General features: G+C 40.5%; 3 protein-coding genes across 3 annotated transcripts; 1 reads left to right on the top strand and 2 right to left on the bottom strand.

Moving 5' to 3' along the window:
• Positions 1 to 23314: 23314 nt before the first annotated feature.
• On the bottom strand, positions 23315 to 52705 carry LOC307201647 (vomeronasal type-2 receptor 26-like; the record flags this gene model as incomplete). Its single annotated transcript, XM_079950944.1, has 8 exons — positions 23315 to 24216; positions 25335 to 25461; positions 29330 to 29557; positions 31147 to 31548; positions 33548 to 33839; positions 36256 to 36260; positions 48631 to 48858; positions 52628 to 52705. The coding sequence occupies 8 exons, from the start codon at positions 52703 to 52705 to the stop codon at positions 23315 to 23317; spliced, it is 2262 nt and encodes a 753-aa protein (XP_079807070.1).
• A 6421-nt stretch (positions 52706 to 59126) lies between these two features.
• Positions 59127 to 65005, bottom strand: LOC307200494 (vomeronasal type-2 receptor 26-like; the record flags this gene model as incomplete). The annotated part of the gene is made up of 3 exons (XM_079949032.1): positions 59127 to 60028; positions 63671 to 63887; positions 64187 to 65005. The coding sequence occupies 3 exons, from the start codon at positions 65003 to 65005 to the stop codon at positions 59127 to 59129; spliced, it is 1938 nt and encodes a 645-aa protein (XP_079805158.1).
• An 11684-nt stretch (positions 65006 to 76689) lies between these two features.
• Positions 76690 to 82567, top strand: LOC307200493 (vomeronasal type-2 receptor 26-like; the record flags this gene model as incomplete). Its single annotated transcript, XM_079949031.1, has 4 exons — positions 76690 to 76851; positions 77255 to 77698; positions 79669 to 79885; positions 81666 to 82567. The coding sequence occupies 4 exons, from the start codon at positions 76690 to 76692 to the stop codon at positions 82565 to 82567; spliced, it is 1725 nt and encodes a 574-aa protein (XP_079805157.1).
• Between the last annotated feature and the right edge of the window lie 61612 nt (positions 82568 to 144179).

Here is a 144179-nt window from a genome sequence, read left to right as displayed (position 1 = left end):
CCTCCCTCCCTTTAGGTAGGCATCTGACTTTGCTATGAGCTTCGGTCGGTAGCTGCAAGGGGCCTGGTAGGAATTTTTCCCAATCGGCAATTTCAGCCAATTGGTTTTTCGCCTACCTCGTAGCAACTCGTTACAACTCCTTGGTATTGGCGGTTAGGCATTGGTAAGAAGGGGTTAAGAGGATGTGGGGGGAGAGGAAACGCCATCACCTCCCCCCAAAAGCTAAGAGTAGTCCGATAAAGGACTCCGGGGGGGGCATGTTCCTGTCCAAAGCCTATGGAGGTGTGGGCCTAAGGCACGCCCCCGAGCGGTGACCGGGGGAGCTCCAAGTTGAAGTGCCTCAGCAGGACTCCCCCTTATGGTGTTAACCCATGCCAGACTTCATGCAATCAGGATGTCTGACCAGACCTTGCTGCTTCTTGTTTCTCGTGACCTTTGACCCTTGGCTATCTTGACCCCCAGATTGTCTGACTTCATGAACTGAGATACTTATGACCTTAGGACTGGACTGGACCTTTTATGTGGACTCTGCCTCCAGGCAAACACCCCCCTGAGACTTGACTGGTTGTCTGGCTTCTCCCTCCACTGAGCTCTGCCATAGCTAGCAGCACAGGACAAAGACATGCAGCTGGATTCCTCCCCTGAGGCACTGAGAGGAGCCTGCATGCCTTGCCCAGCAGCCCACGGAGTACATGGATGGGCAGCTGGGCTCCATGGCACTCTGAGCAAGGCATGATTTTGGGGGAACCTCCTAGGCCTGTGGCAGGAGTCAACCTGACAAACACCTCCGTACATTCCTGATTCTATGATGGCAATCCAATACTAGGGTCTCAAGCGGTAACAGAAAAACCCATGAAGATTACAATGTTCATTCACAAAGATACAGTTAGCGTAGCATTCTATTGAATGCCACTAAACAGAGAGCTGCCTTGTGGATTTCACAAACAAGCATGTAGGATGACACTCTGATAGCCAATGCTTTCTTAGTTTGACATGTCTTCTTTGCACATTGCTCTTTTTGTAGCAATGGTTCATTTTATATTTACTAATAGAATTATTAGTGGCAGCATTATTAGTAGTGGAAGCAATAGTTGGGCAGCACTAGTCAAAACTAGACAAACCACCCCTATTTTGCAGTGATTTCCTTACCTGAGTGAAGGCTCTGTGCCATTGAATTCCGTTCCCGTTAATGGTGAGCTCTTTTCCAGGAGGGGCCTGAGGATCCAGCCTTCCGACTTTGACCCTGACATAGGAATTATTTGGGAAAGTGACCAGGTTTGTAATATCAAATCCAGCTGCTAATTCTCCATGTTCATTGAATGTAATTTCATCGCCAGCACTGTTGTTGAATGAGAGCCTCTGCAGGAATGAGTGCAGCTAGGTGGAAAGAGAATCAAAAGTTATCTATAGTCTTGTAATAGTCTTACTAAGACAATTCAATAGTTTTCATGGAAAAAATTAAGTTCTTTTCCTCCAGGAGTTCACCACTTCAGTTCCTAATGGAGGGGACCCAAATTTCAGCAGGGAAATCATGAATCAGTGTAAACTCAACAGTCAGGAGATACGTTTCAGAGCAGCCTTTGTTAAGATTCAATATATAAAAGGAGTTTGAGATGATGGGCATGAAAAGGGCCAGGAGCTCTTTTTGAGGAGTGTTGTGTGAGTATATATTCCTGGGCAGTAGGGATTATTTAGGACACACAGTAGAGCAGTGTGCAATTGATCCTTCATATGGAAGTCCTCACCTCTAAAGGGACTATGTTCTAGGTGGACTTGTGAAGGGGCTCCCACAGCAATGAATGGCAGACTGGCTACAACCTTTGCCACACCTCAAGATGTACTGGACTCTTCCACTAGCCATCACATATCCAACACAAGTGGAGGGCATCAGCTCTTGGCTACAGCATGTCACACCAATGTGCTCTACACGGGACATAAGAAATGAGAGGGGCTGTGTTGAAGATATACAAAATGTCCCTAGAATTCATGTTCTGCTATAAGAAAGGCCGCCTGCCAATGAAAAATAATCTTTACTTAATGGAGGTCTGGCAGGGTAAGTTCAAGCAAATGTTTTCTATAATCAAAGGATCATATAATTATAGAGTTGGAAGGGATCACAATAAAATTAGTTAATATTCCTTTTTTGTATTAAGATTTATTATTTTATTTATTATAAAGAAATCAGAACCTATATCGTACATCAATGGAGTGCATAACACTGAGCAGGTTGTAAAGACTTTGTTACAGGAAACACTACCTGCCAAGGCTCTACATTCTGAGGAAAGAGTCTGTTTCCGTCCATTGTCCTTTTGCAGATGGCTTCAGATGAGCACCTAATATGTAAGGCATGTGCCAGAGCATAGACAGCATTATAGATACTGTAGCTGTGGCCGGTCATGCTCATTTCAAAAAATGGTGAAGGGAGGTTCTCCAGCTTCTCCTCTCCAGTACATTTACCCATAATGCCTGCCATTGCAGTAGCGTTTGAAAGTGAACAACCAAATGCTTGTTCCCAGAAATCCTTGATAAAACCATCTGCATCTTGTCCAGAAGGCTTTACATTCTGCAGAAAGTCTGAGAAGTCTTGAATCTCCTTGGAGTGAATTGTAATGGAGATAGCACCTTGGAGCATTTGTATATTAGGGTCAATCAGTTTACTTGCAACATTTGATATGAAATCTATTTGGGCTGCTGTAATCCACACTTTCCCTTCAGGTTCATTCCTCACAGATTGATGAAGAATTAGCTGAATCATATTCCTTGCAATAAAAACAGACGTGAGCCATATAATAGATGTACTTTCTCCATATATAACAATCGCATTTGCTTTGGTTTTCATGAAAGTTTGTAATAAAAGCTTTGATTGATCCACTATATCAAATATTCTACCGCTGAATTGCAGATAGTATTCTGTTCTTTCTTTGAATGCTGAACAGATTTCATTCTTGAAAAGCATTGGTTCAATGGTCTGCAAGAATTGTTCTCCAGCTTCATTAGCTGGACTGATGAGCCCAACCCATTTCCATCCAAAATGCAGAAGTAACTGGATAATTCCCCTGTACTGAAGATCTTCATTGGGGACCATGCGATAAAAGGAAGCAAATTTGATGTGATCATTTATGGCCGGTTCAAATGAACCGTATGAAATCTGAGAAAGAAAAAAGCCAAGCTTTTCCATGTGGAAATGAGAATTCACAACACACCCATTTATCTAATATAAATCCTATGCATTTCATCTTTTCTAATCTTAGAGAAAGGCCCACCCTCCCATTTACCTAGAAAAACACACAAAACAAACAATCTTGCTCATTTATTTATGTGGATATTGATTCCTATTATTGTGGAGTCATCACAAAGTCAGGAGAGCATTTATCCCTGCTCGTTTCCACATACTGCTTGGATAAATGAACAAAACTTGATTGTGGAAATGGAGAGAGATTGATCATGTTCTTTTGGTCTATAACCTTTAAAGCAGTTGCAGAGAGACTTTGATGGTTTATGTATTAAGAACTCTCATGGGAGTTCTTGTGTAGTTTTCTTGAATATAATATGTTTTATTCTTCTGTGATCAACAATAAACTATTACTGTATATATAATGAAAATAAAATACCAGCAAAAATTAGGGCAACAAAAATGAAGTTCAGTAATGTAGCAGAACAACACAAAATTTGTACCATTATTTCTCTCTCCCCAAATGCCAGAAAAATAACAAGAAGAGTGCTTTTCATTAACCTCTGAAAGAGGACAGTGCTGAATAACATCACACTTCGACAAGGTGGGAATTTCATGATTCCTAGGGAGAGGGCCATTCTTGTCTTGAGTTATTTATGCCTGTGCAAGCGATTATCAACAGCATGAATTGTAATTCGTACTTTTCAGACAGCTAGGACAATGCCTGCAGAATTGAAATAATGTGAGCCCAATCCTCCACTAAATATATTAAACACACATCTTTGCGCACATGGCTCTCTCATAAAAGTTGGTTTATGCACATACTAACGTCCTCAAATATATCGATATATTGCAACCATTTTCCTTTTTCTACTTGATACTTATGAATCAACAGCTTCCTAGTTGAAGGAATGTAGATTGAACTACGAAATATCTATTTTATGAAATATCTATTTTATGTACCTGTGGAATCTTGTAAAGACCTAAGATATCTGCCATGGATGAGGAGGTGTGAGAGCTAAGTCCCCCAATGACTCCTACTATTTTTTTCTGAATGCCACATATGTAGTTGGGGACAAAGTGATGTGATTTAAAGAGCAGATCCAGAGTGTTTTTGTAGGTCATCCTTGAATCAGAATAGGAATCATAGATGTGGAATCCAAGCGTGGCATTGGGCAAGATCTTGAGATTCCCATTGATCTCATCAACAGCAAACACCAAGGCGAGGATGTGTTGGTAGAACTTTCTCATCACCCTACAAATAAAGTGTGTTACTATTTTATGGGGAATAAAGCAGTGCACAACATCGAGATGTGAGAGATTCAACTGCCCCTGTTAAATATTTTTGTAAATATTCAAATTGCTTTGTCCTTTTAGAGTTAATGTTCGGATATTTCCTCCATCCAAGTCAGATTTTTATTTGTCTGAAAACATAGACTGAGAAGAGATCTTCACTTACTAAGCTTCAGGTTTTTTAACCATGTTGCTCTTTTTCACTAGAAACAAGAACTGTGCCACATGACTATGCTTTGTTGTTGTTTAGTCGTTTAGTCGTGCCCAACTCTTTGTGACTCCATGGACCAGAGCACGCCAGGCACTCCTGTCTTCCACTGCCTCCCACAGTTTGGTCAGACTCATGTTTGTAGCTTCGAGAACACTGTCCAACCATTTTGTCCTCTGTCATCCCCTTCTTCTTGTGCCCCCAATCTTTCCCAACATCAGGGTCTTTTCCAGGGAGTCTTCTCTTCTCATGAGGTGGCCAAAGTATTGGAGCCTCAGCTTCAGGATCTGTCCTTCCAGTGAGCACTCAGGGCTGATGGCTATGCTACAGTTACTGAAATTAGTTCGATATCCCTTTGTCAGTACGCAGCTGTCCCTAGCAATAGAAATTGCTATGAAATTAAAGAAAGGAATTGGCAGCTGCCATTTTGAATATGAAGAATGCCCAGTGATAAGCTAGCAGTGATGATGGTAAAAGGGCTCTCCTCCCATTATTACTAAGCGTATTTAAAATGTATCCGGGATTGTTATCAATGCACTTTAGACATGGCTTCCATTTTGTACCATCCTTCACTAAAGCAGCTCAAGCTGGGCTTCATAGGTCTCCTCTCTCCCCTTGCATACTCATAATGGAGTCCCAAATGTCCCCAATGAAAGGTTGCCATGATATATTACTGTGGGCAGGAGGATCCATGGCTAGAGAGCAAGTGGTGGTGATCAGAGACTGCATCAGCTCAAACACAGTTAAAGTTTCATATCTTCATCTTTACCAGCATTGCGTCCACAACCAGCTATATGGAAGAGCTTTTCAGTGTTGAATATTCTTTTGTCGTCTGGCCAAGAGAGACTGCTGCTACGTTACGTCTTTGGAAACACTTTAGAGATGGAATCAATCTCAGACAGAATTGTATGATACAATTGGAACCAGTCAAATGGCATGCAGTGCACTCTCTGTTTCATTTTTACAGGATCAGTTTTTATTATTGTGGCCAGAGGAGTTAGTGAATGCACTTGAAGTCGTCAAACTGAAGCCTTTAAATGGAGCTTTATAGGATTGACTGGCAGCAGCAGACTTGGGCACTATGACGCCCTTAGCGAGGATGAAAATTTGCACCCACGTAGACCTTGCATTGCCTTCCCTTAGGAAGGAGTCACAAGGCTCTGGCAGGGTCCTAGAGTCCTTCCACCTAGTTCCCAAAGCTGAAAAATTGCTAACTAGGCTTTGTGAAGAAGTCAGGAGGACTCCAGGACCTTGTCAGCTCCTCATGGCCCTCTCCTCAAGCCCACTGCCTGGCTTACCCGGATTTGAGGCAGTGCTCCCATGGCTCTGTCTCCGATGTCTGTACACTGCTCACACAACCCTAATTCTGCCTCTTTGACTGGGGAATTTCAGTGAGTTATCTATGCTTCATTGGAGGATGGAGAAATACCATCCAACTTGAAGCAGGTTTTGGTGTGTCTCCTCTTTACTCTGAACCAAGAATAAAATACTCTTATAAATTCTTATGACTTTTCTTTTAAAATAAATTAAAAATATTTTTTCATAGCATATTTTCCAAAGCAAAAGTACTTTCTAGACAGCTCTAAATGAATAAAGCATAAAAGAAATAATCCTAAGGTCCATTTACTTACACTGGTTTTTCAAAAAGGGCAAGAGATGGGTATTCATGGAAGGAAATGCTGGGGAATGCGGAATGGATATAAGACACTATCCCACCAATGATAAGGTCACCTGGTTCATACCATTCATGCTGAATATGCAGAGGATTATTTCTGCTGCAAACAACAGTGTGCACTTGTGGCACCATATTGGGAAGCAGTAGGAGAAGCAGCAGCAACAACATCCTCATCACAAATATCCTTCCACACATGGACTCTCTACAATATTGTTACTATCACCAGCCTGACTTGAACAGAATGTATTTGCTGACAGCTGACTTTGGCAATTCTGTTCTTAAAGGGGCAGGTATCCACTTTCTTATTAACTTTATCATTGAATTGAATGCTATATAATCTAGAGTGATTTGAAACCTGCCCTATACAATGAAAGAGGGAAACTGACTGAAATAACAGAGCCTGGCCTCCTCTCCCCTCCCTTTCCATAGCTGTCAATGGAACGCTAGGGTGCTTTTAATCATTTCTGATTTAGTTTTTGACTCATTATGTCTTCTGGTGCTTTGCCAGGTGAATTGATTATAGTAATTTTAATAATTACAGGGCAGATAACCTTTTTTGTTTTTGACTCTATAGTGCATCAGAAATGATTTCCGAAGTAAACATAATCTGTCACATCACACAATAATAGATTAGGAAGAGATTTCTAAGGTCATCAAGTATTAACTATTTGTTTAATTACCTACTATTGGCCCTGACACTTGCTGTCGTATGTAACATCGATTACACTTACTGAAACTTGGGAATAATGATGGAAAGGATCCAAACCATATCAGGATATAGAGACCATGGAGAACACAGCTGAACTGCTTTTGAAAGAGCACATATATACAGTTTGAAGCAGAGTGGCATGCTAAGGAACATCTGTGCCATCCGTCTTTTACTCTTGTAAGAAGTAGTAATTCTGAAGACTAGGTGGTGTATCACTGTCAGGCAGTGATAGGCAGTATTTTTCCCTACAGATGTTTCTGGATTACAGCTTTCATCATCCATGATAATAATAGCCAATTGGAAGCTGATGTGAGCTGTAGTCCAGCAACATCTGGAGGGCAACAAATTAGGTATCCTTGGTGTAAGGAAGGTTTGGGCTGTTGAAAAAATGCCTCATGTCTGGTATCATGCTGAACTGTCAGGGCTTTGTTTGGATTTGGATTTGGATTTGTCAAGTATTTGAGCCCTCTGAGCCTGATGCAGTGTCCATGACTCCCTTCCCAGCCCCATGTCAAGGCAGGTATAAGATTACAGGTCTGGAAACAACAGCAAATACCAACAGTAGAAGAATGGTGACAGAAGGTAATGGAATATGCAGAAATAGCCAAATTAACAGGAAAAATTAGACAACAGGGGAGGAAACATTTCAAAAATAATGGGAAAATGTATGTCGTATATAGGAAAGATAAGATGAAATAGTGAAACCAGTAGAATTGGAAATAAACCTTATAACTGGGGAGATTAGGAAAAGTGATGGATAATGAAAATAACAAGAAGCAAAATGAATAAGGAGATTAATATAACTAACAGTAGTTGTAAATGAATACAGACAGACAACAAGAATTGTCTAAAGAGGAGGATTTATTAGGTTTCAGACTACACACTATTTCCCTGGGCTAGTGTCTGCCTCCACCTCTTGCCTGGTATTCCTTCCCCACAGCCACAACCCAAACTGCCCAAATTCTTCCATAATTTGGGTAGAGACTCGGTTTAGTCTGTTGCATGCCCCTGATATATTGAGCAATGCCCTTTCACAACGTAAGGCAGCTTACAATGTTCCCTTTCCCCTTTCCTCTATCTGCAGTTTCCAACGCACACCAACATCTGCTCAGGAGTTTCAGAACCTATTGAGAAAGTGGATGCTGGAAAAGTAGAGTAAGCGATTCAAATTGTTGGATATGTTGGATTTGATCCATAGTTTCATTCATACACATAGTCCCAATTCATTTCCACCTCATATGTAATTATGCTGGATGCCAAGAACATAAACGATAAGGCAAGCTCTTCTGTAATTTTGACCCCCACATCTGACACTGGCCAGAAAGGTTATAGAGCCTAACTCCCAACATAAACTACAATCTCTTCTGTCATTTATACGTTGCTCCATATCAGCTGTTCTCTATTAATCAGTTCAGGCCTTATCATAATAATGTAGCATTAAGGGAAAAAGAGGCAAGCCAGCAAGCCAGTACTGGAAGCCAAGATGGAGGAAATCTCCACAGCCACCATATATCTTCCTCTGGTGCTCAGAGGTGCTATGGATATCATCCATAGTTTTTTCATACACATAATCCCAGTTCATTTATACCTCATATGCAAGTATGCTGCATATCAAGAAAGCCACTTCCGAGCTAGGGAGGAGGTGGGGTTGCAGGCTTCACGCCCCTTCCCACACTTGTGGGGGGCTGACTCCAGCCCACGCGATAGTGGGAAATCCTCGGATATGTCATACCCCGAGCCAGCCAATCCCAGTTCATTTATACCTCATGTGCAACTATGCTGCATATCAAGAACATAAATGATAGGACAATCTCTTCTGTTGTTTTGATCATTTCAGGTAACTTCCTTTCTTGAAAAACCATAGTGGAATGACCCTGCTAACAAGTCTACATATTCTAAATACAGAAATGACAAACTCTACTCTTATTTACATCTTTCTCCGTATCAGCTGCTCTCTGTTATTCAGCTCAGGCCTCACCACAATAATGTAGCATTTAGGGGAAAAGATGCAACCCAGCAGCCCAGCACTGGAAGCCAAGATGGAGAAGATCTCCACAGCCACCATGTATTTTCCTCTGGTGCTCAAGTACGTTTGGTTTCTTGGGAATGCACTCATTCTGCTCTTGATTTGGATATTGGTCTGGCGGACATCTGGCACAGGTTTCCAATTCTGAAAAAGGTTGCATGACAGTTGGAAACAATCCAGAATATGCTGAAGAGTGGTTTTTTTTTAATCCCCCTTAGCATGTACCAACTTTATGTCTTGTCTCATCAAAACAGACTTGGGGTGGAGCTACAGTAGTGGTTAATAACAATAAAATGCATTATTAAAATGTGTACAACCCATAAAATGTGAAGAAGAGGAAGAAGAAGATTTGAGTCCACAAAGTGCCTTGTTCTTACAGAAAAGCCCACCACTTCTCTTCCAGCCTCCCTTCTCCAAACCTTTAGTGTCTTCCAGGACAGTACAAATTTTATATCTTGTTGCATCAAAACAGACCGGGAGGACCTAGACTTACAGTTTATAACGTTAAAATATGTTATTAAAATGTGGCAGCACAGAAGTGATCCACTGGCAGTAGGAGACTGCATTAAACATTATAAAGCGTTACACGCAATAATATTGGAAAATCTTTACATTACGGATATAGTCACATTCTCATGTTATACACCCTAGAAATAACTTGTACATGCTAATATGGCATCTCTCACCCTTCTCATTTGAGAACATCCCATGAGGACATGGATCACAATCATAACAACAAAACTTCTTGCCCTCCTTCTTTTTCTTCTCATAACCAGGACGGCAGTTGGCATTACATAATGAAAGGGGTGGCACCTATCCAGAGAGACACAAAGAGGTGGATATTTAGAAAATGTTTCAGGGATTCATCTAACATCAGGTGATCTATCAATAAATAGAAGGGCCAAAAATGTTAAATGTAGGATCCACACCCTCAATTTATGCAAAAGAATCTCTTCATCCTTCATATAAAGGAAATGGGAATGGAATTTACCAAATATTGGGTTAACAATCCTGAAAGGAAAATGGGTGTTGGCATTAAAACATTCCAAAAATGTTTATTAGTGTGAACTTGAAAGTCAATATTCCATTGGTACTTTACTTTATACAGAATTTATTTATTTAGGCCGTAACTGGCACTGTTGGATATATAACCGAATTAAGGCAGATCTAATACATATTGAAGTTGTAAAATAATAATTCCTTTACGGGCAGAAGTACTGAAGAGTTCTCCTTCAGAAGTCAACTGTGGTTCAACTTTACCTAGTGCTCTTTTTCTTCACAATATATATTCTCAAAGTAGGAGCAATCATATTGCCATCTTTAGTTCTAGAAAACTGAGATCTGCTTGTGCGGATATTGATGCCCTCAATGTGGAGGTGTACCAAGGCTCCCTTGTGCCCTTGGCAAGGAGCTATTTTGGCATCCCCACCATCCCTTGCACCATTGGCAAGGAGATATCAGTGCTTCCAAAGTCAGAAGAGACCATGGAACAGGAACTTCTAAAACTTTGCTTTTCATCACGTTTTGAGTTCCTCCTGGGCCATCAGGGTTGGGTCTGCTCTGCTCCTCCCCCTGCCTTCCTTTGTCTGTCTGCCTGCCTGCCTGCCTCCCTCGCTTGGCATACCACTTGCCCGCCTTATATCTATTACAACTCCATCCACCGGCCTCTCTTTTCTTCCCTCCAAGCTAAGCTTTGCACTCTACTCACACTTACAACAGTGCCAACAACTAACTAGGGATGTGGAACTGCACCGCTGCTCTGATGGCCAATGCCAGTGGTTTAATGGGCCAGGAGTCGGCTTCACCTACCGAGCAGCAGCCTGAAGGAGCAGAAGGCAAAGTGACTCTACCTGCTGCTGATCAGTCAGTTGCTGTAAACAACATTTGTCATCCCTGATCAGACCTTGCTGCTTCTTGTTTCTCGTGACCTTTGACCCTGGGCTTTCTTGACCCCCGGATTGTCCGACTATATGAACTGAGATACTCCTGACCTTACGACTGGACTGAAGCGTGTATATGGACTCTGCCTCCAGGCAAGTACCCTCTCTGAGATTTGGCTGGTTGGCTGGCTTCTCCCTCCTGGAGCTCAGCCATGGCTGGCAACACATGACTATGACAAGTACCTGGATTCCTCCACCGAGGTACTGAGAGGAGCCTGCATGCCTTGCCCAGCAACCTATGGATGGGCAGCCGGGCTTCAAGCCACTCTGAGAAAGGCATGATTTGGGGGGCTCCTCCTAGGTCTGTGGCAGGGGCCAACCTGACAAACAACTCCATACACCCCGGCTTCTATTGTTCCAATTCTTAAGCGGTATCAGTGTGAACCTGAAAGATTCCAGTGTTTATGCATAATGATATGGTTAGATTGGCATTCTATCTAATTCCACTATGTAGAGAGTTGCCTTTAACAAACAAGCATTTTGTATGACACTCTCTGATAGTCATTGGTCCTTCTTGGTTTGATATGTCTTCTTTGCATGTTGCTCTTTTTGGAGCAGTGGTTCATTTTATTTTTTACAAAAGAATTATTAGTAGCAGCGTTATTAGTAGTGGCAGCACTTCCCTTTTCACCTCAAGTGGCAAAACATGTCTGTTGAATAGTTGCAATGCCCAAAATCTGGTTATGGGCCCAGCACTGAGTATATGACTGCCCATTTTTGGACTCTGATAAAGGTTTGAAGTCTACTCCTCCTGTTGGTGTGGTACTGGAAGATTTCCAGGCTGACTGACCATGTTACAGAAGCCAAGAAAGCTCTTACGTTTCCACAGCTGACAGATGAGAATTATAGTTCATGGTCATTTTGTGTGGAGGCACTTTTGACCTCTCATGATATGTGGCAGTATGTGACTGAGGACCCTGCTGATCCCATGAATGATCCTTGGGCGATAGGAGATGCGAAAGCCAGGGCAGTAATTAATTTGGCTGTCAGATACCAACAAGTGGTTTACATAAGGAATAAGAAAACTGCCAAGCAAATGTGGGAAGGTCTTGCAGCAGAACATCTTAGGAAGGAGTCTGTGTCTTATTAATGTTTTTCAAGCAGCTTTACCAGATAAAGCTGCAGCCTGGCGGTGGCTTGGCGGCACACTTAAGGTGTTTGGAGGAAAAACGTGATGAATTGATTCGAAGGGACATGGTGATACCTGATATTCAGTATGTATTTATCATTCTTTGTTCCCTTAATGAAGACTTTGATGGTCTAGCTGGCCAGATATCTACCATTCCACCAGTGCAATTAACAGTGGAAGGGGTAATGGCAAGATTAATGGGAGAGTTAGACTGAAGAGAGGCTTGTGTGATAAGAATGGCTGGTTCCAGAAATAATGAGGATAGCTGTATGTGGACTTGCGGTGACGCAACTGCATTAAAAGTTGCCAAGCATTTTGCCTGCAATAAACAAGGACATTTTGCAAAGGATTGCAGATCCAAAAAAACCACACAAGGTACTCCCAAATCTGGTTCAGCTCAACAATTACAGTCATCACCTCAGCAGCAGCCACCATATCGTAAAGGCAGATACGAGCCACAAGCTTTTCACACTCAGACGGCAAGTCATAAAAGGATTAAAAGTGCCAAGTGGAATTTTTGTTGTTGTTGACTGTGGAGCTTTGAGGCATATTTGCAATGATCAGAGTTTTTGTTAATAGCTTTTGTTAATAGATGCATCACAACATGGACATTCTATCATTTGGATATAAAAACTGCATATTGGTTTGCAGATTTGCTTTTAAACCATGCAAAGATATTTTTGCATCTCTTCAGTGATTCCATCTGTGTGGTCTACTCTGCATGCACTCTGCAGTATGTTCCAAATGACCAATAATGCCACCCCTTTGTGCAGTGATTTCCTTACCTGAGTGAAGGCTCTGTGCCATTGAATTCCGTTCCCGTTAATGGTGAGCTCTTTTCCAGGAGGGGCCTGAGGATCCAGCTTTCCGACTTTGACTCTAACATAGGAAGTATTTGGGAAAGTGACCAGGTTTGTAATATCAAAACCACCTGCTAATTCTCCATGTTCATTTAATGTGATTTCATCCCCAGCACTGTTGTTGAATGAGATTCTGTGCAGAAATGAGTGCAGCTAGGTGGAAAGAGAATCAAAAGGTCTATGAAGTGTTGTGAAAGTCTTACTAAGATAAGTCAATAGTTTTCCGGGAAGAATATAAGTTCTTTTCCTCCAGGGGTCCCCCACTTCAGTTCCCAGTGGAGAGCACCCAAATTTCAACAGCAGATCAAATACCGAGGGAAATCATAAATCAGTGTAAACTCAACAGTCATGGGATACACACATAAAGGCTGTAGATCTGTGTGTTTCAGAGCAGCCTTTGTTAAGATTCAAGCTGTAGAAGGGATTTGAGATGATGGGCAAGAAAAGGGCGAGGAGCTTATTTTCTCAAGATATTATATTAATGCAACATGGAAACATTTAGTTACAGCCCTCATGTTAGGAGCTTGAGTTTCTCAGTTCAGGGCATCCATGATTTCTGTTTGTGTGTAGCTGTATGTTGCTCTGTATTAGTTACTGTGCATTTAGTCAATGTAAGCCCTCTTCTGATAAAGCCACTCCTTAGGAGGGGGTGGGGTTGCAGGCTCACGACCCCGCCTGCACTCTCGCGGGGCTAATGCCAGCCTGGATCTCTTAATTATTCAGTCGCACCGGCGTCAGCCAATGGGCTGGCGGTTGGGGCGGGTCTTCCTGAGGGCACTTAATGACAGGATAGCCTGGGCTCGCCCCTTTTCCCTCTTCGCAGCAGCCGCGGTTTCCCACCCGCCCTCCCTTTAGGTGTGCGCTTTGGACTTTGCTATGGGCTTCGGCTGGTCGCCGCAAGGGGCCTGGTAGGAGTTTTTCCATTTGGCTAATTGGCTGAATTTGAAGCCACTTGGTTTTTTCGCCTACCTCGTAGCAAAATGTCACAACTCCTTGGTTTGGGCGGTTAGGCATTGGCCAGGGTATTGTTATGCAAATGAGGTCAGGGGGGGAGGATCGCATCACCTCCCCCAATTCTTGAAGGGTGGTTCGTTAAAGGACTCCGAGGAGCGCCGCCTCGTCTGAAACCTACGGAGGCTAGGCCCTAAAGCGCGCTCCTGAGCGGTAACCCCTTGGGGAGCGCCTATGGATGTGCATCTCGGGGGCTCCCCCTGTCGGTGATTAACCCTTCCCGGTTAGAACCGGATAGTCTGTTAGGGCCAATGCCTAAGGCCAATACCGCTCTTACCTGTAATCAATAAGGTTGTGGCCATTTTTCGCCCATTAACCTAAATTCTGTTGTCCGTGTCTTTATTTACCCATCTGTGGGAGGGGGCGGGTATTGCCACGCAACCAAGAAACCTCTTTTTGAGCAGTCTTGTGTGAGTATAGGTTCCTTGGTAATAGCGACTATTTAGGACACACAGTAGAGCAGTGTGCAATTGTTTCCCCATATGAAAGTCCTCACATCTAAAGGGAATATGTTCTAGGTGGACATGTGAAGGGGCTCCTACAGCAATCAATGGCAAACTAGCTACAACCTTTGCCACGCCTCTAGATGCACTGGACTCTTCCACTAGCCATCACATATCCAACACAAGTGGAGGCATCAGCTCTTGGCTACAGCATGTCACACCACTGTGCTCTACACAGGACATAAGAAATGAGAGGGGCTGTGTTGAAGATATACAAACTGTCCCTAGAATTCATGTTCTGCTGTAAGAAAGTCAGCCTGCCACTGAAAAGAATCTTTGCTGATCATGATTAAAGAATGGAAAGAATAAGCAGGTAAACTGTCCCCAACCCCATCTCTACTAATTCCCCTGGCACACTACCCACTATTCCACCGTGCAGCACAAAATCTCTGGATAAAAACATGGCAGGCCAAAGGCTTATACCGCCTAGCGGACTTCTACAAAAACAGCAAACCCTTATCAACACAAGAAATACAAGACAAACTAGGGGCTACCCAGATGTCCTGGCTATCCCATCACCAAGTACATGCCCTCCTAAACAACCCAGTTGTAAAATCTGCAGCAACCAGGCCCTTGACAATCTTCGAAAACCTCCTCCTAAAATCAGAGGGACACAGCAACAGGATGGTATCCAAAATATCCAAAATACTGCTCCAAATTCCCATATTCCCCTTGACATAATAAAAAAAAAAAAATGGGAGGACACTATAGGCTATGAGATTAACCCCACCCAATGGACTAAAATGTGGTCTAAACCTCCTTTTAATTCGATATCAGCAAAAAGGAAAGAACTCACTCTGAAACTCACTTACAGATGGTACCTAACACCATGGAAACTAGCACTAATACACCCAGGAACCTCACTGAGATGCTCGAGAGGATACACCTCCATGGGCACATACCTCCATATATGGTGGGAATGTCCCCAAATCCAGCCCTTCTGTACAGCAACCATATAAGAAATATGCAAAATAACTAAGCAAGTATTAGAAGTCACCCCAGAACTGACCTCACTAAACATATTCCAAGATAATAATGACCACTCACATGATAAAGAAATATCATAGCCAGACACTGGAGAGACCTGTCAGGAGTAAGCATGGACCAATGGTATCAAATAGTATGGGAAACAGCTTTATTAGAAAAATGAACCAATAAACTGAAACTGACAAGGGGACAAAGAGAAGAAGACGCCTTCACCCCAGTATGGTTCCCCTTTATCACATATCACATACAACACAATAACAAGAATCTGCTGACAGCATACAAATCAATCTGGCTAGCCTGATTCAAAAATACCTCCACCCTCCCCAACCCCCACCCCTACCTCACTACAATGAACCAAAGACAAACAACCACACCCTAAGCCACCCCCAACCTCTCTCAACACCAAGCAAATATAACAAGTGAATAGTCAGAGAACCCACACAAGTAATGCTGACCCAAAACCCCACACATACACTAAGTAGAAGAATAGAAGAATAACCACCCAACCCATTCCCTCACCCCCTCTTTCCCCTCTTTTCTTCCTAACAACCCCCCCTCTGTTCTATCCCCTTTGTTTCCCCCTTGTTTAAACCAATTCATGAACCAAGAGCTTCTACATTGACCACTCATAATGATACATATGTTGCAGATATTACTCCACATTTATTATGCTATTTTTGTGATATACAAAGGACATGGGAAAATTGGTATACTTATTTGTATAACTTTATTCTTGTTTATAAAACCCAATAAAAAGTTATTTTTTAAAAAAAAATTGCTTTGATGTCAGAGAGGGGAAGTTCAAGCAAATATTTTCTAGAATCATAGGATCATATAATTATAGAGTTGGAAGGGATCACAATAAAATTAGTTAATGTTCATTTTGATGTATTAAGATTTATTATTTTATTTAATATAAAAAATTGACAACCCATATCGTACATCTATGGAGTGCACAACACTGAGCATGTTATATAGTAAAGACTTTGTAACAGGAAACGCTACCTGCCAAGGCTCTACATTCTGAAGAAAGAGTCTGTTTCCGTCAATTGTCCTTTTGCAGATGGCTTCAGATGAACACCTAATATGTAAGGCATGTGCCACAGCATAGACAGCATTATAGATACTGTAGCTGTGGCCGGTCATGCTCATTTCAAAATATGGTGTAGGGAGGTTCTCCAGCAATTCCTCTCCAGTACATGTACCCATAATGCCTGCCATTGCAGTAGCGTTTGAAAGTGAACAACCAAATGATTGTTCCCAGAAATGCTTGATAAAACCATCTTCATCTTGTCCAGAAGGCTTTACATCCTGCAGAAAGTTTGAGAAGTCTTGAATCTCCTTGGAGTGAATCGTAATGGAGATAGCACTTTGGAGCATTTGTATATTAATGTCAATAACTTTACTGAAAATTTGATTTGATATGAAATCTATTTGGGCTGCTGTAATCCATACTTTCCATTCAGGTTCTTTCCCCGCAAATTGCTGAAGAATTAGCCGAATCATAATCTTTGGAATTGTAACACCTGTAAGCCATATAATAGATGTACTTTCTCCATATATAACAACTGCATTTGCTTTGCTTTTCATGAAATTTTGCGAGAAAAGCTTTGATTGATCCACTATATCAAATATGTTACCGCTGAAATGCAAAGAGTTTTCTGATCTTTCTGTGAACGCTGAACAGATTCCATTCTTGAAAAGCATTGGTTCAATGGTCTGCAAGAACTGATCTCCAGCTTCATTAGCTGGAGTCATGAGCCCAACCCATTTCCATCTGAAATGCAGAAGTAACTGGATAATTCCCTTGTACTGAAGATCTTCATTGGGGACCATGCGATAAAAGGAAGCGAATTTGATGTGATCATTTATGGCCGGTTTAAATGAACCATATGAAATCTGAAAAAGAAAAAAGCCAAACTTTTCCATGTGGAAACAAGAATTCACAACACACTCATTTATCTAATATAAATCCCATGCATTCCATCTTTTCTAATCTTAGAGAAAGGGCCACCCTCCCATTTACATAGGAAAACACACAAAACAAACAATCTTGCTCATTTATTTATGTAGATATTAATAGAAATTAATAATAGAAATTAATTTCTATTATTGTGGTGTCATCACAGTCGCATACTTGTAGACATGTATTGTGTCAAAGTCAGGAGAGCATTTATCCCTGCTCGTTTCCACATACTGCTTGGATACATCAACAAAACTTCGATTGTGGAAATGGAGGGAGAGAAACCATTGATCATGTTCTTTTGGTCTATAACCTTTAAAGCTCTTTTAGAGAGACTTTGATGGTTTTTGTACTAAGAACTCTTATGGGAGTTCTCCTGTAGATTTGCTGGACATAATACTTTTTATTCTTCTGTGAACAACAATAAACCATATCCTATATAATGAATCAAAATACCAGCAGAAATTAAGGCAATTAAAATGAAGTTCAGTAATGTAGCAGAACAACACAAAAATGGTACTGCTATTTTTCTCTCCCCAAATGCCAGAAAAATAACAAGAAAATAGCTTTTCATTAGCCTCTGAAAGTGGACAGTGCTGAACATCACACTTTGACAAGGTGGGAATTTCATGATTCCTAGGGAGAGGGCCATTCTTATCTTGAGTTATTTATGCCTGTGCAAGCAATTATCAACAGCTTGAATTGGGATTGGTAATTTTCAGACAGCTAGGACAATGCTTGCAGGACTGAAATAATATGAGCCCAATCCTCCACTAAATATATTAAACACATCTTTGGGAACATGGCTCTCTCATAAAAGTTGGTTTATGCGCGTACTAACCTCTTCAAATATATCAATATATTGCAACCATTTTCCTTTTCTGACTTGATACTTATGAATCAACAGCTTGCTAGTTGAAGGAGTGTAGAGTGAACTATGGAATGACATATCTATATTATGTACCTGTGGAATTTTGTAAAGACCTAAGACATCTGCCATGGATGAGGAGGTGTCAGAGCTAAGTCCCCCAATGACTCCTACTTTTTTTTCTGATTTCCACATATGTAGTTGGGGACAAAGTGATGTGATTTAAAGAGCAGATCCAGAGTGTTTTGGTAGGTCATCCTTGAATCAGAACAGCTATCATAGATGTGGAATCCAAGTGTGGCATTGGGCAAGATCTTGAGATTCCCATTGATCTCATCAACAGCAAACACCAAGGCGAGGATGTGTTGGTAGAACTTTCTAATCACCCTACAAATAAAGTGTGTTACTATTTTATGGGGAATAAAACAGTGCACAGCATCGAGATGTCAGAGATTCAACTGCCTCTGTTAAATATTCTTGTAAATATTGAAATTGCTTTGTGCTTTTAGAGTTAATGTTGGGATGTCTCCTCCATCCAAGTCAGATTTTTTATTTGTCTGAACACATAGGTTGAGAAGAGATCTTCACTTATGAAGCTTCAGTTTTTTTAACGATGTTGCTCTTTATCACTAGAAACAAGAACTGTGCCACATGGCTATGCTACAGTTATTGAAAACAGTTCGATATCACTTTGTCAGTACATAGCTGTCCCTAGCAATAGAATTGGTATGATATTAAATAAAGGAATTGGCAGCTGCCATTTTGAATATGAAGAATGCCCAGTGATGAGCTAGCAGTGATGATGGTAAAAGGGCTCTCCTCCCACTATTACTAAGCGTATTTAAAATGTATCATGGATTGTTTGCAATGTACTTTACACATGGCTTCCATTTTGTACCATCCTTCACTAAAGCAGCTCAAGCTGGGCTTCATAGCTCTCCTCTCTCCCCTTGCATACTCACAAAAGTGCCTAAGTTGTAGGTGACCCAGAAAATGGAGATTTGAACCCAAATGTTGCCATGATGTATTACTGTGGGCAGAAGGATCAATGGCTGGAGAGCAAGTGATGGTGATCTGAAACTGCATCAGCTCAAACACAGTTGAAGTTTCATATCTTCATCTTTACGTGCACTGCGTCCACAACCAGCTATTTGGAAGATCTTTTCAGTGTTGAATATTCTTTTGTCATCTGGCCAAGAGAGCATTTCTATTATAACGTTAGCAGCCTGCTGCTACGTCTTTGGAAGCACTTTAGAGATGGAATCAGTTTCAGACAGAATTGCATAATACTATGGAGCCTGTCAAAGGGTATGCATTGCACTCTCTGTTAGATTTGTGCTGGATCAGTTTTGAATATTGTGGCCAGAGGATGTAATGAATGCACTTGAAGAAATGAAGTTTTCAAACTGACCCCTTGACCCTTGCCTGTCTTGGCTTTTTAAATGGAGCTTTATAGGATTGACTGGCAGTGGCAGACATGGGTACTATGATGCTTATTGCAAGGCTGAAACTTTGCACCCACCTAGACCTTGCATTATAGGGACGCAGGTGGCGCTGTGGGTTAAAGCCTCAGCGCCTAGGACTTGCCAATCGAAAGGTCGGCGGTTCGAATCCCTGTGGCGGGGTGCGCTCCCGCTGCTCGGTCCCAGCGCCTGCCAACCTAGCAGTTCGAAAGCACCTCCGGGTGCAAGTAGATAAATAGGGACCGCTTACCAGCGGGAAGGTAAACGGCGTTTCCGTGTGCGGCTCTGGCTCTGGCCAGAGCAGCGATGTCACGCTGGCCACGTGACCCGGAAGTGTCTCCGGACAGCGCTGGCCCCTGGCCTCTTAAGTGAGATGGGCGCACAACCCCAGAGTCTGTCAAGACTGGCCCGTACGGGCAGGGGTACCTTTACCTTTACCTTTTAGACCTTGCATTGCCTTCCCTTAGGAAGGAGTCACAAGGCTCTGGCAGGGTCCTAGAATCCTTCTAATTCTCAAAGCTGAAAAATTGCTAACTAGGCTTTGTGAAGGAGGCAGAAGGACTCCAGGACCTTGTCAGCTCCTCATGGCCCTCTCCTCAAGCCCAGTGCCTGGCTTACCCGGCTTTGAGGCAGTGCTCCCATGGCTCTGTCTCCGATGTGTATACACTGCTCGCACAACCCTAATTCAGCCTCTTTGACTGGGGAAGTTCAGGGAGTTTTCTATGCTTCACTGGATAATAGAGACATACTGTCCAACTTGAAGCAGGTTTTGGTGTGTCGCCTCTTTACTCTGAACCAAGAATAAAATATTCTTATAAATTCTTACGACTGTTTTTTTAAAAAAAATAGATTGAAAATATTTTTTCATAGCATTTTTTCCAAAGCAAAAGTACTTTCTAGGTGGATATAAATGTCTAAGGAATAAAAGAAATAATCTTAAGGTCCATTTACTTACACTGGATTGTCAATAAAGTCGTGAGATGGGTGTTGATGGAAGGAAATGCTGGGGAATACGTAAAGGATATGAGACACTATGGCGCCAATGGTAAGGTCCCCTTGTTCATACCATTCATGGGGAATATGCATAGGGTTATTTCTGCTGCAAAGAACAGTGTGCACTTGGGGCACCATATTGGGAAGCAGCAGGAGAAGCAGCAGCAACAACATCCTCATCACAAATATCCTTCTACTCTCTACTATATTGTTACTATCATCAGCCTGACTTGAACAGGATGTATTTGGTGACAGCCGACTTTGGCAATTCTGTTGCCAATTAAAGGGTCAGGAATCCACTTTCACTGTTACCAAAAAAAGGAATTGAAACCTAATTATTCTAGAGTCATTTGAAACTTGACCTATACAATGAAAGAGGGAAACTGAACTGACTGAAATAACAGAGCCTGGTCTCCTCTCTCCTCCCTTACCATAGCAGTGAATGGAACGCTGGGGTGCTTTTCATTGTTTCAGATTTAGTTTTTGATTCTTTATTTTTCATTCTACCTTCTGGAGCTATTCCAGATGAATTGATTATAGTAATTTTAATAATTACAGGGCAGATAACCTTTTGTGCTATGTTTTTGGACTCTATGTTGCATCAGGAATGGGAAGATTTCCGAAGTAAACATATCGGTCACATCACAGAATCAGAGATTTGGAAGAGGTGTCTAAGGTCATCAAGTCCAGTCTTCTTGCTAATGCAGGACATCCATAACTACAAACAAAAATAAAATTTGTCTAATTTCCTACTGTTATTGGCCCACACACTCTCTGACATATGTAACATTTATTCCCCGTTGCTGGATCTTGGAAACAATGATGGGAAGGGTCCAAACCATATCAGGATATAGAGACCCTGGATATTACTGTCCTGATACTTTTGAAAGAACGCATATCTACTGTTTGAAGCAGAGTGGTATGCTTGGGAACAACTGTGCCATCCGTCTTTTACTCTAGTAAGAAGTAGTAATTCCAAAGACTAGGTGGTCTATCACTGTCAGGCAGTGATAGGCAGTATTTTTCTCTCCAGATGGATTACAGCTTTCATCATCAATGATAATAATAGCCAATTGTAAGATGATGTGAGCTGTAGTCCAGCAACATCAGGAGGGCAACAGATTGGGTACCCTTGGTGTAAGGAAGGTTTGGGATGTTGAAAAAATGCCTTGTGTCTGGTGTCATGCTGAACTGTCAGGGCTTTGTCAAGTATTTGAGCGCTCTGAGCCTGAAGCAGTATTCATGGGAATGTGAGTCACTTCCTGGCTCCCTTCCCAGCCCCATCTCAATGCAGGTATAAGATTACAGAAGCATAGAAGTCCCAGTTTATCCTTGAAGTTTTAAGATTGTGTGTGTGTGTGTAAGGCAGCTATAGAAACATTGACTGTGAAGAGATCTTTTAAGAAAGAATTTTATTTTGAAACAGTTGAATAGTTAGAGCAAAGAACAAACAAATATAACCCTTCCCACTTAACAGTGACTAGAATTGTTCTTTAAAGGAAACAGACTCTGCCTCACAGTGCTACTTAGATATCCCTTATTTCTCAACTTTTTGGCAAATAGTAGAGTTTTGTTTAGGTTCCCATTAGTTCAAATTATTAGTTCAAATTATACAAAATAGCTTTTGTATTTTTACCCAATGGTAGGAAAAGTTTCAAAGAAATAATAATTATGGAAATATAAAAAAATGATGAGATGAGCAGAGAAAGGGAGGGTCCTAGATCTCTATCATATTTAATTTGTAGTCATTCAACTTGCTTTTATTATTGCTTGTAAGCCGCTCTGAGCCCGGCCTTGGCTGGGGAGGGTATAAATAAAAATTATTATTATTATTATTATTATTATTATTATATTAGATGGCACAAGGCTTTTGCTTTCTCTCGGGAAGACATACCTGAGGAGCAGATAGGTATCAGACTATACACAATTTCCCCAGGCTAGTGCCTGCCTCCACTTCTTGCCTGATATTCCTTTCCAACAGCCACAGATGATATAACCCAAACTGCCCAAATTCTTCCATAATTTGGACGGAGACTTGGTTGAGTCTCGTGCATGGCTCGGATACATTGAGCAATGCTCTCACTCAACATAAGGCAGCTTACAAAGTTCCCTTTCCCCTTTCCTCTATCTGCAGTTTCCAACGCACCCCAGCATCTGCTCAGGAGTTTCAGAACCTACTGGGAAAGTGGATGCCAGAAAATTAGAGTAAGGGATTAGAGTAACCCAATTCATTTCTACATCATATGTAACTATGCTGGATCCCAAGAACATAAATGATAAGATAAGCTCTTCTGTTATTTTGACCACCACATCTGAAGGCAGCCCTGTTCAGGGAAGTTTTTTAATATGTGACATTTTAGTGTATCTTTCATCTTTGTTGGAAGCCATCCAGAGTGGCTGGGGAAACCCAGCCAGATGGGCAGGGTATAAATAATAAATTATTATTATTATTATTACTAGCCCGAAAGATTACAGAGCCTAACTCCCAACATAAATTACAATCTCTTCTGTCATTTATGCTTTGCTCCGTATCAGCTGTTCTCTGTTATTCAGCTCAGGCCTCATCACAATAATGTAGCATTTAGGGAAAAAGAGGCAAGCCAGCAGCCCAGCACTGGAAGCCAAGATGGAGAAGATCTCCACAGCCACCATGTATTTTCCTCTGGTGCTCAGGTACGTTGGAATAAAGGAGAGCCAAACACTGCAGAAAACCAGCATGCTGAAGGTGATGAACTTGGCTTCATTGAAACTGTCCGGCAACTTCCTGGCTAAGAAGGCCACAGTGAAGCTGACAGTGGCCAGGAAGCCCATGTAGCCCAAAACACAATAGAACATGGGAACTGACCCTTCATTACATAATATTATAATTTCTTCATTCATTGAGTGCATGTCCAAATCTGGGAATGGGGGAGAGGTTGCCAGCCATAAGACACAGATTCCTACTTGAACAATGGAGCCAGAGAGGACAATGGTGTAAGCCAGCTTTTTGCCTACCCATCTCCTGATCCTGGACCCTGGCTTGGTAGCAATGAATGCCAAAACCACCAATACGGTTTTGGCCAAGATGCTGGAGAGGGCCACAGAGAAAATGATGCCAAAACTTGTTTGTCGGAGAAGGCAGGTCACCCACCTTGGTTTTCCAATGAACATCAAAGTGCAGAGGAAACACAAGAGGAGGCAGAGTAGAAGAATATAGGTTAGGGTTCTATTGTTGGCTTTGACTATGGCAGTGTCCCTGTGCTTAATGAAGATGCCAAGCACAAGAATTGTGATCAGAGAGAATAAAAGTGCACAGAAAGTTGAAACGATGGCCAATGTTTCATTAAAGCCCAGGAAGTTTGCTGTCTTTGGAATGCATTGATCATGGCCTTCATTTGGATACTGACCTGCAGGGCACCTGGCACATATTTCATTCTCTGAAAATACAATGTACAATCATTTTAAAAAACCATGATTATGCTAAAGAATGTTATTATCTGAAGTACGGGAGATTTTATGCAGCCAAACAACTGTACACTATTGCCAGTAAGTAAGGGAACTACAGAGTTGTAAATTTATAGAAAGGACTCCGTGATATCACATCTGCAAGAAGTGAGGAAGTATGGTTTGTTTTCTGATCCTCTCTCTCTCTTCTGTTTGAACCATGCAACTGACGACATGCATCACGCTGGAGCTCCTTAGCCCATTTTCAGTGCTTGAAGATATGGATTCTATTTTGTAACAAAGAATACCTTGCCTGTATTTGCTTCTGCTGATTGATGCCTGAGACCTGTGATTACTGCATGTAAAGCATTTAAATTGACTAATGGTTGTTGACTATTCACTCCGAGAGGGGAGTGAATTGCATAGTAAGCGCTAAATTTAAACACTATAATCAAATTCTGCTGGGCGCTGTTTTGACTAAAGAGTGAGTCAAGCTCTGCACGTTTTATTGAATTTAGGCAGTTAGTCATGAATGCTTTTGCCCTAGATGCTTACAAAATCAACTGATGTGGATAAGCTGTATGCTTTTAGTGGTGCTTTTCTGTTTTTCTCAGGACCACAGATACTGCATAGTTAAACAAGAGAAATATTGTTGCTGAAATATTGGCCACAGAAAGGTGCTTTTGAAAGGACTTTTACCACCTCCCCCAAAAGCCTTGTTTTTAGAGAAGGGGCCACCACTTTTATTCCACTGTAAATTAGTCAATGTTAGTGGTAAAATCATCACCCACCTTTCTAAAATATATTCTTTTAAAAAAGTGAAGATACAATCTTGAAGAGTGTATTCTAGAAGGATAACATTATATTGATGTTATCTATAAACAATAAGGACAACACATCAAGCCATAAATTAAGACTTCCCTCCTCCAGAAATTAAACACAACAAAATTGTCAAGGAGTGCAGTGCTTACTAAAATAAATTGTATTGTTTTGTATATCTTTACATGCTATATCCCACATTTCTCATTTGAGAACGTCTCATGTGGGCATGGATCTACCCAGAATATACTAACATGAATTGTATAGTATATGCTAACACGGCATCTCTCACCCTTGTCATTTGAGAACATCTCATGTGGACATGGATCACAATCATAACAGCAAAACTTCTCCCCCTCCTTCTTTTTCTTCCCATAACCAGGACGGCAATTGGCATTACATATTGAAAGTGGTGGTTCCTATTCAAAGATATGGGAGAAGGTTAATATTAAGAAAATGTCTAAATTAATATAACATAAGGTGATCTATCAGTAAATAGGAGGGCCAATATTGTGGAATAGATAATCCATATGTACACAGGTGACTCATGAAGTGGAGTCTGATGGAACCCTCTGTCACAAGAGACTAGGGCCCTGCGGGACTTGACATCTTTCCACAGGGCCTGCAAAACAGAGGTGTTCCATCAGGCCTTCTGTAACCCTCATAGAACTCTAGCCCAATGGTTGCCATTAATTCGACTCTGAATTGATTTTAGAATGAATTGGTTTTAGAATGTATTTCAATTAATTGATTATGATTTTATGTAAACTGTGTTATTTTTACTGTTGTTAGCCACCCTGAGCCTGGCTTCGGCTGGGGAGAGCGGGATATAAATAATTTTTTATTATTATTATTATTATTATTATTATTATTATTATTATTACTATTATTATTTAAAAAGTCCACTTACTATATTCATCTGATAGCAGTGGTTGTGGCCTGGCACGGCTGCAGAAAATCTGGGGCGGTGGATATCCCTCACCTATGTGGTCAGCTGACGGCAGCAATATGGCCATGTGGGAGGTTGTGAAAAGACCACAAAATTTGAATTTGTTTTGCCCAACAGCAAGCAAGATAAGCAGGTGTGACTATGGGATTACTGCCATTTGATTCATGAATTTCACTAGGTGCTATTTTGATGTGACTCTAGATGGTGGGATTTGTATTAAAAAAACAAAACACCTTTCTACATAGAATACAATAAAAAAGCAATCTACATAAAGGAAAAGGGGGGGGGAGAAAAGAGAAAGAGAAAGAGGAGGGGGAATGTAAAGCCCTCTCCCAAAGATAGATCTTAACCCTTGTCTCTCATAAAAGGGGGTGAACCTTTCCAGCTGTAACCTAGGAGCTTCCCTTTTTTCTCCCAGGCTCCCACCTTGGCAGATCTTCCATCCCCTGCCTCTCATACAATGTATTTTACCTGCCATCCATCTCCTTCCTGAGTGTACCAGAGTAGAGAACACCCAAAACAAAAAATAAAAAAAACAAAACAAAAAACACAACCCACAAGCAAATGCAAAGTATAGTGGTACCTCAGGTTACATACGCTTCAATTTACAGACGCTTCAGGTTACAGACTCCGCTAACCCAGAAATAATACCTCGGGTTAAGAACTTTGCTTCAGGATGAGAACAGAAATCGTGCTCCGGCAGCACGGCAGCAGCGGGAGGCCCCATTAGCTAAAGTGGTGCTTCAGGTTAAGAACAGTTTCAGGTTAAGAACGGACCTCCGGAAAGAATTAAGTTCTTAACCCGAGGTACCACTATAGATAAGCAAAAAAGGAAAAGAGAAAAGGCTGAAAGGGGAAAAAATATTTTTTAAAAAATAGAAAAGAAAAGAGAGAAATAGAAATTAAATAAATATGACTTCCAATTCTCTGTCTGTCAATTATATATTAAAAAGTTATACAAAATATTCAAAGTGTTCACTCCAGGATGGTATATAGCTGTATTCCAGGGTAATATCTAGCTGTTCCTTCTTCTACTAGGTGATGTTTCCCCAGTCCTCAATCCCATGAGCCTCAAGTTCATTCATTTTTTTCCATACCAAAAGTCTAAAAGTCCAATTGCTATTATTGCTAAGTGTCCAGTCCAGTATGTCAACTTTATCTCCAAAATAATAATAATAATAATCCAACATCCCTTATTAGGATAATAATCCATAGTTATTAACTTGTATTTTCATTAATTCGCACCCAGTTTCATATCTTCCAACTCCATTTCCTGTTTGCCATGATTTTCCATCCTAGTTTAAAAAGAGAGAAAAGAGACTCCTTCCATTTCGATTTCATCCATTTGTTTTTCAACTGCATCGCAAGAATTTTGATAGATTCTTTCCTCCTAATCCATAATACTACTAATAAAAATTTTAATATTTGTACCCTGCCTATCTGACGGGGTTGCCCCAGCCACTCTGGGCAGCTTCCAGCAGGTATCGAAACACAATAAATCATCAAACATAAAAAAAAAAAATCCCCAGATTGCACACAGGATCCTTTCTCTCTTAGCTCTGTATCTGCTATCTCAAGATATTTCTTTATGTCTTTGTCAATGGTTTCATTTCACTTCTCGAGCATCAGAACTTCATTGTTTGTCTGTTTGGCTGCTCCGGGTACCTGTGTGGAGGTCCTCTCCATTTCATAATCTGCTGCACCCATTTTCCCATTCCACTCTCATTTTCTGGCAGATCTTGATAGCATTTTCACCATAATGGTTTCTGTTAGTTTCCACCTTAGCAGTCTCTGCCTTGAAGAAACGTGTCTCCTTAACAAAGTACATTCCTTCCCACATTAAAGGAATTTAGCTTCACTTTTGCAGCCAGCACTCCACAAAAAGGACAGAGAGTTATAATATAAAATGAATATTCTTAGGAACCAGAGCACTGTTATCTGTTGATAATCTTCCTCAGTCGCAAACAATTGTTTTGTTTTTAGCCTAATTAATATTTCTTCTTACACCAGCAGTTAGTTCGCATTCCAGGTGAAAGTTTAATTGGCAGACAGATCACCTCATTTGTAATTCATCATCACAATCTCAAAAGCAGTGAAAAAAAGGGGGGAGGTTTTGCTGACCTGGTTCCCACAATTGTGGTTCCTCACTCCAAGTCACACCCCCTGTCAAAATACTTTGTGTCTCTGGAGTGAAGAGAAGCTTTCTTCGGTGCATTAGAGATTAATCCCCTTGATCCCTCTATCTTCAATGAGAGAGTATGATAACCAAATATTACGACTTGGCTATCTTTAATCACTGCATAATTATCTCTGTCGATGGAGTGTTCAGCAGTAGCCATCTTTCCTCCTAGAAGTCCTCAAGATGATGGGAATTGGAGGTAATGTAGCATAGCAGTTCGTTTCCTACCTGAAGGGTCATTATGAGAGAGTAGTTCTAGGAGATATTTGTTTGGCTTCATAGTCTTTAGGATGTGGTGTCCCATGAAGGTCCAGTTTATCTCCTATGTTATTTAGCATCTATGTGAAACTGTTGGCAGGTGTCATGGAGCATGGTATCATCAGTATGCTGATGACACACTCTCTAATCCATTGAAATAAAGAGAGGTATCTGGAAGTATCTGGAGGGTATAATGAACTGGATGGGGTTGGTAGATCCTGGAAATGGTGCCTAAAGGTGTACAATGAAGGGGCCAGTCAAATCTACCTGGAGAGAACATTTCGCAAATGGAGAGCCACTGCCCCAAAGGCCCACTCCTGTGTCTCCTCCCTCTAGACTTCCTGTGAAAGAGACAGATGAAATGGTTGCAGGGTCTGGGTAGGTTCATATAGAGAGAGGCGATCCTTCAGGTATAGCGATCCTGAGCTGTTTAAGGCTTTATAGGTCCAAAACCATGCTTTGAATTGGGGCCAGAAAACAAGTAAAGTTACTCTTTCAAATAACAGGTAGGTAGCCGTGTTGGTCTGCTGTAGTTGAAACAAAATCTAAAATATCCTTCCAGTAGCACCTTAGAGACAAACCTTAGATTGAAGAAGTGTGCATGCATACAAAGGCTCATACCAATAACAAACTTAGTTTGTCTCTAAGGTGCTACTGGAAGGAATTTTTTTTTATTTTGTTTCGACTCTTTCAAATAGACATTCTTTCCACTAAAACACTGTCCATCTGTTTATGAATTTTCAACATGGATAAGATTTTCATCTTATTTTTGAAAACTTTATTTTCTCCTCCAGTGTATAACAAACTTAATTATGCATTGCTTTCTTCCCTCCCTTACACCCCATCGTTATGGAAAACTATGAATGTTGCCATCTGAGGGCCTGTGCAGTTATTTTCTCACCTGAGTGAAGCCACTATGCCATTTGATTCTGTCTGCATTAATGGTGAGCTCTTTGCCAGGAGAGGCCTGAGGATCCAGCCTCCCCACTTTGACCCTGACATATGATCTGTTTCGGAAAGTGACCAGGTTTGTAATATCAAAGCCAGCTGCTAACTCTCCATATTCATTTAATGTGATTTCATCACCAGCACTGTTGTTGAACGAGATTCTCTGCAGGAATGATTGGACCTATGTGAAAAGAGAACCACAAGGTCTACAAAGTCAGGGAATGGGCAGGTGTGGGGGATTCTCTGGTCCTGAACGGAGTAACTGTGCCTCTAAAGGACCAGGTGTGCAGTGGGGGGTCATTTTGGACTCACAGCTATCCATGGAGGCACAGGTTATCTCATGCTTGGACTACTGCAATAAACTCTATGTGGTGCTACCTTTGAAGGTGACTTGGAAACTACAACTAATCCAGAATGTGGCAGCTAGACTGGTGACTGGGAGTGGCTGCTGGGACCACATAACACCGGTCCTAAAGGATCTTTATTGGCTCCCAGTGCACAATTCAAAGTGTTGGTGCTGACCTTTAAAACCCTAAATGGCCACGGCCCAGTATACCTGAAGGAGAATCTCCACCCCCATCGTTCCTCCTTCAAGGATCTTCTGCTGGTTCCCTCACTGCGAGAAGTGAAGTTACAGGGAACTAGGCAGAGGGACTTCTTGGTAGTGGTGCCCTTCCTGTGGAACACCCTGCCTTCAGATATCAAGAAAATAAACAGCTAACTGACTTTTAGAAGACACCTGAAGGCAGCCCTGTATTGGAAAATTATTATTGTTTTATGTTTTAGTATGTTTTGATATATGCTGCGAGCCACCCAGAGTGGTTAGGGAAACCCAGCCAGATGTTGTTTTTGTTGTTGATAATTGGAGGGTGTGCGTGGCTTTTGTTTCCTTCATTTCAGGAATCCCTGAATTTTGCTAGCTCTCTGTATCATGTGTGCTGGAATTACCAAGGAAACCAGAAATTTTCATGGACACTCCACCAGATTTTGAGAAACTTCAGAAAGCTACAAGGGTAATTTCAGGCAGTTTGATTTGCACTCCACTTGGCTAATTTGTGCTGTTAACCGTAGGTAAGAGGAATGCCTATGTAATCTAAAGTCTTTTTATTATTATAAGAACTTTTCTAATTCCAATCTCTGATATAACAAAATTATTTTTAGTTATCAAGGTTTCTTTCTTTACTTATAGTGCATTGCCAATTTATATAATATATCAAGGCAGTGCATAACACAGAATATTTTGTAAACTGTACACTTTGTAACAGGAAACCCTACCTGCCAAGGTTTCAAATTCTGATGAGAGAGTCTTTCTCTACTCTCTGTTCCTTTGTGGTTGGCTCCAGCCGGAAACATGATCTGTAAGGCATGTGCCAAAGCATAGACAGCATTGTAGATGCTGTAGCTGTGGCCTGTCATGCTCATTTCAAAAAATGATGCAGGAAGGCTTTCCAGCATCTCCTCTCCAGTACATGTGACATAAAAGTATTTTGACGCAGTGGAGTTTGAAAGTGAACAACCAAATGCTTGTTCCCATAAATCTTTGATAAAGCCATCTCCATCTTCCCAATAAGGATTTACATGCTGAAGAAAGTCTTGGAAGCTGTGAGTCTCCTTGGAGTGGATAGCAAAGGAGAGAGCACCATGGAACATTTGTATGTTAATACCAGTATTTTTTTGAACTGTATGTAATGGGAAATCTATTTGAGCTGTTGTAATCCACACTTTTCCTTCAGGTAACTTAATATGTGGATGATATATTAACAGAGTTACCATTGTCTTTGCAGCATTTAACAGCCATGCAATAGATTGACTTTCTCCATATATAACAACAGCATTGGCTTTGCTCATTATGAAAGCTCGTGTGAAGAGCTTTGATCCACGTACCACATCATCTACCGTATCAAACATGCTACCAGTGACATGCAGATGGTACCAAATCTTTTCTGTGAATGCTGAACAGATCCGATTCTTGTAAAGCATTGGTTCAATTGCCCGCAAGAAATGTTCTCCAGCTTCATTATCTGGAGTGAGGAGTCCAACCCATTTCCATCCAAAATACAAAAGTAACTGGATAATTCCTTGATACTGAAGTCCTTCATTGGGGACCATGCGGTAAAAAGAAGGGAATTTGATTTGTTCATTCATGACTGATTCAAATGAACCATATGAAATCTGAAAAAAGAAAAACCAAACTGTCCAAGTGGAAACAAGAACTCACAACACGTTTATCTGAATATAAGTGTTGTAAGTGTTGTAAACATTCCAATTACCTCCAGATAAGTATCTGTTTATTGGGAAGATTGTCAGAATGTGCTTTAGCTACTATTCCCCACAATTTGAGGCAAGCTATTAACAGTCATTCATTGCTAGATATTTCACCTGCCACTCTCTCTATATAGTGGTTTTTATGTTGATCTTTTCTGTGAACTGCCCTGAGAGCTCCGGGTATAAGGCAGTATATAAATTCTAGTAGTAGTAGTAGTAGTAGTAGTAGTAATAATAAATCCTATATACTAAAATGTACTCTTTTTAGGGACATAGAAAAATGCAGACAAATAATTGTGCTCAATAATTTCTGAAGCTATTCATTCTTAATATTATTGAGTCATCACATTTGTACACATCGATTGTCTCCAAGTATTTGGAGTATTTATCATTGCTCACTGTACTGTACTGCTTTTGGCACCGCTAAGCATATGATTCAACAAAACTTTCATGTGGAGCTGGAGCAATAGAAACCACTGATCCTCTTCTTCTGTTTTGTAACCCTTATAGTGATTGTAGAGAGAAGTTGATACTCCATCTACTATGAACTCTCCTGGGAAGATCTTCTGGGAACTCTGGAAGATCTCTGGAAGAGTATGTATGGTCTTTTACCACAATAAACCATATAAAATATCAGCAAAATACAGTGGTACGTTTGGTTGCAAACTTAATTCATTCTGGAGGTCCATTTTTAACTTGAGGTACCACTTTAGCTAATGGGGCCTGCCGATTTCCTTTCTCATCCTGAGGTAAAGTTCTTAACCCGAGGTACTACTTCCGGGTTAGTGGAGTCTGTAACCCAAAGTGTTTGTAACCCAAGGTGTTTGTAATCCAAGGTACTACTGTACAAAAAAAAGCATCACCATCATTCTCTGCAAAAATTAAAAGCAACAAAGATGAATTCACATAATGCAGCAGAATGGCACAAAATACTGTTTTCCATTAACCTCCGAAAGTCAACAGTTCTGAATATGTCATACTTGCCCCAGGAAGGGAATTTCATAATTCTCCGGGAGAGACATTCTTGGTTTTTTATTATTTATTAAATTTGTCAGTTGATTTTTCTTGCCTGGGGCAACCCAAAGCAACTCACAACCAAACAAGTAGACAATAAACCACACATACATATCATGCATGGAGGAGTTAATGTCACAGAGTAAGCTGTGCTGCCAGGTTTAGCTGGGTCACTCCTTTACCTCTGGAGGATGGTAATCAAGCCTATTGTTGTCCTTCAGTCTCCCAGAGAAGCTTGGCATGTAGAGAGGTCTGAGCTGGTTGCTCCAAGCTCACACTGCATGACTCTAACAGGCCATACCAATTTAGGAACTTTCACAACTGTAACTAAGCCTGTGTTTTCTGACTGATGTATGGAAAAGCACACAAACCTGACCTTCAGAGGGCTTATAAGTAAACCATTTTTAATTTAACAAATGTGAGGTCTTTTTCTATGCAGGGGGGGGGAGGGGAATATTCTGGAACTACAATGACATATTTTAAAGGTCTACGAGCTTATATTTCTGTGCGTTACTGTGCAGCATGTTTTGTGGTTTAAAATCTCTGCCGGGATTCTCTCATCAAAGAGTACTTGCCCCAAACCTGGATTTTGCTTCCAAGGAAGTCTCTTTTCTATATTTCATCTTTCCATTGCCACCAATGCTTGGAAATTTTCGTGCAATCTTACTTTATATGCATTAAACACATGTTCTTTGGAACATTGCCCTTCTCACACGCATTGTTGGACACCCACGTTATACCTCCCTAATATATTTATATATTGCAGTCTCTTTTACTCTTCCCTTTTTACCTGTCCATATTCATGAGTCAACAGGTTTCTAGTGGAAGGAGAGGGGGAGAGTTTATTATTGTGTGAAATTTCATTATTATTATTTTAATTCCCATATTCTACCTGTGGAATCTTGTAAAGACCTAAGATGTCTGCCATGCACAAAGAAGTATCAGAGCCAAATCCCCCAATGACTCCTACTACATTTTTCTGGACGGTACATATGTAGTTGGGGAGAAAGTGACGTGATTTAAAGAGCAGATCCAGAGTGGTTCGATAGGTCATCTTTGAATCATAATAGCTATCATAGATGTGGAACCCAAGAGTGACATTGGGCAAGATCTTGGGATTCTCGTTGATCTCATCAATGGCAAACACCAAGGCAAGGAGGTGCTGGTACAACTTTGTCATCACCCTGCAAATGAAGTGAGTTACTGTTTTATGGGAGAATTAAACAGAACATAAAATCCAGAACTGAAAGGAGAGGGTACAGCCTGCCAGTTTAGTCACGTATTATTATTATTAGTATTATTATTAATCACCCTTCATCTGAGGATCATATGGCGGTTTACAATAAAAAACATGAAATATATAGCATAGTATGAGCTAAAAACAGTGCTCCAGTTTAAAACGGCATAGATTGTTAAATTAGCCAAGGCCTGGGAGAAGAGAATGTTTTTGCCTGGGCAAGATATGTAACGAAGGTGGCAGCTGAGCCCGCCTGGGGAGAGAATTCCATAAGTGGGGAGCAAAAAACCCCATTGTTGTGTTGCCACCCTCCAGACCTCTCGTGGAGGAAGCACATGAAGAAGGGCCTCGGGTGAGCTTTTTCCAGCTCTACACCATCCCTACTTAGGTGAATTGACCAGAACTGTACATAGTGTACCAAGTGTAGGTCACGCCATAGATTAGTTTAACTGCATTATGATATTGGCAGTTCCTTAAGTGATGTTTGCTAGAATAGAATTCTAGCACAGTTGCACCCTGTGTCCACATTTTCACTGTGTTATCTGCTATGACCCAAGGTTTCATTCCTGGTCATTCACTATTAGTTCAGATGCCATAGGTATATAAGTAAAATTACCCAGCCTGCATTCGCTCCATAAGACACACACACATTTCACCTTACTTTTTAGGAGGGAAAAAGTGAGTCTTATAGAGCAAAAAATACGGTAATATATATTTTTAGCTTGGAATAAGCCTCACTTTACACTTGCTTAAATTGAATTGCCTTTCCATTTTACTGCTCATGCAACCAGTATGCAGAGATTATTTTGGAGTGCTTTGCAATCTGTGTTATTTTTTAATAACTAAACATTTTAGAATCATCGGCAAACATGACTGGCTAACTGCATGGCTGTATGTTGGAGAGCAGTTCTTATATCATCTTACCCACTTTCTCTTTCTCCTACTCTCCTTTCTCTTTATCTTTCCAGAATTGGTGAAGGTGAATGTTTTCTGATGTCTAATTAACAGTTTAGGCATAGCCTACAGTATGTGCATGGATATTTCTTATAGAAAATGTCCATTTGTTTTTGTTTTTTTAAAATGTAATTTTCCCCCCCAAAGCAATCAAAGTACTTTTCTGTCAGATATCCAGATATCAATGTATTAATAACAAATAAAATAATGTTAAGGACATTTTACTTACACTGGGAGATCAATAAAGACACGAGAAGGGTGTATATTGAAGGAAAGCTTGGGGTACATGTAAAAGATATGAGATGCTATCCCACCAATGATAAGGTCCCCTTGTTCATACCACTCATGTGGAATATGCACAGGATTATTTCTGCTGCAAACAACAGTGTGCACTTTGGGCACCATATTGGGAAGCAGCAGGAGAAGCAGCAGCAACAACATCCTGATCTCAAATATCCTTCTGCACATGGACTCTCCTTTGCCTCTCTACAATATTGTTACTATCATCAGTCTGACTTGAACAGGATGGATTTGATGGCAGCCAAGTCTGGCAATTCAGTACTTAACCTTTTCATTAACTTCAATAATGTAAAAAAAATTGATCGAATGCTCTCTAAAATATCATGATTTGAGATCTAATTGATACAATGAAAAGTAAAACTCTCTGAAACGACAGATCCTGGCCTCACCTCTCCTCCCTTCCCGTAGCTGTTTTTGGAATACCGGGGTGCTTTAAATCATTTCAGATTTACGTTTTCATTTTTTAATTCCCATTCTGCCTTCTGGAGCTTTGCCGGGTAAATTGATTATAATAATTTTAATAATTACAGGGGAGATAATCACTTTTGCAATGTTGTTGGACTCTATGTTGCATCACCAGGAGGAGAACTGCCGAAGTAAACATATCTGCCACATCAAAGGTTAGGAAGTGATCTCTAAGGCCATCTTGCCCAATCTGCTTGCTAATGCAGGACACCCATAACTAAAAAAAGAAACCCCAAACCCAAACAAAACACCACCTCTTCCTAGAATACCTTGCTGGGGTCTCCTACACTCTCTCAACTAGGTGACACTGATCAGACATTGCTATCCACCCCACTAACTGGATCTTTGGTACAATGCAGGAGAGAGTCCTAACCATATCCAAATGTACGGGTCCTGACTAATGCTGTCTAGACACTTTAGAAACAACACATATGTACTGTTTGAAGCAATGTGGCATGCGTGGGGATCTCTCTGGCATCATCTAAAAACTGCTAGGATAGCTCAGTTGGTAGAGCATACTCTCAGAGTCATGAGTTCAAGCCCCATATTGGGCAAAATATTTTTTAGAGATAAGCCAACCTCATCCTTTCCCCACTTGTCTAATTTCCTATGGCTAGGGGTGCCTACAACTCTGTGACACTTACTGGATCTTGGGAACAATGATGGAAAGGGTGCAAACCATCTAGGGACCCTGGATAATACAGTCTAGCTACTTTTGAAAGAGCACATATATATTGTTTGAAGGAGAGTGGCATGCTTGGGGATGTCTGTGCCATCCCTTTCTTACTCTGGTAAGAGGTGGTAATTCTGAAGGCTGTCAGGGTGGCCCATCAGTGTAAGGCAGTGATAGGCAATGTTGCACCATCTAGATGTTTCTGGACTATAGCTTCTACCATCCTTGATAATACAGTGGTGCCCCGCAAGATGAATGCCTCGCAAGACGAAAAACCCGCTAGACGAAAGGGTTTTCCGTTTTTCAAGGTGCTTCGCAAGACGAATTTCTCTCTCTTTTTTTATAATAATTTTTATTAATTTTCCAATTTTAAGACAAAGCAATAACAACATAGGAACATCATCAGATACAAACAAACACACAAATATAATTTCTTAACCTCATTTTCATAAACCTCCTTTCTCGGACTTCCCCATACCTCACCCTTTTTGCATCCTTATTTTACAGTTTTTCAGCAACCCTTTTTACCAATTAGATTTAAACTTATTATCTTTCTCAATTTCCCCTTAAATTATCAAACAGTTTCAGCTGTAATTCTACATCTTCCTTCCCCTTGACATTTTAGCACTCCTCAATTTTGTAACAGTTCTTAAGATATACTTTAAACTTCTTCCAATCTTCCTCCACCGTCTCTTTCTCTTGGTCACGGATTCTGCCAGTCATTTCTGCCAGTCCCATAAAGTCAATCACTTTCGTCTGCCATTCTTCCAGTGTGGGTAATTCTTGTGTCTTCCAATACTTTGCTAGAAGAATCCTTGCTGCTGTAGTGGCGTACATAAAAAAAGTCTTATCCTTCCTTGACACCAAATGCCCAAGAGAAATGCCTCCGGTTTCTTATGAAAAGTACATTTAAGTACCTTCTTAATTTCATTATAAATCATTTCCCAAAAGGCTTTAATCTTTGGGCAGGTCCACCAAAGGTGAAAGAAGGTGCCTTCAGTCTCATTACATTTCCAACATTTATTATTGGGCAGATGATAAATCTTCGCAAGCTTGACTGGGGGTCATGTACCACCTGTAGATCATTTTCATAATATTTTCTCTTAGGGCATTACATGCCGTAAATTTAATACCGGTGGTCCATAACTGCTCCCAGTCAGCAAACATAATGTCATGGCCTATGTCCTGTGCCCATTTAATCATAGCTGACTTAACTGTCTCATCTATTGTATTCCACCTCAGCAGCAATTTATACATTCTTGATAAGTTCTTAGTATTGGGTTCTAACAATTCTGTTTCTAATTTCGATTTCTCCACCTGGAAGCCAATTTTCCTGTCTTGTTTAAAGGTCTCCATTATTTGGTAATAATGGAGCCAGTCTCGTACCTTGGACTTTATTTTCTCAAAACTCTGTAATTTGAATTTGCCACTTTCTTCTTCTAAAATTTCAAAGTATTTTGGCCATTTGGATTCCATATTAAGTTTCTTCACCTCCTTAGCCTCCATTGGTGATAACCACCTAGGAGTTTTATTTTCCAGCAAGTCCTTATATCAAATCCAAACATTATATAATGCTTTCCTAACAATATGGTTTTTTAAACCCTTGTGAACTTTAACCTTGTCATACCATATATATGCATGCCAACCAAACCTATTGTCGAATCCTTCCAAGTCCAGAATGTCTGCATTCTCAAGAAGTAGCCAATCTTTCAACCAGCAAAAAGCTGCCGATTCATAGTACAGTCTTAAGTCCGGCAGGGCAAACCCCCCTCTTTCTTTTGCATCAGTAAGTATCTTAAGTTTTATTCTGGGCTTTTTGCCCTGCCAGACAAATTTAGATATATCTTTCTGCCACTTCTTGAAACAGTCTAGTTTATCCACAATTTGTAATGTCTGAAACAAAAATAACATTCTAGGCAATACATTCATTTTAATCACTGCGATTCGACCTAACAAGGAAAGCTTCAAGTTCGACCATATTTCTAGATCTTTCTTTACCTCTGTCCAACATTTGTCATAATTGTCTTTAAATAAGTTCACATTCTTAGATGTCATGTTAATCCCCAAATATTTTACTTTCTTTGCCACCATTAACCCAGTTTCATTTTGAAAACTCTCTCTTTCAACATTTGTTAGATTTTTTTCCAGAACTTTAGTTTTTTGTTTGTTCAGCTTAAATCCTGCCACCTGACCAAAGACTTGGATTAACTCTAAGACTCTTTTTGTACTAGTGTCTGGCTCTTGTAAAGTCAATACTAAATCATCTGCAAATGCCTTCAATTTATAATGTTTGGCTCCAACCTGAACTCCTTTTACCAGCTGGTCCCCCCTGATCATATTCAGCAAAACCTCCAGGACTGATATAAAAAGTAATGGGGATATTGGGCACCCCTGCCGTGTCCCTTTTTCTATAGAAAGTTCATCAGTAACCACATTATTTACAATTAACTTTGCCTTTTGTTCAGAATATATTGCACCTATACCATTTTCAAACCTTTGGCCTACCCCCATCCCGTGGAGATTCTTCTTCATAAAATTCCAAGAAATATTATCAAAGGCTTTCTCCGCGTCCACAAAAATTAAAACTGCTTTTGTGTTGATATTTACAGTCAGCAGTTCCATAATGTCAATTATGTTCCTTACATTGTCTGATAAATGTCTTCCTGGGAGAAAGCCTGCCTGATCCTTGTGAATCTCCTCCACCAACACCATCTTCAGTCTTTTTGCTAAAATGTCAGCAAATATTTTGTAATCCACATTAAGTAACGATATAGGGCGGTAATAATAATAATAATAATAATAATAATAATAATAATAATAATTTATTATTTATACCCCGCCCATCTGGCTGGGCCTCCCCAGCCACTCTGGGCGGCTTCCATAGAAAGCAAAAATACAATAAAATATCACACGTTAAAAACTTCCCTGATTTTTTTCCGTTTCAGTCTTTGGTATAAGTGTAATGAAAGCTTCTTTCCACGATTCAGGTGCCTTTTCCCCCTCTAATATTTCATTACAAACCTCCTTAAGCGGCTGTATTAACCATTCCTTCAATGCTTTATAGTATCTGGAGGTTAGTCCATCTGGTCCTGGAGATTTCCCTAATTGCATATTTTGAATGGCACCCTCTATTTCTTGATCTGTTATTTTCTCATTTAAAGCCAACATATTTTGTTGTGAGATTTTTTTGTAATCCATGTTTCTTAAGAAAATCTTCTATATCTCCTTCGTTTTCCGGCCCTTGTGCATATAATCTTCTAAAATAGCTCTGAAAACAATTGCTGATCTCATTTGGTTTAGAGATGTTCTTTCCATCTACCTCCAAGCTTGTGACTGTATTCAATTTCTGTCTCTTCTTCAATTGCCAAGCTAGAAGTTTCCCACATTTGTCCGCTGATTCGAATGTCCTCTGTCTCGTTTGCTTAATTTTCCATTCTATCTCCTGATTCATCAATTCCATATACTGCATCTGGTAAAACTTAATTTCTCTCAAAATCTCATGAGACTTTGGTTTTGACCTCAGTTTCTTTTCTCCTTCTTTTATTTTTTCCAGGATCTTATCTTTCTTCTCATTTTGTTTCTTTCTCTTTAAGGAGTTCTGTTGTATTAAGAAACCTCGCATCACGGCCTTGCTTGCATCCCAAATCACTCTTTTCTCGACATCTGTCCTCAGGTTTATCTCGAAATAGTCCATCAAAGTTTTTTGGGCCTTTTTATAAATCTCAACATCTCTGAATAGGGTGTCATTCATTCTCCATCTAAAGGAACCAGCTGTTGTTAGTTTCATTTCCATCTTTACTGCGTTATGGTCGGAGCATGTCTTTGGGCAGATTTCCACTTTTTTTATCTTTGGAGCCATTCCACTAGTAGTCCATATTTGATCTATTCTTGTCCACGTCATCTATGCCTCTGAGAAGAATGTTCCCTCTCTCTCAAGAGGGTTTCTTGTTCTCCAAATGTCAATCAAGTCCATATTTTCAGTCATCTCAAAGAAAGTCTTAGGTAATCTCCCATCTTTAGAAACCACCTGTCTTTGTGCTTTATCCATATTAGTAGAAACGACGCCATTCATATCTCCTAATAAGATCACCTTATAATCCAAATAGTCCATTAATGTCTCATGCAGTTTCTTATAAAATTCTGCCTTCCCTTCATTTGGTGCATAAATGCCAACTGTCAAAAAATTTTCTCCTTGGATTTGTATCTCAATTGCCAAAATTCTTCCATGCTCATCTTTAAAAATCAGTTTTGGGGCCAATTTCTCCTTCGCGTAAATCACCACTCCTCTTTTCTTAACTTTATCTGATGAAATAAATTCCTGTCCCAATCTTTTGTTTATAAGCAATCTTCTATGTGCCCTTGTCACATGGGTTTCTTGTAAACAAATCAAATCCAATTGTTCTCTTTTCAAAATATGAAAAACCTCATGTCTTTTTCTGGGAAGGTTCAGTCCATTACGGTTCCAAGTTAAAAATTGCAGAGACATAATTAATTAGTTACCTCCAGTTGCTCCCTGCAACTGTTCTTCTTCCGTTGGTGACTTAAGTCCAAATGTCAGGTTTCCAAGATCTGTTTCAGAGGTCAATTCTAACACTCCTTTCACCAGGTCCTCCTCGTTTCTGTCCAGGAATTGTTCTTTATCTTGCACTGTTCTTATTCTAACTTTCTTTCCTTTGAAGTTAAAAGATAGGCCTTGTGGAAATTCCCACCTAAAAGGTATGTTGTTCTTCTTCAGCAGGTCAACCAGATTCTTATAGAAGGTTCTTACCTCCAGAATGTATTTTGGGATGTCCTTGTAGATTTGCACAGAAGCATTTCCGATCTGGAGAGTTCTCTGGTAATGCAAGTTTAATATTTTGTCTCTTTCCTCTTTAGATCTCAGAGTTATCAGACAGTCCCTTGGGGTCTTCCTGCCTTGCCTTCTGCCCAATCTGAAGGCGGTTGTTATCTTAAATTCTTCTTCCTCTGAGTTTACCTGCCAAAATTGTGAAAGTTCTTTGGTGAGAAAGTCCACCAGGTTGTCCCCCTCACTTTCAGGGACCAATCTAGGTCTCAGATTCTTCTCCTTCCTCTGCATCTCCCACAAAGACAAGGCCGCCTCATGCTGGTCAAGCTTCTTACAAACTGGTATTAAACTTTCCTGTGTGGTTTCTGCAGTAAATTTAGCTTCTTCCGCAATTTTTCGGATTGTAGCGTTTTCTTGAACCAATTTATTTATGGTTTCTGTATTAGACGTAATGCTTTTAGTATTTAAATCTAATTTTGCTGTAAGTTCTGTCAGTTGTTTGGTATTTTCTGTGCTCTGTCTTGTTAAGTTTTCTAAAGAGTCATTTATTTTAAGTAGTGCTTGTGTCACTGAATCCATGAATGCGTTTATTCCTTTCTCCTGTCCAGCTGCGCCTGTTGGCAATAAGGCTGATATTGAGCCCCTTTTCTTTTGTGCAGATTTAGCTTTAGATCTTGTTGCTATCTCTTCTGCGGAGCCGCTCATATCCCAAGGTCGTTCCCACAGGAACAGCTCTTAAATGGAAAAATCCAGTGACTTGCTTTTTGACTATGCTTTTTGTCTATGTTACAACTGTTACCTTTCAACCCTCTAGAGGGAGCAATTCAATGTATCCAATAGGCAGAAAAAACAAAGAAACCAAAAGCCCTCAGAGGGAAAAAGATTTTAACAACAGTCTTTCAATCTTCTAATTGCAACAATGTTATTTCTGTAAAGTCCCAACAGTTATATCCAATAAAATCTGTGCTTTACAGTAGGTCTTATCTGACAGTCCCCTGTCAAAGTGCTTCACCCAGGCAGTCTGTTCCCAGAGTCAGAGACAGCAGGAATTTTTAAATAAATTTTCTCTCATGCAGGTTAAACCAAATTCCCTTTTCTTCCCCCCGCTCCTGCTTGCTGGGGGGGGGGGAGTTGAAGTTCAATGTCAAAGTTAAGCAGTTCAAAAAGTTCAAAGTTACTTTTCCTTCAGTCGCAGCTTTCTAGTTCCGTTGCTTTAAGAATCATGCAATCCGGGGGAGGCAGACTTCCTTTATTTACCGTCCCCCGATTTCGGCCCAATTTCAAATGCTTTTTTTATAGTCCCAGTAAGGTTTCCAATCCTACTTACGGGTATTTCAATTTCAGTCCAAATTTCAGGAAGGAATCGGCGCTCTCCGCTAATGGCGACGCGGCTTCACTCCACGGGCTGGGTAGCGACTCTCAGCACCGCACGCACCCCGATGCCACTCCGGAGCCTTTAAAAAGGCTCCTTAACAGTAAAGGGGGCGCAAATGGTGCCCACCGAGTCTCCTTGTTCACAGGCTTCCGTGCCTGTGATTTTAGGGGTCCCCGCTTCGCCGTAGCGGTCAGACCCGAACTCGTGGAGCAGTCCTCCTCCGGAGATGGAAGAGAGGACCGCCATTAAGCGCTGGCGCCGACCGGAAGTCCCCCGCAAGACGAATTTCTCTATGGGCTTCCCCCCCTTTTTCTAAGCCGCTAAGCCGCTAATAGCCGCTTAGCCGCTAAGCCGCTAAGCCGCTAATAGCCGCTAAGCCGCTAATAGCGCTAATCTGCTAAGCTGCTAATAGGGTTGCTTCGCAAGACAAAAAAACCGCAAAACGAAGAGACTCGCGGAATGGATTCTTCAGGAAATCAGCCCTGAGTGCTCACTGGAAGGACAGATCATGAAGCTGAGGCTCCACTACTTTGGCCACCTCAAGAGAAGAGAAGACTCCCTGGAAAAGACCCTGATATTGGAAAAGATGGAGGGCACAAGGAGAAGAGGACGACAGAGGACGAGATGGTTGGATAGTGTTCTTGAAGCTACCAGCATGAGTTTGACCAAACTGTGGGAGGCAGTGGAAGACAGGAGTACCAGGTGTGCTCTGGTCCATGGGGTCACAAAGAGTCAGACACAACTAAACGACTAAACAACAACAAGTGCCCTCTGAGCCTGGAGCAGTATCTATGGCAAGGTGAGTCATTTCCTTTCTCCCTTCCCAGCCCCCTGTCAATCCAAGTATGAAATTCTAGAAATGTTGATGTCCCAGTTTTAAAATGAGTTAGAGGTGTGTTTTTGCACCTAGAATTTCTCATGGAGTGACCATGTGATTTCCAGTTTGGAGCACTTTTAAATGCTCTGCTTCAATTGGCTATTGAGGTGCCGTGGGGGTTGGTGATCATCAAGATGTTATGAATAATATAAATGAATAAGCACAGAGGCTTCAAAATGCACCACACAAAACATGACTCATGAATTTAATAGAACTACTGTCCCCATGAAATTGTCATTCATTCCTTCAAATACTTTGTTTATAAAAGTACTGGAAGACACAAGAACTACCCACTCTGGAAGAATGGCAGACGAAGGTGATCAACTACATGGGACTGGCTGAGATGACTGGCAGAATCCGTGACCAAGGAAAAGAGACAGTGGAGGAAGATTGGAAGAAATTTAAAGTGTATCTTAAGAATGATTGTAAAATTAATGAGTGATAAAATGTCAAGGTTAGAGAAGAAAGAGGATTACAGCTGTAAATGATTAGGTAAGAGAGAAGGGAAAAAAAGAGTAATTAGTTAAATTAAGTGAGGATTTGCTGAAAGAAATTTGGAAATGGGGATGCAGAAAGGAGAGGTATGGGGAAGTCGGAGAAGTAATGTTTATGAAAAGAAGGTTTTGAAACTATATTTGTGTGTGTTTATGTGTCTGTTTGTTTTTGTATAATGTATTGTATTGTGTTTAATATGTGTTGGAAAATCAATAAAAATATTATTAAAAAAAACCCCAAATAATTTGTTTATATAGGGGGCATGGTAAGCTTGGTAATTAATATAGTGTCATTTGCCCAAGAAAACTCGAGAGAAGAAACACTGGTAACATGTTATGTTTATTGACATATAACAATGATAGAATCTGCAATCAGAACAAATTATCCAACAAATTATCCAACACCAATGAGGTCTGTCTGGTGAAGAGGATTGATGGGAGCATTTCAACTCTCCCATCTCTTGAGCCAGTTGCCAGCCACACACAGTGATCACTCAGCAAGGCTTGAGGAAACTCCTCTGTCACTATCTCAGATCCAGTCCTGATTTAGTTCAAGAACTGACCTAATGCTTAATTTGTGTAAAAAGCTTTAATTAAGCATATGGCTGGGAGGGAAATGGGGCGAAGAATTTGCATCTCTTTCCTATTCAGGATTGAGAGCTGGGATGGTGGTGTTTCAATTCTTAAGGGTGCTCTTTCACAAACAATTTATTTGTGGGGAAGCTGTTTTTGATTAAGCACCATACAGGACCTCTGCCTCTACTTAATAGCTGTTTAAAGAAGGCAGGGATGCTGTGGGGTATCAGGTGGGAAGCAGAATCAAGCAATCAGTCTCCTACTTTTACCTGGGAAGACACATTCAGTTACGGCTAGACCACATCAAAATTTTCTAGCCTGATGCCTATGTTCACTTCCTGTCTGATTCACTGCAAGACAGCCACAGATAATTCTGGAGCATCTAAGTTGACCAGGAGTGATCCATAGCCATTCCAGTTCATATTGACTGATGCCAAACTCCTTCCAAATAGACCCAACTTGGCTCAGGACTGCCAAATCCAACGCACAATCCTTCTAGATAGACAACTGCTCTCAGTATTAGGCAATATTCCTGTGTTTCTCTCCCTCTCCTTTCTCTGCAACTACCTATGTTCTCCCCAGACTTGCCCAGGAAAGAAAGAGCCCCTTGACCAAAATGTGGGACAGCTATGGAGATGCAGGAGAAGGTAGGGTGGGGAAGAAATTTTTCTGGTAATTTCCTGCTTTGAAAAATACAGGGAAAATGATACCTACAAGCAAATCCACATAGCCCAAGACCCAAAAGAACCACAAAATATCCTGTCATTTATACTTCTTTTGTGTCAGCTGCTGTCTGTTGTTAAGGTCAGGTCTCACCACAATAATGTAGCATTTTGGGAAAAAGAGGCAAGCCAGCAAGCCAGTACTGGAAGCCAAGATCGAGAAGATCTCCACAGCCACCATGTATTTTCCTCTGGTGCTCAGGTAAGTTGGAATAAAGGAGAGCCAAACACTGCAAAAGACCAGCATGCTGAAGGTGATGAACTTGGCCTCATTGAAACTGTCAGGCAACTTTCTGGCTAAGAAGGCCACAGTGAAACTGACAGTGGCCAGGAAGCCCAGGTAGCCCAAAACACAATAGAACATCAGGATTGACCCTTCATTACATAACACTACAATTTCTTCATTCATTGAGTGTGTATCCAAATCTGGGAAAGGGGGAGAGGCTCCAAGCCAGAAGGCACAGATTCCTACTTGAACCATAGAGGAGGAAAGGATAATGGAATAAGTAAGTTCTTTTCCTACCCATCTCCGGATCCTGGATCCTGGTTTGGTAGCCATGAATGCCAAAACCACTAGTATGGTTTTGGCTAAGATGCTAGAGAGGGCCACAGAGAAGACAATGCCAAAAGTGGTTTGTCGAAGAAGGCAGGTCACCTTATTAGGTTTTCCAATGAACAACAAAGAGCAGAGGAAACACAGGAAGAGGGAGATGAGGAGAATATAGGTGAGGCTTCTGTTGCTGGCTTTGACGATGGCTGTATCCCGATGCTTAATGAAGATGCTGAGCACCAGAATTGTGATCAGAGAGAATAGAAGTGCAGAGGCAGCTGAAACAATGGCCAACGTTTCATGAAAAGCTAAGAAGTTTGGAATCTTAGGAATGCATAGATCCTGGTCTTTGTTTGGATATTGATCTGCTGGGCAACTGACACATGTTTCCATGTCTGAAAACAAACAAACAATGCATGACAATTTGAAGCAACCAATACTATTCTTAAGAATTTCCTCACCATTAGTCTATCTAGCATTGTGTTTTCCATTTCAAAATGTTTCAAAACTTTCAGCCCAAATGCTTTTACCCTGGATCAGCAGTTCCTAATTAGCTAAGTACTGTGGACCCCCTGTTTTTCAAAAGTCAAACATAGACCCCCTACTTTTGAAATTTTTGGTATATCTCTAGTAGTTTTTATTGTGCATATGGTGCCACAGACACCCTGTGTTGGCTATGCGGACTCCATGAGGTTCACAGACCACCAATTAGGAACCACTGCCTTAGATTAAGAAAAAATAAAGGTCATGTATTAAATCTGGAATTTTTTTTCCATGAATGACATCTGCTTTTATAACCCTTCCCTCCTTTTTCTAAAGTCATATACTACATATAAAAATGAGTACATTACAGCTGAAATCTCTGGGGCCCAGAAAGGTGACTTTAATGAGACTTTCACCATCTCATCAAACAACCTTGTTCTTAGAGGAGAAACCACCACTTATATTCCCCCAAAACTTTATAGAAGTTGGAGGTAAAATATATTACCTCCCATTTTAAAATAATTTATTCAAGATATTTTAAAGATAAAATTATATTGATGTTATCTATGAACAATGAGAACAACACGTCAAGCCATATTTTAAGCCTTCCCTCCTCCGGTAGATTAATGACAACAAAATTGCTGAAGAACCCAGAGCTTACTAAAATAAATTGCATTGTTTGGTATTGTCTTAAGATGACATTGTCCACCTTTCTCATTTGAGATCATTCCTTCTGGACATTGATCACAATCATAGCAGCAAAACTTCTTCCCCTCCTTCTTTTTCTTCCCGTATCCAGAATGGCAGATGTCATTACATACAGAAGGGGGTGGCACCTATCCAAAGAGGTGGGAAAAGATAAATGTTTTGGGGGATCAATGTAATATCCACTATCAGGTGACTTAACAGTAAATATGAGGACTAATAGTGTGAAATATATGATCCATAGGTGCACAGGTGTCACATACAGTGTGGTAAAGAGCTGCTCCTCTAATCATTGTACAAACTCAACACGACTGCAATATTCATACCTAGACCATCCACCATTTGAGCTGCACCAGAATTCAGTCTAATCTCACCTCACAACCTAACTGCATTTTCTCTAAGGATTTTATATATGTTCTTTGTTATGACTCAAGGAGATGGCAATTAAACATACTCCATTACAGTGGTTCTGTTCCTACCTGCATGGTCAATCTGAGAAACTAGTACTAGGGAACCATGCCATGGCTTTTGGGCTTTGGTGTCCCTTTAGGACCTATACTGTGTTTTGTTGCCATTTATTATAACTGTATGAAACTCTTCAGAATCATATCCTAGGATCCGGAACACAGTGTCATCTGTATGCTGATGATCTGCAGCTCTATCTCTTCACTAGATTGGAAAGAGAGGAGGTGGTGAAGGTACTGGCCAGGTGTCTGGAGGGAGTGATGGATTGGGTGGGGGTTGAATCCTTATAAGAGAGAAGTACTTTGGGTGGGTGTTTCTCATGCTTGGGAACATAGGTGCCAACTCTGGGTTGGTCCTAGCACCCACAAAATCCCCCTTGAAGGGGCTGGGCACCCACAAATTTTGGTGCCAGGGCTATTCACGCTGCATGAAACCCACATGGGGCCTCCCACTGCTGCCACGTCACTGCCGCACCATTTCTGTTCTCATCCTGAAGCAAAGTTCTTAACCCGAGGTACTATTTCTGGGTTAGTGGAAACAAAATAAAAAAAATCCTTCCAGTAGCACCTTAAAGACCAACTAAGTTAGTTCTTGGTATGAGCTTTCGTGTGCATGCACACTTCTTCAGATATCTGAAGAAGTGTGCATGCACACGAAAGCTCATACCAAGAACTAACTTAGTTGGTCTTTAAGGTGCTACTGGAAGGAATTTTTTTATTTTGTTTTGACTATGGCAGACCAACACGGCTACCTATCTGTAACTGGGTTAGTGGAGTCTGTAACCCAAGGTACCGCTGTACTGGTAGACCTTACAGCATTTCTTAAAAGGCAATGTTTTCTCCTTGATGGCTTATAATGTCAGTATCACATTCAATATAATATCATGTACAAGAAAAGTGCCACCAACAAAACAGCAGACCAAGAAAGAGGGCCTCAGATGCTGAAAGTGCTAACATACAGAAAAAGTCATTCAAATAGAGTATCTCACCATTAAACTATCTCTTGCACATTGGTCTCTACAGGCACACCTGGTGCTGTAGCCTTCAAAAAGTTTGACCTCACCGCCAAAGGTGCACTTCTCCATTGTCTCCTGAGACAGACGGATGCCAACTATCCATCCATCCATCCATCCATCCATCCAAGCAAGCAAGCAAGCAAGTACTATCCATCTAGATATGGAATCCCCTTTTTTTAAGCCTATATTTTAATAGTGAATATAAAAGTTAACAATGTGTGAAGTGCTTTTGTTGCAACCCCTTTTGTGGGTAACCACATATTATGGCATTTCATTCACTGTGCATTTATTTCCATACCTTAGTGAAGCGCCTGTGCCATTTGATTCTGTCTTCATTAACGGTGAGCTCTTTGCCAGGAGGGGCCTGAGGATCCATCCTTCCCACTTTGACTCTGACGTAGGAATGATTTGGGAAAGTGACCAAGTTGGTAATATCAAAGCCAGCTGCTAACTCTCCATATTCATTTAATGTGATTTCATCCCCAGCGCTGTTGTTGAATGAGATTCTCTGCATGAATGAGTGGAGCTAAGTGGAAAGAGAATTGAAAGGTCTATAAAGCATTTCCATGGACACTCCGACAGGCACTGACAAACTACAGAATGTCGCAAGGGTATAATTTGACACAGTTTGACAAGCACTTCACTTGGCCAATTCAATTCTTAAAAAAATTCTACCCCCACTGAAATATGGTTAGGATTTCTGATAGCACCCTACACCCACACACACCATTTTTTTTTTTTAATGTCTAATTTATGACAGTTGAATTTTTGGAACAGTCGTAGGTAGCTCTAACTCTTTTGATAGCTGCTGCTACTTACCTGTACTTTAAGAGTTAATACCTGTTAACTCCCGCTTACACTTATTTAACATACACACTTGCAGCTTCATGCGTCTGGTGTGAAAAATATTTGTTTAAAAATGGTGTGCACACGGGGGGAAAATAAGAAAATGGAATGAAGGGGGAGTGAGTGAGTGAGTGGGAGAGCAGGAAAAAATGGCCAGCAGTCCTTAGCAGCTTTCATGAGGGTGTTTGAGTGCAGAAGAGGTGGTTGGAGAGAGTGATAGGAGGAGTTCAGAGAAACTTGCATAGGGCAGGGGTCAGCAAACTTTTTTAGCAGGGGGCTGGTCCACTGTCCCTCAGACCTTGTGGGGGGCCAGACTATATTTTGAAAAATAAAACTAAAACAAATGAACGAATTCCTATGTCCCACAAATAACACAGAGATGCATTTTAAATAAAAGCACGCAGTCTACTACTGTAAAAACACCAGGCAGGCCCCACAAATAACCCAAAATGCAATTTAACTAAAAGGACACATTCTACTCATGTAAAAACATGATTCCTGGACCATCTGTGGGCCGGATTTAGAAGGCGATTGCCTACCCATGGCGTAGGGGTTTGGAGACAATTGAGGAGGTTGGAGTGCTGAAGATGCAATTCAAGAGGGTGATATGCAGAGGCTAGAAAGACTCGTGTGTGTGTGTGTGTGTGTGTGTGTGTGTGTGTGTGTGGAGTGACAACAGAGGAGTATAAAGTGTGGCAGAGGGAGTTGGTGAGGGTTGGAGAGACAACTGAGGGGTTTGTAATGTAGGGAAGGTGGTTGGCAGAGCTTCAGACTGCAGTAGAGTCCCCAAACACAAGGCCTCATTGTCATCACCATTAGCTGCTGAGAAAACAAAGAAGTGGAAGGTGATTCCTGCACTGGAAGAGACGTTAGCTGTACTTGACTGCTTGAGGGATGGCATGCCTGTGTGTGCTGGGGGTATGCAAAATTGGCCACAACAAATCCAGTATCCATGCCATCAGGGTGCATGAGAAGGAGATGAATGGGTCTGTGGCAGCAAGTCCAGCACTGACTGCAAAGGTGACAGCCAGGTGCAGGACAAGACTTTGGTGAAGGAAGAAGAGGTGCTGAACTTGTGGCTGGAAGACATAAACTGGAAATGTGTTTATTTGGATGGTAGCATCCAAGCTTCAATGACCATTTCAAATCATCCACCAGCCTGCCAAAATCATTTAAGCCCAGGTTGGCTTAACGGCTTGAAGAGCCATTAAACCTGAAGGATATCTGAATGACAGACAAGGCTGCAACTGCAGACGGAGACGGCGAAAACAAACACTGTGCCAAGCACTTCTGGCTACTGGTCAACTGCCCTGGTGCTTATATCATATGAAGTGACGGAGATGAGGAGGAACACGAAGAGCTACATTTGTCCCTCAGCAGTAAGTGCAGCAATTTATTATTGATGTTTCACAACTTTAACCTGTTGCAGGATCTTAGCCAGACCCAGTTGAATATCGCAGAGCATACACAGACTTCCAGAAGCAATCAGTTGCAGGCAGGTAGGATGAAGCAGGAACAAGATGCTGCTACCAGTTAACTTGGTTACTTATAGGTGTTTATTATTTACAGCAGACTCATAAGTAACTATATACAGGATACAGACACGGATCTTAACTCTTTCACTGAACAAACTCCAAACGGCTCTCAGAACACACATTGACCAACCAACCAACCAACCAACCAACAAGGAAGGCCATGAGCCATCATGCCTATGTGGAGACCTCAACCAATAACAGAGTTGTATCCAAGGTCCCATATATCTAGGCAGAATAACTCCCTCTGCTCATTCTTCTTGGCCTTTGGCCAACTCCTTAAATGCTTCTGTGGGAAGCTGCATCAGATTGCACGTAGTCAAAAATCCCAACATTTATAAGATGGCTTTTTAATAGTTTTCTAGAGGTTGTTCTAGCCTTACGTGATTTTGCTTATACGTGGAATGGTGAGGATTGTAAACCCCATGTAAAATGTGAGTTAGCTGTAGTTATAAAAACCTGTGTCATCTAAAGTCTTGGAAGGGACCACAAGGGTCATCCAGTCCAACCCCCTGCAACACAGGAAGCTCAAATAAAGCATCAATGACAGATGGCTATTTAACCTCTGCTTAAAAACCTCCAAGGAAGGAGAATCCATAAGATAGATAGATAGATAGATAGATAGATAGATAGATAGATAGATAGATAGATAAATTTATTGTCATTGTCCGTATATACACAGTATACACAACAACGAAAATCAAACACCCAAGACCGGATTCACATACACATTTGCACGTATCTCCAACACTCTCATCCTATTCAGACATAATCTATTAAAACATACATAATCCAGAATATAACACAACCTATTAAAAGCATAGCATGACCTAAACCTATCTCATTCCTTACTACTCACTGCTTGCTATTTCTTACAACTGGCCCTGAGATCATTGTTTAGTGCAATCAGAGCTCTTGGATAGAAACTATTCAGAAGGCGTGTGGTTCGTGTTTTCATTGTCCTATATCTTCTGCCCGAAGGCAACAGTTCAAAGAGGTTGTGAGCAGGATGGGTGGGATCTCTCAGGATATTGTGTGACTTCTTCAAGCTGCGAGACGTGAAGATCTCATCCAGGGTTGGTAGTTGGAGCCCAATAACATTCTGGGCAATTTTAATTATTCTCTGTAAGGCTTTTTTATCCATTCCAGAGCTGCTCCCATACCACGATAATATACTATAGGTTAAGACACTCTCAATGGTACTATGATAATAGGACAGAAGTAGGTGCTGAGATAGATTCAATCCTCTGAGCATTCTCAGGAAATACAACCTCCCCTGCACCTTCCTCACAACCATATTAATATTTGCAGTCCATGAGAGGTCCTCAGAGATGTAAGTGCCCAGGTATTTAAAACTACCAACCCTCTCCACCTCCTCGCCATTTATGTGCAATGGTAAAACTACACTTTTCTTTCGCCTAAAATCAATTATGAGTTCTTTGGTTTTTTTGGTGTTAAGCATAAGATTATTTTCTTTACACCATTGAACTAACCCCTGTACTTCTTTCCTATAAGCAGCCTCATCATTCTCACTAATGAGCCCCACCACTGTTGTATCATCCGCAAATTTGATGATTGTGTTGGACTTATACAGTGGGGTGCAGTCAAATGTGTACAGGGAATAGAGGAAGGGGCTTAACACACACCCCTGAGGGGCTCCTGTGCTTAATACTAGAGTAGAAGAGTGGTAAGGTCCCATTCTCACTGTCTGCGGCCTATCGGTCAGGAAATTCCTTACCACCCAAGGGAGTCCATTCCACTGTTGAACAGCTCTGTCAGAAAGTTCTTCCTGATATTTAGACAGAATCTCCTTTCTTGTATCGAGTTCTACCTCCAGAGCAGAAGAAACAAGTTTGCTTAATCTTCCATGTGACAGCCTTTAAAATACTAGAAGATGGCTATCACTTCTCCTCTCACTCTCCTCTTTTCCAGACTAAACGTATCCAGATCCTTCAACTCTTCTTCATAAGGCTGGGTTTCAAGACCCTTGATCATCTTGGTTTCCCTCTTCTGCAAACATTCCAGTTTGTCAATAGCCCTCTTAAATTGTGGTGTTCAGAACTGGAAACAGTATTCCAGGTGTGGTCTGACCAAGGGAGAATAGAGTGGTACAATTTCCCCCCCTTGACACTATACATCTGCTGATGTAGCCTAGAATAGCATCAGGGTCCCCCCCCCCCGCTACACCACACTGTTGATTCATGTTATCCTTTTGGTCCACCAATATTCCTAGATCCTTTTCACATGTACTGCTAGTAAGCCAGGTGCCCCCCCCATCTTATATTTGTGCAGCTGGTTCTTCATGCCTAAGGGCAGAACCTTACAATCGCCCCGGTTGAAACTCATTTTGTTAGTTTGGGTCCAGTTCTCCAATCTGTTAAGAACACATTGAATCTTGATTCTGTCTTCTGTGGCATTAGCTACCCCTCCCAGATAGGTGCCATCTGCAAATTTGATGAACATCCCTTTAATTCCTTCATCCAAGTCATTTATAAAGACGATGAACAACAACAGGCCCAGGACAGTATCCTATGGCATCCCACTTGTCGATTTTTCCATTCAGTATATGTATTTTAAAAAATATCCCAATCCCCACATTTGTGACCAACTTCCTAATTTTATTCTTTTATTTCTTTACTTATAATTAAATGCTAGTTCATATAACAAATCAGCACAGTGCACAACACTAAACAATTTGCAAAATGAATACTTTGTAAGAGGAAACCCTACCTGCCAAGGTTCTACATATCGCAGGGCAAGTCTTCCCCCAGCACCTCTTTCTTTGCGGATGGCTCCAGCCAAGTTCATGCTATTCAAGGCATGTGCCAAAGCATAGACAGCATTATAGATACTGTAGCTGTGACCAGTCATGCTCATTTCAAAAACTGGTGCAGGGAGGCTCTCCAGCATTTCCTCTCCAGTACATGCGGCACGAATTACTTTTAAGAGACTGGAGTTTGAAACTAAGCAACTGAACGCATGTTCCCAGAAATCTTTGATAAAACCATTTCTCCCCATCCAATCAGGATATATGTCCTGAAGAAAGTCTTGAAAGTTGTGAATCTCCTTGGAGTGAATTGCAAAGGAGATAGCACCATGGAACATTTGTGTATCAAAATAAGCAAATTTTTGAAGGACATATAATATGAAATCAATTTGGGCTGTTGTAATCCATACTTTTCCTGCCCGTAACTTCTTAGGAGAAAGTAGTAGCTCAGCTACCTCCATTGTCTTTATAGCACTTGACAACCATATAATAGATAGACTTTCTCCATATATAAGAACTGCGTTGGCTTTGCTCTTCATGAAATTTGGTAACAAAACCCTTTTTTCTAGCATGTTACCGGAATAATGCATATTTGGTTCGACTCGTTCTGTGAATTCTGAACAGATTCCATTTTTGAAAAGCATTGGTTCAATTGTCTCTAAGAAGCGCTCTCCGGCATCATTAGCTGGAGTGATGAGCCCAACCCATTTCCACCTGAAATGCAGAAGTAACTGGATAATTCCCTGATACTGAAGGCCTTCATTGGGGACCATGCGGTAAAAGGAAGGGAACTTGGTTTGATCATTTATGGCTGGTTCAAATGAGCCATATGAAATCTGAAAAAGAGAAAAGCCAACACTTTCCAAATGGAAACAAGAACTCATGCTATTCCAGTTTCTTTGAATAGAAATAGAAATCCTATATATCCGAAATGTGCTTAGTTTAGGGAGAGCAGCAACCTCAATTTACCGTATTTTTCTTTCCATAACACGCAGATTTTTTCTCCTAAAAAGGAAGGGGAAATGTCTGTGCATGTTATTGAGCGAATGTGTGGTCCCTGGAGCCAAATGGCGCGAGGGGAGGCAAAAAAAATCTTTAGTAAAAGGCGAAAGATTTATACGATCTGAGGAGAAACCAAAGGCAAAAAAAATCAGGCAAAAATCAAATCGCGCGTCTCGGAGAAGGGAAACCTGAAAAGAGGAAGCGGCTGCTTTCCTGCATTCTGCCTCAGGGTCTTACTGCCCACCCACCTCTGTTTCCTTGCTGTGTTTGCTCAAACGGAACAAAGAGCAGGGAAAGCCCCTCCCCTCCAGGCAAGCAGAGGGGAAAGCAGAGAGAGAGAGAGAGAGAGAGAGAGAGAGCGCGCTGGCTGGCTGGCTTGGGTGGGTAGGTGAGGGAAAACTTTTGCCTTCCTTTCCTCCCTCCCATTATACCCCTCTCCTGCATTCTTAGCCAGCTGCTTCTCTGCACACCCCTCTCGTGCTCCTTGTCCGTTCTGTGTTTTTCCTTCCCTCCCCACTTAAAATGTGGTTAAAAAGCATGGGTCCACATGGATCCTCAGGATCTTTGCATTGGGTCACCCCAAATTCACCATCAGATCACATAGCATGTCCATGGCTACAGCCTGCCCCCCCAAAATCACGCACCCACTGTTGCCTGGGCTGCAATGGTGCAAAAACGTGGTTACAAAACATGGATCCACATGGATCCTCAGGATTTTTGCATTGGGTCACCCCAAATTCACCATCAGATCACATGTCTGTGGCCACAGCATGAAGCACAAAAATGATACATCCACTGTTTCATTCAGAATGTTTTTTCCCTTGTTTTCCTCCTCTAAAAACGATGTGCGTGTTATGGTCAGGTGCGTGTTCTAGAGCGAAGAATACGGTATATATAAAAACACAGAGAACCTTGCTCAATTGTTTCTGCAGATATTTAGTATTGTTATTGTTATTATGGCATCATCACAGCTATGCTTGTACACATTGATAGAGAGCAGCGTTTATCATTGTTCTATTAAATGTTCTGATAAGTGGATTGAGAGAAACTCCAAGGTGGAGGTCGAGCAACAGAAACTATAGAACATGTTCTTTTGCTCTGTAACCTTTACAGTGACTGTAGAGAGAGGTTGATGCTCCATCTACTAAGAACTCATCCAGGAAGATCTACAGTATTCGGAAGTCCTGAAGATCACCATAAGATTATATATGTTATTGTTCTCTGGCCACAATAAGCCACAGCATATAAAATATCACAAAAATACAAAAATACAATACCAATCATTTTCAGCAAAACTCAAAAAAACTGTAATGAAATCCAGCAATGCAGCAAGACAGCATTATACTGGCACCTCTTTATCTCTCTCTGAAATGCCAAATGCAAGAACACTAACAAGAAAACAGTGTTTGTAATTAGCCTCTGAAAGTGAACAGTGCTGAATAACATCATACTTCCTCAGGAAGGGAATTTCATAGGAACATTCTTAGTTAATGCGTCCTGAGTTATTTATGCCTTTGTACACCAGTATCAATGTCATAAATCAAGATTGGTAGCTCACAGGCCGCCAGTGCAGTCCTTTCAGGATTGAAGTAATATGGACCAATCTAGGTGCCTCATTTACGAACCTGGCACCTTTGCAACAATCTTCCATTACATCTACTAAATACACATCACCCTTCTTACACACATTGTTGGATATGAATACTATGCCCCCATCCCAAATATATCCACATATTACATCCCTTTTTCCTTCTTCCAGTTTAACACTCCATATTACGAATTAGTAGATTCCTACTACAAGGAAACGATAACAGTGAATTATGGTACAAAATCTCCATTTTCCAAAACTCATATTCTACCTGTGGAATCTTGTAAAGGCCTAACACATTTGTCATGCACCAGGTAGTATCAAAGCCAAGTCCCCCAATGACTCCTATTACATTTTTCTGGATAACACAGTTGTAGTTGGGAAGAAAGTGATGTGATTTAAAGAGCAGGTCCAAAGTGGTTCGGTATGTCATTCTTGAATTAAAATAGCTATCATAGCTGTGGAACCCAAGAGAGACATTGGGCAATATCTTGGGATTCTCATTGATTTCATAAACAGCAAATACGAAGGCCAGCATGTGCTGGTAAAACTTTGTCATCACCCTGCAAATGAAGTGAGTTACCATTTCACGGGAAAAATTAAACAGTGTACATAACCTATATATAAGAGTTTAATCTGCCTGCCAACAAAGAGGCAGCACAGCTGGCAAGGATTATTTGGGGTTTTTAAAGACAATATTCAGACACTCCTGTTTCTTAAAAAATATATCAAAGTGTTCTCTACAGCTGCTGCACACTTTGTTGACATCTTCATGAAACTATCTATTGATGATTTCTTACAACCACTTGAGACCCCATGAGCATAGAAGTGAGATTACTATCTTAGGTCCATCACCTAACACTTGCTTACAGTGAATTAGGTTTGCCATTTCAATGCCCATGCACCCAGTTTGAAGAGATCATTTTGGAGCTCTTTACAATCCTTGTTTGTTTTCTCTATCCTGAACATTTTGGTATCATAAGCAAAACTGAGTACCTCACTTCTTGGCTGTACGTAGAAGGGCTCTTTTTAAAAATTCTATCCCCTTTCTCTTTCTCCTACTCCCTTTTCACTCTGTCTTTACAACATTGGATTAAAAAAGCGCTTAATGTTAACTGACAGTATGTGTATAGCATATGTTCATGGAGATTTCTAATAGTCCCCCCCCCAATTCATTTAAAAACTAAAGTTCTAATGCTATTTCCCTGCCAAATCAATCAAAGTTTTCTTCAGTCAGATATAATGTATAAACAATAAATAAAATAACCTTAAGTACCGGTTACTTACATTGGGATGCCAATGAAGCTTTGAAAAGGGTGTTTCTTGAAGGAAAATTTGGGGACTATGTAATAGATATGAGATGCTATTGCACCAATGACCAGGTCACCTGGCTCATGCCACTCATGTGGAACATGAATAGGGTGAAATGTTGCACATTTAACACTTTGGACTTCGGACACCATATTGGGGAGCAGCAGAAGCAGCAGGAGGAACATCCTTCTATGCATAGACTCCTCTATTTCCCTCTACAATTATTACTGTCATCCACCTGCTTCAAATAATATAGATTTGGGGGCAGTTGACACTGTCAATTTGGTACAGTGCTTAAACAGACATGTGCCCAACTTATTGTTAACTCAAACTCTGTCACAATATAATGGCATGGGTGCCAAATAAGATACATGCCTCAAATACATAATTTGATTCAAGACTTATAGATTAAAAGAGGGAAACTGATAACTGACAAGTAACAGAGCCCAGCCTGTCTCCCCACCCCCTTACTACAGCTGTATATGGAGCACTGAATAATTTATAATCATGTCAGACTTGTTCGTTGATTCTTTTTTCCACCCTGGAGTTTCGGCCAGGAGAATTGATTATGGTAATTTTAATAATTATAGGGGAGAAAATCACTTGTGCAGTGCTTTTGGAGTCTATGGTGCATCAGCAGTAGGGGATGACAATTTGTCACATCGTATTTGTCACATCACAGAATTAAAGATTAGAATTGGACCTGCCAGGTCATCTAGTCCACTCCGTGCCAATCCTTGACATCCACAAGTAATAACAATAATAATACCCACTTATGGTCAGGCATCAATCCACTTCCTAAAAATCCCTTCCTAAGAATATTTTTAGAGTTGAACCCACCCCATCCTTTCCCCACTTGCCTAACTTGCTACAACTGGGAGCTTCTACACTCTTCCACCTATGTAAGATGTATTGGACATTGTTTGCTACCACACTAACGGCATACTGGAAACAATTCTGGAGAGAGTTCTAACGTTATCAGGAGGTAGGGACACTGGTTAATAGTGTCTAACCACTTTCGAAACAACACATCTGACCTGAGGCAATCTGACATGGTTGAGAAGCTCCCTGCCACCAGTCTTTCACTCAGATAAGAAATGTAATTCAGTAGACTGAAAGGCTTGCCCTACTAGTGTAAATCAGTAACATTTAATATGGTTCCCTCTGGATATTGTTGCACTATGGATACCCTCATCCTTGATAATAGTGGTCAGTGGTAGGCTGATAGGAGTTCTAGTCCAACAATTTCTGGAGCGTATTAGATTGGCTATTCCTGGTGTAAAGAAAGTTGTGGTATGTAGAGAAAGGTCTCATGCTTTGTGTGATTTTTTTCTTTCAGAGATACTTCAGATCTTAGAGCCTGGAGCACTCCCTAAAGCCAAACCAGTCATTTAATTCATCCTGTGTCTACTCAGGTGTGAGATTCAAGAAGTGTAGAGATTCAAGAAGTTCACCCTATGTGTAGATTATTTTGAAGCTCTCCAGAATTTTTCCTGTGCCTAGACTGATCTGCTTCAAATGTCTTATTGAAAGTGATGTTGGATCGTATCCACAGTTTCAATCCTTCACATAGTCCCAATTCATATGAAAAACATATGTTCGTATGTGGAATAACAAAAACATAAATGATAATATGATTCCTTCTATTATTTACATTTTTTTCAACTTCCTGACTAGGAAAGGTGCAATGAGACTGTTAATTGTCAGCAAGGCCAGGTAGCCTAAGACCCCCAAAAAACTTCTGTCATTTATATCTTTCTCCGTATCAATTGCTCTCTGTTGTTTAACTCAGGCCTCATTACAATAATGTAGCATTTAGGGGAAAAGATGCAAGCCAGTAATCCAGCACTGGAAGCCAAGATGGAGAAGATCTCCACAGCCACCATGTATTTTCCTCTGGTGCTCAGGTAAGTTGGAATGAAAGAGAGCCAAACACTGCAAAAGACCAACATGCTGAAGGTGATGAACTTGGCTTCATTGAAACTGTCAGGTAACTTTCTGGCTAAGAAGGCCACAGTGAAGCTGACAATGGCCAGGAAACCCATATAACCCAAAACACAATAGAACATGAGGACTGACCCTTCATTACATAGAAATATAATTCCTTCCCTCATTGAGTGCATGTCCAAATCTGGGAATGGAGGAGAGATTGTCAGCCAGAGTGCACATATCACTACTTGAGTTTTAGAGCAGGAAAGGACTATGGAGTAAGCCAATCTTTTCCCCACCCATTTCCTGATACTGGATCCTGGCTTAGTAGCCATGAATGCCAAAACCACTGATATAGTTTTGGCCAAGATGCTAGAGAGGGCCACAGAGAAGATGATGCCAAAAGCCGTTTGTCGGAGAAGGCAGGTCACCTTATTAGGTTTACCAATGAACAACAAAGAACAGAGGAAACACAAGAGGAGGGAGATGAGGAGAATGTAGGTGAGGCTTCTGTTGTTGGCTTTGACTATGGCTGTATCCCGATGCTTAATGAAGATGCCCAGCACCAGAGCTGTGATCAGGGACAATAAAAGTGCAGTGGAAGTTGAAACAATGGTCAGCACTTCATCAAAAGCTAAGAAGTTTGGTATCTTAGGAATGCATAGATCCTGGCCTTTGTTTGGGTATAGATCCTTTGCACAACTTCCACAATTTTCTAAATCTGAAAAGAAGTTAACAAAATATTGAACCAGAATAGTTCCGAATATTAAAATCTGTATCAGAAGCAGTCCACCAAACATTATATTTCACCATGCAAATTTTGATACCTTTCTGCCCAAGATTCCTACAAATCCTGCACATAGTCTGGAATTTTCAACAGAAGCAGCATGTTTGTCCTAGATGTACAAGCATTCCCTCATAGCTTGCTTTTAAATACCATAGGTTCTTTATTCCATATATTAATCAGCAATTACAGGTTGTAGAATGAGTGCCATCCCACCAAATCATACGCAAAGTAGTCCCACTGAAATAAATAGACTTAAGTAATATGAAATAAATACATAGATTGATTTCAGTGGGTCGATTCTGAGTATTGCTATTGCCCGATACATTTTAATACTAGAAAATCCTGATCCCTTATTTTTTAATCCTGAATAATAACGGCATTTTTACTGGCCCTCTTGTTAATGCCATAAAATCTTTATGCGATGCTCATAGTGATTCTTATGTAATTACTGGTTTGTGTTTGAAATATTAATCCCTACATGTTGTACTAGTTTGGCTGATCTGTGCTGCATAAGTTTATTTTTTTATATAGATTCCCACTTTATCTCTACTTAGACTTTCATAACTTCTCATTCTTGTTCCAAGGCAGATCACAAGCTGAAAGGAAGGACACAGCCAGCAACATGGTCCACCATAGCTTCTGCCGGGGTGCTCATCCCTTGTCAATATGTATTGAGTCTTGCCCATGTTTTCCATAACACTGTGTCCCATGTGATTCTTCTCTCACATGCTTGGTCTGAATGATTTCAAAATAACAATTCATTATCCTCCAAGTATAAGTCCACTTTCTAGTGTATTGAAATGTGCCAAAAATGTACAAGCATTCCCATGGTACTTGATATTTTGTCTTGGGCAAGCCTCCTTTTATCATCCTGAACAATCTTTGCAAAACTTGAACTTTCTCTCTTTTATGTCTTCTTAACCCAAGTTCCTCTTCAGTTGCTGGAAACTTCTTAACTATCATAATCGCTTCTGAAGGTCCCCTTCCTCTTTGACATTTGATCCTAGTAAGAATGTCTCCACTGCATGCATTTCTTTCTCTGGATCATAAGTGTTTTTCAGAATACTTTCTCATACACAAAGCAATTGATTTTTGCAATGTGTCTGAGACTTCAGCTGGAAGCTTTTCCATTATGGGTTGGATTGAGTTTCATGGTTTATCCAATATTCCTCTTCTATCTCAATACCAGAAATTAAATATACCATCAATGGAAGCTCCTTTTATGGATTCTAAATCACAGGTTCAGCCATTATTACACTACGCTGTGAATTTGTTTGTGTTAAAATGTATTATATGCGCAATATTTTCCTGAAGATGACTACAGTGGTACTTTGGGTTACATATGCTTCAGGTTACAGACTCTGCTAACCCAGAAATAGTACCTCGGGTTAAGAACTTTGCTTCAGGATGATAACAGAAATCGGGCTCCGGCGGCAGCAGGAGGCCCCATTAGCTAAAGTGGTGCTTCAGGTTAAGAACAGTTTCAGGTTAAGAACAGACCTCCGGAACGAATTAAGTACTTAACCCGAGGTACCACTGTTACAGAAATATGAAGAAACGGTACCTAAATGAACACTGAGAACAATGTACAACAACATAATTTTAAAAAATGTGCCAAGTTAATTATAACAAACTTGCAAAACAGTCTCTCACATTTTACTTCAGTAACTTGGGCAATCTGGTCTACCATGAAATAGCATGTCCTACCCTTATCGTTTGAGACCATCCCATCTGGACATGGAGCACAATCATAGCAGCAAAATTTCTCTCCTTCTCTCTTTTTCTTCCCATAACCAGGTTGGCAGATGCCATTACATTCTGAAAGGGGTGGCACCTATCCAAAGATATTGGAAATTTAGCATTGAATAAAGTTAAGGGAAGAGTTTAGTATTAAATAGTTTGTAGAATTCTTCGTCCATCTGATATCTATCATGCTTTAAGCAATAGTACACAGGGGCACATTCCTTCTGTATTCAAACTCAGAAAGATTCAAAGTTCTATACTCAGTCTTATAAACTAGATTTGTATGTCATTGAATGTTACAAACTGAAGGCTTGACTCATAAATCTCACATAAAGTAATGACAGGAAACATCTATTTTCTGTAATACATGTTAGGCCCTGCCAACATTTTGTTGTCATTCCTTATTTCTTTATACCTTTTTATACTGCTCTATCAGGCAATGTCCTCTCTTGGTGGCTAAAAAACATACACCATATGCAAATACAATTTCAATAAAACAATATTATATAAAACACAACCTACAACCTATAAATCAGCTTATACCAGCAGCCAGGTGGAACGGAAGCATTTTCATCCTATTTCTGAAGGACAACAGTGACAAAGCCAAATGAACATCTCAAGGGAAGTATTTCCATAGACCAGGAGCCACCACAAAAAGTCCTGTCCCTAGTAGCTGTGTATGTACATAATTCATTTAAAGAGTAGCCTAAAAAGCAGAACCACCAATATGGATCTTAAGGAGTTGGGCGTGCTCATGTGCATAAAGAGAGTTCTTCAAATGATACCTTGCCACCAATGAAATATTCACCTTTCATATAAAAGCCATGTCTACAATATGCCCATAAAATATGGCATTACACTGATATTCAATTTTAATCATGCATTATGTTATGAAATGCTTTTTTAAAATTACAAGCGACTCTCCAAATTGGGGGGGGGGGCTACGTTTTGGGCTTCCACACACATAAGTGAAATGCATGTAAGTGGGGAGCATCCTGCAGAGTTGCCATGACTCATGAGGCGATCCTCCCCAGAGCCCATCAGGTGGGGAGGCTGAGAAGCCTCAACAAAGCCCCACTGTGCCTCTGGCTTTCAAGGAGACCCTTTCTAGAGCCTTAAGAGCAGTGCTCCCCCCCCCCAAGAGGGTACGCAAGGGTATGAACCGGCACCTCTTTTTGTGTTGTTAAAAAGTGTGGCACTTACTGTAACAACTTCGTGATGAGTACTGGCACCTATTTTTCCAGGAAAAAACCACTGCCTAAGAGGATGTTCTTTTGGGCTATGGGGAGAGTCTCCTCGTGAGCCATGAGGACTTTCCAGCTCTTTCCTGACACTTCTGGGTTACCCGTACTGCACAAGTATGCAGACATATGCAAATAAATTGTGCATAAGTGGGGAGTTGTTTATACTTCATATCATTTTCTGGATGACAGTGAATACCTGAATTCAAGAAGTTGCGTCTCCACCCCCATCATTCTGCCCAGACACTGAGGTCCAGCTTCGAAGGCCTTCTGGTAGTTCCCTCAGTGCGAGAAGTCAGGTTACAGGGGACCAGGCAGAGGGCCTTCTCAGTAGTGGTACCCGCCCTGTGGAATGCCCTCCCTTCAGATGTGAAGGAAATAAACAACTATCTTGACTTTTAGAAGACATCTGAATGCAGCCTTATTTAGGGAAGCTTTTAATGCTTAACTTTTTTTGTTTTTAATAACCTGTTGGAAAGCGCCCAGAGTGGTTGGGAAGATCTGGCTAGATGGGCGGGGTATAAGTAAATAATAATAATAATAATAATAATAATAATAATAATAATTGCGTTATTATCCACCTGAGTCAAACTTCTGTGCCATTCAATTCTGGCCTCATCAATGGTGAATTCTTTGCCAAGAGGAGCCTGAGGGTCCAGCCTTCCCACTTTGACTCTGACGTAGGATTTATTTGGGAATGTGATCAAATTTGTAATATCAAATCCAGCGTCCGATTCTCCATGTTCATTCAATGTAATTTCATCTCCAGCACTGTTGTTGAATGACATTCCTTGAAGAAATGAATGGAGCTAGGTGGAAAGTGAAAGAGAATTCACAATTCAAAGTTTCTGACTTTCAGTAGCTGACAAAGGAAGAGAGTGTAAAATCATGAATCAATTTAAATTCAGTTCAAGTTGCTGTCGAGAGAACTTTCAAAAAGAATAATGGAGGATAAGTTAGAGTATAAACATTATCATTGGAAAGGATCACCTATTGGCAAGAAGGGAGGAATTTAAAAGCATGAGAAGAGCTGGGTGCTCATTTTCTCTAGAAATTGCTTTGGTAATGGAATACTGGTATCACAGAACTGTCAGTACATAAACATTACCTTCCAGGGTTCCACTTTCTGATAAAATAGCTTGTCTCCACCCTCCATTTTTCTGAAGTTGGTTTTAGTTGAGGAAGTCATATGTAAGGCTTGTGCCAAAGCATAAACTGCATTATAGATACTGTAGCTATGGCCAGTCATGCTCATTTCAAAAAATGGCGCAGGAAGGCTCTCCAGCATCTCCTCCCCGGTACATGCGTATGTTGACACAGTGGAGTTTGAAAGTGAACAACTGAATGCTTGTTCCCAAAAATCATTGATAAAACCATCTTCATCTGCCCATGAAAGATTTATATTCTTAAGAAATTCTTTGAAATCCCGAAGCTCCTTTGCATGAATTGAGAAGCAGATAGAACCATGGAACATTTGTCTATCAACCTCTGTAATCTTTTGAAAAGTGTACAAGGTAAAATCAATTTGGGCTGTCGTAATCCAAACCTTTTCTGGAGATAACATCTTTTTATACTGAGGACTGATTTGTTGAAGTATCTTGAGTGTTCCTATAACACCTCCCAACCATCGAACAGTTCCACTGTCTCCATATATAATAACTGCTTTGGCCCTGCTCAGCATGAAAGTTGGCAAATTATTCAGTAGGTCATCAACCATTTCAAGTACATTACCTGAGAAATATAAATGTTTCTGAACTTTTTCTGTGAATGCTGAACATATTCCATGCTTGGAAAGTATTGGCTCTATGGTCTGCAAGAATGTTTCTCCACCTTTGTCATTTATAGCAATGAGCCCTACCCATTTCCATCTGAAATGCAGAAGTAACTGGATAATTCCCTGATACTGAAGGCCTTCGTTGGGAACCATGCGGTAAAAGGAAGGGAACTTTATCTGATCAATGGCTGCTGGTTCAAATGAACCATATGAAATCTAAAACAACAACCAGACATTTTAGAGTGGAATCAGCAATCCATAATCCTTACATTTATTAATTCCCCCTTTACACTGAAATCCTATAAATTTCCAACAATTTAAGCAAAACTCTCCATTATTTTATAGAGACAGACAAACACACCCACCCACTTTTGCTCACTCATATCCCCTTACATACAATAGAGTTAATTTAATAGAATTCAGAAAGCCATCTTGCCCTTATCATTCACATCTCTGATTATCCATCTTATACCCCCCAATCAGTTCCACACAATTCAGCTTTTACTTTCCCCATTCAAGTTCCTACTGGAAAGAGAGAAAGAGAGTGAATTATAGTGGAAGATTAAAGGCAATCCCTCTTATCCCCAGACTCAAATCCTACCTGTGGAATCTTGTAAAGACCTAAGATATCTGCCAAGTGTGAAGAAATATCAGACTCAAGTCCTCCGATTACTCCTATTACGTTATTCTGAATGCCACATTTGTAGTTTGGGACAAAGCGATATGATTTAAAGAGCAGGTCCAGAGTGGAACGATAGGTCATCTTTGAATCAGTATAGCTGTCGTAGATGTGGAACCCAAGAGTGACATTGGGCAGGATCCTGGGATTCTCATTGATCTCATCAACAGCAAACACCAAGGCCAGGATGTGCTGGTAAAACTTGGTCACCACGCTGCAAATAAAGTGGCTGGCTATTTCATGGGACTTTTGAACAGTACACAAAGTGGTTTTGTCTCGGTAGTGGTCTACTCTAATCAGTATGATTAAGCTAAATTAAAAAAATCCTTCCAGTAGCACCTTAAAGACCAACTAAGTTAGTTCTTGATATGAGCTTTCGTGTGCATGCACACTTCTTCAGATACACAGATACACTTCTTCAGATGTGTATCTGAAGAAGTGTGCATGCACACGAAAGCTCATACCAAGAACTAACTTAGTTGGTCTTTAAGGTGCTACTGGAAGGAATTTTTTTATTTTGTTTTGACTATGGCAGACCAACACGGCTACCTATCTGTAACTGGAACTATGATTAAGCTGTCAGAGTATACATATAGGGTACAACCGGCATAATTAGTCATTAATGAAGCCCTGTAACAAAGGAGGAAAATGCACCCTGACTCCATTTTACTGGATTGTGCTTCCATAAGGATAGGCCCGTTTTGAGCAGTGTGTAGCTCAAATCGGATTTTTAATCTCTCAGCAGATATAGACTGTGGAGATGTCTATAGAGAATGGATAGATTGTCTTGAATTTCACTTCATGAGTGCTGTCCATTTTGTTCTTTATCACCATTGAGCTTCAGCTACAAATGCCTACTGAAGTGTGCTACAGTTTTTGGAACTATTACCACATTTGGAGTGTTCCTGAACCTGCAAAACTTCCTCCAGTACTGGACCTCTGTGTGTATTTTTAGAATCCAGCTTTTTATAGGTTGAAACCCAGAGGTGTACATAAAAGGAATGTGATAAGCTGCTTCATATTCAGCACACCAATGTCAGTATTTTCTTTACAGGCTGCCAGCTATTCTCCAGTGTTTCAGAGAAGGATATTTCCTAATCATATTTTTAAAAAACCAGGGAATGAACCTGGGACTTTTGGCATGCACAGCCTGTGCTGTACTGCTGAGCTATGTTCTGCTCTGTAAAGGAAAAGTGTTATATTTTTGCTCTCATTCCCAGTTTTCCCTTAGCAAGTTGTTTCATTACACAAATGCGTGTTGTCTTTTGGATGCTTTAAGCCTCTCATTCTGTTCTACAGTGCATCCCTTTTGTTGGTAATCATATTCTATTGGTGATTTAAAATGAAAAGATAGTATGAAATAATATATGTGTATTTCCTCACTACGTCTTACTCTTCATAGGTTGAAAGCCTAATGATAACCTTTAGGTTGAAGTTCATTTAGGAAATGGGTATTTTAAGCCAAGTTTCTCTATGTGCATATATTTCAATGACTCATCAATGATTAACCATCAACCTCACACACTGATTTTCGCTGGAAGTCACTGATGATTAGGATATAATAATAGTATGACTCAGAGAAAATGGACAATTAATTAATGATAACAATTAAATCCACTGCCCAATGTTTACTAGGAATAACTCAAACTAGCTAACAGAAACGTTATTTTATTATTTTCAAAACCTAAACAGGATTATTATTTCAGTTCAGTACAACTAAGAAAATTCACAACAGCCAAAACTAGATGAATATATACATTTCCACAGGAAAAGATTGACAGCAAATATCTCAGGCAGAGAAAGTACCAAAGAACCATTTAACCTCAAGGTCCTTTTTAAAGAGGCAGAGAACACACTATTAATAATTACAGGTTATGTGTCAGATGAACAATTTTGTAGTCTTATTACATTTTATGCAAGAACCCATTGTACCATTTCAGTACATTTAAAAAGATCCACAGCACATCTTAGCTTAAAATAAAATTGCACATACTATAATGCACAAAAAAGAAGAGGCAGTTTAGAATCACTAAGTGTTGGAGACAGGTGGACATTCTATAGATTTGATGCATTTACTGTAAAGCATTATCTAAAAATGGTACACCAGAAATTCCCACTAAGTGAAAACATGAAAATTATCAGGGATTTCAGAAGTACAAAATAATGAATCATTTACGGGGTTTGAGTGGCAAAACTAAACTTGGAGAGGAAAATGTATGAGATTAAACCCACAAGAGGATAATAAAACATTCAACTTGTAAAGGACACAGCAAGTTCGGTTTTATCAAACCAGAATGCACCTTAGATTCCAATTTTAGATAGAGCAGCCAGCACATTTGGCCTCATTTGTTCTGATATCATCTGAAATACCTGTGGGGTCTGCATGTCGGTCATTTTATGTGTCATCCACAGTTGTTTTTTTCTCATCTCGTCACAATATAATTTTAAAAACTGTTTCTCCCCCCCCCCTTTCATTCGTTGTACCTCCTAACAAATAAAGCAGGAAGGTTGGGAGTCACAAGCTGGTGAGTGAGGAAAAAGCTAATGGCAAGAGTCAATAGTTGTTAGGGATACACCTTTTTCTCTGTCTCCCTGTGATTTATTTCCCATCTCCTGCTTTTCCCCATTCCTCTCTCTCCCTCCCAGATGTTTCACTTCTCCACATGCCTTCTCCTCCATGCCACCCATATGCTATTAAGCTGAGGCCCATGGGGTAAAAGTTGTGCACTCCTGAAATAAAGAACTATAAAGCTTGAACATGTCTGAAAAATTGGGTGAAATACAAAAGCTGCCCCATACTCCCCTTACATAATAGAAGCTCTCAGAGGCTATGTATTATAACAAAACCATAGAGCAATTGGATCATGAAACGCTAATGTTTCCAAATCTTCAACTGATAGTATAGGTATAGTCTAAATATACAGGCATTTGAGTTTTTCATTTTCTTAACGTCCATCCACCCAGCCAGCCATGCAGAAGCAGGTCTATTTTTGGTTTTAAACAGTAATCAAAGCTATTTGCAGACAGCCACACTAATAGAAAGAATTGGTAAAATGAAATCAAGGGACATTTCCTTACGATGGGGTCTTATAGGAGACTTGAGAAGGGTGTCTGTTGAATAAGATTTTGGGGAAAACGTAAAGCATATGAGAAACCATCCCACCAATGAGGAGATCACCTGGCTCATACCACTCATGTGGAATATCTACAGGATTATTATTGGTGAGCTTAACTGTATGCACTTTGCACACCAAATCTGGGAGCAGCAAAAGCAGCAGCAGCAACATCCTGTACTGCAACTTCACTTGGAACCCGGGAATTCCAGTTTACAATATTAACTGGTTGATCACTGTAAGAACAGAATGCTGGACTAGAAGGGCCTTTGACCTGATGTGGCAGAGCTGCTATTATATCGGGATCTTATTATTACAAATCGGCTGGATTTGATGATTGGTTGGATGGCATCTGGCTCTGCCAAGGAGCCTCTCAAAGGGACATCTTCCAATCTTATCCTTAACCTCAACAGCATGCCCTATGCATGCCTTGAATGCTAATTAGGAAACACTGATTTGAAGCTTGACCTAAACAATGAAAGAAGGAAACTAACTAAAATGACAGTGCCCTGCCTCTCTCTTCTCCCTAATATTAGGTGCCCCTGGAACACTTATGTACTTATAATGATTTCAGAAGTGCTTGTTTAACTGTTTTCCACTGTATTCTGGAAAGCACTAGCCAGATGAGTTGATTATGGTGGTTTTTATAATTACTGGGGAGATAATGACAACTGAATTATTATTTCTTTACTCCATTGTGAGCCATCAGTTACAGAACTCCAGAAGTAAATATGTTCAACATATTGTAGGTATTACATTTAAGCTCCCATGGTGCATGCACTGTGGCTAGCAATGCTTCAACCTATGGTGACCATGCTCTGTGCAATTCAGCATCCTTTGGGCCAAATGGCTTTGTTTGGTTGATGTCTTATCCTCCTTCTCTGAACTCTTTTTCAAATATACATATATATCTTTATTAATTTCAAATAAATACATTTATGAAAAACAGATGTACATACAAGTAAACAAACATACAATCAAACAAACAAATAACAGAAAAAAATCAAACAAACCACCACACTATAAGATATAAGATGATTAATATAATTATCATCATATATACTCTTGGTATTGAACACAATTATTAAATTGATAGAAAAGAAATTTAAAACTGACTTGCAATTAATCTCACTGTACTTTGTCTATTCATTACTTTATACGGCACAGTTACATATTTCTTATATAATTTCTTTTTGCGTGGACAGGCGGAGTCCCCAGATCCCACGCGGTCCCTCCGTCATGTGGAATAACGTCGCAAGACAACGTGCTATGGGATTAAATTGGCCACAACTTTATTAAATTTCAAATGTGGGTAGACCTTGGCTCAGGCATTGGGCGTTCTACCTCCCCAGTCCCCAGCCGGGGACCTAGGGAGCATCCGGGTTATCCAGTGTGTGTGTGGGGTGATGGGCCGGCTCTGGAGAAGATATGTTCAAGCAGAGATAGCCGCCCCCGTTACGCCGCCGCCGCAGGGGAGAGCAATGACGACCTTTCGGCGTACGGCCAAAGCCTCCCTTCAAAAACCCCTTTAACGGGGAACCCTGGTATCGCCGCCGCAAAGAGGAAGATGGACTAAAGGATTCCACCCAAGGCCTGATACCGCCAAAGTTGTGATGTTTTGCTACGGGAAAGGCGAAACCTGCCAATGCAGGGAAATTCCTTTTCGGCCCTTTAACAGACACCTTAACGTAGCAGCGCCTGCATACCTGTGAAGAAAAATTAACCTGCAAAACCTGTGAAGAAAAGTTAACCTGCAAAATAAGACCTTAACTGAGGGTGGGTAGGGTGGGAGAAGCTCTGGAGCCAAGTGAGGATTCCCAGGTAAGATCCTCCCTCTATTGTGTGGGCAGGTAATCCCTCCCTTACCTGGCCGGGTCTCCTTGGCAACACTTCCCCCAGGTGGGATTGGACAACTGATTGAGGTAGGCAGAGACCTCCAGGTATCCCACCTGGGGCAAGGCAAAGCCAAGCCTATGCTGTTGGGGCCGCTCCAGATCTAGGGGCTGCACGCGTCCACGCAAAGGGCGCCCCCCCCCCCCGTTTTAAGCGGGGAGCGGTCATTACCTCCCTATAAACTTATATTTGCTAGCTGCAGATATTCTACCATTAGGATTTGCCAGTCTTCTGTGTTGGGTATTGTTGTGTTTTTCCAATTTCTTGCTACTAAAATTCTGGCCACTGTTATTCCGTACATGAACAATGTTCTTTTCGATTTCCCTATTTCTTTTGACAAAATGCTTAAAAAAATTTTTTCTGGCCTCTTTTTGAATGTTAATTTAAATAATTTTTTAAGTTCTTCATATATATTATTCCAAAAAACACAAATATCTGTACATTTCCACCACATATGCAAATAAGACCCAATTTCTTTATTACATCTCCAACATATAGATGATCTGTTCTTATACATTTTAGCAAGTTTTTCTGGAGTTTCGTGCCATCTATACATCATCTTCATTGTGTTTTCCCTGAGATTGTAGCAGGCTGAGAATTTTATGTCTTCTCTTCCCACCATAATTTTTCCCATTGTTCCATGTAAATATTATAGCCCAAATCTTGCACCCATCTCACCATTACAGCTTTCACTTGTTCTTCCTTTACCTCCCATTCCAATAGGAGGTTGTATACCCGTGAGATATATTTTCCTTTACTTTGTATCAATTCCTTTTCAAATTTTGATGTTTCTTTTGCAAGTCCTGCTTTTTTTATCAATGGTTAATCTTTGATGTATTTAAAAATATTGCAGCCAGTCTGTTAGATACCCTTTATTTTCTTCATATTTTTTCAATATAGGTTCATCCAGTTATCCTTCTAATAATAATCAGTATGTGGCCCATTCCCCATCCATATTCTTTTTCTTAACTGCCTGTGATTCTGTAGGTGAGCTCCACGGGGGAATCCTGGGTTCTAGTATTCCTTTATATTTTGACCAGATCTTATATAATGATTTCCTTATTAAATGGTTCAAGAAGCCCCTGTGGACCTTTACCTTCTCATATATTAAATAGGCATGCCACCCACACCAATTATCATATCCCTCCAAATCTAATACATCAAAATCCCTTAATGTTATCCAATCTTTAATCCATAATAATGCTGCAGCTGCATGGTATAGCTCTAGATCAGGGAGCTTGAAGCCTCCTCTCTCTATTTTATCTGTTAACAGTTGGAATTTTATTCTCGGCTTTTTTCTCATTCTCTGAATTTGCCCCCCTACTAATATTAATTGAGAACCAAAGCTAGCTTCAGTTTTTGCTGTCATAAATCTATCATGGAAGGCAGGTTGTGTGAGTGTTCAAGGCGATGAAAAGTAGATTAAAATAAAAAATATACACACGCAGGCATATTGGGCATGAAGGGAGATTTCCTGTCACCTGATTCTTCAAAGTCACAAGAGTTCAGAGAAGGAGGATAAGACTTCAACCAAACAGAGCCATTTCATAGAACCATAGAATCATAGAGTTGGAAGAGACCACAAGGGCCATCGAGTCCAACCCCCTGCCAAGCAGGAAACACCATCAGAGGACTCCTGACATATGGTTGTCAAGCCTCTGCTTAAAGACCTCCAAAGAAGGAGACTCCATCACACTCCTTGGCAGCAAATTCCACTGTCGAACAGCTCTTACTGTCAGGAAGTTCTTCCTAATGTTTAGGTGGAATCTTCTTTCTTGTAGTTTGGAACCATTGCTCCGTGTCCGCTTCTCTGGAGCAGCAGAAAACAACCTTTCTCCCTCCTCTATGTGACATCCTTTTATATATTTGAAGATGGCTATCATATCACCCCTTAACCTCCTCTTCTCCAGGCTAAACATGCCCAGCTCCCTTAGCCGTTCCTCATAAGGCATCGTTTCCAGGCCTTTGACCATTTTGTTTGCCCTCCTCTGGACACGTTCCAGTTTGTCAGTGTCCTTCTTGAACTGTGGTGCCCAGAACTGGACACAGTACTCCAGGTGAGGTCTGACCAGAGCAGAATACATTTGGCCCAGAGGATGCTGAAGTGTACAGATCATAGTCACCATAGGTCGAAGCATTGTTAGCCACAGTCCCCGCACCATGGGAGCTTACCCAGATAAGACAGAGGAAGGACAAAGAAGCACTATGCAAGTTTGCAAGCAAACTCACATTAGAGTGATTTTCTTTGTACGATGAGGTTTAAACTGTTGCAGGACCCCACATCAATTAATACAGTTGTTATTGAAACCAGGAAAAAAATGAATATCCAACTAGCACAACAGGGCTTTCCTCTCCAGCCTCTGTATGCTCCCCACACCTTCCACAACACACACACACACACAAACACACAAACTGTGCACAAGAGGACAAAAGGTTATTCCTTCCCCAATTTGGCATGCAGCAATGCTTGTGGAACTATCTCCCCAATGCTACCTTAAATTCTCCCCTCACTCTGGGTAGAAAAACTTTCTCTACCCTCATTGTCCCAATTCCCAAGAAATAGACTTAATAGATCTGAATGTTCCTCTTGTATCTTTGAGAGTAGCAATCATTTCATCACAAGGATTTTAGATCTTGATGCTAAAATGTAATACGTACAACCTGCTGAACATATTTACTTCTGGAGTTCTGTAATTGATGGCTCACAATGGAGTAAAGAAATAATAATTCAGTTGTCATTATCTCCCCAGTAATTATAAAAACCACCATAATCAACTCATCTGGCTAGTGCTTTCCAGAATACAGTGGAAAACAGTTAAACAAGCACTTCTGAAATCATTATAAGTACATAAGTGTTCCAGGGGCACCTAATATTAGGGAGAAGAGAGAGGCAGGGCACTGTCATTTTAGTTAGTTTCCTTCTTTCATTGTTTAGGTCAAGCTTCAAATCAGTGTTTCCTAATTAGCATTCAAGGCACGCATAGGGCATGCTGTTGAGGTTAAGGATAAGATTGGAAGATGTCTCTTTGAGAAGCTCATTGGCAATGCCAGATGCCATCCAAATAATCTTCAAATCCAGCCTATTTGTAGTAATAAGATCCTGACGTAATAGCAGCTCTGCCACATCAGGTCAAAGGCCCTTCTAGTGCAGCATTCTGTTCTTACAGTGATCAGCCAGTTAATATTGTAAACTGGAATTCCCGGGTTCCAAGTGAAGTTGCAGTACAGGATGTTGCTGCTGCTGCTTTTGCTGCTCCCAGATTTGGTGTGCAAAGTGCATACAGTTAAGCTCATCAATAATAATCCTGTAGAAATTCCACATGAGTGGTATGAGCCAGGTGATCTCCTCATTGGCGGGATGGTGTTTCATATGCGTTATGTTTTCTCCAAAAGCTTATTCAACAGACACCCTTCTCAAGTCTCCAATAAGACCCCATCGTAAGGAAATGTCCCTTGATTTCATTTGACCAATTCTTTCTATTAGTGTGGCTGTCTGCAAATAGCTTTGATTACTGTTTAAAACCAGAAATAGACCTGCTTCTGCATGGCTGTCTGGACGTTAAGAAAATGAAAAACTGAAATAACTGTATATTTAGACTATACCTATACTAGCAGTTGAAGATTTGGAAACATTAGCATTTCATGATCCAATTGCTCTATGGTTTTGTTATAATACATAGCCTCTGAGAGCTTCTATTATGTAAGGGGAGTATGGGGCAGCTTTTGTATTTCACTCAAATTTTCAGACATGTTCAAGCTTTATAGTTCTTTATCTCAGGAGTGGAGAACTTTTACACCATGGGCCTCACGTAGCCCTCAGCTTAATAGCATATGGGTGGCATGGAGGAGAAAGCATGTGGAGAAGTGAGACAGCTGAGAGGGAGAGGGAGAGGGAGAGAGGAATGGGGGAAAGCAGGAGGTGGGAAATAAATCACAGGGAGACAGAGAGAAAGGTGTAGCCCTAACAACTATTAACTCTGGTCATTGGCTTGTTCCTCACTCACTCCCAACATTCCTGCTTTATTTGTTAGGAGGTGCAAAGAATGAAAGGGTGGGGGAAACAGTTTTAAAAATTATATTGTGATGAGATGAGAAAGAAACTGTGGATGACACATAAAATGACCAACATGCAGACCCCAAGGTATTTCAGATGATAACAAACAAATGAGGCCAGATGTGCTGGTTGTTCTTTTTAAAATTGCAATCTAAAGTTCATTCTGGTTTGACACAATCAAACTTACTGTGTCCTTTAAAAGTTGAATGTTTTATTATCCTCTTGTGGGTTTAATGTCCCACTTTATTTCCTCCAAGTTTAATTTTGCCACTCAAACCCCTTAAATGATTCTCTATTTGGTACTCCTGAAATCCCTGATAATTTTCATTTTTTCACTCTGTCGAAATTTCTGGTGTACAACTTTTAGATAATGCTTTACAGTAAATGCATCAAATCTCTAGAATGTCCACCTGTCCCCAACACTTAGTGACTCTAAATTGCCTCTTCTTTTTCATGCATTATAGTATGTGAAATTTTATTTTCAACTGTGATCTGTGGATCTTTTTAAATGTACTGAAATGGTGCAATAGGTTCTTGCATAAAATGTAATAAGACTACAAAATTGTTCATCTGGCTTATCACATATAACGTGTAGTTATTAATTATTATTAATAGTGTGCTATCTGCCTCTTCAAAAAGGACCTTGGGGTTAAATGATTCTTTGGTACTTTCTCTGCCTGAGATATTTGCTGTCAATCTTTTCCTGTGGAAATGTATGTATTCAACTAGTTTTGGCTATTGTGAATTTTCTTAGTTGTAGTGAATTGAAATAATAATCCTGTTCGGTTTTGAAAATAATAAAATAATGTTTCTGTTAGCTAGTTTGAGTTATTCATACTAAACATTGGGCAGTAGATTTAATAATGATAATTAATTAATTGTCCATTTTCTCTGAGTGAGACTAATATTATAGCCTAATAATCAGTGACTTCCAGCAAAAATCAGGGTGTGAGGTTGATGGTTAATCATTGATGAGTCATTGAAATATATGCACATAGAGAAACTTGGCTTAAAATGTGCATTTCCTTAATTTTCAACCTACAGGTTATCATTAGACTTTCAACCTATGAAGAGTAAGATGTAGTGAGGAAATACACATATATTATTTCATACTATCTTTTCATTTTAAATCTCCAATAGAATGTGGTTACCAGCAAAAGGGACGCACTATAGAACAGAATGAGAGGCTTAAAGCATCCAAAAGACAACACGCATTTGTGTAGTGAAACGACTTGCTAAGGAAAAACTGGGAATGAGAGCAAAAATATAACCCTTTTCCTTTACAGAGCAGAGCATAGCTCAGCAGCACAGCACAGGCTGTGCATGCCAAGGTTCCAGTTTCAGTCCCTGGTTTTTTAAATATGGGATTAGAAAATACCCTTCTCTGAAACACTGGAGAATACAGTAGCTAGCAGCCTGTAAAGAAAATACTGACTTTGGTGTGCTGAATACGAAGCAGCTTCCCACATTCCTTTTATGTTCACTTACTCCTGGGTTTCAACCTATAAAAAGCTGGATTCTAAAGATACACACAGAGGTCCAGTACTGGAGGAAGTTTTTGCAGGTTCAGGAACTCTCCAAATGTGGTAATAGTTCCCCAAACTGTAGCACACTTCAGCAGGCATTTGTAGCTGAAGATCAATGGTGATAAAGAACAAAATGGACAGCACTCATGAAGTGAAATTCAAGACAATCTATCCATTCTCTATAGACATCTCCACAGTCTATATCTGCTGAGAGATTAAAAATCCGATTTGAGCTACACACTGCTCAAAACGGGCCTATCATTATGAAAGCACAATTCTTCCTTTCTTAAAGCGCTTCTTTAATTACTAATTATGCTGGTTGTACCCTATATGTATACTCTGACAGCTTAATCGTTCAGATTAGAGTAGACCACTACTGAGACAAAACCACTTTGTGTACTGTTCAAAAGTCCCATGAAATAGCCAGCCACTTTATTTGCAGTGTGGTGACCAAGTTTTACCAGCACATCCTGGCCTTGGTGTTTGCTGTTGATGAGATCAATGAGAATCCCAGGATCCTGCCCAATGTCACTCTTGGATTCCACATCTACGACAGCTATTCTGATTCAAGGATGACCTATCGTTCCACTCTGGACCTGCTCTTTAAATCACATCACTTTGTCCCAAACTACAAATGTGGCATTCAGAATAAAGTATTAGGAGTAATTGGGGGACTTGATTCTGATATTTCTTCACGCTTGGCAGACATCTTAGGTCTTTACAGGATTCCACAGGTAGGATTTGAGTCTGGGGATAAGAGGGATTGCCTTTAATCTTCCACTATAATTCACTCTCTTTCTCTCTTTCCAGTAGGAACTTGAATGGGGAAAGTAAAAGCTGAATTGTGTGGAACTGATTGGGGGGTATAAAATGGATAATCAGAGATGTGAATGATAAGGGCAAGATGGCTTTCTGAATTCTATTAAATTAACTCTATTGTATGTAAGGGGAATTGTTGCACAAAGTGATATGAGTGAGCAAACGTGGGTGGGTGTGTCTGTCTGCCACTATAAAATAATGCAGTTTCACTTTAATTGTTGGAAATTTATAAGATTGCAGTGTAAAGGGGAAAAAAATAATAAATGTAAGGATTATGGACCACTGATTCCACTCTAAAATGTCTGGTTGTTGTTTTAGATTTCATATGGTTCATTTGAAACAGCAGCCATTGATCAGATAAAGTTCCCTTCCTTTTACCGCATGGTTCCCAACGAAGGCCTTCAGTATCAGGGAATTATCCAGTTACTTCTGCATTTCAGATGGAAATGGGTCGGGCTCATTGCTATAAACGACAAAGGTGGAGAAACATTCTTGCAGACCATAGAGCCAATACTTTCCAAGCATGGAATATGTTCAGCATTCACAGAAAGAGTTCAAAAACATACATATTTCTCAGGTAATGGACTTGAAATGGTTGATGACCTACTGAATAATTTGCCAACTTTCATGCTGAGCAAGGCCAAAGCAGTTATTATATATGGAGAAAGTGCAACTGTTCGATGGTTGGGAGGTGTTATAGGAGTAGTTAAGATACTTCAACAAATCAATCCACAGTATAAAAAGATGTTATCTCCAGAAAAGGTTTGGATTACAACAGCCCAAATTGATTTTACATTGTATACCTTTCAAAAGATTACAGAGGTTGATAGACAAATGTTCCATGGTTCTATCTGCTTCTCAATTCATGCAAAGGAGCTTCGAGATTTCCAAGAATTTCTTAAGAATATAAATCTTTCATGGGCAGAGGCAGATGGTTTTATCAACGATTTCTGGGAACAAGCATTTAGTTGTTCACTTTCAAAATCCACTGGGCCAGCAGACACATGTACCGGGGAGGAGATGCTGGAGAGCCTTCCTGCGCCATTTTTTGAAATGAGCATGACTGGCCATAGCTACAGTATCTACAATGCAGTTTATGCTTTGGCACAAGCCTTACATATGACTTCCTCAACTAAAACCAACTTCAGAAAAATGGAGGGTGGAGACAAGCTATTTTATCAGAAAGTGGAACCCTGGAAGGTAATGTTTCTTTACTGACAGTTCTGTGATACCAATATTCCATTAACAAAGCAATGTCTACAGAACATGAGCACCCAGCTCTTAATATGCTATTCAGATTCTTCCCTTCCCTTCAGATGATAATGTTTATACCCTAACTTATCCTCCATTATTCTTTTTGAAAGTTCTTTTGACAGCAACTTCAACTGAATTTAAAGTGATTCATGATTTTCCACTCTCTTCTTTTGTCGGCTACTGAAAGTCAGAAACGTTCCATTGTGTAAAGGTTCTCTGAAAGAGAAAAATAAGTAAAATCCATCTAGGAAAGCTATTTCAATAACCAATTCCTATTTTTAGATAGATAGATAGATAGATTCTTTATTGTCATTACACAAGTGCAACATTGCACAAGTGCAACGAAATTGGATGCCATCCCTTAAAAACAACAAAAGCAAAACAACAACAACAACCAAACAAACCACATTCCAGCCACACCCACACCCACACCCATCAAACTCCCAGGTCACACTATCGAGTTACAGCATTTAAAAAGGCCACAGCTCTTGGATAGAAACTATTTTTCAGTCTATTTGTCCTTGACTTGATGTTTCTATATCTCCTGCCAGAAGGCAGTAGTGCAAACAGACTGTATCCCGGGTGAGATGCATCCTGCAGGATGTTGTTTGCTTTCCTAAGACAACGGGAACCGTACAGTTCTTCCAAAGATGGGAGAGGATGACCAATAATCCTTTGGGCTGTGGTTATGACCTTCTGGAGCACCTTCCTCTTCCTAGCTGTACAACTGGAGAACCAGGCACAAATACAGTATGTGAGAATGCTCTCTATGGAGCCTCGGTAGAAGGGCACCAGCAGTCTCTCACTCAGATTGTTCTTCTTTAAAAGTCTGAGGAAATAAATTCTCTGCTGGGCCTTCTTCACCAGAGCAGTGGTATTTGCGCTCCAAGTCATGCCCTGATCGATAGTCACTCCCAAAAACCTGAATTCCGCCACCCTCTCCACCCGTTCCCCTTTGATATACAAGGGCTGAATGTCCGCCTTTTTTTTCCTGTAATCCACCACCAATTCCTTGGTCTTAGCCGTATTAAGAGCCAGATTGTTCTCTCCACACCAAACACAAAGCCGCTCCACCTCGTCCCGATAGGCGGACTCATCCCCTCCTGAAATGAGCCCCACCACCGTAGTGTCATCAGCAAACTTGATGATTTTGTTGCTGGGATAGATGGCTGTACAATCATACGTATAGAGAGTATAGAGCAGGGGACTCAACACACAACCCTGTGGTGAGCCGGTGTTAAGGCTAAGGGCTGTGGACATATGTGACCCCACTCTAACCCTCTGAGAACGTTCTGACAAAAAATCCAAAACCCAGAGACAGGTGGAGTTGGAGAGTCCAATCGCCTCTAGCTTGGACACCAGTCTATGGGGGAGGATAGTGTTAAAAGCAGAGCTAAAATCCACAAACAGCAGCCTCACATAACTCCCCGGCTGCTCCATTTCTTAGTCCATTTGATTCTCTTTCACTTTCCACTTAGCTCCACTCGTTTCTTCAAGGAATGTCATTCAACAACAGTGCTGGAGATGAAATTACATTGAATGAATATGGAGAATTGGACGCTGGATTTGATATTACAAATTTGATCACATTCCCAAATAAATCCTATGTCAGAATCAAAGTGGGAAGGCTGGACCCTCAGGCTGCTCCTGGGAAAGAATTCTCCATTGATGAGGCCAGAATCGAATGGCACAGAAGTTTGGCTCAGGTTGATAATAATGCATTATTATTATTATTATTATTATTATTATTATACATTGTTTTTATATGAAAAGTGAATATTTCATTGGTGGCAAGCTATCATTTGAAGAACTCTCTTTATGCACATGAGCACGCCCAACTCCTTAAGATCATTATTGGTAGTTCTGCTTTTTAGGCTACTCTTTAAATGAGTTCGGTACATACACAGCTGCTAGGGACAAGACTTTTTTTTGTGGTGGCCGGTCTATGGAAATACTTCCCTTGAGATGTTCATTTGGCTTTGTCACTATTGTCCTTCAGAAATAGGATGAAAACGCTTCCGTTCCACCTAGCTGCTGATATAAGCTGATTTAAAGGTTGTAGGTTGAGTTTTATATAATATTGTTTTATTGAAATTGTATTTGCATATGGTGTATGTTTTTGAGCCACCAAGAGAGGACATTGCCTGATAGGGCAGTATAAAAAGGTATAAAGAAATAAGGAATGACAACAAAATGTTGGCAGGGCCTAACATGTATTACAGAAAATAGATGTTTCCTGTCATTACTCTATGTGAGATTTATGAGTCAAGCCTTCAGTTTGTAACATTCAATGACATACAAATCTAGTTTATAAGACTGAGTATAGAACTTTGAATCTTTCTGAGTTTGAATACAGAAGGAATGTGCCCCTGTGTACTATTGCTTAAAGCATGATAGATATCAGATGGACGAAGAATTCTACAAACTATTTAATACTAAACTCTTCCCTTAACTTTATTCAATGCTAAATTTCCAATATCTTTGGATAGGTGCCACCCCTTTCAGAATGTAATGGCATCTGCCAACCTGGTTATGGGAAGAAAAAGAGAGAAGGAGAGAAATTTTGCTGCTATGATTGTGCTCCATGTCCAGATGGGATGGTCTCAAATGAGAAGGGTAGGACATGCTATTTCATGGTAGACCAGATTGCCCAAGTTACTGAAGTAAAATATGAGAGGCTGTTTTGCAAGTTTGTTATAATTAACTTGGCACATTTTTTAAAATTATGTTGTTGTACATTGTTCTCAGTGTTCATTTAGGCCCCCAGTTGTAACAAATTAGGCAAGTGGGGAAAGGATGGGGTGGGTTCAACTCTAAAAATATTCTTAGGAATATCTATTTCTAGCTATTTTTTTCATTGTTAGCTCACTACCTTCCTATCCAGGACCTAGTGTGGCCTGGTTTGATGGCTGGAGAACTTGGAGGATAATGAATTGTTATTTTGAAATCATTCAGACCAAGCATGTGAGAGAAGAATCATAACCCGAGGTACCACTGTAATTATATAAAAATCACTACGAACATTCGCATAAAGATTTTATGGCTTTAACAAGAGCACTGGTAAAAATGCCAGTATTATTTAGGATTAAAAAAATAAGGGATCAGGATTTTCTAGTATTAAAACTCATTAGGCAATAGTAATACTCAGAATTGACCCACTGAAATCAATTTATGTATTTATTTCAAAAAAATTATAAACCACTTCATAATGGAAAACCTCTAATTGGTTGACAAGTTTCTTAAGTCTATTTATTTCAGTGGGATTGCTTTGAGTATGATTTGGTGGGATGGCACTCATTATACAAACTGCAATTGCTGATTAATATATGGAATAAAGAACCTATGGTATTTAAAATCTTGGTCAGAAAGGTATCAAAATTTGCATGATGAGCTATAATGTTTGGTGGACTGCTGCTGCTACAGATTTTAATATTCGGAACTATTCTGGTTCAATATTTTGTTAACTTCTTTTCAGATGTAGAAAATTGTGCAAATTGCGCAAAGGATCTATATCCAAACAAAGGCCAGGATCTATGCATTCCTAAGATACCAAACTTCTTAGCTTTTGATGAAGTGCTGACCATTGTTTCAACTTCCACTGCACTTTTATTGTCTCTGGTCACAGCTCTGGTGCTGGTCATCTTCATTAAGCACAGGAATACAGCCATAGTCAAAGCCAACAACAGAAGCCTTACCTACATTCTCCTCATCTCCCTCCTCTTGTGTTTCCTCTGTTCTTTGTTGTTCATTGGAAAACCTAATAAGGTGACCTGCCTTCTCCGACAAACTGCTTTTGGTATCATCTTCTCTGTGGCCCTCTCTAGCATCTTGGCCAAAACCATCTCTGTAGTTTTGGCATTCATGGCTACTAAGCCAGGATCCTCTATCAGGAAATGGGTGGGGAAAAGACTGGCTTATTCTATAGTCCTTTCCTGCTCTAAAACTCAAGTAGTGATATGTGCACTCTGGCTGACAATCTCTCCTCCATTCCCAGATTTGGACATGCACTCAATGAGGGAAGGAATTATATTTCTATGTAATGAAGGGTCAGTCCTCATGTTTTACTGTGTCTTGGGCTATATGGGTTTCTTGGCCATTGTCAGCTTCACTGTGGCCTTCTTAGCCAGGAAGTTGCCTGACAGTTTCAATGAAGCCAAGTTCATCACCTTCAGCATGTTGGTCTTCTGCAGCGTTTGGCTCTCCTTCATTCCAACGTACCTGAGCACCAGAGGAAAATACATGGTGGCTGTGGAGATCTTCTCCATCTTGGCTTCCAGTGCTGGATTACTGGCTTGCATCTTTTCCCCTAAATGCTACATTATTGTGATGAGGCCTGAGTTAAACAACAGAGAGCAATTGATACGGAGAAAGATATAAATGACAGAAGTTTTTTGGGGGTCTTAGGCTACCTGGGCTTGCTGACAATTAACAGTCTCATTGCACCTTTCCTAGTCAGGAAGTTGAAAAAAATGTAAATAATAGAAGGAATCATATTATCATTTATGTTTTTGTTATTCCACATAGGAACATATGTTTTTCATATGAATTGGGACTGTGTGAAGGAATGAAACTGTGGATACGATCCAACATCACTTTCATAAGACATTTGTAGCAGATCAGTCTAGGCAATGGAAAAATTATGGAGAGCTTCAAAATCCTCTACACACAGGGTGAACTAGTACACCCTAATTACATTTTTTATCTGAGTGAAAGACTGGTGACAGGGAGCTTCTTAACCATGTCAGATTGCCTCAGATCAGATGTGTTGTTTCTAAAGTGATAAGACAATATTATCCAGTGTCCCTACCTCCTAATAACATTAGAACTCTGTCCAGAATTGTTTCCAGTAAGCAGTTAGTATGATAGCAAACAATGTCCAATACATCTTACGTAGGTGGAAGAGTGTAACAGCCCCCAGTTGTAGCAAATTAGGCAAGTGGAAAGGATGGGGTGGGTTCAACTCTAAAAATACTCTTAGGAATATCTCTCTCTAGCTATTTTTTCATTGTTAGCTCAGTACCTTCCTATCCAGGACCTAGTGTGGGCTGGTTTGATGGCTGGAGAACTTTGCCCCCCTACTAATATTAACTGAGAACCAAAGCTAGTTTCAGTTTTTGCTGTCATAAATCAATGAGCTAGCAATGGAAAAAATAGGTAGAAAGAGATTGTGCTGATTAGCCACTCCATCCATCACCCTCCTGTCTTGCATAACCCTCCATTGGTCCTTCTTTTCACCCACTTCACATAGACTGAGCACAAAATAGTTCTGAGGCCTGTTGCAATATGATGGGTAAGCAGGGATATTCTTTATTACACAGATATGCAGTAATTTTCACAGCTTTGCTTTCAAGATGCAACTTTAAAGGGCACAATTTTAATATATCATCTTCTTGGGCTGTTGGTGGAGCTGGGTGGACATAGAACACTGGATATTGTTTTTAAATTATCATACAGTGTATATTTTTCCAGAAATTTGTATGAGCTGTCCAGAAGATAACCATCCAAACAAGGGCTATGATCGCTGTGTTCAAAGATACCAGTTTTCCTAGCTTTTGATGACACTTTGGCCATCATTTCATTTTTTTCTGTATTTCTACAGGCTCTGGTCACAGCTCTGGTGTTGGGCATCTTCTTTAAGCACCAGAACACTGCCATAGTCAAAGCCAACAACAGAAGCCTCACCAACATTCTCCTCAACTCCCTCCTCTTGTGTTTCCTCTGCTCTTTGTTGTTCATCGGAATGCCTAATGAGGCAACTTGCCTTCTCCGACAAACAAGTTCTGGCACCATATTCTCTGTAGCTAATAATAATAATAATAATAATTTTATTTATATCCCACCCTCCCCAGCCAAAGCCAGGCTCAGAGTAGCTAACAACAGTAAAAATAGCACAGTTTACATAGAATCACAATCAGCTAATTGAAATATTTTCTAAAATCAATTCAGATTCAAATTAATGGCAATCATTAGGTTAGTGTTCTATGAGTATTATAGAAGGAGAGAGGGGGTCAGACTGTGCCTTGGCCAAAGGCCTGGTGGAACAGCTATGTCTTGCAGGCCCTGCGGAAAGATGTCAAGTCCCACAGGGCCCTAGTCTCTTGTGACAGATCAGGGCCATGGCCGAAAAAGCTCTGGCTCTGGCTGAGGCCAGCCTAACTTCCCTGCGGCCCAGGATCTCCAAGATGTTTTTAGTTGAAGACCATAAGGACCTCTGTGGGACTTACCAGGAGAGGCGGTCCCGTAGGTATGAGGGTCCTAGGCCATATAGGGCATGATCGTAAGGAGTCTTGCCACGGCATTCTGCACCTGCTGGAGTTTCTGGGTCAGTCTCAAGGGCAGCCCCACGTAGAGTTACAATAATCAGGCCTGGAGGTGACCGTCATGTGGATCACAGTGACTAGGTCAGGGCGAGAGAGGTAAGGAGCCAACTGTTTAGCTTGGCAGAGATGAAAAATGCATCATGGCTAAAACCATCTCTGTGGTTTTGGCATTCATGGCTACCACACCAGGATCCAGGATGAGGACTTGGATGAGGAAAAGACTGGCTTATTCCATTGTCCTTTCCTGCTCAAGTAGGGATCTTGTCTTCTCTTACTGGCAACCTCTCCCCCATTCCCAGATTTGGACATACACTCAGTGACTGAGCAAATTATGCTGTTTGCTCCAAATGATATGAACCCACCGGGCATGAGGCCTTTTTCTATATCACACACATTTCCTATGTGTGATAGGAACATCATGACCTTATTATAGTCAGAGTGAGTGGTCACAGAGGCCTCCAACTATGTCAGGAAGTCTGTGGTGTAAAGGGTTTTGGTTGTTCTTCTTGCAAGCATTCCACTACAAATGCATTTTAAGTTTATCAATGCTATTAGAGTTTTATTTCCCAGACTTCCTGTTTGTTCTAAAGATCCAGAGAAAATCAGGAGTAGTTAATATTACATGGGTAAGATGGTGTGACACTTTCAATGGTTGCCTATTAGACTAGCAAAAAAAAAAAAAAGCTTTATGTTGTTTTGAACTGTTTTAAATTTTCTTTAATATTGTGTTTTAATATTAATGTTGTGTTTTATTTGTTGTAACCTGCCCTGGTGAAGCACAAGTAATAGACAACAACAACAACATTTCATTCTTTAAAAAATAAATATCGAGGTTCTTTCACAAAGTGAGTTTTGTTCACCAGCAAGATTTTTGCAGAAGAATTTCAAATCAGATAACCAGCATTCAATAATTTTGCAGCTGTCGATTTCCCGCTTTGACAGGGGAGGTTTGAGACCTGTTCCTACTCCATTACAGAAGTGAATGTCTTCCCTGCAATTATCTAAATGACTATACTCAATTGGCATGGCCTATTCTCCAGTGATTTTCAAGAAGGCAGATAGGAAAACAAAATTCAACACCTGAGTATGACATGATTATAAGTACTCCAGTGCTAAGATTAAGTATGAGAGAGAGGCAGGGCTCTGTCATTTTGATCAATTTTCCTCTTTCTTTGTATAGAAAATCAGGTTGCTGTTTTTTAATTGGCGTTCAAGCCATGCCATTGTAAGCCTTGCTTCCATAATGCTGCTGAAGTTTATGGTAAGGTGTATTCACATCCCTTTGAGTATTGCACTAGCAGAGTTTGTTGCCACCCAAGGCATCTTGTTTAAATCAGGCTGATGAGAGTATTAAGGCTAACATGAATGTTGCAGACTGAAAGATCCAAGAGAGTCCATGTTCAGGAGAAGTTGTGCTCTCAGAATGGTGCTGCTTCTTCTTCTGCTGCTGCTTTCAGATATGGTGTGCAAAGTTCAAAATGTGACTTGCTTGAGAAATAATGCTGTATATATTCCACATGAATGGCATGAGCAAGGTGATCTCATCATTGGTGGAATGGTATCCCATATCCATTACATTTCCCCCCAACTTTTGTTCAACCAACACCCTGCTCAGTCCTCTGTTAAAACTCCATTGTAAGTAAATGGTCTTTTATTTTATCTTACTGATTCTTTTATATTCATAAGATTGACTGTGAAGTATTTTTTAAAAAAAGAATAGAAGAGTTTTTTAATGGAAGGAAGGAAGGACACAATTGTTAATAAGAATATGAAATGATCAAAAAGTGAACATAGTCTATGACGGATATTTCAAAACATTACATTTTTGTGATCCAATTGCTCATTGTTCTGGTTATAATGCATAGCTGCTTAGCCGTTAGCAGACTGCGTATCACATGTTGACCTCAGCCTAGTTCAGTGTGAATGGAGGAGAGAGGAAAAAATGAGGGAAAGAGAGTAGATTGGGTGACAGAAAGAGAGGAAATGGAAGTGGGAGACCTACCAAACAAATCACTTTGGGGAAATAAGTCATTCTATGATTAGATGCCCAAAATATCTGCACCACACACTTCAGATATGTCTTGACCAATTTGTGTGCTTTAAAAATGGCAGTCTAGGGTGCATCCAGGTTTTACAAAATTGTATTTGCTGAAGCCTTCATTATACAAATAAATGTAAAAATCAGCAAATATTATTTATCTTCTTGTAGTTGTTGTTTCACAGCTTTTTCATCAGCCACCCTGACTTCTTCAATGGCTTACTCATTTGTTTTCAACAGATCCACAATCAACTTCATGCTTTTACTCTCTAGGATTTTTTCCTCCAATATTTTTAGATAAACCTTTTCAAGTAGGGGCACCAAATCTCTGGAATGCCTGCCCACCTGCTCCTAACACCTTGTTGCCTTTAGCTGCCAGACAGAAATTGTTATTTATAAAGATCCTTTGTACTATTTGCACAATTTTCTATTTTTTTAATAATATTTATTGAAATATATTTATTGAAATAATATTTTACAAAAACATAAGTTTACAAAATGCAGAAAAAAGGGGGAAAAGAAAAAAAACATATAAAAAGAAATACAATAAAAAAGAAGAAAAAAAACATACATCCATCATTCTCAGATTTTTAACTTTCATTACCTTCTTTCTTTGACCTCCTCCTCCTTCCCTTTCTTGTATCCTGGTTGACAATTATCACAGCAAATCCTTTCCATAGTTCACAATATTTTGTCCTTACATTTTCTTACATTATCTTAATCTATTTTCATCTTGTCTTATAGCAGGCCTTAGAACTTAAAACTTAAATCTTATTTTTATCAACTTCTCATAGCCATATCATTAACCTAATTCTTTAAAACATTTTTACTAGAGCCAAATAGTTCCATTTCAACATTTTTCTAACATTCATCAATTATTTTAAGACAGTCCTATAATAATAATAATAATAATAATAATAATAATAATAATAATAATAATTTATTATTTATATCCCGCCCATCTGGCTGGGCCTTCCCAGCCACTCTCGGCGGCTTCCATAAAAACCAAAAATACAGTAAAATCACATGTTAAAAACTTCCCTGAACAGGGCTGCCTTAAGATGTCTTCTGAATGTCAGGTAGTTGTTTATCGCTTTGACATCTGCTGGAAGGGCATTCCACAGGGTGGGCGCCACTACCGAGAAGGCCCTCTGCCTGGTTCCCTGTAGCTTTGCTTCTTGCAATGAGGGAACCGCCAGAAGGCCCTCGGCGCTGGACCTCAGCGTCCGGGCAGAATGATGGGGGTGCAGACGCTCCTTCAGGTATACTGGACCGAGGCCGTTTAGGGCTTTAAAGGTTAGCACCAACACTTTGAATTGTGCTCGGAAACATACTGGGAGCCAATGTAGGTCTTTCGAGACCGGTGTTATATGTTCTCGGCGGCCGCTCCCAGTCACCAGTCTAGCTGCTGCATTCTGGATTAGTTGTAGTTTCCGAGTCACCTTCAAAGGTAGCCCCACGTAGAGTGCATTGCAGTAGTCCAAGCGGGAGATAACCAGAGCATGCACCACTCTGGTGAGACAGTGCGCAGGCAGATAGGGTCTCAGCCTACGTACCAGATGGAGCTGGTAAACAGCTGCCCTGGACACAGATTTGACCTGTGCCTCCATGGACAGCTGTGAGTCCAAAATGACTCCCAGGCTGCGCACCTGGTCCTTCAGGGGCACAGTTACCCCATTCAGGACCAGGGAATCCTCCACACCTGCCCGCCTCCTGTCCCCCAGAAACAGTACTTCTGTCTTGTCAGGATTCAACCTCAATCTGTTAGCCGCCATCCATCCTCCAACCGCCTCCAGACACTCACACAGGACCTTCACTGCCCTCACTGGTTCTGATTTAAAAGAGAGGTAGAGCTGGGTATCATCTGCATACTGATGAACACCCAGCCCAAACCTCCTGATGATCTCTCCCAACGGCTGCATGTAGATGTTGAAAAGCATGGGGGAGAGGACAGAACCCTGAGGCACCCCACAAATGAGAGCCCAGGGGTCTGAACACTCATCCCCCACCACCACTTTCTGAACACGGCCCAGGAGGAAGGAGCGGAACCACTGTAGGACAGTGCCCCCAGCTCCCAGCCCCTCAAGACGGTCCAGAAGGATGTTATGGTCAATGGTATCAAACGCCGCTGAGAGATCCAGCAGAACTAGGAAACAGCTCTCACCTTTGTCCCTAGCCCGCCGGAGATCATCAACCAGTGCGACCAAGGCAGTTTCAGTCCCATGATGAGGCCTGAATCCCGACTGGAAGGGATCCAAATGGTCCGCTTCTTCCAAGCGTGCCTGGAGTTGTTCAGCAACCGCTCGCTCTATCACCTTGCCCAAGAATGGAAGGTTTGAGACTGGGCGATAGTTGGCCATTGTGGCCGCATCTAAAGATGGTTTTTTAAGAAGCGGTTTAATAACTGCCTCTTTCAGCGGGTCTGGGAAGGTTCCCTCACGAAGGGAAGCATTCACCACCCCTAATGACAAAAGAAAAAAAGAGTGTAAATCAGTCCAATCTTCATCCAGCGTCCCTTCCTCCTGGTCCCAGATTTTGTCAGTCCTTTTTGTCCCATTAAACTAGCGCATTAACCTGGTGCCCTTATGTCCGAGGCCCTCAAGTCTCTTCCATGTACCCCCCGCGATTCTTCTTCATATTTTCCTTTCACTCGTGGGAACTCCAGCTTAATAATGTTTTTCACCCTTTTCAGCAGATCAGCCCCATTTCCATAGTCCAGACAAAACTCCATATAATGTTTAAACACCTGTTTCAAATTCCCTCCAAAATTAAGAGCCCCCACCGCTCCAAACATCAGGCAGCCCATTACTAGACTCAGAGAGTCCAAATATTTCTGCATGGGAGGGTCAATCCAACCCCCCATTTCCAAACCAAACCAAACTTTATCTTTCCAAACCTGGTTTTTTCCAAATTCATTTATCAACTCCAAAGGCTCATAATCCTGCAGGGCCGCAACTCCCTCCATTTCTGACACCCAGGATTCAGCGATATCCTCTTCTCTCATCTGTGCTCTTCGTAGCACACTCCTGTTTTAGTTCCTGGGTAGGCTCTGTGTACTTTCCTATTGCCTGTTCAAAATTTCTGACCGCATTAGTCATCATATCTATCTTCTGACCTAACTGGTCCAATAGGGCATTTATTTTGCAAAGAGAGCCCAACCGTGCTTCTGAAGACATTGTCCTACAAGGTCACAAGTCCTTTCCCACGATTGTAATCTGTAACAGCTGCAAGCTCCTGAAGTTGGTTACAATTTCACAGTCTCCCTCTAGGGGGGAAACTTCTGTTTCTTCTTTCTTTTAAGAGCAATAGCAACAAAGTTTCTTTTTTTAAGATATTCAGTCAATATTTGTTCCTTTGAAATGCGAAGGGAAACAATGGAGTCCCTATGTTACTTTTCTTTTAACTATCTATCAAAAACCTTTGTCTCTGGTCAATGGGCTTCAAACGTCAGTCCTGACACTCCGCTCCAGGATCAGGACGGTGGAAAGTTACTTTACTTAGCTCACTTCTGCAGGTTTAAGCAATCCAAAAAGAGATCCCCCTTCTTCTACTTGCACAATTTTCTACATCTGAAAAGACGTTATCAAAATATTGAACCATAATTATTCTGAATATTAAAATCTGCATCAGCAGTCATCCACCAAGTATTATATTTGCAAATTTTGAATACTTTCTTCTCAATTTTCTTCTAAATCCTTCACATAGTCTGGAATTTTCAACAGAAACAGCATGCTTTTACTCTGAACTCCTACTTAGACATTTATATTTTCTTAATTACTGATTGCCATAAATTATTACTGCCCCACATAAATATATATATACTAGCATTCCCCCATAGCCTGTTTTTGAATACCGTAGGTTCTTTATCTCATATATGTTCTTTAGTCCATATATTAATCAGGAGTTACAATAACGGTCAGGGGTACCTTTACTTTACAATAATAATGAATGCAAGCTAGTCATGAAGTATTGGTTTCAAAGACACTTAATAATTAATACTGAAAATGAAATCTCTGTTCAATCTATGTGAGATATTAACAATCTGATTTGGCTTGAATACAGTTCTTATTCCAAATATACATAATTATATGAAGCAAAAGTCTAAACGCACAATTCAGGCAATGTTGTTGTTTAGTCGTTTAGTCATGTCTGACTCTTCATGACCCCATGGACCAGAGCACGCCAGGCACTTCTGTCTTCCACCGCCTCCCGCAGTTTGGTCAAAATTCAGGTAATAGTAACCAGAATAGATTTTTCCGTTTTCCAATAAGAAAATCACCAGCTAATTATTAATTTGTTTGTTTGTGCCTTATCCTCATAGTCAGGCAGTTGAAACTATCATATTTAGAGTGGGTGAATATTGTGTTAAAATGATTTTGTGTACTAGTGACAAATGATTTGCAGTGTGGTGACAAAGTTTTACCAGCACATCCTGGCCCTGGTGTTTGCTGTTGATGAGGTCAATGAGAATCCCAAGATCTTACCCAATGTCACTCTTGGATTCCACATCTATGACAGTTACTCCAATCCAAAAATGGCCTACCGTAGTACTCTGGACCTGCTCTTCAAATCACATCAATTTGTCCCCAACTACAAATGTGACACTCAGGAAAATGCAATAGGAGTCATTGGGGGATTGAGCTCTGATATCTCCTCATGCATGGCAGACATCTTAGGTCTTTACAAGATTCCACAGGTAGGATCTGAGCATGAGCTCCATGGCAATGTCTTTTTATCCCTGCCATAAATCTCTTCCCATTAGGAATTGGGTATAAAATGGAAATGACTGAATGAGATATAATTTGGGTATTCAAAAGTTTTTTTTTGGGGGGGGAGAGATTCTAAAAATCATGTAATGATGAGAATTTATGTAAGTTAATGGGGCAAATATTGAAAGGAAAGTTATACCAAGAAAGAGTGTGTGTGGATAATAATAATAATAATAATAATAATAATAATAATAATATCACTCTTCAAGGATCTCAGGGCAGTTCATAAGATAAAAATACAGGATAAAAGTACAAAATAAATAGTTAAAACAAAACAAAACAGTAACATTAACCCCCTTCCAACAAACTCATTTAAAATTCCATAGAATATTAATCAGCTTTTCCTTTTTCCCTTTTCAGATTTCATATGGTTCATTTGAACCAGAAGTGAATTATCAACTCAAGCTCCCTTCTTTTTATCGCATGGTCCCCAATGAAGCCCTTCAGTATCAAGGAATTGTCCAGTTATTGCTACATTTCAGATGGAAATGGGTTGGGCTCATCACTCCAGATAATGAAAGTGGAGAACGATTCTTGAAGGCCATGGAGCTAATGTTTTCCAAGAATCAGATATGTTCAGCATATGCTGAAAGAGTTCAATACAATCTGCACTCCTCTGGCAGCGTCATTGATATGGCATCTGAAACAAGGGTTGTATTACCCCCTTTCCTGAAGAGCAAAGCCAATGCAGTTGTTATATATGGAGAAAGAGCAGCTATTATGTGGTTAGGAGTAGCTCTGAGGATAGCTAGGATGGTTCAGATGATATTTCCTCAATACAAAGAGGTCTCTACAGCAAAAGTATGGATTACGACAGCCCAAATTGATTTCACATTAAACATATTTCAAAAACGATTTCGCACTGATATACAAATTTTCCATGGTGCTATCTCCTTTGCTATTCATTCTAAAGAGCTGCAGAACTTCCAAGAATTTCTTTCGGCCGTAAATCCTTCCTGGGAAGATGGAGATGGTTTTATCAAAGATTTCTGGGAACAGGCATTCGGTTGTACACTTTCAAACAGCAGTGTGTCACCAGGCATTGATGAAACGTGTGATGGAGAGGAGGCTCTTGAGAACATTCCATCACCTTATTTTGAAATGAGCATGACTGGCCACAGCTACAGTATCTATAATGCTGTCTACGCTCTAGCACATGCTTTACATATCATGTACTCAGCTAGTGTCAATCACAGGAGAATGGAGTACAAGAGCAGGCTGTCTCCTCAGAATGTGGAAGCCTGGCAGGTATTATTTCCTGTTTCCAAGTAATCCTGCAGTGTCACATGTAACCCTTACAGATAGGTAGCCGTGTTGGTCTGCCATAGTCAAAACAAAATAAAAAAATTCTTTCCAGTAGCACCTTAAAGACCAACTAAGTTAGCACTTCCGAGTTGGCGCCATCGCCGAATGGCGGACTCCCTCCGAGCTCCGGAGGGAGCCTGCTCGGCAGGGGCTGGGTCCTACCGCGCCGGCGACGCGGGGACCCTCAAAAACCATGGGCGCTGAAACCCATGGACATGGTGACTCGGCTGGCACCTTTTGCGCCCCCCGACCCACGAAGGAGCCTTTTTAAAGGCTGCGGAGCGGGTGACAGGGGGGTGGTGGTGCTTTGAGTCCTCCGCTTCCCCTGCCGAGTGAAGCCGCATGCCATTCGACGGAGAGCGCTGACTTCTTCTATTGAAAATCTGGATTTAAAAGAATAACCCGTGAGTAATCGGAACCTGGACTAAAAAGGGGGATAATTTTTTTAAAAAAATTCGGAGTGAGCGGGGGAGGCGCAAAAAGGAAGTCAGCCCCCCCCCCGTTGTAGAAAAGTTAAAGCAAAGGATTTGACAACTAAGATCGAGTGCAACCCTACTTTGACAAAGTTTTTAACTTCGCGAGGGAAAATTATAAGACTGAGCTGGAGGAAAAAAGTGGAATTGAATTGAATTAAAAAGCAACCCCCCCCCCGGAACCCTGGGAGCGATTTGTGAGAGCGCCGGGAGAAGAGAAATAGAGGTTTTGACAGCTGTCAAAGAGCTGTCAAAGCGGAAGAATAAAATAGAGAACTTTGTTACGAGGACTTTGCTGGTTACATTTGTTACAAATTGGATACAAATTATTTTAAACAAGGAATAACAAGTTATTTTGACTGGTGGACGTGATCTGGAAGGGAATTCAGTTATTGCAAACCACCTAGAGGAGCTGAGGGATATTACAAGTATTGTTGGCGTGGAATTTGACCAGAACTTTCTATCTCCTGGGAAACTGCAGAAATGGAACACTATTTTGTCTACAGAGGTCTACACACTAAAGGAGACAATAGATTTATCTATTGAAGAATGAAAGGGACTTGACGTAATGTTTTGTTCCTGAATAACAAGCCTCTGCAGAGGAATTAGAAGCTTTTGGAATTAGAACATTTGTGCAGGAGAGCAGGAAAAAAAAAAAAAGGAGGAGGAGTGAGATCAATAAGAACAACAAAAATAATAAGAACTGGACAAAGCTGGAAGTGGGAACATTTGGGACATCCAGATTTGACAGGCTTAAAGAAATAAAATTGGAGTTTTTACTCCTAGATATAAAAATCTGGATGGAAGAAATGGGCCTTTTTTGAGACAGATTCCTTCCAAGATTGGACATTCGAAATTAAAGATGACTGGTAAAGGACTATGGCTTAGAGAGATGTGGGAACTCCAGGAAGACATCAGACGTTGAGGAACATTGGGAACGCAACCGGGAAAGGGGGGAGGGAAATTTGGAATCCAAAGGGTGTAAAATTATTTTTTTACCTTTTTCTATTTTAATCTGTATTGCATATTAAAGGGGGGAACTCGCGGAAGGGAACAGGTCGATTTTAGGGGATGGGAAAATATTTTTAAAATTGGGTCAATGATAATAAGTTTAAAGTTGGGATAAGAACTTGTTGAATTTTTTTGTTTATTTGTAAGAGTTGGAATACAAGAGGGAGAGGGGAGGGGAAGTCCCGGAAAGATGTTATTGGGAAAAAGATTTTAAAATTGGATGTTTTGTTTTTTTTTTCTTTATTTTGTTGTAATTGGAAAACCTTAATAAATATTATTTTTTTTTTAAAAAAGACCAACTAAGTTAGTTCTTGGTATGAGCTTTTGTGTGCATGCACACTTCTTCAGATACACTGAAACAGAAGTCACCAGACCCTTCTATATAGTGAGAAGGTGGGGAGGGGTATTACTCAGAAGGGTGGTGTGATTGTGTCAATCTGCCAATCACCCAATTGACTGCCAATCACCCAATCCCACCACCCTTCTGAGTAATACCCCTCCCCACCTTTTCACTATATAGAAGGGTTTGGTGACTTCTGTTTCAGTGTATCTGAAGAAGTGTGCATGCACACAAAAGCTCATACCAAGAACTAACTTAGTTGGTCTTTAAGGTGCTACTGGAAGGAATTTTTTTATTTTGTTTTGACATGTAACCCTAACAGCTTGGGCAAGTTCTGGAATTTAGCCCCTTTAGGACAATAATAAAATTTAAGTAATTCTATTTATCGAAAAGGGGAGTATTTTGTAACAAGGCATTAAATCAACATTAATGGTCACAGATATTAAATAATAATAATAATAATAATAATAATAATAATAATAATAATAGGAATTATTATTATTTATACCCCACCCATTTGGCTGGGTTTCCCCAGCCACTCTGGGCAGCTTCCAACAAAATATTAAAAATACATTTAAACATCAGTCATTAAGAACTTCCCTAAAGAGGGCTGCCTTCAGATGTCTTCTAAAAGTCAGATAGTTGTTTATTTCCTTGACATCTGATAGGAGGGCGTTCCACAGGGTGGGTGCCACAACCGAGAAGGCCCTCTGCCTGGTTCCCTGTAACTTTCCTTACACTAGCAGCAGGCATTTAAAAGGTTAAAATTAATGAGGCAGCCTTCAGTTGTTGAATTTACACTGTGCCATAATTTGCCACTCTCATCTTCCATCTGCTTCCAAAAGTTGGACATCTTCCATTAGTCTTATTGGGAATAAGTCTATATAGAACTTTGTATTTTCCTGTTTTCCTTCTAGCTCCATGCATTTCTTCAGAGGATCTCATTCAACAACAGTGCCGGAGATGAAATTACATTAAATGAACATGGAGAACTGGCATTTGGTTTTGATATTAGAAACTTGGTCACGTTCCCAAATCAATCCTACGCTAGGGTCAAAGTGGGAAGTCTGGATCCACAGGCTCCTTCTGGAAAAGAGCTCACCATCAACGAGGACAGAATCAAATGGATTAAAGACCTGGCTCAGGTGGGAAATAGATGTGCAGTCTTCCAAATGCCAACATTATTAGTCATTCAATGAAACAGAAGGGCAAGAGGTGTAAAGAAAACAAAAAGAACTTTCTTTCACATAATACATTATTTAATTTGAAATTCACTGGAATACCATTCCATTCAAATGTATGGCCATAGCTGTGACTTTGTCTTAGCCGTGCCATTAAATTCAGAGTAGCAAGCACTAAACAGAGGCGGTTTCAAGCACATGGATCTCCTGCCTGTGTCAATACCAGCCTTTAAAAGGGTTATATATATCCATCTGTTCCAACAAGATTATTTTATTGCAATTCGTTCTGTTTTTAAATTATCATTTTTAGGCAGCAGGTTATTGGCTCTGTGAGCCCCCCCCCCCCATTATAGATTTCTAATTTGCACTTATTGTACAAATTAGAGTTGGCTGTTCACTATTGTGTTGGCTGAGCTTTCATTGTACATGATATTGAAACTGATTCCCCACCCCCCTTAAATTTCTGTAAATCATCTTGAGAGCATGGTTCTTTCAGGCATTCAGTTATAGAAATAAAAAAGCTATGACAACAAAAAGAAGGCATTTTTGCTTATCAGAAGTATATAAATAAATAATGGAAGAACGATAAGAACTGTACCATCCAGAGAAGGCATATCAGACTAACATGGAGCAGTGGTTGTCAGAAAACAGATGATGTTGCTTGCCATAGCTTTCTTCGGAAACCTCTGGGGCAAGTCTCTAGTTAGTGGCATTTGTTTGAAATCCTAAGCTAGTTCTGCCTTTGGATGGACTAAATATGGACCTTCTAACCTTTTTGAGTTTCTGTGATGCTCAGTACAGAAATTATTCCTCACACAGGATGTGCCACTTCTTCACTTATGAACCATATATCAGGCTTCCTCAACCTCGCCCCTCCTGATGTTTTGACACTACAATCCCCATCATCCCTGACCACTGGTCCTGCTAGCTAGGGATCATGGGAGTTATAGGCCAAAAACATCTGGAGGGCCGAGGCTGAGGAAGCTTGACTTATATTTTGTATCACTAGCCTTCTAATTTACTAGGGTGCTATAGGATGAAATCCCTACATATTTTTCTATACTATTCCACACCCACTCACACCCACCCGCCCACCCACCCACCCACCCGGTAATGCTAGAAGCCTGTAAGGCAAGATGAGTAAGCTGTATTACTTTGTCTTAGATGAGAGCATGGGTATAATGGGCATAATTTAAACCTGGTGGAATAGAGAGAAACTGGACTGAGGGACTAAGGGCATTCTAGAGGTGATGTCACTTTGTATGTCAAAGAGGACAAAGTTTCCAGGAGCAAATCCCCAAAATAGCAGTGTACTTATGGAATTGTTGTGGGTGATAATACAAAGACCTAAGAGTAATTTAATACTAGTATCTCCTATCTTCCCGCTGAGCACAATGCCTATGGTGAACTTGAGACGGAGAACAAAATCCAGAACGCATAAAAAAGGAAACTGTGGTAATGGGTGACTTCCATTATTCTCACATAAAATGGAACATTCGTGTACCCAGCCATGACAAGGAAGTAAAATGTCTAGATAACCTGAATGACTGTGTCCCAGTTAGTCATAGAATTCACAAGTTGGGAGAGTGTGTAGTCAGTTTCTGTTTACAGGCTTCCTATTTGCATCTAGTTGGTCAATGTGAGGACAGCATGCTGGACGAGCTGGGCCTCTGGTCTGATCCTGTAGGGCTCTTATGTTCTTATGCTTCTCTCATATCTTTGCAAAGGTGCCACCCCTTTCGGTGTGTAATGCTTACTGTCCTCCTGGTCATATGAAGAAAAAGAAGGAGGGGAAGAAATTTTGCTGCTATGATTGTGCTCCATGTCCAGATGGGATGTTCTCAAATGAGAAGGGTAAGACAAGCCATGCTAAGATATTCCAAATGACACACTTTATCGCAGTAAACTCCAAGTAGCTCTTTCCCAAGTCATTAATTGTGTGTGTGTTGCGTGTTAAAACTAAGAATTATTTCACATTTATATATAACATGAATGAGGAGCCTATCTTTAGAAATATGGGCAACACATTTTAGCATCAAGATCTAAGATCATTCCAATGAAAGAATGGATGTTTTCAAATAAGAAGAGCAAGACCTGTTCTGTTAATAGGTTTTAAAGCATAGCATTTCACATGTGCATATAGCATCCATCACCTTCAGATACATCTTTAGAAAGGATGGCCATGCACAATGGCAGAGCTCAATTCAAAGTGTTGGTGCTGACCTTTAAAGCCCTAAACGGCCTCAGTCCTGTATACCTGAAGGAGTGTCTCCACCCCCATCATCCAGCCTGGACACTGAGGTCCAGTGCTGAGGGCCTGCTGGTGGTTCCCTCACTGCGAGAAGTGAGGTTACAGGGAACCAGGCATAGGGCCTTCTTGATAGTGGCGCCTGTCCTGTGGAACGCCCTCCCAGCAGATGTCAAGGCAATAAACAACTATTTTACTTTTAAAAGACAACTGAAGGTGGCCCTGTTTAGGGAAGTTTTTAATGTCTGATGCTGTATTGTTTTTAATACTCAGTTGGAAGCTGCCCAGAGTGGCTGGGGAAACCCAGCCAGATGGGAGGGGTATAAATAACAAATTATTATATTATATTAAATTATTATTATTATTATTATTATTATTATTATTATTATTAAACCATTCCGATGAATAGAACTTCTTTCAAAACTATTTAAAGGAACTTGCAGATGCAGTAGCAATCCTTGGCTCCCAGTTGGTACAAATCAGGTAGGAAAAAGCTCTAAAGCTGTCAAGCAAATATTGGAGTGATACATCTTACCCTGTCCTCAATAAAAAGCCATCAGACCAGCTTATTCTGTGGCCTGGGTAGGCAGGTACTGAGCTAACAATGAAAGAAAGATCAGGACGAAAGGGGCATGCTTGTAAGCCACTCTATTCATCACCATCTACTCCTGTTTCATACAGGGCCTGGCTGGTCCTTCTTTTCATTCCCTCCACATAGGCTGAACTGATCAAATAGTTCTGCCACCTGCTGTGATATGATGGGGAAACAGGACATGCTCTATTAAGCAGATATGTAGTTATTTTCATATCTTTGCTTTTAAAATGAAGTGTAAATGAAATAATTTGTATGCATCATATTTCTGGTATGTTTGTAGGACTGGGTGAAAATGAACCACTAGAATAATCCTTGGTTTTAAATTGCCATACATTGCAATCTTTTTCAGAAACTTGCATCCATTGCCCAGAAGATAGGCATTCAAACAAGGACCACAATCACTGCATCCCTAAGATCTCAAATTTCCTAGCCTTTGATGACACTTTGGCTATTGTTTCAACTTCCTCTGCACTTCTATTTTCTCTGGTCACAGCTCTGGTGCTGGACATCTTCATTAAGCACCGGGACACTGCCATAGTCAAAGCCAACAACAGAAGTCTAACCTACATTCTCCTCACCTCCCTCCTCTTGTGTTTCCTCTGCTCTTTGCTGTTCATTGGAATGCCTAATGAGGCAACTTGCCTTCTCCGACAAACAAGTTTTGGCACCATCTTCTGTGTGGCCCTCTCTAGCATCTTGGCCAAAACCATTTCTGTCGTTTTGGCATTTATGGCTACCAAACCAGGATCCAGGATGAGGAATTGGATGGGGAAGAGACTGACTTATTCCATTGTCCTTTCCTGCTCCATTGTTCAAGTAGGGAACTGCATTCTCTGGCTGGCAACCTCTCCCCCATTCCCAGATGTGGACATGCACTCAATGACTGAACAAATTATACTGTTATGCAATGAAGGATCCATCACCATGTTCTATTCTGTTCTGGGCTACATGGGCTTCCTGGCCATTGTCAGCTTCATTGTGGCCTTCCTAGCCAGAAAATTGCCTGACAGTTTCAATGAAGCCAAGTTTATCACCTTCAGCATGCTGGTCTTTTGCAGTGTTTGGCTTTCCTTTGTTCCAACTTACTTAAGCACCAGAGGAAAATACATGGTGGCAGTGGAGATTTTCTCCATCTTGGCTTCCAGTTCTGGTTTACTGGGATGCATCTTTTCCCCAAAATGTTACATAATTTTGGTGAAGCCTGAGCTCAACAACAGGGAACAGCTAATACGAAGAAAGTAATAAGCAAATTGATGAGTTTGTGTTTTCAACAATATTTTTATTATCTATATGGGATCATAAAAGAAGTATAAATGAATTGGGAGTATTAAATTATTTCAGTTATGCTGTTGCTTTGGAGGGTTAGGGTTGATTTATAGTCTGTAGAGCCTATGAGAAAAAAGTTCACAGGCGTAAAGCTCAACAAAGGATATTTACATTTAAGTAAGAAATAGGAACCTAATAACCCTACTACCCTTCTAAATGAGTGAGACGCTGACTGATGGAGTAGACCTAAAGCATTTAAGTAAAGGTGGTAGATGGAGTTTTTCAGATAGTTAATGTTGATATTACAGTGGATGCTTGTGCATCATTTCTTATGCATGGAATAAAGATTTGATTATTGATTTCTTCTTATTCTATAGGGTACATGGGTGTGGAATTTTTACATAGATATTTGAAGGCAATAAAAAACCAACTCAGAGCAACCCTTACCATCCATTTTAGAGGTTATTGTTTCTGTATTTTATTTACACAATATCTATGCCACTTAACTGTATGGTCTCTCAGTGATTTATAGAAAAGTTGAAGAGGACACAATAAAGATAAAAACAGTTAATACTAATCAGAAAAGTTGCCCTAAATGCTTATTGAAATTAAAAGGTTTATCACTGGGCTCTGCTTTTTCAAGAAGGAGTGGGGCTGTCTGATCTCAGCTAGGAAAATGTTCCATAGAATTGGCCCACAATATCGAATGCATATCTTCTGCATGATATCAGCTACTTATCTTGGCCATGGATGATCACTGACTGTGGGTTTCCCGAAATATCTCAGTTATGTGGCAATTATATAAGCAGAGGGTCCTTAAGTTCAATCAATCAATCAAACGTTTAATGTGCCAACCAATGGCCGTGTCATCATCCAAAACATTAACAGACACTAAATGTACAAAAACTACAACCTAATATAATAGAAATCTTTGTTACAAGGACAGATAAAATAGAGGATAGCCACATATGGATTGTGTAAGTTAGATCTCTGAGTCCCCTTTACAATTAACAGTTAAATTCTCTAAATGATTCACCCTCATCTTCCTCAGGAAAGAGCTAAGAGTAGGACTTGCCTCAGCAAAAGAACACATAGACAAGTTATTTGTATGTTTTACAATCTAAGAATTGGTTGATGCATATTTTGCTTACTTAAAAACAACAACACCTGACTTTAAAATGTTTCTATTATTTTCTGTAAACCTAACACAATAAAAATGTTAAGTATTTTCTTTTCTTTTTTTAAATAAATTTTTATTAACCGGCCAATCACATCGAATCAAACCACATCACATAGATTCCAAATTACAGTGCCGAATTTTTAAATTTTGTTGGGGGGTCCCATACTTCCAGATCCGAGGAGGGATTCTGATCTAATCATTACTTCTGCATTAATGTCCAAATCAGTCCAAATAAGTCCAAATAGATGTTCAAACAGTCCAAACACATATTCATAGTTCTTTCCAGTCTTATCTTGCTGTTTCCACATCACTTCTTAATCAAATATTTTCTCTTTGTCCTTTATGGTCTCTCCTGATAGTCTCCTTAAGCTGATATACACCGGTAATGCTCCTGCATAGATTTCCCGTCGTGAACCTCCATCCAGATGGTTCCCATAAATCATCACCTTCGGAGATAAGATCACTTTTTCCCTCGTAAATTCATAGCTCTGTCATACTTAAAGCCCCTTTGATGAGTCTCTTCCACGATATTCACTGTCCTCCCAGGCTTATTCCTCCGACAGAGCTTCCCAAGATGGCGACGGCGACATTTTTGACTGCGTAGGAACAAAGCTCTTATACTTCCCACAGTCTTCTAAAAACATACTTTGATTCGAAAGTTTATCTCCACACAGCCTTAGATTCACAGCTTAAGTCCTTAAAACCTCATTTCTGGCTTTTGACTCTTGAAGGGAGGGGATTCTTGGGGTTAATCACATAAGTAAAATAAAACGTTTTCCCCCCTCCCCCATCAGTCTTTGCCATACCGTATCTTCTCATAAATTAAATCTTGTTTTTCCAGAGACCTCTTTATTGCAGTATTCACTCCTCCTCATTTCCTGAAGTATGTGCGTTCCTTCGTGCCAAATCGTTTCTTTTGAAGTTCTTGCAGCTAGTGGCGCAGGTCAGAGATGGCGTCGAGGAGTGCCGACCCACGGGAGGGTTTTGTGCCTAATGCCCCCATCCCCCTCAAAAATTCTGGGGTGGTATCGGGCACAGCAGGCATACGGCCCCACTCACCATCTTGAGTGGGTTTAGGGAGGCTAATTACTCCCAACATAGCCTCCAAATACCTCCCGTGGGTCGGAGAGATGTTATTGTCGGCCATCTTCCTATGCGACCCCTAGTGGGCCCCCTAAAAATGTTAAGTATTTTCATCCTACACCCTTACTATCATGCACATGATTATTCCCCTCATTCCCCCCCCCCCCAAGGTTGAATGATTAGTGCAGAACACTGGGTGTTTGATTGATTTTAATTCAGACAGAGGAATAGGGGTGTCTGAAGATGTAACAGACTGCCCCAAATATTGCCTTTCTTAGACATTTTAAAACAGATGTTGGTTGCCCACTGATCTGGTATATTTTAGCAGTGGATATCCCATCAAGGATTGATCTAGATTTCAGAAGTATTCTGAAATACCTATGGACTCTGGGGATCTATGCTTGGACAAGAATATTTGCTTCACTAGTTCAGTAACTGATGATTTGTCATGAATAAATAAACACTGCAGAAGCGATTGTCCCTCTTGTAATTATAAAAATCACCATAATCAATTCATTTGGGCAAAGCTCCAATGGATTCCTAGAAGGCCACAGAAAAACAACAAGCCCTTCTGAAATCATTACAAGTACCTGTGCTTCATAGAGAGATAAGATTAGGGACAAGAGAGAGGTAGAGCTCTGTCATCTTGATCTGTTTCCATCTTTCCACAAGATAGCTCAAACTTCAAATCAGTATTCCAAATTAGCATTCAGGGCTTTCTTATGAAATGCTGTTATGGATAAGATGGAAGGATAGCCTTTTGAGAATGTGATGGCAGAGTCAGATGCCACCCAAGTCATCTTATTACAATCAGGCTGATGTTAATAACATGTTCATGATGTAAGAACAGCCCTGATGGACTAGGTCAAAAGCCCAGCATCTACTACAGCATTCTGTTTAGAAATAGCCGACTAGTTGATGCTGTAAACTGAGAAATAGAGGGTTGCCATGTGTGGAAGGGAGGTGGCAATCAGGATGTTTTTGCTATTTCTGTTTTTGCTGCTCTTAAACATGTTGCATGAAGCGCACACTGTTGGGTGCAACATAAATAATCCTGTACATATTCCACATGAGTGGTATCAGCCAGGTGATCTCCTTATCGGTGGGATGGTATCTCATATACATTACGTTTTCACCAAAGTTTTGTTCAACAAGCATCCTTCTCAGGACTTCATTAACATTCCATAGTAAGGAAATGGAACCTACATTTACATTTAGTAATTATTACTCTTTGTAAAATTGTCTGAAAATTGCTTTGAGGAAATTTAAACTGAATTTTTAAGCAAATATGAAGGAATAGATAGGTGGGTGGGTGGACATTAACTATTGGTAATAAAATTAAATACTCAAACATCTGTAAACTTAGAAGGTATCTAAATTGGCAGCTGGGCATGTGGAAAGAGTAAGCTTTGGTGTTCCATTATTATTATTATTATTATTATTATTATTATTATTATTATTATTATTATTCATAGACACAGAGTCTTTCCTGTGCATGACGTAGCTTTGTACTGCATCTACTTATCCTCACATTCAGATATACATTTGCATGCAGAGAGTTGCCACTAGTCAGATAATACTGAGCTTGATGGACATAGTATTTTTTCTCCTGTTCCTTTTATGTTCATTTATCCCTAGGTTTCAAACTGCTAGATGCTAAAGATTCACAGAGATTTTATGGAGCATGAAGAATAGATGATGTTGAAAGTGTTGGGATATAAATCAACCTGCACTGAAGGTTGATATGTCTGCATGGGAAAGGGTAGATACAGAGAGGAATCTAAAAGCTTCCTAGACTGTCCTGTAACCTGTGCTGAATTTCCTTTGGGCTAGACTGATATACTTAGGGTTGCTGATGTCATTTGCTACTTCCTTCTTCTTCATGCTTGGCTTGACATCTTCCATGTGTCTCCTCCTGAGATGCAAGAGAAAGCCTGGCTAGTTGCTTTCTCCACCTTAGTTCCTCAGAATGAGGATCTTTCCTACCTAAACTCTGTGTCAGTGTGACTATATCCAACATTGCTTCAGTATTAAGTTCAACTTCCACTGATGCATTTGAATGCCATCTTTCACCAGAAGAAGTCTTTCCAGGTTCAGGAACACTTAGAAAGAGGCTAAGTTCAAAAATCTGTAGCACACTCCTATAATACAGGCTGTGTTTTGGTTAAAACTGTAGAGTAATAAAGAACAAAACAGAAAAAATATTGGGGATGAAGAAAGTCAAAATCAACAAGTTCTGTCCCACCCCTGCAAATTCTTTATGGATGTCAATTCTGTCTATACATTTCAAGGGAGTATAGCTCTGATTTGGGCTGCAGACTAATGCAAACATGCCTTTGCTTGTGATGTACAAAAAACATATTTCAGCAAAAGGTAGTCACACAAGTCTTTCTATCCAATAGGCTAAGCTAAATATGAGCTTCGCATCTTGTACCCAGTCCGTATAGTCAAGCAGTTGAATTTCTTAGATCTTGAGTAGATGAAAACTGTGATAGAATATTTTTGTACACTCCTGAAATAGCTCATCACTTTATTTGCAGTGTTTTGACCAAGTTCTACCAGCACATCCTGGCCTTGGTGTTTGCTGTTGATGAGATCAACGAGAATCCCAAGATGTTGCCGAATGTCACTCTTGGGTTCCACATCTATGACAGCTACTCTGATTCAAGGATGACTTATCGGACCACCCTGGACCTGCTCTTTAAATCATATCAATTTATACCAAACTACAAATGTGGCATTCAGAAAAATGTGATAGGAATCATTGGAGGCCTGAGTTCTGATACTTCCACATCCATGGCAGACATCTTAAGTCTTTACAAGATTCCACAGGTAGGATTGTAGATTGTGGGCAGTGGGAATTTCCCTTAAAGTGCCCCATTGCCTAATTCACTCGCTTCCTCTTTCCAATAGACCTTTGATGATTCATAAGAATGATGTGGTTCCATAGGGGTAAATGAAAGGCATCTGAAACATGTGGAATTGCTTGGGAGGGTATAATGTGGTATCCAAAGATGTGAATGAGGGACATGGTTGCAAAGACTGATCTGGTTCTCTGGCAGTATCACCAAAAGCCATGTGAGGAATGTTGTTAAAGATTCTCATTTCCTATGGGTGTGTGTTGTCATCCTCTCCCATCACAGTTATCCCTTTTAGTTTCACATTGTCAGTAAAAGGAATATTAAACAAAATCTCTTCATCATCATCACTATCTACAAACTTCTGGCAGTCCCCAGAGTCTTCTCAGGTGCAGAAGACGAGAGCCCTGCTGCCTTCCTTCTGCACCGTGGTTGCAACGACTGTGTATATAGTACTTGTAATGGAGAATTGCTCCAAATGTGAAAAGAGTAAATATCTAGAGTACAACTTGACCAAGACTGTGTGTGTGTGTGTGTGTGTTTTTCAAAGGATGGTGATTCTTCTAAAAACGGCATGTTGGGAATTTATAGGATTGCACTATAAGAAAAGGGCAACAAATAAATAGAATGATTCTGAACTCCTCTTTCCACTCTAAAATGTCTGGATTTCTCTCCATCCATCCAGATTTCATATGGTTCACTTGAACCACATGTGAATAATAAAAAAACGTTCCCTTCCTTTTACCATATGGTTCCCAGCGAAGCCCTTCAGTATGAGGGAATTATCAAGTTACTACTGCACTTCAAATGGAAATGGGTTGGGCTTATCGTGGAAGATGATGAAGGTGGAGAATATTTCTTGCAGACATTGGAGTCAATGCTTTCCAAAAATGGAATCTGTTCAGCATTCACAGAAAGAGTTCAAAAATATGAGCAGTTTTCCAGTAACATACTTGAAATGATAAAAAACAAACATAATACATTGCCAATGTTTATGCAGAGCAATGCCAATGCAGTTGTTATATATGGAGAAAGCGCATCTATTAAATGGCTTGGAAAGTTTATATTGGCAGCCAAGCTAATTCATATGATGTTTCCTCAATATAAGAAGAGGTTCTTCACAGTAAAAGTATGGATAACAACAGCCCAAATTGATTTCACACCATATTCTATTCAAAAGATTATTGACAATGATATACAAATGTTTCATGGCACTATCTCCTTCACAATTCACTCGAAAGAGATTCAAGACTTTCAAGAATTTATTAAGATTGTAAATCCTACATGGGCAACAGAAGATGGTTTCATCAAGGATTTATGGGAAAATGTATTTAGTTGTTCGATTTCAACCTCCACTAACTCTACATTTTTTGATAATATGTGTACCGGAGAGGAGACGTTAGCTAATCTTCCTGCACCTCTTTTTCAAATGAGCATGACTGGCCACAGCTACAATATCTATAATGCTGTTTATGCTTTGGCACATGCCTTACTTACCATGTACTCAGCTAGAGCCAGCCACAGAAGAATGGAGGATGGAGGTAGATGGTTTTCTCAGACCATGGAACCATGGCAGGTAATGCTTCCTCAATGACAAAATTCAATTATCATATCATAAAGAACAAGGGTGAGAAATGCCTTATCTATTATGTGATTGACCACCAAATCTTTAGCGATCACGAGCACCCAGTTCTTTTCTTGCTCATCTTCTCAAATTTCTCTCTTCCTAGCCAGAGGCTGATCTCATACAACCATAAAGATTATAACCTTATTCCTCCCATAGAGGACATTTTTGAAGTTCTATTTGCAGCACTTTCAATTGTTGAATTTTCACTGATTGACAAGTTCCCATGGAATCTCTGCCACTGAAGGCCAGATACCTGCATTGTGAATTGCAAATGTTCTTTGACTGAAGAAAAGAAGTAAAATCTATCTCATAAAGCCATTGCAACCACTTTAATGAGAGCATGACAACATATTTTAGACATCTTTCTCTTTCCATCTAGCTGTACTCATTCCTCCAGGGGATATCATTCAATAACAGCGCTGGGGATGAAATCAAATTTACTGAACATGGAGAATTAGCTGCTGGATTTGATATTACAAACTTGGTGACTTTCCCAAATAGATCATATTTTAGGATGAAAGTGGGGAGTTTGAATCCTCAGGCTCCTTTTGGCAAAGAATTCACTATCAAAGAGGACAAAATTGAATGGCACAAAGACTTGACTCAGGTAGGAAAATAACCCCATTGTCTCCCATATACTTCACATTCATGGTCATTCTACAAAATGGGTGGGCAATAGATGTGGAGAAATCAAAATAATTCCTTAGTATAATGCACATTTGTGTTTGAATTTATTTTGAATATCATATTGTGTGGGAAGCTTACAGAAATTGCTTTTTAAAGGTTTACTATGTGAAGGGTGAACATTTGAGAGAAGCCACCATTTGAAGGACTGGTTTCACCCATGTGAACATTCACACCCCTTCAGATCAGCACTATGGGTCCTGTAGACCCTTAAAATTAGTTACATCCATTAAGGAAATGATATTTTTTTTGGTGACTCCTAAATTATGGAACTCTCTCCCTTGAGATGTCCACTTGAACTTTCACTGCTGGCCTGAATAATTACAGCTGGCTGTTAATTAAAATAAATTCAAAGATGCTGCCAGTATTTCAACAACAATGGCAATGATAATATTGTAATTGTGATTCACTGGTTGCACTTTGTGTTTTGTATGGTATTGTTATTAAATTTTATTTTTTTAAATTTGTTATATGTTTGTAAGCCATCAAAAGACAGCATTGCCTGATAGCATAGCAGCCAACTCCTAGGGCCGCCCCCAACTCCTAGCCAACCCCAAAGTCAAAGGGTATTCCCATTAAAATAGTGTGCATGGACTGCATCATGTGATTGATTATGCAAGGCAGTGCTTACCAGGGCCCCCACAATATTTTATTCAAGTTGGCACCCCTACCTGATAGGGTGCTCGTATGACCAAAAAGCTACCCCTTCAAAAAAACCCCACCCTTTTTCAACATTGTAACAGAAAGTTAACAGGAGTTATCTGTTACCATTGCTAACAGATAATCTGTTTTTTGTGTGATTATTTTTTTTACTAAATACTAAATATTAACATTCAACTATTCCTGTGTCTTTGAATAGGTGCCACCCCTTTCAGTTTGTAATGATATCTGCCATCCTGGTTATAGGAAGAAAAAGAGGGAAGGGAAGAAGTTTTGCTGCTATGATTGTGCTCCATGTCCAGATGGGATGGTATCGGATGTGAAGGGTAGCATATGCTATGTTATGATATGCCAAACTATTACTGAAGTAAAATCTGAGAAGTGCTTTTGCAAATTGATTATAATCAGCTTTGTGGGGTTTCTTAAATTGTGGTGTTATGCATTATTCTCAATTTTCACATAGAAATACTTTTATTTTATAGTTTCTATTAATCAGTTTGAAAGCACGCCAGTGCAAGTAGATAAATAGGCACCGCTCCGGCGGGGAGGTAAACAGCATTTATGTGCACTGCTCTAGTTTCGCCAGAAGCGGCTTAGTCATGCTGGCCACATGACTCAGAAAAACTGTCTGTGGACAAATGTTGGCTCCCTCGGCCAGGAAAGCAAGATGAGCACCACAACCCCAGAGTCATTTGCAACTGGACTTCAAGGTCAGGGGTCCTTTACCTTTACCATTTTAGTGAATATATTAGTTTGGGTGGAAATGTAATAAGGCAACAATTAGGAACAATATTGGTTGATTTCAAATTCTCATTCATTATTTGCCTTTTCAGAGATGGAAACTTGTGCCAGTTGTCCGGAAGATCAATATCCAAACAAAGGGAAGGATGAATGTACTCCTAAAACTCCAAACTTCCTAGCTTTTGAAGACACTTTGGGCATAGCTTTAATTGTATCTGCACTTTTCTTCTCTCTGGTCACAGCTCTGGTGCTGGGCATCTTCATTAAACACCGGGATACAGCCATAGTCAAAGCCAACAACAGAAGCCTCACCTACATTCTCCTCATCTCCCTCCTCTCGTGTTTCCTCTGTTCTTTGTTGTTCATTGGAAAACCTAATAAGGTGACCTGCCTTCTTCGACAAACCACTTTTGGCATCATCTTCTCTGTGGCCCTCTCTAGCATCTTGGCCAAAACCATCTCTGTTGTTTTGGCATTCATGGCAACTAAACCAGGATCAAGAATGAGGAAATGGGTGGGCAAAAGATTGGCTTATTCTATTGTTTTATCCTGCTCCAGCATTCAGATAGGGATCTGTGCTCTGTGGCTGGCAATTGCTCCTCCATTCCCAGATTTAGACATGTACTCAATGACTGAGAAAATTGTATTGTTATGCAATGAAGGCTCGGTCCTCATGTTCTACTGTGTCTTGGGCTATTTGGGCTTCCTGGCCGTTATCAGTTTCACTGTTGCCTTCCTAGCCCGGAAGTTACCAGACACTTTTAATGAAGCCAAGTTCATCACCTTCAGCATGCTGGTCTTTTGCAGTGTTTGGCTCTCCTTTATTCCAACTTACCTGAGCACCAGAGGAAAATACATGGTGGCTGTGGAGATCTTCTCCATCTTGGCTTCCAGTGCTGGGATACTGGGCTGTATATTTTCCCCAAAATGCTACATTATCGTGTTGAGACCCAAGCTGAACACTAGGGAGCATCTAATACAAAGAAAAAAATAATTAACAGGACAATTTGTGGTTTCAATTATGTTATTGATATTCTACATAGGTACAAAAGATGGAAATGAAATAAACCATTTGAAGGAATGAAATAATTTCAGGCATTTTGGTTTCATTTTTTTTGGGGGGGGGTGAAATGATTGTATTTATTTTAGAGTTTTTTCTTAGAGTTGGTGGGAGAAAAGTTCACCATAAGGTATGAAGTTCAGCAAATGACATATACATAGGAAATAGGAACCTGCCTGAACAAAATTCCACTGTCCTTCTGATTTAGGAAGAGGCTGAGAGGTTCAGTAGAAATAAAATAAAGGAGCAGGTCAAGTTTTCAGAAACTTCCAGCTGATGTTATAGTGGAGACAGTAGTATAATTCCATATGCTCAAAATAAATATTTAACTATATCATAACTATTGATTTCTGGTTATTCTATTGAATATATTGGTTTTGGATATTTACATGTATGTTTCAAAGAAACAATTCATCTCATATTTGTCTCCAAGGAGCTCAAGGCGGCATTCATAGTCCCCCCCTCCTCCATTTAATTCCCACAGGAACTCTGTGAGACTGAGAGACAGTGACTGGTCCAAGGTCAGCCAGTGAGTTTCATGGCTGAGTGGAGATTTGAACCATGGGCTCCCAGGCCTTAGTTCAACACTTTAACCACTACATCACATTGGCTTTCCAGTTATCACAAAGGAAGGCTATCTTAATATCCAGGCCTTAGCTACCAATTTTCACTCCAGCCTTGGGCCTTTGCCTCAGACTGCCATCATTAACCAACTTTCCTGAGTGATCTTATTTCTCCTAACTGCTGATTAACTCCCCTTTCTTCATTGACCAGAATCCCCAGACAATCAGAACCTGTCATTCCCCATCAAAATGAATTCACCTGATCCAGTCCTCACCTATAAATACTAAAAGCAGTCATGTCTCTGTATCTGGACACTGAGATCAACTTCTGAGGCCCTCCTCCATATGCTTCCTCCTTGAGGGGTCCAAAGGGTGGCAAGACAAGAACTGGCTTTCCCTGCAATTGCTCCCCATCTGTGGAATGCTCTCCCCAGGGAAGTTCACCTGGCACCTTCATTATACTCCTTTAGGCACCAGGGGAAAACATTTCTTTTTAACCAGGTCTTTGGTTGATCTGATTTACATCCTATGCCCTTTCAAACGGTGGGGTTTTTTTTTGGGGGGGGGGGTTATTGGGGTGCTGTTTTTATTTTTATTATGTATTTTGTGGTTTTATATTTTGATTTTATCCTGTGAACCGCCCTGAGACCCCTGTGTATAGGGCAGTATATACATTCAATAAATGAATAAAATCAATCAATATCAGAACCCGTCACGAAGCAGCTGTTGCTAAACGGGGCTGCAGCACAGCACAAGACCTCAGCATTTGATGGTAATATAATAATAATAATAATAATAATAATAATAATAATAATAATAATAATTTATTATTTTTTATTTATACCCCGCCCATCTGGCTGGGTTTCCCTAGCCACTCTTGGCGGCTTCCAACAAAACACTAAAATACAATAACCTATTAAACATTAAAAGCTTCCCTAAACAGGGCTGTCTTCAGATGTCTTCTAAAAGTTTGGTAGTTATTTTTCTCTTTGACACCTGGTGGGAGGGCGTTCCACAGAGCAGGTGCCACTACTGAGAAGGCCCTCTGCCTGGTTCCCTGTAACTTGGCTTCTCACAGTGAGGGAACTGCCAGAAGGCCCTTGGCGCTGGACCTCAGTTTCTGGGCAGAATGATGGAGGTGGAGATGCTCTTTCAGGTATACTGGACCGAGGCCATTTAGGGTTTTAAAGGTCAGCACCAACACTTTGAATTGTGCTCGGAAACATGCTGGGAGCCAGTGTAGGTCTTTCAAGACCGGTGTTATGTGGTCTCGGCGGCCGCTCCTAGTCACCAGTCTAGCTGCTGCATTCTGGATTAGTTGTAGTTTCCAGGTCACCTTCAAAGGTAGCCCCACATAGAGCGCATTGCAGTAGTCCAAGCAAGAGATAACTAGAGCATGCACCACTCTGGCAAGACAGTCTGCAGGCAGATAGGGTCTCAGCCTGCGTACCAGATGGAGCTGATAAACAGCTGCCCTGGACACAGAATTGACCTGCTCCTCCATGGACAGCTGTGAGTCCAGAATGTCTCCCAGGCTGCACACCTGGTCCTTCAGGGGCACAGTTACCCCATTCAGGACCAGGGAGTCCTCCATACCCACCCGTCTCCTGTCCCCCCAAAACAGTACTTCTGTCTTGTCAGGATTCAACCTCAATCTGTTAGCCGCCATCCATCCTCCAACCGCCTCCAGACACTCACACAGGACCTTCACCACCTTCACTGGTTCCGATTTGAAAGAGAGGTAGAGCTGGGTATCATCTGCGTACTGATGAACACCCAGCCCAAACCCCCTGATGATCTCTCCCAGCGGCTGCATGTAGATGTTGAAAAACATGGGGGAGAGGAAAGAACCCTGAGGCACCCCACAAGTGAGAGCCCAGGGGTCTGAACACTCATCCCCCACCACCACTTTCTGAACACGGCCCAGGAGGAAGGAGCGGAACCACTGTATAACAGTGCCCCCAGCTTTGAACAGAGGTCACTCACAGGTGTGCTCCAGCAGTTCTGACATTTCAGAAGTCAATATCTTCCCTGTAATTATCTAGATCACTATAATTTATTCACATGCTCAAAGCTCCAGTGATTTCGAGAAGGCAGATGGGGAAGGAAATTCAAGAACTGAGAATGAAATGGGTATAAGTAGTCTAGGAAATCCACAGACAAGTAAAACTAATAATAACTGAGAGGCAGGCAGGGCTTTGTCATTTTAATCGCATTTCTTTATTCCTTATACAGGTGTTCATATTGCTGTTTACTAATTGGAATCCAAGCAATGATTTTTCCTGCACACATGTCTCTTGTAGAAAGTGTTGGCAAAGTCAGCTACCACTCAAGCCATTTGGTTTAATTCAAGTTGATAGGAGTGGTGATGATACAGACTAAGAGATCTGAGATAGACCATGGGTCGGGGGAAATTGACTGCCAAGGTTGTGCTTCTTCTATTTTTGCTGCTGCTGCTGTCGAGCATGGTGTGCAAAGTGCATAATGTTAAGTGCATGAAAAGCGAGCCTGTATATATTCCACATGAGTGGCATGATCCTGGTGATTTCTTCATCGGTGGGATGGCATCTCATATACATTAAAGGTAAAGGTAAAGGTACCCCTGCCCGTACGGGCCAGTCTTGACAGACTCTGGGGTTGTGCGCCCATCTCACTTAAGAGGCCAGGGGCCAGCGCTGTCCGGAGACACTTCCGGGTCACATGGCCAGCGTGACATCGCTGCTCTGGCCAGAGCCAGAGCCAGAGCCAGAGCCAGAGCCGCACACGGAAACACCGTTTATCTTCCCGCTGGTAAGCGGTCCCTATTTATCTACTTGCACCCGGAGGTGCTTTCGAACCGCTAGGTTGGCAGGCGCTGGGACCGAGCAGCGGGAGCGCACCCCGCCGCAGGGATTCGAACCGCCGACCTTTCGATCGGCAAGCCCTAGGCGCTGAGGCTTTAACCCACAGCGCCACCTGCGTCCCTTATATACATTACATTTCTCCAAAACCCTTGTTCAACAGAAAACCTCATCAGTCCTATCTTAATATACCATTGTAAGTCAATGGTCTTTTTTATTATTTTTATTACTGATTTTTTATTTGAGACTGAGGTAAAAAGTTCTTTGCTTCATTTGAAGAACAGGAATAGAATATTTTGGAAAATCATGTGCTTGGGGACAGTTATTTTTTTGTTTCCTTTCTCATAAACCAGATGGTTTAATCTAATGATTATGTATCTGTGTACAGTGGTACCTCGGGTTAAGAACTTAATTCGTTCTGGAGGTCTGTTCTTAACCTGAAACTGTTCTTAAAGTGAAGCACCACTTTAGCTAATGGGGCCTCCTGCTGCTGCCATGCTGCTGCTGTGCGATTTCTGGATTAGCGGAGTCTGTACCCTGAAGTGTCTGTAACCTGAAGCATCTGTAACCTGAGGTACCACTATACACAGCCCTTGTATAAAAAATGACTATTGTATATAATGTGTTGTAATACTTTTTCGTACTGTATTATTCTGATTCCCATTTAGTGACTATTTGTTAAGAACGTGAAATGCTCAACAAGTGAATATAGAAGATGCCTCTGGGAAATGGGCATTTTAAAGCATTAACCTTTTATGATCCAATCACTTTCCGTTCTGGTTGTAGCACACAGCTGCTGAGTTTTCAAATTACAAAAGGGAGCATGTAGTGGGTAATTTTTTTATTTCACTAAATTTGCACACATCCAGAAGGTCCTGTGTGAGTGTCTGGAGGCGGTTGGAGGATGGATGGCGGCTAACAGATTGAGGTTGAATCCTGACAAGACAGAAGTACTGTTTTTGGGGGACAGGTGGGCAGGTGTGGAGGATTCCCTGGTCCTGAATGGGGTAACTGTGCCCCTGAAGGACCAGGTGCGCAGCCTGGGAGTCATTTTGGACTCACAGCTGTCCAGCTGTCCATGGAAGCACTGGTTAAATCTGTGTCCAGGGCAGCTGTTTACCAGCTCCATCTGGTACGTAAGCTGAGACCCTATCTGCCTGCGGACTGTCTCGCCAGAGTGGTGCATGCTCTGGTTATCTCCCGCTTGGACTACTGCAATGCACTCTACGTGGGGCTACCTTTGAAGGTGACTAGGAAACTACAACTAATCCAGAATGCGGCACCTAGACTGGTGACTGGGAGCGGCCGCCGAGACCATATAACACCGGTCTTGAAAGACCTACATTGGCTCCCAGTATGTTTCCGAGCACAATTCAAAGTGTTGGTGCTGACCTTTAAAGCCCTAAACGGCCTCGGTCCAGTATACCTGAAGGAGCGTCTCCACCCCCATCATTCTGCCCGGACGCTGAGGTCCAGCGCCGAGGGCCTTCTGGCGGTTCCCTCATTGCGAGAAGCAAAGCTACAGGGAACCAGGCAGAGGGCCTTCTCGGTAGTGGCGCCCGCCCTGTGGAACGCCCTTCCAGCAGATGTCAAAGCGATAAACAACTACCTGACATTCAGAAGACATCTTAAGGCAGCCCTGTTCAGGGAAGTTTTTAACGTGTGATATCTTACTGTATTTTTGTTTTTTATGGAAGCCGCCCAGAGTGGCTGGGGAGGCCCAGCCAGATGGGCGGGGTATAAATAATAAATTATTATTATTATTATTATTATTATTATTATTATTATTATTACTGGCATCTGGTTAGCCATTGTGAGGACAGCATTCTGGAGTAGATGGGTCTCTGGTCTGATACTGCAGGGCTCTTCTTGTGGTTTTAAACTTTGGATAGGTGCCACCCCTTTCGATGTGTAATTCTCACTGTCCTTCTGGTCATGGGAAGAAAAGAAGAAGAAGAAGAGTTTGGATTTGATATCCCGCTTTATCACTACCCGAAGGAGTCTCAAAGCGGCTAACATTCTCCTTTCCCTTCCTCCCCCACAACAAACACTCTGTGAGGTGAGCGGGGCTGAGAGACTTCAAAGAAGTGTGACTGGCCCAAGGTCACCCAGCAGCTGCATGTGGAGGAGCGGAGACGCGAACCTGGTTCCCCAGATTACGAGTCTACCGCTCTTAACCACTACACCACACTGGCTCTCACACTGGTTTACCATTATTCATTATTCCTATGTGTGTTTGTTTGGGATGTATGTTAAAACATAGTTTTATTATTTCACATTTATATATCACATTCATTATCATGAGGAACGTTTCTTTCGAAACACGGGCGTTACATTTTAGCATCAAGCTCTAAGATCATTGTGATGAAAAAATGGATGTTATCAAATAAGGTGATGATGTTAGCATCAATATATCACCACCATCATAAACTTTAATGCACTAGCCAAAGACCATGACACCATCCGAAAACATCAGCATCTACAGTAAAAACTGGTGGAAAAAAGCTCTCCAGCCATTGAGCAAATCTAGGCCATTAATCTGCCCAGACACTGAGGTCCAGTAACGAGGGCCTTCTGGCGGTTCCCTCACTGTGAGAAGCCAAGTTACAGGGAACCAGGCAGAGGGCCTTCTCGGTAGTGGCACCCACCCTGTGGAACGCCCTCCCACCAGATGTCAAAGAGAAAAACAATTACCAGACTTTTAGAAGACATCTAAAGGCAGCCCTGTTTAGGGAAGCTTTTAATGTTTAATAGGCTATTGAATTTTAATATTCTGTTGGAAGCCGCCCAGAGTGGCTGGGGAAACCCAAATAGATGGGCGGGGTATAAATAAATTATTATTACTATTATTAATGTAAGGCACTTTACACTGCCCTCAATAAGAAACATACAAATCAGCTAAAAATGCCTCTCAGCTAACAATGAAGAAATAGACCATGCCTGTAGCTACTTCATTCATCACCCTGTAATACCTGCCTTGTATAGCATGTCAGTGGCTTTACATTTCTCCCCTCCATATAGGCTGGGCACCAAGTAATTTTGCTGCAAGAGATATGATGGGGAAGCAGGGGTATTGTTTATGCAGATATGCATTAATTTTAAATCCCTTGCTATTGAAATGAAATTGATAGGACACAGTTTTTATGCATTATATTTCTGGTATGTCTGTAGAGCTGGGTGAGACTGAACTACTGGATATTCCTTGGTCTTTTTTTTAAATTGGCATACAGTGCCTCTTTCCATCCCCAGAAACTTGCATCCATTGAGCCAGAAGACAAGCATTCAAACAAGGACCACAATCACTGCATCCCTAAGATCTCAAATTTCCTAGCCTTTGATGACACTTTGGCTATTGTTTCAACTTCCTCTGCACTTCTATTGTCTCTGGTCACAGCTCTGGTGCTGGGCATCTTCATCAAGCACCAGGACACTGCCATGGTCAAAGCCAACAACAGAAGTCTAACCTACATCCTCCTCACCTCCCTCCTCTTGTGTTTCCTCTGCTCTTTGCTGTTCATCGGAATGCCCAATGAGGCAACTTGCCTTCTCTGACAAACAGGTTTTGGCACCATCTTCTGTGTGGCCCTCTCTAGCATCTTGGCCAAAACCATTTCTGTCATTTTGGCATTTATGGCTACCAAACCAGGATCCAGGATGAGGAATTGGATGGGAAAGAGACTGGCTTATTCCATTGTCCTTTCCTGCTCCATTGTTCAAGTATGGATATGCGTTCTCTGGCTGGCAACCTCTCCCCCATTCCCAGATGTGGACATGCACTCAATGACTGAGCAAATTATACTGCTATGTAATGAAGGATCCGTCACCATGTTCTATTCTGTCTTGGGCTACTTGGGCTTCCTGGCCACTGCCAGCTTGACTGTGGCCTTCCTAGCCAGAAAATTGCCTGACAGTTTCAATGAAGCCAAGTTTATCACCTTCAGCATGCTGGTCTTTTGCAGTGTTTGGCTCTCCTTTCTTCCAACTTACTTAAGCACCAGAGGAAAAAACATGGTGGCAGTGGAGATTTTCTCGATCTTGGCTTCCAGTTCTGGTTTACTGAGTTGCATCTTTTCCCCAAAATGTTACATAATTCTGGCGAAGCCTGAGCTCAACATCTTATACAAAGAAAGAATTAAATAATAGTTCTATGTGCATTCTCATTAATGTTATTGAAATCCCACATAGAATAATAAAGGAAGTGTAATTGAGTTGGGACCATGTGAAAGAATCAAACTATTTCAGCAATTTTGTTAGTTTTTTGGATGAGTTGTAAAAAGGGTGTCTTTTATTTTAGGGGCTGTAGAACTGATGAGAGAAAAGTTCCCAGGTGGATACAGGGTTCAGCTAAAGAAATATAAGTTTCGGTAGGAAATAGGAACATAAGAACTCTACTGCCATTCTGATTGGGTGAGAGGCTGAATGGTAGAGCAGACAGAACATTTAAGCGTAGGTATTAGGAACTTTTATGAGTGTTATAATTGTTGTTAGAGTGGGTAGACTCATATAGTTCCTTGTGCATGAAATAAAATTTTAAGTACTGTTATTCTGTAGGAAGCATGAGCTATGGATTTTTACATGCATAATTTATAGATAAATCTCTACACATCAATACTGGAGGGTTGGATTCATGCTTAATTTTAACTTTGAACAATTTCTGCACTGCTTAACACATCCCTCTTTCCAATATATCAATAATAAGTTTATTGTGCTAGCAAAGACCATGATAAAACCATACAAATGCAGGCAATATATTCATAATATAATGCAAAACCTCTGCTTAGACACACAGAAACATGTGTTGCAAGTAAGAATATAAATGGGGAGTCTCCATGACTACATACAGTGTATTTTCAATTTTGACCTCCGAATCCCCCTTATAATTTACTATTTTTTACCCCAGTTCCTTCTTCCTAATCTTTCTTGTTACCATCACAAAAAGGGCCACTTTATGAGTCACTAAGGTGTTAGAATCACTCAACAACTACAGAAACCTCTTTGCCAAGGAGAGACTGCTTTCCTGAACAAACAGGGAATTTGGAAAGCATCTCCTAGGCTCTCTGTATAATGGGCAATATAACAAACAATGAATAATGAATGCCCACATGTACAAAGTCTATCTGTTTATGAAACCTTGTTATAATACCCATCTGGCACAGCTGAGGGCATTACTTGGAAACGCAACTCAATGAAGGTAGATCTTAATGGAACAGGCAAGAGTTTAGAAAATAACTGGCTCTATAATGCAAGATTTTTAAGAGTGGAAACCATGGAGAACATTTGGAAAATTTAATTGCTTGTAGCTCCCTTCTGGGGACTTTCACTACTATTTCTTTCTCTGCCATTATGGAGCAAATGATTGAATCCAGAGAATCCAGGACTCTTTGTTATGACAGATATGTTTGCTTCAGCTGTTTTACTACTAAGGATACAGCATAATCGTTGCAGGAGTGATTATTTGACCTGTAATTATCAAAATCACTACAATCAATTCACATGCTCAAAGACCCACTGGCTCTCTTGAAGGCAGCAGGAAAGCCCCAGGTCTAAAATGATTATAAGTACTGCAATATTCCACAGACCTCTAAGATTAGGGTCAGAGAGGGACAGGGCACTGCCATTTTGATCAGCCTATTGTCTTTCTCTATGTTGGTGTTTATATACTGGCATTCATAGCATGCTTTTATAACTGTGCTGAGGTCCAGTATAAAGTGGATAGTTGCCTTTTTAAAGAGCTCAATTGTCAAAGTCAGCTGCCACCCTAGTCATCTTCTTTAAATGAGGCTGATGTTAGCAATAGTGCTGTAGAAAGGAGGCTGGTGAGTCTATTTGAGGAGGGAAATTTGTCATCGGGATGTTTTTTCTGCTTCTCCTGCTGCTTTCAAACATAGAGTGCAAAATGCATGCTTTGAAATGCACCAGAAATGATCCTGTACATATTCCACACGAGTGGTATGAGCCAGGTGATCTCCTCATTGGTGGGATGGTGTCTCTTATCCATTATCTATCCCGCCCAATCGGCTTCACAGAACACCCTTCTCTGGTCTTGACTGAAATCCCACTGTAAGTTTAATTTAGAGATTCTTAAGTAGGGCACATGACTGAAATGTTCATTGTCTACTTTGTTTCATTATCTTCTTGTGGTATAGACATCCTTCCACACTTCTTTATTTGTTCCTTCTGTATGTCCCTTGCCTGATATGTGCTCCTCAAATCACTAATAATATTCAGGTCTTCATGAAGATTTGCAGTGTAATCCTTATAGATAATGTTTTTCATTGCTGACACCAACTCTGTCTGATGTGTGGAGAGCCATCAGTCCCAGACTCTGGAGACTGTTAGGTGCCAGGAGAAAAATGGCCTCTACAGAGAGATGCTTAGGACTTAGTCTTTTTTACTGATTTGCTGTAGGAGCTATCTTGAGTTGCTTTGGGAATGAACATGCATGCCTCTCTTTGCTGTTGTGCATTGGTTTGATTTTCATTAGTTTCTTCACTCCTGATTGTGGAGACTTGAGTTCAAATGCCCACATAGTCAGGTCTTTTCCCAGCAGGATCTTGGGGAAACTCAGCTCTGGCACCTTTCAGGTGGGTGCCATTTCTATTTTAAGAGAATGAGGGAGGCGTTCATGGTGAATTCTGGCGTCTCTTTTTCTAGAAAAAATAGCACTGCATATACTTCATTTGGGCTATTCACCATATTTCTCAGTTTACAAGCTGTGAAGACAGAAGGAAGGGGATAAACATGCATACCATCCTTGAATGAAAAGTTCCTTGAATGAAAAGTTGTGTTTATAGCGTAGGGAATAAATAATCAGATCTAAAGCTGTGCTGCTAGTATGGTGTAGTGGTTAAGAGCAGTAGACTCGTAATCTGGGGAACCGGGTTAGCGTCCCCACTCCTCCACATGCAGCTGCTGGGTGACCTTGGGCCAGTCACACTTCCTTGAAGTCTCTCAGCCCCACTCACCTCACAGAGTGTTTGTTGTGGGGGAGGAAGGGAAAGGAGAATGTTAGTCACTTTGAGACTCCTTCGGGTAGTGATAAAGCGGGATATCAAATCCAAACTCTTCTTCTTCTTCTTCTTCTTCTTCTGCTCAAGTTTCACCAGAAGTGGGTTAGTCATGCTGGCCACATGACCCGGAAAAACTGTCTGCAGACAAACGTCGGCTCCCTCGGCCAGTAAAGCGAGATGAGCGACGCAACCCCAGAGTTGTTCATGACTGGACTTAACTGTCAGCGGTCCTTCACCTTTTTAAAGCTCACGCTAAATAATATTTGTATAGAGGAAGCTGCCTTATGTTGAGTGCGGTCATTGAACCATCTAGTTTAGAATTGCCAAGATTGACCATCAGTCGTTCTCCAGCACATCAGAAAGGAGCCTTTCCCAAGCCTAACTAGAGACACCAGGAATTGAACTTGGCAGCTTCTGCATGCAAAAGCATGCACTCAAAACCACTTTCTAAAGGCAGGTGACAAAGGCACGTAGTAATGATTGGATGAGAGCCCTTTGTTTATTGAAAATGACATCTCCCAGTGAACAATGTCTGCTAAGAGGGGGAATAGGGACAGAAATCCAGCAAATGGAGTTTCTCCATCCTCAACAGCATGAAAATATACTTTGTACTGAAAAAGGCAGGCCTCATCTCCTTTGGTTTCTCATATATATATATATATATATATATATATATATATATATATATATATATATATCACCACAGATGGCCACTGGAAAAGGGATGTATGCAAAATGTGTGTGTGTGTGTGTGTGTGTGTGTGTGTGTGTGTGGTTAAATCATTCCATGATGGAAATTAATTCAAGGTGAAAGTAGATTTTTAATCATTCTTATCTTGAATAAGTTAATTCTAAAAGAAAACTGCAAACTACAGCAGCACACAATTAAAAAACAATTGTTCTGCTTTTACTTGCCTTTGCACCTTAAGAGGCAACAAAATGCTGTGAAGAAATACACACATTGACTCATTTCACACAGTATGTTTATTGGATATATTCAGCAGTAAGTGCTGACTAGCAAAGAGGTATACTATAGAATAGAAATAGATTCATTAAAGCAGTTTAAAAGGTAATAGATTTTTGGACCATTTGTATCATGAAACAGCTTGTTAAGCTGAGCTAGGAAAAAGGGCAGCAAAGCATTAGACAAACACTTGCTATCTTTCTTTGTTCTTGCAATTGTTCTACAGACTTTAGCAGCAATTTTGAAAATTAAGAAAGTGGAATTTAGGGAAATGCTTGAGCTAATCAATACAGAAATATACAGCATCTATGTTACGAATATGGTTTGGTTTAAAGCCTAATCCAAACATTCCCTTAGTTATGATGTACAGTGGTACCTCGGGTTACATACGCTTCAGGTTACATACGCTTCAGGTTACAGACTCCACTAACCCAGAAATATTAGCTCAGGTTAAGAACTTTGCTTCAGGATAAGAACAGAAATCGTGCAGCGGCGGCACAACAGCAGCAGGAGGCCCCATTAGCTAAAGAGGTGCTTCAGGTTAAGAACAGTTTCAGGTTAAGAACAGTCCTCCAGAACGAATTAAGTTCTTAACCCAAGGTACCACTGTACAAGTATGAAAGCACATTACTGGAAAAGCTAGCCACAATACATTTTACTTTCTTTCTAGTACAGTAGTACCTCGGTTTACGAACTTAATCCGTACTGGAAGTCCATTCTTAAACCAAAACCATTCTTAAACCGAGGCACACATTCCCCAATAAGGCCTCCCACCGCCGGTGCGCTTCCACCGTTTGGATTCTGTTCTTAGACTGAGGTAAAGTTTGCAAACCGGGACACTATTTCCAGTTTTGAGGAGTTCTTAAACTGAATCGTTCGTAAATAGGACTGTTCTTAAACCAAGGTACCACTGTATAACTAAGTTATTGCTCATTTTGCTTTTTATCAGCTGAGCCTTTGAGATCTAGAGTAGATAAATAGTGAGTTAAAATGACTTTGTGCCGTGTTTAATGCACCCACAAAATAGCAAGTGACTTTCTTTGCAGTGTTTTGACCAAGTTCTACCAGAACATCTTGGCCTTGGTCTTTGCTGTTGACACAATCAATGACAATCCTAAGATCTTGCCCAATGTTACCCTTGGGTTCCACATCTACGACAGCTACTCTGATTCAAGAATGACCTATCGAACCACTCTGGACCTTCTTTTCAAATCGAATCAGTTTGTTCCTAACTACAAATGTGGCATCCAGGAAAATATAATTGGAGTAATCGGAGGACTTAGTTCCTTTACTTCTTCACACATGGCAGATATCTTGGGCATTTATAAGATTCCACAGGTAGGATCTGAGTATGAGGGCAATTTTGCCACATTATTCTCCCCTTTCTTTCCAGTGCAATTTGAGTACCAGTTGATGTAGAAATAGAAAAGGAGCTGTAATATTTGGAGTTGTATTACATTATAAAATGCCTAACTACCTAAGAGACTTTCTCAAAATAGCTTTTGGAGGAATTAACTGTTAAGATACCGCTTATGAAGAAGCACAAGTCAGGAGATGGCAGGGATAAGACATGGTTCAATTGCAAGTACTTCATGCCTTTACAGATGCAATAAAGTTAGAAACCTCTTGCAATATTAACACCCAGGGGAAATTTACTGTATCTTACTGTTACTGAAAAGCTGCCCAAACGTGTTTTGTTTTTTACAAGAACATAAGATCAGAACCTATTTTATGTGTCTGCAATACCTGGATCTATTTGATATTGTTTTTAGAGTGTACAGCACTTAATATACTTTTTTAAAAAATGAATGAATGAATGGTCATGGTGGCAGTCTTGGTACATTTTAGCTAATGACTACCTGTTTTGCTTACAACTGTCTATTAATCTGAAGAGTGTTGACTATTTTGGGATTTATTAATTTTTAAAATGTTTTAGTATAGATGGTCATTGATCACAAGAGATTAAATTGCCTTGGAAATATTCTAAATGAAAAAGTAAAATATCAAAATATTTAAATCCATGAGACTAGAATGCGGAAAGGAGCAAATAGATACTCCTTACCCATTCTCAGTTGTCTGGCTGTTCCTCTCTTCTTGCAGTTTTCATATGGCTCATTTCAACCAGCAGTGAATGATCTAATCACCGGTCCCTCCTTTTATCGCATGGTTCCCAATGAAGGCCTTCAGTACCAGGGAATTGTCCAATTGCTTCTCCATTTCAACTGGAAATGGATCGGGCTCATTACAAAAAAAGATGAAAGTGGGGAACATTTTTTGAAGATAATGGAGCCAATACTCTCCAGGAATGGAATCTGCTCAGCATTCACAGAAAGAGCTGTAGAATATATGCATGATGCCACAGTAAATCAATTTAAGAAGTATGCAGAGAGTATTTGGCCAATCCTCGGTGTAAGCAATATCAGAACTGTTGTCATACATGGAGAAATTTCATCAGTTATGTGGTTGGTTTGCATTATAGGGTCAGCCAGAATAATCCAAGGACTTTTTCCTGAATATAAAAAGAGGCTCTCTGAAGCAAAAGTGTGGATTACCACAGCCCAAATTGACTTCACATTACATCACTTACACAAGTTAATAGATATTGAAATTCAAGTTTTCCACGGTGCTATCTCCTTCTCAATTCATTCAAAGGAGCTACAAGGCTTTCAAGAATTTGTTCACACTATCCACCCTTCTTGGTCAGAGAAAGATGGTTTTATCAAAACTTTCTGGGCACAAGCATTCAGTTGTTCTTTTTCAAACTCCACATTCATCTCTAACCCATGTACTGGAGAAGAGAGGCTGGAGAGCCTTCCTGCACCATTTTTTGAAATGAGCATGACCGGCCACAGCTACAGTGTGTATAATGCTGTCCATGCTGTGGCACATTCCTTACATACCTTGCAGTCCTCTAGATCGAGCCACAGATCAATGGAGACCATGGACACACTGTCTCATTGGAATGTAGAACCGTGGCAGGTAATGTTTCCTCACAAGCCCAACTCAATTGTCAATGCCCAACCACAGGACAATCGTTTGGCATGCAGTAAGGTAAAGAAAGGTACCCCTGCCCGTACGGGCCAGTCTTGACAGACTCTGGGGTTGTGCGCCCATCTCACTTAAGAGGCCAGGGGCCAGCGCTGTCTGGAGACACTTCCGGGTCACGTGGCCAGCGTGACATCGCTGCTCTGGCGAGCCAGAGCCGCACACGGAAATGCCGTTTACCTTCCCGCTGGTAAGCGGTCCCTATTTATCTACTTGCACCCGGAGGTGCTTTCGAACTGCTAGGTTGGCAGGCGCTGGGACCGAGCAGAGGGAGCGCACCCCGCCGCAGGGATTCGAACCGCCGACCTTTCGATCGGCAAGTCCTAGGCGCTGAGGCTTTAACCCACAGCGCCACCTGCGTCCTTGGCATGCAGTAGCCAATGCCAATTACCAATTTCTCTTCCATACATTCTTCTTCAATGTTCTCTTAGCATTACCACCATGGATAAATCTTATTGTCGTTGTTTTAAATCCAACTAGAAGTTATTCAAGTTTTTCATAGAAAACAAAACAATCAACCATCATGTCTACATTGAGTGCACACTTCTTAATGTTTTGCCACACTGTGATCTATCATAACGGCATAAGTCTGGAATTCATGAATATTTTGTCTCATACAAAAAACAAATATAAATTCATGAAAGAAAATTACAGTGCTACCTCGGTTTAAGAACAGTCCTGTTTACGAACAATTCGGTTTATGAACTCCACAAAACTGGAAGTAGTGTCCCGGTTTGCAAATTTACCACGGTCTAAAAACAGAATCCAAATCATGGAATGGTACCGGAGGTGTGAGGTCTCATTATGCGAAGTGTGCCTCGGTTTAAAAACAGTCTTGGTTTAAGAACGGACTTCTGGAACGGATTAAGTTTTTAAACCGAGGTACCACTGTATATGAAAAATTCAGTTGAATATTTCAACAATACTTAACAATACTTTGGTTCTGTTTCTCTCTCTCTGCATAGCTGCACTCATTTATTCAGAGGATCTCATTCAACAACAGTGCTGGAGATGAAATTACATTTAATGAACATGGAGAATTAGTAGCTGGATTTGATATTACAAACCTGGTCACTTTCCGAAATAACTCCTATGTCAGGAAAAAAGTGGGAAGGCTGGAACATCAGGCTCATCCTAGCAAAAAGATAATCATTAAGGAAGATGGAATGAAATGGCACAGAGGATTCACTCAGGTGGGCAATAGCAATTAATAATCATCAGGAAGCCGTTTCTACCTTAACATTTGCTTCCACTTTATGTGTTTAAAGGTGGCGTCTCCCCTTTGCATTAACATTCCGGCACAGTCAGCTTCATATTTACAGTCTTTATTACATATGTACAAGAAACAGCTACAGTTCAGGATTAAGCGTCCAAACCCGTGGAGTCAGATTCGGGGAGTGGCTTCCTTCGATTCCTGCACCAACAAAGCAGGCGTGGGAATCGTGTGAGATGTCTTTGATCCTTATGTTTCATTTCCCTCCTTTTCTATGCTGATTTGAAAGCCCCCTCCCTTCCAGAGTCTGAGCTCCCTTCCTGAGCCTCTGGGCGGTTGAAGAGCTCTTCAGCATCCCTGAGCTCTTGCTCCGCCTCTTCTATCACTTGCTCCTCCAAATTCTCCCTGACAATGTGTCAACATTAAATGTAAGGATCTTGTATTCCATTCCATTTGACTTCTGTTTTTAATAGCACATCTTCTAGTATTAAATTCTGCAAACTTTTTCTAAATACTAAACTGTTCCTATATTACATACCTTTCAGTATGTAATAACATCTGCCATCCTGGTTACGGGAAGAAAAAGAAGGAGGGAAAGAAATTTTGCTGCTATGATTGTGTTCGATGTCCAGAGGGAACGATCTCAAATGATGAGGGTAGGGCATGTAATCTTAAAATATACTAAATGATCCATTTTATCGCAATTAAATGTGAGCAGCTTTTTGAAATTTTGTTGTCATTAATCTTGTGGGTTTCTTTTTTTTAATGGATTTATGTATTGTTGTTTTCATAGTTACAATTATACTGAGGAGTTGGGCACAACCATAGTTTAAAGACGTGTACCCATCCAGTTTCTCACCCGGTTAACATGACTTTTAACCATACTTTCTTCTCACTGACTGCAAAAAGTTGCAATATTGACCTTCCCCTCAAAACACACCATGTGATGTGAGCGAAATATCAATTTTCTGTGTTTAGTACATATGTCAGCTTTTTAAGATATTTATGTAACTATTTTTTTTTTTTTGATACAGCAAAATATGGCTCATGTGCCCCTTGGCTGATTTTTCCTATCAAAACCTCCACAAATGCTGCCAAAAAATTAATGCAGCCATGGTAATATGAGAGTACAGCAGTAGTGTTATTCCACATGCAACCTTTATAAAAATAGTTGGATAAATTATAGCTTCCAGAGATGTATTTTTCATGAGTCTGACCAGACTGTGGAGGGCAGTGGAAGACAGTAGTACCTGGTGTGCTCTTGTCCATGGGGTCACAAAGAGTCAGAGATGACTAAACGACTGAAAATCAACATGAAAGTGGAACTGGAAGTCCGTGAACCATTATATGCCACAGGGAAAATATAACAAGGGATAAAAAAAAGTCTGAAGACAAGGGAAGCTCTGGAGTGGGAGGGAACAGAAAAAATGTATCTTTTTTTTGAAAGAAAGAAGTTGTTTGGAGAGATGATGAAGGATATCAACAAATGAACTAGAGTTGCTCCCAAGATTTAGATGACTGCTGGTATGATTCCCACATTTCAATGTTTAGGATTAGGAATTATTTTTAAATTGTGATCTTGGTATGAAGGGTGGTATAGAAATTTAATAAATACATGAATAGAAACCTTTATAAAAATCAGGTGGAGGGATCCTAAAACTCCTCCAAAATATAGTGTCATTAATATAGAAATGTCCAGCTCCAACACTTAGCAGTAATTTTAAGGAATTTGGTCAGAAAATTTAAAAGCTTTCCTTTCTTAAAAAATGGTGGTTAGCTCATTTTGTAATAAGATTGTTCTTAACCCTGAAAATGATCTTGATTGTTCTTAGTTTATCATAATTAATTTACATTATCAGGTGAAGAAACTTGTGTCAGTTGCCAAGATGATCGTTACCCAAACAGAGGGCAGAATCAATGCATCCCTAAGATTCCAAACTTCCTTGCTTTTGATGAAACTTTAGCCATTATTTCAACTATCTCTGCACTTTTGTTGTCTCTGGTCACAGTTCTGGTGCTGGTTATCTTCATTAAGCACTGGGATACTGCCATAGTCAAAGCCAACAACAGAAGCCTCACCTATATTCTCCTCACTTCCCTCCTCCTGTGTTTCCTCTGCTCCTTGCTGTTCCTTGGAAAGCCTACTGAGGCAACCTGCCTTCTCCGACAAACTGCTTTTGGTATCATCTTCTCTGTGTCCCTGTCTAGCATCTTGGCCAAAACCATCTCTGTAGTTTTGGCATTCATGAATACTAAACCAGGATCCAGGATGAGGAACTGGGTTGGTAAAAGACTGGCTTATTCCACTGTCCTCTCTTGCTCTGTTGTTCAAGTAGTGCTCTGTGCTCTGTGGCTGTCAACCTCTCCCCCATTCCCAGATTTGGACATGCACTCATCAGCTGAAGAAATCATATTGTTATGTAATGAAGGGTCCGTCCTCCTGTTCTATTGTGTTTTGGGCTACATGGGTTTCCTGGCCATTGTCAGCTTCATTGTGGGCTTCCTAGCTCGTAAATTACCTGACACTTTTAATGAAGCCAAGTTCATCACCTTCAGCATGCTGTTATTTTGCAGTGTTTGGATCTCCTTTGTTCCTACTTATCTGAGCACACAAGGAAAGTACATGGTAGCTGTGGAGATATTCTCCATTTTGGCTTCAAGTGCTGGATTACTGGGCTGCATCTTTTCCCCCAAATGCTTTGTAATTCTGGTGAGACCTGAGATGAACACCAGAGAGCAATTAATGCGGAAAAAAATATAAACGGCAGATGAGATTCTGTTTTAATTGATGAAAAAAATAAAACTATTTCCTTCAATTATTGTAGAGACTAATTCTTCCATGACAGAAATGGCTCTTTCCCCCTAAATTCAACCTGATTGTTGCAAAGCCTGAGTTGAAGAACAAAATGTACCTTTCAACATCTGTAGCTTCAGTTATGATATTTTTATTCTACATAGAATTATGAAAGAGATGTGAGGTGGGACCCTGTGAAGGAATGAATTCAGATTTTGCATCAGGAGGTTTGCTACTGTGGATTCATAACAGCGACCAAAAACATTGCAGAAATCATTCTCTACCATGTAGTTATCAAAATTACTGTACAGTTGTACCTAGGGTTAAGAACTTAATTTGTTCTGGAGGTCCGCTCTTAACCTGAGGTACGACTTTAGCTAATGGGGCGTCCCGCTGCCGCCGCACGATTTCTGTTCTCATCCTGAAGCAAAGTTCTTAACTTGAGGTACTATTTCAGGGTTAGCAGAGTCTGTAACCTGAAGCATCTGTAACCTGAAGTGTTTGTAACTCAAGGTACTATTGTAATCTGTCTAGAGCTCTAGTAGTCTGTTCTGTGTAGGACCACCTGCTCCAACACTCGGTATCTTTAGATGCCACCAAGAACTGCACATTCCATTTTATGAATTATACTATGTATGATTTTATTTTGCTCTTATGTCACAAGGATTATTTTGAATGACACTAACAAGTCTATATTGGAAAGGTGCCTTTTGTTGTTCTATAAACAATGTCATCTAGCTAATATGTGGCTGTTTCAATTAGTCAATTATTAATTGGAGAGCCAGTGAAATATATCAGCATGGAAAGCTGGGACTGGACAAATCTGGAATAGACTTTTCAGGTTGCTGGGAGACTCAAATTATAGTAAAGATGGAAGGAGCATGGGAGAATGATGCAACCCAAACTCAGCTACTTTGATGGTGGGTGGTTTAACGATTTAGAAATTAAATATTATCTATCTAACACCGGTCTTGAAAGACCTACATTGGCTCCCAATATGCTTCCGAGCACAATTCAAAGTGTTGGTGCTGACCTTTAAAGCCCTAAATGGCCTCGGTCCAGTATGTCTGAAGGAGCGTATCCACCCCCTTCATTCTACCTGGACCCTGAGGTCCAGCACCAAGGGCCTTCTGGTGGTTCCCTCACTGTGAGAAGCCAAGTTACAGGGAACCAGGCAGAGGGCCTTCTCGGTAGTGGCGCCCTCCCTGTGGAATGCCCTCCCACCAGATGTCAAAGAGAACAACTACTACCAGACTTTTAGAAGACATCTGAAGGCGGCTCTGTTTAGGGAGGTTTTTAATGCTTGATGTAGTACAGTATTTTAATATTTTTTTTGGAAGCCACCCAGAGTGGCTGGGGAAGCCTAGCCAGATGGGCAGGATATAAATAATAAATTATTATTATTATTATTAAAATGAAGGGGTGGGGTCAAGTGACTGCTGAAGAATCCAGCAAATCTCCCTCTTTTGCTGTGACAAGCTCCCTTCCCCCGCTTTTCAAGAATGCACAGAGTAATGAGGAGATCAAAGCAGAGGCTAGGAGTATGCCTACACAGTTTGATGTGTGGGAAACAGCCAGGTGAGGAGACAACTTAGAAAATGTGGAAGACAGGGACCATCAGTCCTGGCAACCGCTCCATAGGGGCAAGACCTGCTGGGAAGCGTTGCTGAGTTGTTTACTTGAATAAAAAGTTAACTTCACTGACAACTGGCTCTCCTTCTTCCTGCTTACCTGCATCTGACTCCAACCCTGACAATAATTTATGTAATCAGATCATAACATTATGGTTTGAGCTCAAGATCCATATTTGTCCATCTATATCCACTGAGAACCAGTGTGGTATAGTGGTAAGAGTATCTGATTGGACCTAAGAGACCAGGGCTTGAATCCCAACTAGACCATGAAGCTCACTGGATGACCTTTGGCTAGTCACTGCCTCTCAGCCTAACCTAATTCATGGGGTTGTTGTAGGGATTAATGGCAAAGAAGAGAACCATGCACACAACCTTGAGCCCCTTTCGGGGAAAATTGAGATACAAAATGTGGCATAAGACAACGAGACAATCTTTTCAAACACATGCTCTTTATTTCTGAAATGGACCTATGTGGAGATATATCTGTTCCAATATCTATAGAATAGTTAGCATGCAGCAAACATGTAAGTCACTTCCTCTCCTCAAATTAACTAGAAAATTACAATAATAATAATAATATTATAATAACAAAATATGAAAATACAATAGTCCATCAAACATTAAAAGCTTCCCTAAACAAAAGATGCAAGAAGCTTTTGACAAGTTGCTAAAACAGATTTGCTACTTGAGATTAGCTTATCTGGGAGCTACTTGGCCTTACATGGCAGTCTGGAGTTACGTATGTTAGAACATTTTTACACAACTTTTTTTCTTGTGGTTAGATAATATCAATCAAGGGGGGGGGGGATCAAGCAAGCCCATGCAGAAAGCAGGGCAACCAGGTACACTTCCTCTGAGCCTTGTAGGTTAAGCCAACTGGGGAATCCCATCAGGGGCCTGCAAAATTCTTCAAATGACCTCTTGGAAATTTGAATTTGTCAGAAAAAGTCATAATTTATCACACAACTCAAAGAATTGCCAAAGCTTCTCATTGAATGAAACACTGGGTGCATTTCTTTAAAGGTGCTACAATCTCCACACAAGCAACAAGTTCAATGATTTCCCCTGACATAGCATGAACACCATTTTCCATATCTCTTTCTTTTACATGCACAGCATACAAAGACTAGCATGAGAGCTTTGTTTGTAATATTAGTGGTTTCATAAATTTGCAATGAAAAGATGTTGCAAGTCTGGACCCTTAAAATGAGTCTGTTTTATAACATCAAGCATATTGAACCTGTGACTTCCTGCATGCAAGGCAGATTCTCAGGCCCGGATCAGTCTTTCATGTTTTTTCCTTATCCCGTGGACAAACTGAGATGATTTCACCTGCCTTTTTATTCACGTTATTTTAGGATTTAGATGGGAGGAGGGGAGTTTGCCACCTTTCCTGTAGAGGTTCACCCTTATTAAATGGAGATGCTGACAGGAGAGAGAGTCAGAGAAGGGCTGGCTTCCTGGCTTCCTGGCTTCCTGGTTTCCTTCCTTCCTTCCTTCCTTCCTTCCTTCCTTCCTTCCTAGGCATGTTGGTATTTCTTCTTGGCCAGCTGTGGATGCTGTGATCCTGGCAACTTGTTGATGGGGATGCATGATAAAGAATACCACACGAAAATTTCTAAGAAGGATGTGGAGGTATTTAAATATTTATTGATCTAGCATCTAGTGTACTGATTGTTGTTTCTACTTTGTTTTTAAATGGCATTCTTACATTTTGGATGGTGGCCACACCATTCTAATTAGAACAAACTGAAACACACAATAGGCATGAGAAACGTCCACCAGACTTGCAGCTGTTTTTACTAATGTTTCATCTTCAGCTGCTCTTTTTTGTTGAGTTCAGGCCTGAGGACAATGATATAACATTTTGGGGAGAAGATACAAACCAGAATCCCAGCACTAGAGGCCAAGATGGAGAAGATCTCCACAGCCACCATGTATTTCCCTTTGCTGCTTATGTAGGTTGGAACAAAAGAAAGCCACACACTGCAAAACACCAACATGCTGAAAGTGATAAATTTGGCTTCATTAAAAGTGTCCGGCAGCTTCCGAGCAAAGAAGGCCACAACGAAGCTGACAAGAGCCAGCAGCCCCATGTAACCAAGAACATAGTAGAACATGTTGGCTGAGCCTTCATTGCATTCCACTATGACTTCTTCAGGCAGAGAGTGCATGTCCAAATCTGGGAAAGGAGGGTCAGTACAAAGCCATAGCATACAAATACTTGCCTGGATTATTGAGCAGCCTAGAATAATAGAGGTGGAAAATCTTGTCCCCACCCATTTCCTCATCTTGGATCCTGGTTTGGTGGCCATGAAAGCCAGAACCACAGTGAGGGTTTTAGCCAAAACAGAAGAAACAGCCACTGAGAAGATGATACCAAAGGCAGTTTGTCGTAGATTGCAGGTCAGTAACTGGGGGCGCCCAATAAATAGCAAGGAGCAGAGGAAGCAGAGCAGGAGGGAGATGAGCAGGGTGTAGGTGAGATTCTGGTTGTTGGCTTTGACAATGGGAGTGTTTTGATGTTTGATGAAGATTCCAAACACCAAAGCAGTAGTTCCAGAAAGAGCCAGAGCCAAAAGAGCCAAGCTGATGCCTAAAGGTTCTTCATAAGAAAGAAAGTTTTCATCTTTTGGAAGGCACTGATTTCGCTCCTTGTTAGGATACTGATCTTCTTGGCAGTGGAAGCAATCATTCATATCTTGAATCAGGGGTATAAATAAGAGTAGTTCATCATTCCAGATATGTAGAACTCTGGGTCTGGCTAAAATAAACTTATTTACTGTGCATGATCACAGTGTTTCAATTTTTTAATACACCTTTTTACTCCATATATTTTCATATAGTATAGATCACAAAGGATTATTGTACAGCATAGGAAAGATATTTCCTTCTAAGTGTTTACATGTCAACCGTTACATTAAATAAGTTCCATTATACATGTACACACTGTCTCAAGGATAAGCCCCAGAGTTCGCAGTGGGCTTTATTTTTAATTATGTATGCATAGGATTGCAGTTTTGGTCTAAAGGGAGAGTAATTTCTATGCTCATGCGTAAACACTGCCAAGGAATCTGGATGGAGAAGGATTTCTTATCAAAAGCAATGTTTCACAGCTTACTAGTTGAAGGGAAACTGATACAGTAACAGCAATAGTGGAATCATTTCCACTATTTCCCGAAATAAAGCTTAGCACCAAGGAAGGACTAAAGGACTAATGCTGTTGATATAATCTACTCAACATACCCATACCATCAAGGAACTGCACGGTGCTTTCAAATTGACTGAGCTGGTGCTCTGATGAGGAAGTAAGCTGGATACAATGAAGCAGAAGATCTTCATTTGTAAAAATGATGGTGCCCTAGTTCAACTCACATTTCTTGTCTGAGACAGTTCAGTTTCAGGCTGAGCTGGGCGCACATGACATCAGGAAATCACACAGTATCAGGACGTCTTGTCAGTGTTACTCAGAATATGGTGCCTCTTTTTAAAACTATGAAATACTTGTTTCTCATACACAAAAAAATTCTTTGGGATCCTGTACTATCCCCCTCACTCTTGATATGACAAATTCCATTGCAGCATGACATGAGCCAACAGTGTGACGCGGCAGCTAAAAAAGCCAATGCAATTCTGGGCTGCATCAATAGGAGTATTGCATCTAGATCAAGGGAAGTAATAGTGCCACTGTATTCTGCTCTGGTCAGACCTCACCTGGAGTACTGTGTCCAGTTCTGGGCACCACAGTTCAAGAAGGACACTGACAAACTGGAACGTGTCCAGAGGAGGGCAACCAAAATGGTCAAAGGCCTGGAAACGATGCCTTATGAAGAACGGCTAAGGGAGCTGGGCATGTTTAGCCTGGAGAAGAGGAGGTTAAGGGGTGATATGATAGCCATGTTCAAATATATAAAAGGATGTCACATAGAGGAGGGAGAAAGGTTGTTTTCTGCTGCTCCAGAGAAGCGGACACGGAGCAATGGTTCCAAACTACAAGAAAAAAGATTCCACCTAAACATTAGGAAGAACTTCCTGACAGTAAGAGCTGTTTGACAGTGGAATTTGCTGCCAAGGTGTGTGGTGGAGTCTCCTTCTTTGGAGGTCTTTAAGCAGAGGCTTGACAACCATATGTCAGGAGTGCTCTGATGGTGTTTCCTGCTTGGCAGGGGGTTGGACTCGATGGCCCTTGTGGTCTCTTCCAACTCTATGATTCTATGATTCTATGATTCTATAAATAACATGTTTTCAATAGCAATTATAGAATAGTATGTTGTCTCCTACCTGTCTGGTTTGTAATCTTCCCTTCTGGACATGGAGCACAATCATAGCAACAAAATGGTTCCCCCTCTTTCCTTTGTCTGCTGTAACCTGGGCGGCAGTGGTCATTACACAGGGCAAGGGGTACAACCTGTTTTTAAAATAGATGGTAGAAACTGTGTTCTATTGTATTCTCATTTGTTCTTTGACTTTGGATCAACAGGGTGTTCTATTGAAATGAGATGTTTTTGTATATGGGATTGGTATGACTGTAATATGTTCTCAATGCTGTTTCGGTTGAGTTAAATTGTTTGTGCGTCCTTATTAGTGGGAATGACCTGATTTGCTGGAATTCCATGGCTGTGGGACATAAATGTCAATGATCATGTTCTTGTTAACATCTGAGGCATATTAAGGCTAGTAAATCTGATAGGGATGGTGTTTAATTGTGAACTAGTAATGGGAAATAGAAATTGTACAAAATAAGAGTCGAAATGATTTGTGTGACTAATGTTGATTTCAGAGTATAGTTGTCATTGTGGTGTTAGTATGTTACAGATATGTTGAGCAGTAGCTATGTGTTTAAAGATTTCCTGGGGAGGTAGAGAATTTAGTTTTTTTATATATACATGGGATGCAGATGAGGTAAATTCATTTTTATTGATCAGGGAAACAGCAAACTAAATAGTGATTCTAGACAGTGAAAAAAAGATTCCTTTGTGTGAAAGGGCAGGATATATATTTAATAACTAAGTGAATAAATAAATAAATAAATAAATAAAGTTACAGGGAACCAGGCAGAGGGCCTTCTCGGTAGTGGCGCCCTCCTTGTGGAATGCCCTCCCACCAGATGTCAAAGAGAACAACAACTACCAGACTTTTAGAAGACATCTGAAGGCAGCCCTGTTCAGGGATGCTTTTAATGTTTGATGTATCATAGTATTTTAATATTCTTTTGGAAGCCGCCCAGAGTGGCTGGGGAGGCCCAGCCAGATGGGCGGGGTATAAATAATAAATTATTATTATTATTATTATTATTATTATTATTATTATTATTAATAAATAAATAAATAAAGTATAGTTAACTGTCAACTGAGAGAAATATCAGTTAAGAAAGTCAGCTGATAACTGCCTTCCATTAGCCAACTGCCATTAGTTCTTGGTTCTATGATGGAGTCTTGGAATTTTAGTCAGCTAATCAGGACAGAGCTGCAGAGTAGGAATGCTGGGTACCAGAATCAGTACAGTGGCATGTTCACAAACCATTCCTAAGCATAACAAGCCTCAATGAAGCAAACAAGAATTTATGCAGCATAATTTAAGGAATTATCAAAATATCTAACTATGGACCTTAGAAGATGCAGTTGGATCCTACCTGGTTAAAACTTTGGTGCCATCTAATGATCTTCTCATTGATGAAGAAATCTCGGCCCAGTGGAGCTTGGGGATCCATTTTTCCGACTTTCACTCTTAAGAAGGACTTATTGCGGAAAGTCAACCAGTTGATAATATCAAATCCACCTTCTAGCTCACGTTTCTCATTAAAAAAGACAGTGTCCCCAACACTGTTGTTAAACAAGATATTCCTCAGGAAAGGTTGAAGCTACAGAGGAAGAAAGAGAATGGTAGATTGGGTAAAAATAGAGCACATAGCACAAAGCTTTTGTTTTCTCATACTGCAATAAAATCAGACTATTTCTTGCAACCCCTGGTTTCCTTTCCTTTGAAGGAAAAACCACATCCAGTAATGTCCAGTAATGACAGCTTCCTGAATCCATACTAGCTATTACCACCATCCCATTCTGTTATCTTCCTTGAATTCTGGGGAAGAAATTGGACAGCAGAAACACCTTCACATTTTTAAAGTTTTTTTTTTTTGTAACAGCTTTGCAACAAACTTTTAAAAAAGTTAGAAACAGTAAGAAGCATTTGCAGCTTACATGCAGGCAAACATATAGAGTAGTACCTCTGGTTGTGAACGGGATCCATTCTGGAGGACCGTTTGCAACATGAATAGAACGCAACCTGCAGCGGCACGAAAACCCAGAAGTAACCCTTTCTGGTACTTCCGGGTTGCTGCGGGATGCAACCTGAAAAAACGTATCATGAAGCAAACGTAACATGAGGTATGACTGTATGCACACACCTCCAATTATCTCATGTGTGCAGGTATGCAAGACAAAGAAATGGCTGCAAATTCTACAACCACTTAGAACCCATATAGAAGACGTATATAAGGGTGCATATTGCTGAAGGATAATTTAATAATGTTATCTGGCATGTGTGTGTGTGTGTGTGTGTGTACACATAATATAGAGAATCATACAAACTGCTGCTAGAATATTCATCTGTTATAGCTTGAAGAAAATGAGAACACCATCCCTGGAAAAATGGATTATCAAGAATTCAGACATTGTATATATGGTTATGTCTTTAAAATCTGAAACATGCATTGACAGCATCTAGAAGATCATGTTTGTCAAATATTATTTCATATGTGAAGAGATGCAATTTTTATGAGCAATATATTTTTGCAGCTTATTATAACGGAACTTTGTACTAAGACCCAATAATAATAAATGCATATAACGTGCATGTCATTTCAGATACAAAGAGCTCAATGAAAAAGCAACAGCCACTATGGATGTGAAAGTATGTGTGCGCACTCTCAATGCTGTCATCATACACATAAGCTTTTCATTAAGAAATATATATAAAGAATTGCTTTCCATGTTAGACATTACCTGAAAATATTGTGGCTCATGAATTCCCACATAGTGCCCAAGCACCATCCCTCCAATTTTGGCTTTGGATACAAACAGGGCATGCAAAGCATGTGCCACAGCATAGACGGCATTGTAGATGCTGTAGCTTTGGCTGGTCATTTGCATTTCAAAAAGAGCCCCAGGAAGGCTCTCCAGCTTCTCCTCACCAGTGCAGGATTCCTCCTCTGTCTCCACATCTAGAAACTGGCAATCAAATGCCTGTTGCCAGAAGAAGCTGATAAAGCCATCAGCCTCAGAATGGGGATTCAGGTTCAAGAGGAAAGGGTGGAACCCGTCAACCTCATGGGAATGAATGGCCAAAGATAAGGCACCATGGAAGTTTTGTATATCTAGATCTCTTTGAAATGTCTCTGATGAGAAATCAAAAAGGGCAGTCAGAACCCAGACCTTGTTTATTGGCCCCACATCAGACATTGATGCCGCTATCAACAACCACTGCAAACACTTCATGGTGGAAGTGTCTGCATTCACAACAAACACATTGACATTGGTTTTGCTCAGGGAAATGGCCATAACCTGATATTTCTCTACCATCGCAAACACATTGAAAAATTTACTGGCATTTGGCATTCTTTCGATGATGGCTGCACAGATTTCATTCAGGAAAAGCAGGGGTGCCAATGTCTTCACAAACATTTCTCCTTTGTTGTCAGCTGTGACAAAGATCCCAACCCATACCCATTGGAAATACAGAAGAAGTCGGACAATCCCATTGTATTGATCTGCTTCATTGGGTGTCATCTGGTATAAGGAAGAAAGATGCTTCTTTTCACCCACTGCTTCAGAAAATAAAGAATAGGTGACCTAGACAGGAACAATGTAAAAATAATAATAATCACCTTGTAGGATATTTGTTTGTGCTTAAATATTCAAACACATACTTAATTTCAGCAGGGTACACCAGAGAGACAGATGAAAAGGGCGGGGAGAGATCATTTTAAGAACTTTATAAATTAAAGAACTAGTGCTAAAGGAAGTTTGAGAACATTGTCCTGCAGCTTAAGGGACTCCTTCCTTCATACTAACCCCACTTAGTGTTCTGCTAAGAAAATGAATATTTAGGTTTTCTATAGTGAAGGCAGCACTACTGAGATCGGAGTAATGAAATAGGCTTGCATTGCAGAAGAATGTTCAATGCGCTGAGGCTCAGGACCTGTAGGCTCAACCTAATGATAATCCTGTACCTAATAAACTCTGTTGAACCTGCCAAGAAGTAGGTTAGGCAGACACGTGGTGGTTCGCCCAGGGACACCCAAAGAGTTTCATTTAGGTCTAAAGCTAACACTCTTTCTACTCTACTCCATCAGTCCTTACACTGAACTATCACATAAATTAAAAACTCATACACAATATTGAAATGGGATTAACTGAAGCAATTGAAACAAATGTTTCAATTGCTCTCCCTGCTTTTGTCAGTAGCTTTCTAAGACACCAAATTGCAAAATTTAGTGGCCCATTATCCTATTTGCTGTAACTGGTGACTCATCTCTACATCACATGCTGTGGACATGAGGGACAGTAAATGGGTTGAACTAGGGTACAAAACTTTATCACTTGAGCTCATGCATCGTTAACCAAATACCCATTTTTAGGTATGTTCCCACTGTGAGGAAGAAACAGGAATCAACATCCTCTGCTGTCTGCCTTGCTTGGGAAACCCTAGAGCGAGTGCACAAGAACCATAAGCTTTGTTTCTGTAACTAATCCTTTACAGTCCTTCACACCTATTCCTTCCTTCACCCCCACCTGAAGACAGGGAATATACCATGAGAATACCTGTTATGCTGCAGTTATGAATTCTCATTCCATTCACAATCTTCTTACCTGTGGAATCTTGTAGAGTGTTAAGATGGTTGCCATATAGAGAGATGTTTCAGACTCGAGGCCCCCAATGACAGCTATCAGGTTCTTCTGAATGCCACACTTGTAGTTGGGGACAGTTTTCTTATGGCGAGAGATGAGGTTCAACGTATTCTGATAAGTCATCTTTGCACTAAAGTAGCTGTCATATATCTGGAACCCCAAGGTGATGTTGGATAAAATCTTGGGGTTTTCATTTATCTCATTCACAGCAAACACCAAGGATAAGACATGCTGATAGTTCTTTGGCACTGTGCTAAAGTAAGAGAGAGATTATATATATGATCAACTTTCTGTCTTCTGCTTGGACTATTTCTTTCAGACTAATTTGCACAATACAGAATCACAGTGATATTAAGGACGTGAGGAGAGAGCCATTCAACACAAAGGGAGGAAACATAGACAAAACTAATCCTGAGGATTAGTCAGTGGATTTCCCCACTTCTCGTCTTTTGTTGTTACAGAAGCTTATACATGAGAATTTGTCAAAATTTCAGTGTAAATTTATCCTTATATACTTGTGTTTGTATGAATTTTGCACGGTTTTACAGCACTCTGTTGTTTTTAATAAAAGATGAATTCATATTGACACCGCAACATATCATTTGAATTTTTGCACACGTTATTTGGCTGGAGACGTGCATTGCAAAATTCAGAAAAGTGTGAATTACTTTTAGCAAGTGTGTATAAAATAGGTCATAACTCCTCCCCCATCCTTATTTGCAGTCAGCTCAGAAGATTGCCCTGCCTGTTATTGACTGTTAGCCTCCCCGCCTTCAGTCCTACCAGTCTTTCTGGGCACCTGCCACTGCTGAATCAATTGCTTTTTCAACACAATGTTGCTTCTGTTGTCTAGTTTTTTTCCCTTAACATGAGACTTTTTTACCCCAATGAAGACAAATATCCTTACGCATATTCATCAGGATTCTTTTCCTTTGGCTTCTCCTTGAAGTGTAGTTCAGTGAAGGAGGGTGAGAACAGCTGTGAAGTGATACCACCAATGATGAAGTGCCCAGGCTGATAATATTGGTGTTGGACATGGATGGGATTAGTCACACAATGCAAAGCAGGATGTACCAAAAACAGAGGAAGCACTATGAGTAGCACCAACAAGAGCAACACTAACATCCTGAGCTGAAAATTCATTCCTCTTAACAGTTAAGCCCCTGTTTCAGCTTAAACTCATTAGCATCCTCCACTTTCAGCCTACATTAAAATTTGGCAGCTCTTGGCTGTGGGTATAAACAGCAGATTAGCTCTTGTTGGCACTGGGTGGTCTTTATGTACATTCTGAAGTTTCACCCTGGCATATGCTTGTGGACATCAAAGTGCCATGTGGATATTGCCAAAGGAAGGCTGAATCACAGTGGTTTCAGATAACTACATGCTTCACAGTAATTATCATAGTCCATAGTCTCTGGAGCATCGAAAACTATTTGGCATCATGCACAGCATAAACACCTAGCAAATTATGTTTTCCCTGGCTTTTCAGTAGAGTGTGAGACTTGTAATTTCAGCATCATGGGTTTGAAACCCATGTTGGGCAAAATATGTTTCTGTTTAGAAAGGCCACAGTACAAGTCACAATAGTGATGAAACCCACATAGTCCAAGATATAATGGAACAGAGTGAATGTCCCTTTATTATAATGAAGTACAATTTCTGGAGTCAGTGAGTGCTTGTTGAAATCTGGGAACACCTAAGAAATTGTCTGCCAGAGAGCACAGATCCATTTTAAAATCTTGTAGTAGGATAGAACAGTGGAATAGATAAATCTTCCCCCTTCCATTTCTTCATCAACCAGATGAAAAGAGGAAAGCAGAGAAGATGTCAAAATCAGTTTGACACCCTTAAAGCACTTAAGAAACCATAACTGCAATGAGAAAAATGTTATATTTACTCAATAATAACAACATAGGGGATCTGCAACCAAACCAAATTCACATAACTAGTCAAATCAAAAAATAGTCTGGGCAGAGAAATTCTCTAAGTCAGGAGGGATCAGTGACATACTAACTGGGCTTTTGTTATTATTCTGATGGGAGTGAGGACAAGACATAAATGGAATAAACATTACTATTATTTGTGCTAACTTGGATGTGCTACAAGGCATAGAACCAATATGTTAGTAATGGCACAATCTAGCTCAGATGATAATGTTCCCTGACCTTTTGGCAAAATTAACCAAACCCAAGGCAAGACACAATAGAGGCAGTGGCCATGCCTTTCATAGCCTACGTGCCAGAAGGGAAAGCCAAGAGACCATGCTGGAGAACAGCTATAGCTCAGTGGAAGAGAAGGTCCAAGGTTCCATCCCCATCAACTTCATACGGTTGGGTAAGAGGTATGTCTGAAACCAAAGTTGTTCCCAGTCAGTGTAGACCAGGCATAGGCAAACTCGGCTATTTCATGGGAGAACTAATACGCAAAATCGTTTTAGCACAGTATTTAGTCACTCTAGATCTGAGTGTTACTGCTGGATGACTGAGAATAAAAACAAACCAATCAAGGTAATCATTAGCCAAGTCCTTAGCTCAAAGAGAAAAAGAGCAACAAAGAGAACTTATCATCTGAAATCTTAGTCCAAAAAGGCACAAAGGTGGTGGTGGTGGTGATGATGATAATATAAACTTAATCAGTTGTGTGAAGTTTTAATTGATTTATATTGGGTTTGTACCCAGTGCTACTGCTTGAGTCTACTTTGTCTCTAGGTGGCTGCAGTAGCTTCCAGTACCAATTTACAGGAATGGGAAACCTTGACAAGTCCACATTTGGCGGCATGGTTTAAGAACATATGGAATTTGGCTATTGCTGAAAAAATTACATATAAATTGTATGCATCCAGGGGGAATGGAGGACCAAGATAATTTCTGATGGGATTTTATTTCCTATGCTTTGGACTTGCTCAATAGTCACCATCCATGCCAGGTTCCGTAATATGGATGTATTGATTTATATTGGTGTGTTTCTTTTTCTTATTATTTATTTTTTGTTTCCTGTCTGTATGGTATGATGCAATGCTGTCAGCAGAAAAACATAAAAAAGTAAATGTTCCACAGTGCAAAAGTATAACAAAAAAATAATAATCTGAAATACATGACAGGGTCCCAAATCACTTATACCTTTTTCCATAGCAGTATGTAGAATAATAACACAATAAATGAAGCCACAGATATTGATTTTATTAGGTGTTTTTGTTGTTCAACTCAGACTTTGCAACAATCATGTTGGATTTAGTGGGAAACAGCCATTTCTGTCATAAAGTACCATAATTGGAAACTTAGCATTAGTCTCTACTATAATTTAATTAATTAATTTTTTATAAATGAAAACATAATCTGTTCTGCTGTTTATATTTTTTTCCGTATTAGATTTTCTCTGTTATTTAACTCAGGTCTCACCAGAATGATGTAGCATTTTGGGGAAAAGATGCAACCCAATAATCCAGCACTGGATGCCAAGATGGAGAAGATCTCCACAGCTACCATGTACTTTCCTTGTGTGCTCAGATAAGTAGGAACAAAGGAGATCCAAACACTGCAAAATAACAGCATGCTGAAGGTGATGAACTTGGCTTCATTAAAAGTGTCAGGTAATTTCCGGGCTAGGAAGGCCACAATGAAGCTGACAATGGCCAGGAAGCCCATGTAGCCCAAAACACAATAGAACAGGAGGACAGACCCTTCATTACATAACAATATGATTTCTTCAGCTGATGAGTGCATATCCAAATCTGGGAATGGGGGAGAGGTTGACAGCCACAGAGTACAGATCAACATTTGAATAATGGAGCAAGAGAGGACAGTGGAATAAGCCAGTCTTTTACCAACCCAGTTCCTCATCCTGGATCCTGGTTTAGTAACCATGAATGCCAAAACTACAGAGATGGTTTTGGCCAAGATGCTAGACAGGGACACAGAGAAGATGATACCAAAAGCAGTTTGTCGGAGAAGGCAGGTTGCCTCAGTAGGCTTTCCAAGGAACAGCAAGGAGCAGAGGAAACACAGGAGGAGGGAAGTGAGGAGAATATAGGTGAGGCTTCTGTTGTTGGCTTTGACTATGGCAGTATCCCGGTGCTTAATGAAGATAACCAGCACCAGAACTGTGACCAGAGACAACAAAAGTGCAGAGATAGTTGAAATAATGGCTAAAGTTTCATCAAAAGCAAGGAAGTTTGGAATCTTAGGGATGCATTGATTCTGCCCTCTGTTTGGGTAATGATCCTCTTGGCAACTCACACAAGTTTCTTCACCTGATAATGTAAATTATGATAAACTAAGAACAATCAAGATCATTTTCAGGGTTAAGAACAATCTTATTACAAAATGAGCTAACCACCATTTTTTAAGAAAGGAAAGCTTTAAATTTTTCTGACCAAATTCCTTAAAATTACTGCTAAGTGTTGGAGCTGGACATGGCTAAAGTTTCATCAAAAGCAAGGAAGTTTGGAATCTTAGGGATGCATTGATTCTGCCCTCTGTTTGGGTAATGATCCTCTTGGCAACTCACACAAGTTTTTCTGAAAATGTAAATTAATTATTATCAGCTAAGAACAATCAAGACTGTTCTCAGGATTCAGAACTGTCTTATCAGGAAATGATCTATCCTCATTTATTTTAAGCAAGGAAAGTTTATAAATGTTTTTGGCCAAGAGCTTTAAAGATAAAAGCATTGTATCTGGATATTTCTATATTAATGATATTTTCTTTTGGTGTGATTTTTGGACCACTTCCACCTAATATAAATTTTATATATATATACAGTGGTACCTCGGGTTACATACACTTCAGGTTACATACGCTTCAGCTTACACACTCCGCTAACACAGAAATAGTGCTTCAGGTTAAGAACTTTGCTTCAGGATGAGAACAGAAATCAGGCTCCGGTGGCATGGCAGCAGCAGGAGGCCCCATTAGCTAAAGTGGTGCTTCAGGTTAAGAACAGTTTCAGGTTAAGAACGGACCTTCAGAACGAATTAAGTACTTAGTCCGAGGTACCACTGTATATATATTCATTCTTTACCACCCATCATATCATTCAACGTTCACAAGGTGGTTTTTAATTTAAAAATAATAACTAGTCCTAAGAACTGAAATGTGGGTACTTCAAAAGTTTGGGAGAAATACTGGTTACCATACTTTTACATGTATAACACGCCCCCATGTATGACACGCCCCCTATTTCTGGGGACTCAAATTAAAGAAAATGGTGGGGAGATTCCCCAAAGTTGTTGAGCTTTTTGGGTGGAGGATTGCACAGGATTGTTGAGCTTCTGTTTGTCCCCTGCCCCAATCAACCAATCAACAACAGCCCATGCTGCAGCCACCAATAACAATCACCAACTTGCGGCAGCAACCAATCCCACATTCCCACAATGCACTACCCATGTATAAGATGACCCCTAATTATGATCATGATTTTTGAATATGCACAGAAAAGTACAGTAATTTGTTGACAGTCTTCTCTATCTCCCAAAACAACCTCCTTCTTAAGGAAGATAACTCTACTGTTTCCTCCCAATGTAGAACTTTTATTTTCTTCCAGACCCTCTCATCCCATGTTACATTTTCCGTTCATGGAAATA

This window comes from Podarcis cretensis (assembly GCF_951804945.1).
Source record: "Podarcis cretensis genome assembly, chromosome: 13".
Classification (NCBI taxonomy): Eukaryota; Metazoa; Chordata; class Lepidosauria; order Squamata; family Lacertidae; genus Podarcis; species Podarcis cretensis.
This window is presented reverse-complemented; position numbering and strand designations above follow the sequence as displayed.